The 121,573-nt window shown below is 39.2% G+C and overlaps 1 protein-coding gene across 1 annotated transcript; it reads right to left on the reverse strand.

Moving 5' to 3' along the window:
- Positions 1-34,133: 34,133 nt before the first annotated feature.
- LOC121369055 lies at positions 34,134-91,260 on the reverse strand. Its single transcript, XM_041493880.1, has 3 exons — positions 90,639-91,260; positions 37,597-37,770; positions 34,134-36,946 (listed from the first exon to the last, which is right to left on the reverse strand). Exons 1-3 carry the CDS (start codon positions 90,970-90,972, stop codon positions 36,660-36,662), a joined length of 795 nt encoding a protein of 264 aa, XP_041349814.1. The 5' UTR covers positions 90,973-91,260; the 3' UTR covers positions 34,134-36,659.
- Positions 91,261-121,573: the final 30,313 nt, after the last annotated feature.

Consider the following 121,573-nt stretch of genomic DNA (forward strand, 5'->3'; position numbering starts at 1 on the left):
CATACATAGAGACAGACAGACATACAAACATACATACATAGAGACATATGGTTGAGTTAAAGAAACTTCCTTTTTATGGAAGCTTCGATAGCTCAGAGCGTATCGTGGTTAGTCTTGCAATTTGCGGGCGAATCGGTGCCACAGGTTCGAGTCCCAGCAACGGCATGGGACAATTTTTGAGGCCAGAAAGGATTTAATTATCCCCTGCGCCAGTGCGTTAATCTCTATGTATGTAATAGTCAACCTCGACATACATACAATATATAGATATTCATACATCAATACATAGAGACAGACATACATACATAGAGACAGACAGACAGACAGACATAGAGACAGACAGACAGACATACATACATACATAGAGACAGACAGACCTAGAGACAGACAGACAGACATACAAACATGCATGCATACATACATACATACATAGAGACAGACATACATACATACATACATAGAGACAGACAGACAGACATACATACATAGAGACAGACAGACAGACATAGAGACATACATAGAGACAGACATACATACAAACATGCATGCATACATACATACATAGAGACAGACAGACAGACATACATACATACATAGAGACAGACAGACATACATACATAGAGAAAGACAGACAGACATACATACATAGAGACAGACAGACATACAAACATGCATGCATACACACACACCACACACACACACACAACACACACCACATACATACACATACACCTCTCTCTCTCTCTCTCTCTCTCTCTCTCTCTCTCTCTCTCTCTCTCTCCCTCTCTCTCTCTCTCTCTGTCCTCTCTCTTTCCCTCTCTGCCCCCTCCGCTCCCTGTCTCTTCCTCTATTCCTCTATCCCCTCGCGCTCTCTGTTCTCTTTCTCTATCCTCTCTCTCTCTCTCTCTCTCTCTCTCTCTCTCTCTCTCTCTCTCTCTCTCTCTCTCTCTCTCTCTCTCTCTCTCTCTCTCTCTCTCTCTCTCTCTCTCTCGCATGTGCTGATGAACAAAAGAGTAATTTTATTGCGTTGCAATTTAATATTTCCTTTTCACAAAACAACCCATTTGCGTATAAGTTTATAATTGCAAACCGGCCTCGGTGGTTAAGCCATCGGACTACAGGCTGGTAGGTACTGGGTTCGGATCCCAGTCGAGGCATGGGATTTTTAATCCAGAAAGAAAGAAATGTTTTATTTAACGACGCACTCAACACATTTTATTTACGGTTATATGGCGTCAGACATATGGTTAAGGACCACACAGATTTTGAGAGGAAACCCGCTGTCGCCACTACATGGGCTACTCTTTCCGATTAGCAGCAAGGGATCTTTTATTTGCGCTTCCCACAGGCAGGATAACACAAACCATGGCCTTTGTTGAACCAGTTATGGATCACTGGTTGGTGCAAGTGGTTTACACCTACCCAGTGAGCCTTGCGGAGCACTCACTCGGGGTTTGGAGTCGGTATCTGGCTTAAAAATCCCATGCCTCGACTGGGATCCGAACCCAGTACCTACCAGCCTGTAGACCGATGGCCTAACCACGACGCCGGTTTTTTTAATCCAGATACCGACTCCAAACCCTGAGTGAGTGCTCCGCAAGGTTCAAACTGGTTCAACAAAGGCTATGGTTTGTGCTGTCCTGCCTGTGGGAAGCGCAAATAAAAGATCCCTTGCTACCTATCGTAAAAGAGTAGCCTATGTGGCGACAGCGGGTTTCCTCTAAAAACAAAACAGTGTCAGAATGACCATATGTTTGACGTCCAATAACTGATGATGAGATAAAAAAAAATCAATGTGCTCTAGTGGCGTCGTTAAATAAAACTTTTTTTCTAATTGCAACTCACAATTAGTGATCTAAAGAAGACCTCGTACTTTAGTTGCTTCGTTTTCCACAACAGTGACGTGTAGTCAGGTGACGGGGTGTACAGGATGTACAGCAGTACGATGACAACAAGTACAAATGTATTCGCCATACCCACATAGTAAGACGTGTCTACAAATAGAGTGGGGAGCAAAACTTTGAAGACGGCCATTTTAAATGGTAAACAATAAGCATTGTTCTTTTAGTTATGCACGCGTCCAGTCTATATTACCTTCAGTGTCGGGTAAGTACTAGTAATTTCATTAGTGGTCTATAACGACTAAAGGCTCATAGACATTGCAGAAGCGGATCGGGGTGAGGGGGGGCTAAATTTTGCGATAGTTATAATAGTTGTATATATATTGTATATATTATTTTTTTATTACGTTGGCGAATTCGAGGAACAAATGTTCTTGCTAAATGAAGGGGTGGGCGAGGAGATCCCCTCCAAACTTCCCCCAAAGGTCGTCCCCCCCCCCCCCCCCCCCCCCCCCCCACCCGCAATGGATTTTCTGGATCTGCCAATGGACTTGATGCGGCGCGTGTTTGCGGTCCGGATATAAAATTAATATCAATGAGAACGTCTAGACTGTATGCGTGCGATGCGTGTGTTTTCAAAACGCGTGCGACCAGCTGTGATGAAATACTCCTATGTTGTGTATATTAGGTCAGGAGCATTAGCATTTAATCTCGAAAAAATTAGTACAAAGCTGAATTTTTCAGTACAGTTCCAGAAAGTCATACCTGTAACAACATCACAAAGTTCTGCAAATTCTACCCTGTGGCATTTATTAAAATTCAAGATGGCCTCCATTACCATCAGTGATAAATGGGAAAACTCCATAAGCATCATAACTGCTTAACCACAGGCTGGAGTGTGCTGAATCCAATGGGTGCAAATATGTTTCAATTCCATCTGAAATAATCCAAGATGGTTACCAACAAAGCTAATAATCGGCTCAAAAACCAGGCATTGCTTTACTTTAGAGCTATAATAATACATGATTCACTATACATTAAATTGAAGAGGGATTTTACAAACAATAATTTACCCTTTTAGCATTGTAGGAGTACCTTCTGGTGGATTGGCTAGTATTTTTCGATTTGATTTTCAATTAACAAAATGGCCGCCAACCCATATAATGACAAATATTGAAATATGCATAGCATTAGCTAAATGGCATTTACACGTTGTTTCCTAATACTATAAATGAAGAAGATTAGACCCCAGCTTTCTTATTCTTATATTTATATATCATTTTATTAGGTACTTTTGATTTGTTGGTTTGTAGAAATAAAAATAACACCACATAAATCAAAATAAATATAATTTATTTAATATACTAAGATTAATGTTTTAATAAAATATTCATATTATAGTGAATATGAAGATAGATTGTTATGTATTTTCTAGTTAAGGTATTTCTTTATTTTGTGAGACTAGTTGTCTCAATCTGAAACTATCTATTCAGGTTTGTGTTTTGCACAAGTTGTCCGAAAACACCTCGTGTTTGTCCTGTCACATTTGACCAACCACTGTACATCAAGGCAATTGAAATTGTGATATCATCTTTCCCAGAGCTCAATAAGATTGTTGTTAGACTTGAGGAATTTCACTTACTCATGTCGTATATGGTGCCAATTGGATATGTAATGGGTGGTAGTGGTTAAGAAGGTCTGTGGGCAACTGTTTATGCTCTAAATACTGTCATCCATATGATGACAGGCCATGCGTATGCCCGTGCACTCCGCGCTCATCTTTTGTCATCAATAGCCATTGTGTCCAAATTACTACAGACACCTGGATGTATCAGTAGCATAAATCTCACTCGTCTCCAGGCTATACATAAATATCTGTTGGATGGTCAATGTCCCACTGACTTTGTGGACAATGATGAACATGTCCAAAAGCTCACACATATTATGGATAGCCTGATGGAAGATGCCGCCACTCAAAGTAGAACCAATAAACTTTGGGCTGAATATTTGAAACAAGTGTTCCTCATTAGGCGTTTCATCCAAGCAGAGTGCACTGTAGTCAGTGAAATGAACCCCTTGTTCCATGCTGCTGGTCACATCGCTTATGCAATATCTGCCCGTCTACTGAGCAATATTATGCCTTCACCAAGAGAGGTTATTTTACCATTCGAAGAACAGATAAATTCTGGAGTGGAAACGTCAGTGACCCAACAATAGAACAAGATGTGATGCGATTGCTGAAAACCTTTAGAGGTATGGCACATGGTCGAGGAATTACAAACAGCACACTGCGCAAATGGGTGCATGCTATGACCCGCTGTATCCCGATCTGTGATGCCTTGGAAACGTTTACGGGTGTGCATAGTAACACCTCTGACCAGCATGTGGACCTTCATGCCAGTAGCACAGCCCGAGATAGAAAAAACTATGAAACCTTCCTCCCCTGGCTGGAGTTGCATTCACCATTCTACTACGGAGACTACAATAACTCGCCGATCTGTGTAGCAAATGGTGTTATTGTTGCGAAGTGTGTCAGTGCTGATCAAGCTGTTGCTCTTGGCCTAAAAGCAGCTTCGGCTGTTACTGGGCAAATGTATGCCAACATGAAGGTGGACAGAGAGACCAGCATCAGAGGTAAAACAAAAAATTAAAAAAAACGCATCACTATCCGTGGTGTTGAGTTGGAAGTGAATAGCACATTGTTATTCATGAGGGTCGCATGTGTCAAGGATAGTTCTGAAATGGTAGCTTATCTCCTTCATGAATTTGCCAAACAGCCACCCTCCTTATTTGATAAAGGGATTATGAGAAAAAAAACACGAAGAGTGTTCTTGGTAACATCCTAAAGTCGAAAGTAAGTATCCACCTTCAACTTCTTGAAGACGCACGCTTCATCCTTGATGGAGGTCACCTCCCCCAAAGCTTGCCTTGGCCTACTGATGCCGCCGCATATGACCACGTCTGTGACCACTATGTATCATATATGCTTGAACACTGTGTGCCAGACTCTGTCTTAGTGTTTGATGAATCTGGTAGTGCAACCTCAACAAAATCTGCTGATCAACAGCGACGAGCACAGCAGAACACATCAGTTGATATAGTTTTTGATTTGGAAATGAAAACCACAACATTTAGGGGGAAATGGCAAAAATAAAGATCACTTAATTAATCGTCATGGATGCTGCCCAAACACAAAATCCACCTATTGTTGTGGTGACTGACACCGATTTACTGGTGATGATGGTTGCACAAACCACATAAAACATGGATCTCTATATGCTTTCTGGGCACAACCCATTACAGGTATACTGTATAGGTGAAATTCAAGCAGCTTTTAGCAATGTCAAACAACACCTATGTCGACGTTTGATACAGTGTCTGCCCTCTACAATCAAGGGAAGAAGAAGACTCTTGCACAGGTTGATGATGGTGACAACTGGGACTGTTTGGGTGTCTTTTCTCAGTCTAACAGCATTCACAAGTATAGAGCAAGTGTTGGAGAGTTATTTCTGCTAAAGCTACATGGAGCAGTTAGATCGAACTCACTGGACAAACATCGTTATGTCAAGTATTTTCAATCTGTTCATAAAGCATCTTTATCTTCATCTGGTTTTAAGTTGGAATCACTCTCACCAGCTTCAAACTAGCATAGCTTTAGAGCATACCATACTGTCCAGCAATGGCAGGGGAAAGAAATGTCACCAACTGAATGGGGATGACAGTACAGGGAGGGACTGCTTGTTCCAGTCGAAACTGAAAGGCCTGATGCTCCAGAGAAAGTGCTGAAAATGATATCCTGTACCTGCAAGGGTGGGTGTGGAAAACAGTGGGGTGTTACAAGGCAGGGGTGAAGTGCACCGTCTGTGGCGGACACAACTGTACAAATTATCATGCTATTGATGCAAAAACTGACGTTATTTAGACTTCCCAGACTCAAGCTAATGTAAGCTAATTATGAGTAGTCAAAAGTTGGTTTTAATTGCTTATTGTAATCTCTTTTATAGTATATGGATGCAAATATAATCTTTCTGTAGTATATAGCTATAACGTTATGCAAATATTTCGATTTCAAAGCCAAATATTGATCTCGTTGTCGGCCATTTTGGATTTATGCTAATTAACTTAGTTCCAAGACAAATGTATATAGCTTCATTGGATTTATTGCATGACAAATATGAATTTATATATGAAAATAATTTTTCTAAGGCTGGTGGTTGAGCAGTTATGATGTTTTTTAAGTTTTCCCATTTTTCTCTGATGTGACGGCGGCCATCTTGAATTTTAACAATGCCACAGGGTAGAATTTGCAGAACTTTGTGATGTTGGCCTAAGTATGGTTTTCTGGAGCTCTCCTGAAAAATTCAGCTTTCTACTATTTTATTCCGGGTACTTATTATATTTTGGCTAATGCTCCTGGCCTATATGCCCTAAACGAAAGGCTTGTTTCTTTGTTTGACAACACCATTAGAGCTTCATTGATTAATTAATCATCGGCTATTGGGTGTAAAGCATTTGGTAATTTAGGCATATATTTTTAGAGATGAAACCCGCTACATTTTCAAACCATAACAAAGAAAAATAAGTTTGCTTAATCTATAAACCTAAAAAAATATAGACCAGAGCTCGTCTCCATAATCTTTATTTCTTAGAGACACGTGCGTTTTTTGAGATATTATAAAAATGCACTGCATTTTCAAAAAACGCTCTAATAATGAAATATACACAATAGGGTTTTAAAACCTATAGTCTGCCACGCTGCCTCGGCTGTATGGAAAATGTGAGGGAAGCATTTAGGGTTCCAAAGCCAACGAGGGGTACCATGGTCAACTGTGTAGTGAGACCTATGCAGAGTCTCGAAGAAACAAATAATGATATTATTAAAATGACGTCAGAGGTATTCTTACGTCATAATGATGTACATCCTACTGCAATAAATAATACCATGGATATGAAAGTGTGAAATAAGAATTCAGTACTTGTGTACTTGTGTCTTTGTTTTCTGTTTAGAGGGTGGCACGTAGCCCAGTGACAGAATCGTCCGCCTAATGCGAGGTCGGGCTAGGATAGATCTCCGTCGGTGGGCCCATTGGGCTATTTCTTGTTTTATCCAGTGCATCACAACTGGTATATCAAAGGCCGTAGTGCGTGCTATCCTGTCTGTGAGATGGTGGCTATAAAAGATCCCTTGCTACTAATGGAAAATGTAGTAGGTTTTCTCTCTAACACTAATTACCTAAGCAAGCGAAAAGTCGTCAACACACAGGTGTATGTTGAGGTAAATCTTGGGTTATATTATAAGCTAGTATTGTGACGACCGAGCGTCTGAATGGTTTGTGAATGGCTGGTAATAAACTTCCAAATAACTATAGAAGGCAAAGATGACACAACAAGTTTGTAAAGTTCAACAATTGATTTTGTAACAACAAGGGTAAATAGTTTTCCAACAGTCTCAATAAATTGCTTCTTGCACTTTACTGCCTTATTTGCTATCAACAAGCATTTTCAGGTCATACACATTGACCACATTAAATGTTACTAAAAACTAACACTGTCTCAGCTATATGTATTCATTGAGGTAAGTAATATTCAGGTTACCTAGTTTATCATTAAACTACATTATGCAACTACAAAACTATTTCCATTATCACTACATTTCTATTTACTTATTGCTATCTCTAATACTATTTCCTACTACTTCAATACTATATTTCTCTACTCACAGTGGCGCTACATCACCCCGTCACTTCAATACAATAATAACTATACATCACCCTCAACTACCACTTAAACACTATAAACTACACAGGGTGGCACTACATCACCCTCAACTACCACTTAAACACTGTAAACTACACAGGGTGGCACTACATCACTCTCAACTACTACTTTAAACACTGTAAACTACACAGGGTGGCACTACATCACTCTCAACTGCTACTTTAAACACTATAAATGTTACTTCCCCCGAACTGACTCGGTGAAGATGGTTATATATATAGGGTTCTTTATTCCGGAGAATATGGATATTAGTCGTAACAAACACTATAAACAAAAATAGCATTATTAAAATACAATCACAACTATACATAAACACCATATAAAAACACATTAAAATATACATAAATACACTCTGCAGTCTAGTTATTATCTACAGATCATAGCAAATCGCTTAAACAAAAGAAAGAACCATACACAGAGCAATATTTAACATCGTTACAGTAAACATCAGATATAGGCATACTACACAGTACAGAATTACCGAACATTAAACAACTGAACATTAATCAATCGCTGGTAATCTTAAATCATTATTTACAGCCAACAACAAGTACACATATCAGTCTAGAGAGTTATGTTCATTGTTTGAAGGTTGCATTTTTGTTTGCTCAAGTTAATAAAATTTTGGTCATATGTTCCCATGACCTACCTGAACTAGAAATCCATTGGTAGCATTTTTTCTGACAATATCATGTCAGCCATCTTGAAATTCAAAATGGCCGTCATTTTCATATAATTTCTTTATATATCTCCACTCCCATTTAACATAGAAACATATTTTTGGGGTCTATTTAAACATATTGTGTTAGTGAATTAAAATGTTTTTTATTATTCATCTCACATGGCAACCATCTTGAAATTCAAAATGGACGTCATTCCATTATATTTTTTTCTCTATCTTTATTCCCATTAAACACAGAAAAATAATGTTGGTGTCAATTTACATCTATGAGCTCAGATGATTATTTTGTAAAAAGGAAAATTGTTGTCTGGTCTTGGCAGCCATCTTGAAATTCAGAATGGCTACCAATATCTCAACTCCCGGTTAACGTGGAAGCATAATGTTTTGTCCATGTACATTTCTGTATTCCATGCATTGGATGGTTTCATTTTTATACATGTAGTCACTGAATCATGAAAACAATCTTGACATTCAATATGGCCGCTATTTTAATACATTTGTCTTATATATCTCAACTCGTGGTTAATGGAGAAGCACAATTTTGTTGTCTAGATGTATATTTCAGTGGTCAATGAATCTAATTCTTTAGATTTATAGTCATCCAATTATGGCAAACATCTTAAACTTCAAAATTGCAGTCATATGGAAATTCAAAAGGCCACCAAGGTAATCATTTGGCAAATACGTTTTCTCCTAGTCTACATACAAATGCAACTTTTGTCTTCATTAGTACATTTTTAGGTCAGATAATTATAATATTGCAATACCAATGACAAACTAATGAAATAAAGGAGTATACCAACTGTAAATTGTAATTCATAATGACATATTAGGCATCTACTTCATCTGTAATAGTATGCACATTGCAGCAGTCCTCATCAGTTTCACGTTTGCAATGTTCTGTACATTGAAGGTTGTGTCGCTTACACTAAATTACAGTACATCTATCTGAACACTTACTGACACCACAATTGCATCCGATCAGTTCTACCACACATTCTGGTGTAGCTTGCACCTCCAACAGCAGTCACATATATATCAACCCCCTTGACCCAACCAAGTTTGCACGGATCAAGAATGTCCAGATGTAGCATCATATCTTGAGCTCAGAAATGTGCTTGGAGATGTGCTCTTTGGGTATGCTGTTTTCATACCCCAGAGGTAGGTGGCAGTGTTTCCACACTTTGGTTTGGTGATGGTTTCTTTTCATCTTAGAGTAGCTGCATCAGTTGTAGAAATGACCCTTGTGCTTGGTTCCATGCATTAAAATCTTTACCTTTTTCACTGACGACTGTGTATGGTTCATCACCGATTTCAGCCTGGTGTTACTTATATATGGAGCTTTCGTGAATACATTGAATTCTCTTTATTGATGTTCACCATCACCAATTGTCCTGTTGTGTCATATTCATTTACAGCATGAACATCTGGTAATCCGAGTCCATTTCTGGATACAGTTCATTATACAATATTTGCAGGTTGATCTGGTTGTGATTTAGATATAATTATTTGTGTATCCTAATGGTGATAAAACCCAACAGTCTGTGTCTTTGATGTAGAAATCCACCTCATTGCCTGGCCCGATTACTTCAGAAATCATGTGTCATTGTCACATCATGACCTGCAATAGTTTCCGATATCGTAGCACTCAGATAGCTTCGAAACTCTGTAGCCTAGTTAGTGGAAATATCTGATGTCATATTTCATAAATATTATTGTGTTAAAAAATAAATCTTACACCCATGTAACCATCTAGTAGTGAATCAAAGCATGCAGGAAATACTTCTGTTCACTGACAACATATATGGCAGATTAGAAGTGAATTTCTGCACCAGACACAGACTTAGTTTTTATCCTGAGAAGATCACACACACTGATCCCACTAATTATCGGTACAGACGTAAGTCGCAACCAGATCAACATGCAACTAATTAACGATGAACTGGGTTCAGAAAGAAAATCAACATTACCAGAGTTGCATGTAGTAACTGGATGTGACACAAGAGGACACATTTATGGTATATGCAAACAAATGTTACGGAATGTAGTCGGGGAAAGCTCCACTGGCTATATTTGAAGCTCTTAGCCAGCTTGGAATTACTGATGAATCATACAAAGAGATCAGTACTCCATGGTACTAAGCTCAAGGGTCATTTGATGCAGCTATTCTCAGAGGGTAGAAGTTTAAGACACCATTACCAAACCAAAGTGTGGAAACACTACCAAATATATGATAACAGCTTACCCAAAGAGCATATCTCCAAGCAAATATCCTAGCTTAGGATTCCATGCTACATCCAGTGATCTAGACCCATGGCTGGATCAAGGAGGATATATTTGTAAATGTGATTAAAGATGCAAGCTGCACCAGAGGCTGTGATAGAACTGAACAGATGCAACTGTGGTATCAGTACGTGTTCAGGTAGATGAACCTGTAAGGAATACAACCTGCAATGTACAGAACTCTACAAGTGGTGATGGTTGCTGCAATACACATGCCATTACAGACGAAGTAGATGCCTAATTCAGGGGACACAATGGAAAATAATTAATTTTAGTAAATTTTCAGATACATGTATGTAGGATATTTCTTTAGAAATTATTAAAAAGTGGGTAATTTAAACAACATTCAATTAGCCAGATACTAAATGGGCGAGCCCTGCTAATGTGTCACTGTGAATTACAGTTTACAATTGGTCTGTTCCTCTATTTCATTACTTTAAAATCTAGAACATGAAAGTAATGCAATATCTTAATTATTTCACATAAAATGTATGTGGACTAGAAGGAAAAGTATTTGCCAAATGATAAAATTGGTTGCCATTTTTAAATCTCCGTATGGCTGCCATTTTGAATTTTAACGTGGTTCCATGACTGGAGGATGATTATAAAAATGTCACCCTTTAATTCATTGATCCTAAAAATGTACAAACAAAAATGATTGTGCTTCTGTCTTAACCGGAAGTTACGATATAAGAAAAATACATTAAAATGGTGGCCATTTTGAATTTCAAGATGGCTGCCATGATTGGATGACTATAAAAATGTAATCAATAAATTCATGGCTACATAAATATACATATCGACAAAAAATATTGTGTTTCTATGTTATACCGAGAGTTGAGATATATGGAAAAATATATTAAAATGGTGGCCATTTTGAATTTCAAGATGAATGCTTAGGGCAGACAACAATTTTTGTTTTCACAACTTCATTCACTGAGCTCATAAATGTAAACAGATATCTAGATTGTTGTTGTGGGTCAACTGTGAGTAAATATATATATATATATATATATATATATATATATATATATATAAGAATATTTAATTGGCGGCCATTTTGAATTTCAAGATGGCTGTCATGCCCAAATGACTAAATAAAATGTTATTAGCGAGTTCATTGCCCTCAAAAATATAAATAGACACAAGAATTGTGTTTCTATGTTAACTGGGAGTCAAAATATATGTAAAGTATCCCAAAATTATGGCCATTTTGAAGTTCAAGATGGCCACCATGATCAAATGACTTTAAAAAAATGCTACCAATGGATTTCTAATTCTGGATAGTCTTAAGAATAAAAAGAAACACATTTTACTGACGAGCAAAAAAAATGCAAATTTACATAACTGTCTGGACTATATGGCGATATATAGTATCATAAAATAAAATTAAGGTACACAAAACATTATCCTCATAGGTGATACGGTTTACCTAGACACTGAAATACCATTACCTTTAGCTGTGGGCTTTAGGGCAGTAACATCAAAATCGTCAAAACGTCTACAAGAAACAAGTAAAATAAAACTAATACTATTCTAATTTAATATACACACATACACACTATTCACATACATTTCTAAAACAATAATAATGACTTATTTAAGTATGGCTTGGCTATAGGAATATTAACTATCGTTAGAGCGTAAGTGCCACGCCCAAAATCTAATATGGGTACTTTCTTTATTAAAGTAAATGTTAACTGAAGTAGTTATTTATTTAAACCTTATTTGTAATTTATAAACTGTACTTTATGTATGTTAGTAAAATAGTAAAGTGAATTAGAAAAGTAGAAATATAAGTCACCAATTATCCCAGTGTACGTTTAAAGCAGATCAAGAGTGCGTGGCCTGTGCAGTTCGTGACAGGTAAAGGAATGTCAGGTGAGTCACTGTCCCTGGTCAGAGGTCAGATGTAAAGACAGGTAAATGCATGTCCCTACAGTTCCTAGCCAGAGGTTTAGGTGCATGTGCGTTGTGCATAATAAAATCATTAAAACAATAAAACCCACATGGGTACATAAACTACACAGGGTGGCACTACATCACCCTCAACTACCACTTAAACACTATAAACTAAACAGGGTGGCACTACATCACCCTCAACTACTTCAACTATATTTCACTTCTCACTCTTCACTACTTCTACACTATCTACTCTTATACACAGAGAGAATTACCTCACGTTTCACTACTTCAGCAATATATTAAACTACACTTAAACTAGTTTAACACTGCTAACTCTTCACTACTTCTATTCCATCTTCTACACAGATCTATCTCTATGCGGAACTATATTAACGTGCCCATATCCAATAAAGGTTCAGGCACGCCCACTCCGGACTTAGCCTCTGACTTCGCCAGTGACCAATTCCGGGACAGGAGGGGGAGGGTAAATTTGAGGTGGGCGGAATTTGGAATAAAAATTAGTAAGTTCAAGAAATACCATGTCTGGTAAAATTGAGGCCAAACAGAAAATTAGACTGCTCATCCAAAGTTGAAAGTGATTGGAGCAATTTAGACGGACTGCCAAAAATAAAGGGTTTCATACTATTTACAAAAAAATAAAGAAAGTTTTTTGAGATGGCGGCCAAAAGGTTTAAAGTCTGAGTAAGTCCTTACTCACGGAGGCAAGGGTGTTGGTAAGGAGGTTGACGTCTAGGGGGTCCCAATGTAGTTCGTCGTGTCAAGCTGCGGGAGGAACGGCCGGTACAGGTCGGACGCTAGCAGACTGGTGAGAGGACGGTAATCCTTCCCCGTGGCTGTCTTCATGATGCGATGTAAGGTCGGGTTGTCCATCTCCTTCAGTAGCAGTCCTTGGTGGTATCGTCCCGCACGGCGAACGGTGATGGCAATCGCGTCCTGTCCCTCACGCAGCTTGACCTTTTGAAAGGCGAACTGCCCCTCAGCACGGCTCGTTGGAAGCTGCTGGTAGGCCTCGTGCTTTGGTGCGCTGATAAGTCGCCGGACGTCCTCTACGTTGGACTTCACAAGCGCTGGTGACTGCGGTGCTTGTTGTATGTCCGTTGGTAGTTCATGTTGATTGTCTGTCGTCGTTGGCGGAAGATCCTGTGTTGTGTCGATCTGAGGTTGGGTGTCTGATGCCTATTGCTGTGGTGCCTGTTGTTTTACTGTTGCCGTTAGCGTCGGCGTTGTCATCAGGTCGCCAATGTCTAGGAAGTCAAAGTCTGTAAATGTAGGGTGTGTCACTGTTGGTTGTATCTGAGTCATTGTTGGTGTTTATATCGGTGTGTTTATCTGTGGTGCTGCTTGTGCTTTGTCTGTTAGCTTCGTTCTCTTCGTCCAGACTCTGTTGGATTCTTCTGCAGTTAGTTTTACCACGTCAACAGTCCGAACTGCATACCCTGTACAATATTCCTTTAAATATGTTGTGACGTCAACCTCTTCCCCCGTTTCTTCCATACGTCGGACTCCGACCAGGTGGTCGGCGTATACCCAAACGTGCGTCTCCAGTTCTCTCTTGGTTGCACACCTAAAATTGCACAGCGTGCAATAGAACATGGCCTGGTCAAAAGGGACATGTTTTTTTTCAAAAAGTGGGCCACAACCCTCCTTTTCTCCCCGACGTAGGTGGGACATTTCCCGTAACGGTATGCATATCCAGAGATGAGATGGAACTGAAAATTTAAAATTGATAACTTAAATAGATGTACAGTTCTCATCTCATTATGCCTGTTTTATATTTTACTTATTTTCTTACTCATAAATATGTTTAAATCTTCCTCTTCTTACTTCACTACCTCTTAATGATTGTATTATAACTATTATTATTATTATTATTATTATTATTATTATTTCTTTACTTTAGGACGTGATAATTCATTTAGACGTTTTAACTTGGGGGGTTTTCTGTTTTCTCAATGTTTAATTTTTCGAAGCAACTTGTTAATCCATTTTGGTTTAGATAAACTAGAGTATGGTTTCAGTTTATTATGATATACTATCTTTTATTTCCACATGTCATCTAGTTGAATCAAATAATCAAGGACATTAATTTTCTTCATAACAACTTTTGGCCCATCATATGGTATTTGTTGTTTAGGGCATATTGATACTTTCTTTGTTTGATGATAGTACCACACAGGGCCGCCTGCTTTATATGTGTTTTTATTTAACATCATAACATTCTTTTTGTCTTCTAGCCGCAGATTTTAAATGTTGTCTTGCCAAATCATGTGCCAGTTGCATTTTTAATTTAAGGTGATCTACGTATTGACCGTATGGTGATACTTCTTCATTGATGACTGTTGTTTTGCTTCCAAACACGAGTTCAGTAGGAAATCGGACTTCTTTTCCGAGCACGAGTTCAGTAGGAAATCGAACTTCTCTTCCGAGCAGGAGTTCAGTAGGAAATCGGACTTCTCTTCCGAGCATGAGTTCAGTAGGAAATCGAACTTCTCTTCCGAGCATGAGTTCAGTAGGAAATCGGACTTCTCTTCCGAGCATGAGTTCAGTAGGAAATCGGACTTCTCTTCCGAGCATGAGTTCAGTAGGAAATCGGACTTCTCTTCCGAGCATGAGTTCAGTAGGAAATCGGACTTCTCTTCCGACCACGAGTTCAGTAGGAAATCGGATTTCTCTTCCGACCACGAGTTCAGTAGGAAATCGGATTTCTCTTCCGAGCATGAGTTCAGTAGGAAATCGGATTTCTCTTCCGACCACGAGTTCAGTAGGAAATCGGATTTCTCTTCCGAGCATGAGTTCAGTAGGAAATCGGACTTCTCTTCCGACCACGAGTTCAGTAGGAAATCGGATTTCTCTTCCGACCACGAGTTCAGTAGGAAATCGGATTTCTCTTCCGAGCACGAGTTCAGTAGGAAATCGGATTTCTCTTCCGACCACGAGTTCAGTAGGAAATCGGATTTCTCTTCCGAGCACGAGTTCAGTAGGAAATCGGATTTCTCTTCCGAGCATGAGTTTAGTAGGAAATCGGACTTCTCTTCCGACCACGAGTTCAGTAGGAAATCGGATTTCTCTTCCGAGCATGAGTTCAGTAGGAAATCGGATTTCTCTTCCGACCACGAGTTCAGTAGGAAATCGGATTTCTCTTCCGAGCATGAGTTCAGTAGGAAATTGGACTTCTCTTCCGACCACGAGTTCAGTAGGAAATCGGATTTCTCTTCCGACCACGAGTTCAGTAGGAAATCGGATTTCTCTTCCGAGCACGAGTTCAGTAGGAAATCGGACTTCTCTTCCGAGCATGAGTTCAGTAGGAAATCGGACTTCTCTTCCGACCACGAGTTCAGTAGGAAATCGGACTTCTCTTCCGACCACGAGTTCAGTAGGAAATCGGACTTCTCTTCCGACCATGAGTTCAGTAGGAAATCGGACTTCTCTTCCGAGCACGAGTTCAGTAGGAAATCGGACTTCTCTTCCGAGCACGAGTTCAGTAGGAAATCGGATTTCTCTTCCGAGCACGAGTTCAGTAGGAAATCGGATTTCTCTTCCGAGCATGAGTTCAGTAGGAAATCGGATTTCTCTTCCGAGCATGAGTTCAGTAGGAAATCGGATTTCTCTTCCGAGCATGAGTTCAGTAGGAAATCGGATTTCTCTTCCGAGCATGAGTTCAGTAGGAAATCGAACTTCTCTTCCGAGCATGAGTTCAGTAGGAAATCGAACTTCTCTTCCGACCACGAGTTCAGTAGGAAATCGAACTTCTCTTCCGACCACGAGTTCAGTAGGAAATCGGACTTCTCTTCCGAGCATGAGTTCAGTAGGAAATCGGATTTCTCTTCCGAGCATGAGTTCAGTAGGAAATCGAACTTCTCTTCCGAGCATGAGTTCAGTAGGAAATCGAACTTCTCTTCCGAGCATGAGTTCAGTAGGAAATCGGACTTCTCTTCCGACCATGAGTTCAGTAGGAAATCGAACTTCTCTTCCGAGCACGAGTAAATATGACATCTATTTATCGATATCTTCTCTAGCCTTAAACCAATAATATGTTGAGAATAGTTTCCCAATTGTTTTCTTCCGCCCGAGATGTCCAGCTAGAATGCTGGTATGCATCTGGTACAAAATGTTTTTTCTCCTTTCTCGAGGAACGATGAATGGCAGTGACTCTGTTCCATCCTTAAAGATTGTATTTCTAAACATTACTCCTTGCCTAAGTTCTAAATTACTCTAGTGTACATAATAAGTAATGTCTTGTGGCGGGACTAGTTGTACAAGACTCATGCTTATCAGGTGATCTGCCTTGTGTAAACCACTCGAACAGTGGTTTCAAGTCTGGATCTTTCTCTTGCTTCTTTTTCATATCCCTTGAATTGTTTCATCTCTTATGGAAACTTCTCTGATATATCTTCCTTCTTCTGGCATGATGCATTCTCTTACGCTGGCAAGCCAGTAGACCATACAAAGTAGTTATCGGTACCCTCTGCTTAGGGTGACGCTCCTCTCCTTAGGTTTTTGATTACATTAGGCTTGTAGGTTGTTTTTAGTCTTTCACCTAAAACTCTGTACCATTATTTCAGCTTCTGCTTTATCCTCTTTATTTCTTTACTTGAACGTATTTCTGTATTTAAATTCAGCTCTTCACTCCTGTTAGTTGTCTGAAACAAATATACTCCACAGACACAGTATGATTACTATAAATAGTGCAATTATCTCATTACACTTCACTGCAAATACCGTAACACTACACCCTTGACTACGTAAACAACTCCTCCGAGTCTGTACCTCTTCATTGCTGTATACACCCTGCATTTCTGTGGCTCTTTTCTGACATTTCTTGCAAGGACCACACTTCAAATTCTGCATAGAATCTGTAGACAATCACAGTCCTCTGGATTTGGATATCTCGACATGCTGTCTGCGTTTCCATTTTTCACACCTTGTCTAAATTCTATTTCAAAATCGTATTCGGACAATATCTCAATCAATCTAGCCACTCTCCCCTTTGGGTTTCTAAAGTTCATTAGCCATTTTAGTGCATTGTGATCTGTTCTGATTTTTAAATTCCTTCCCAACAAATAATGTTTAAAATACTCGACAAAGTATCGGACAGCTAATAACTCTTTATCAGTTACACAGTAATTTCTCTCTGCTTTATTAAGTGATCGACTAGCATAACTAATAACTCTTTCTTATCCATTTTGGATTTGGGAAAGGACTGCTCCTATTCCGAAATCGGAATCGTTTGTGTCTAGAATATAAGTACCATCATTCGTGGGTCTAGCCATTACTTCAGCACTTGTTAAAGCTATTTTCAGTTGATTAAATGCTTTCTGGCAGCTATATGTCCATAACAATTCACTTTCATCTTTCGTGAGGTTATTTAAAGGTTTTATAAAACGCCTGTAATATGAACATATTCCTAGGAACTGCTTTACTTCTTGAACGTCCTTTGGCTCTCTCCACTGTACAATGTTTGCCACTTTATTTGGGTCTGGTTGTATGCCTTCTGACGTCCCATGAACACAATTTTCTTTTTCATCAGTTCATACTTGTCTGGGCGTAACTTCATATTTGCTTCTTTACGTCGCTGAAAAATCAACCTCAGTCACAGAGTTTCACACGACGCAGAAATCCTGCGTATTTGACGCAACATTTACCTGAAATACTCCTAAATAAAATCTGTGTGCGTCATGGTTGACGCAAAATATTTCCGATGTCAATCGATTTTTTTTAATACATAAAAACCTGACGACTAATTCAATTCAATTTCAATTCAATTTCTTGCACAATACCAAACAAACTGGTGTCAGCAAACATACAGAAAAAAAAAAAAAGCATACATCAGCGAAGTTCAGTACGAAAATAGCCGATCAGTTTAACTGGTTCCCAACCTTATCAATACGTTTAACGTAAGTTAAGTGTTAAAACCAGTGTGGCCCATGTAGTACGCCAGTCCGTTTGTCTAAATTTAGAACATCGCGACAATGTCGAATACGTGGTTTTTATACGAATATCAGTCGCGAGTCGTTTGTTTTATTTTTATTATTTTTTCTTTATTGTTTTTAATACATGCAGATTGTTGAGCAAATCTTATAATAGTAGTCATAATTATTGCGCAGATACAGCTATGTTACAAAGTAGGTTAGCATGCAGCATTGGGTGACTAAAAGCCAAAGGGTGCATAAAAATATAGTGCAGGGTGCACAGTAAGTCGGTACTTTCATTAATGTGCAGGGCGAGTTATTTTCCTTTATTTAGCAAATTTAAAATGGCGGGCAAATGTTTCATGTTGATGTTGGAAGATTTATTTTGTTAATAATGACGTATACCATCGACGTCCCAAACTGCGTTCACCAAACAACAAAAACTCGAATACGATATTTACGGAAATACTTTTCTACATTTTTCAGCTACGATACGTGAAACAAAATAGATTGCAATCAATTAACGTAAAAAAAAATCTACAGTGTGGATGTAAAACAAATCCATTTTAGTAAACAAAAGTCAAACACCCTCCGGTAAACAGGAAAGAGTGCGACGTTTCTAACTGCGTTCAGGCGCATGCGTTTGCAAAAAGTATCGTAACGGGCATGTGTGGTTCGTCATTTTCTACTTTTAACGCCACAATATGAAGAAAAAAATATATGTTTCTTAACTATGCTCAGTTGACGAACACTTAGTTTAATATTTTATTAAAAGGAAACATTGAATTTGTCAAGAGTTCTGGTCCGGTCCGCGTTTTATCAACACACATCGCTAACATTTGATGTCAATACTGATACGCATTACGTTTATACCAGTGAATAGTTTGTAAAATATAATTTTTTAAAGGAATTGATTCATAATTAACACAATTTATACAATTGATATAAATGGATTATGAATACTATTCACTACAATAGAGGCACAAAAATGTAGCATACATTGTGCAGATCGAATATAATAATTGAAAACAAATTCTAACAACAGGGGTCTTAAAAATCATAAAAATTAAATGCTTTGGCCTTGTTAATCTGGCACGTGAAAGGTCATGTGATACGCACTGAAAGTTAATTCATCTTTCTCCATTTTAAGTCAATTTCTATGAGTCATGTGGACCTGATATCGGTAATTTTAAGGAATAAACAAACCGACTTAGTAAAATTAATGGTTTTTGTAGTTTGTAAAGTTTTGTATTTAGATACTTACTTTTCTGAACTTACTTTTCTGAACTTTATTGTTAATGAAAATGTTCATGAACTGTGAAGATAAAACTCACAAATGAACAACATGCCGATGACAACAAATCGGATGTTGATTGCGCGAACCGTGCACGAGAAAACAAAGTGAACGCAGTTAGGGACGTTGACGATAATAATGAAGTACTTCAGTCGGGATTTAGTGAGTACGGTAGGTTATACATATTTGGTTTTTATGTCCATTTGTTACACTATTTCGGTTGAGCAACGATTGAAACAGGGTGCCACAATATTTGAATACCAGCTATATAGATGATATGCCACAAGATTTGAATACCAGCTATATAGATGATATGCCACAAGATTTGAATACCAGCTATATAGATGATGTGTAACAAGATCCGGATGTAGAAAGAACCACACTTTCTACGTCCCTTCGGACTACATAAAAAGACAGAAAAAAGCACTAAATTATTTACAAGAAGAAAAACAATGGATATACATGTGTATATATTATACAGATAGAATAGTGGATATAATATATGCATGTAATATAAATGAGGCAGTTATTCAGTTAATTATGTGATTTAAGAAATGTATATCATAGATGACTCCCATATTTGAATGCATGACTCCCAAAATAAAACCCTGTGAGTCAAGATTACTCCCATTTTCCAGATGTTAGGTGGAAACCTGAGTCATTCAAGCTGTTGTTTCTCATCAGTTGATGGGACCACGCAGTCATCTACATAATATTATGAGACACAACAAGTCCACTTAATCCTTTAAGCGCCAATTCAAACACCCGTTGAAAGGTTGCACCTGCTGCTTTCAATCCTATTGCCATAGTTGTAAATTCAAACAAACCTTGTTTTGAAACGAAAGCTGTTTTAGGAATATCTTCCTCTCGCAGTGGAATTTGATAGTAACTTGAAGTCATATCAAGTGTGCTGAAAACTAAATAATAATAATAATAACAGAAATGTACTGTCAGTCAGAAAGACGGATCGCCCGTCGGACTGACAGTTGCATTTTTCAACACGTCTGTCAGAATTTTTACTCGCATTTGTCGAGAGGTCGAGTACTTTCTGCACCCCTGTAATGCCAGTCGCCTTACCCTGTTTGTATTGTTTATTTCGACCTTATTTTCACAGTTAGTTGCACTACATCACTCCCTGTCACTATACCGTAATAACTACACATCACCCTCAACTACTACGTAAACACTATAAACTACACAGGGTGGCACTGCATCACCCACAACTACCACTTAAATACTATAAACTACACAGGGTGGCACTGCATCACCCTCATCTACGTCAACTATATTTCACTTCTTACTCTTCACTACTTCTACGCTATATATCTTCTGGTTTACAATTATGAAAAAAAAAACCTAACTCACAACAGTATTACTTATAAATATACTGGGTTCTCACAGTATCACCTAACCTAGGCACGAGAAATTGACCCATTTGATGTATACATAACAGAAAACAAGTTTGTTAGTTTTGTTTAACAACACCGCTAGAGCACATTGATTTATTAATCATCGGCTATTGGGTGTCAAACATTCGATAATTTTGACATATAGTTTTAGAGAGGAAACCCGCTATATTTTTCCATTAGTAGCAAGGGATCTTTTATATCAACCATCCCATAGACAGGATAGCACATACCACGGCCTCTGAATTATCAGTCGTGGTGCATTGGCGGGGACAAAAAATAGCTCAATGTCCCCACTGACGGGTATCGACCCCAAACCGACCGCGCATCAAGAGAGCGCTTTATCACTGGACTACACATCCCGCTATCTGGGAAAAGTGAAAAAGAGAGGGAAGGGATGTCACACATTACGATGTATATCACAACCAGTTAGTGTACGTGTACGTGTACGTGTTGCTATACCTGCAGTACACGTACAAGTTGAAAATAGCGATCTCCCTAATTTTTAGCAGACTGGGTTAACCATTTGGCACATCGGTAAACCTGGCGACTGGGACAAAAATCCCCCCTCCCTACTCCTCCCACCACACCTCTGTATGGTTCGCGATAGAGACTCCATCTCTATTAATTCGTATCTCCACTCAGGGCGTAGGGAGGTTAGTAAGGTGCCAAAAAGTGGGGGGACGCATGGCACACATTTATATATAAATACATGTATAAATATATAAAAACCATCGCTGCTGCTACAAAGTGAAGGGTTACATGCCCGCCTTGCCTCCCCCCCCCCCCTCCCCTCCGCTTCCTACACCAGTGTCTCTACTACTGTATTTTTATATACCCCGATCGTTCGATTTGTGTTTTTTGCTGAGTCAAGGTTAAACAAAGAAGAAGAAAGACATGTTTTATTTAACGACGCACTCAACACATTTTATTTACGGTTATATGGCGTCAGACATATGGTTAAGAGCCACACAGATGAGGTCAAGGTTCAAAGTACATCTTGTATGGGCTTTGCTCATAACAATAATTGTTGTAGCGTCTCCCTACCCGGCGTTCTACTGACCGAGTTATCTGACGTGTGTGTGTGCGTGCGTGTGCGTGTGTGTGTGTGTTGGTGGGGTGGGGAGCTAGCACATTTGTAAACCTATATAAATGTAGCAGAATTAAATTTTAAAAAGTACGAACCTCACGTATTGCAGGTGGGTAATCCAGCTCAAGCAAGGTTGTTTTGGGGGCTGTCACGTGATCGGCAGGGGCTTCCTCGTTCCCTATTCAATATCGAATATCGAAAGTCTGTTTCACATTCGCTTTTCCGCGTACTACATGCTTAACTTTATCGACTGGTAACATCTGTCTCAGGGCTTGCGATACTGTCTGAACAAGTGAAAATTCAGTATTATCGCAATATAGCGCATGTACCATGAAAACGCATTTTTCACTTCCAATAAGACACTCTAAAACGATGACAAAATGTAGCGAAAACGCAATTTTCACATTAATCTCAATTAAAGATATATTATCACACCCTCACCTCAGTTATATTCGTGCTTATATCTAATCTAAGGTTCAAGAACGCTCTCCGTGGGACTCAAGCCAGCTGCTTAGTTTGGTGATAACATTATTGTTTGTAGGTTAGAGGAAACCCGCTATCGCCACATATGTTACTCCTTTTTTTTTCTTCTTTTTTTTAATAGGGCGGGACGTAACCCATTGGCAAAGCGCTCGATTTGGGATCGATCCCCGTCGGTGAGCTCATTGCGTTATTTGTCGTTCCGGCTAGTGCACGACGACTGGTATATCAAAGGCCGTGGTATGGGCATTCTCAATTAAAATATTTTATCAGACCTTATCACCAAGAAGGAAACTTTAAAAATTAAGCAGTTTCACAGCAGGTTAATGAAATTTGGTTTGTTTATGTAGAGCACATTGATTAATTAATCATCGTCTATTGGATGTCAAACATTTGGTAATTCTGACTCATCAGAGGAAACCAGCTACATGTTTCCTAATGCAGTAAAGGATCTTTTATATGCACTTTCCCACAGACAGAAAAACACATAGCACGGCCTTTGATATACCAGTCGGTGTGCATTGGCTGGAACGAGAGATAGCCAAATGGGACTCACCGACGGGGATCGATCCCAGACCGACCGCGCATCAAGCTAGAGCTTTACCACTGGGCTACGTCCCGCCCCCAATAGGTTAACGAATGAAATCGCTGTTGTTTGATTCCTTATTTTGAATTTGTTCTTCTGAGAAGACGGGGCTTCTTTGGTCGGTGTTTCAAAGATTTTTTTTTTTGGGGGGGGGGGGGGGGATTTTTTATTTTTAATTACTCGATGACAAAGTACTAAATGTTTCAAAGCAAAAGCGCTTCACAGATGACGGAACCAATATTCGGCACCTCTTTTTATCAGTGACCGTTTGTCGGCGTATCAAAGAGTTGTCCCTTATGTGAGCTGAAACAGGATAAATATTACTATGTTAAAATAACAGAAGTTTGTCTCTGTTTTGTTTAACGACACCACTAGAGCACACTGATTTGTTAATCATCGGCTATTGAATGTAAAAAATTGGGTAATTTTGACATAGTCTTAGAGAGGAAACCCGCTACATTTTTCCATTAGTAGTATCACAGTGGAACATTTACAACTATATTCAAATGAAAATTATATATAGTTAGCTATGTATATACGATTCAGTTAATTGTTATTGTGCCACCTGCATTTACGCCATAACTTAGGCATTAGTTAATTAGGGGATAGTAATCAGTCCAATTAGTGTGCAACTACATTACAGCAATTAAGAACACTATTGCTTTTAATTGTCGCCACCAGCTTATCAGCTCAGGACTAAAACCCATGGCAATTACGAGTCAACAAACATATCTATCTTCTAAATATTCGTTTTTCCATACATGAACAGATATATAGATACCCAGAGATAGAGACCGGGATGGTGCGACCTAGGGGGAGACCACTGGGGTCACAGTGTCAACTCTATCGTTCATCTAAGAGCTTAGACAATATCTATTTTATCTGTATCACCATGTTGGTCATTTATTAATCATGTTTCCTGTTTGGAAAGTAAAATACAAGAACCTGCATCACCAGCTTGAGATTTCTGTTAATTTATTCAAATTCATTAACATTCATAAAAAAAAAAATTACACTGTGTTGGTTGCAAGAGATCTTTTATATGCATCATCCTACAACCCAATGGACTCAACGACGGGAATCGATCCCAATCCAACCGCGCATCAAGCGAGCACCTTACCATTGGGCTACGTCCGCACCCCCCCCCCCCCCCCACACTTCCCCCCGAATTACAGTGCATACCATAGGCGTAGGAAGAACAGGGGAGGGGACACGGAGGAGATCTCTTTTCGCCCATCCACCCAGTCTAAAAGGTTAAAATCATGTTAACATTTATAATAATAATAATAATCATAATCATAATCAAAATAATAATCATAAGCATAATCATAATCATAAGAATAATCATAATAATCATATTTATAACACCTAATAGAATAGGATTTCAGTGTAGTCTCGTATATGGAAACTGATATTTTCACTGCATCAAAGAATATCAGGGAAGCTGAAGTTGGTTCGATATTCAACGTTCAACATTCAATAGTCAATATTCAATATTGCTGTGACAGAACAATATTTAACATTCAGTTCTTTTTTTTTTTTTAATTATGCAACATTCTTTAAAATCTACGATACAAATTTAAGTGTGTCTCCTATGATAACACGATGAATCAAGGGTGGCTTAGGGATATAAGATAGTGTATGGTGTGGTTCGGAAATAAAGCACAGAGCTATCCTCGCCGAAATCCACAAACCTCAATGATTACATAGCAAAATAATCAACATACACACATATGTGAAACTAAACATAGAATGATTATGATATAAGTAGGTGTTCACTAGTGCACATTCCAGCGATATATAACAAATACAGAGTGGCTCATGGGAAACTTTCACATTAACGCCTCGTCAAAATATATGGTACACCGTGTAACTACACCACACTGAAACAAGTATAGAAAGTTTATGAAATTTAAAGGATCCATTCTCTAGTGCAACTTCTATGGAAATGTGAAGAGTCTAGGGTGGTTCCGGTCTCTACCTGAACGTGACTCCCCGTTAAAACTCGTTTATATTCAGATTAGACCCACAATTCTGAAACTAAACATAGAATGTTTATCATATGATAAAAAGGTGCTCAACAGTGCACGTTTAACTCATATAATATAATAAACACGTGGTGGCTCTGAGGCAATTTTCAAGGTAACGCCCCATCCATATCATTCCAGTTAGAAACGGGACGTGTTATCGTGCGCTCTCAAATTGCCCCCACCCCCACCCCCACCCCCACCTGGGGAGACTTATGGCAAGTTTTGGAATGCTGTTGGAGTTCCGCGTTGCGTACACCGGCCAGATGGATGCCACTACGAGCTCCACACACTCAGGGTGCAGGAAAACAAGACGGAATTCATCGTGACCCACCGGCGCCATTAGACGTACCGCTAAGCAATTCCATTGGTAGATATGGATAGCCACACCATCAATAGGATTGTCAAGACGACCTACGGCACCGGCTATGAAGTCGTCATCAAGGACTTGGTCACGAGGAAGCACCTTGTCCCGTCCCTGAGTGTGACACCGCTCCTCAGCTCGCCGTAGGCGCAACCCTACCTAGGACAGTTAACCTCCTTTCTGGGTTCGTTGGACTTTAAAAAACGTTGGACCGTCATTCAAAATGTTATGTTTATTTTTTTTTGTAAACGGTCCAACACACTTTGATAGCTCGTCAACATTGTGGTATTTTAGCGGAAATCTTCGACTACCGTTTGGTGGGCAGAGATTGCAAAACACTTACATAGCTTTGTCTCTGACTGTAACGAGAGCGTTATAATCGTCCAAATGTCCGTCTAGCTCTCTTACAGTCAGAGTACTCGGGCTAGCGCAAAGCCAATGTGAAACGGAATTTCCAGTTACTTATTCGATATTAAATAAGGAACGAGGAATAAATAACCAACTTCACAGAGGTATCGGCAAGTGTTTTTTTTTTCTTCATACGCATACAGGTTCTATTGAACCAAATCGATTCCCATTGCCGATAATGTAAACATTAAGAATTTAACTGATCATATTAGCATTAACGCGCCCAGGCACCACACATTTAATCTAGTTGCAAGGAAATGGAGGTGTGAGGGGTGTCATATAAAATGTATGCGATTTAAATGATAATTTGATCAGCAAACCATGTTTGTTGTTGCTCTGGGCGGGACGTAGCGGTAGCCAAATGCGCGGTCGATTTAGGATCGATTCCCGTCGGTGAAGTCCATTGAGCTTGTGACGGAACATGCTCTTAATTTTGTTTTCGCCTGTGGCGATATTAATTGTTTTAGAGGGCCGTGTGCAGTTCCAATATGCACTTAGCACAGGTGGACACTTTGTTACGTAATACCTCTGCGCGACGGTCGTCGAGCCCTCTCTAATACACACCCAGTCCAGGTGTGGAGGCCATGTGGCCAGTTACGTAATACCTCCGCTAGTTCGGTACGATCGGCGTCAGCGAGTCTGGCGATCTAAGAAAAATATGCCGGCGTGGTCGCCGTGGAAATATCGCTTGATAGGGGGAGGACCGCGTTGTACCCCCAGGCAATATTCGTTTTATGATAAATAGCTAGGGTTTTAGAGATATCGGGGAGAAACATAGGAAGGCTGCAGGGGAAACGGTCGTCGTCCACTGAACGAAATATATCAGTTCAGGCCGGACGTGGTAATTATATATTATTTCTGCTCTGTTGTATAACCTTGATGTGATTGATGTGACTTTAAATATTTTAATACTGTATTATACCAATATTATATAGACGGTGCTGCCGGTCATCTGACGCAGTAATCTGTAGGCTCACTGTCTAAATAATTATTAAAAATTAGCCAGTCATCCTAGAGGACCTAGGTAAACTGTAGGTTATTGTCTTTATTGTGATAGGTACCAGTATTAATTCTGTGTTACAAGGTTACTGAACGAGTAGTAGGGTTAATTAAAAATTAACCAGTTAGGAATAGAGTTGTAATTTCTTTATTAATTAAGTTCCCCTGGCAGCGTTTCTCAATTATCACACGTTACTGAACGAGTAGTTAAGGGTTAATTAAAAATTAACCAGTTAGGAATAGAGTTGTAATTCCTTTATTAATTAAGTTCCCCTGGCAGCGTTTCTCAATTATCACACGTTACTGAACGAGTAGTTAAGGGTTAATTAAAAATTAACCAGTTAGGAATAGAGTTGTAATTCCTTTATTAACTAAGTTCTCCTGGCAGCGTTTCTCAATTATCACACGTGTGTGTGTTGTGTCACGGTGAAGTGATTAGCATATTGTGTAAACTAGACACCTAGAGATTAACTAATTAAATGATCAGTTCTGGGTTGTTATTATTTGTTGTTGTTAATTAACTACTGCGGCAGTACATTTGTCAGCGTAGTATTACTACAGATTCCAAAGTGTATTGTGTTTTGTTGTGTTTTCTAGTGAACTAAACGTGCTATAATAATATATACTTTATATAAGATCTTATCTCTGAACATACTTAGACGAGCCACGCGGGTTTTTGATCTGCCTGTTACAGAGAGATATACTAGATATACAGTTAGGAGAGATATTTGGATAATCGTGTTTCATTCAGTTACGGGTATTATAGGATCCCCGCGACAGAGCTATTTCTCGTTCCAGATATTTCTCGTTCCGTCTAGTTCTCGTTCCAGCTATTTCTAGTTCCAGTTATTTTTAGTTCCAGTTATTTTTAGGTCTAGCTATTTCTCATTCCAGTTATGTCTAGTCCCAGCTATTTCTCATTCCAGCTATGTCTAGTTCCAGCTATTTTTAGTTCCAGCTATTTCTAGTTCCAGTTATTTCTAGTTTCAGCTATTTCTCGTTCCAGCTATTTCTCGTTCCAAATTATTTCTCGTTCTAGCTATTTCTAGTTCCAGCTATTTCTAGTTCCAGCTATTTATCGTTTCAGCTATTTCTAGTTCCAGCTATTTCTCGTTCCAGCTATTTCTAGTTCCAGCTATTTTTCTTCCCAGCTATTTATTTTTATTTTCTTTCTTTTCTGTGTTACAGGAGATAGCGCAGGGGGCAATCTAGCGGCAGCAGTAACCATTCACCTCAGGGATCAAAAATCAATAACACCGCCCAAGGCGCAGGTACTTATATACGGTGCCTTCCAGTTTTGTACCCAGTCTTTACCAATGGCAACACTGAGAAATGAGCTCGAAACTTTGCCAAAGAGAGACATGCATTTATCGTGGGAACGTGGTGGAATTTGAACAAAGAAGAAAGAGAGCTACTAAAAACCGGATAATTCACGACGCTACAACTGGCATCAAAATATAGCCTATAACATTTTTATTAATAATATCAGCAGGCCCGTGGATTTTTGTATGTACCTTTGCCTGCCTGGGGGACACATACCCTGAAAAGGACCCCTGTTGTCCAGCTCTTTCTCCCAGCATATTGGTTTAAACAAACACACCCTCTAAACCTGGCCGGAGTACACCCATTTTACACAAAAAGCACTACTTTTGCATGGGCCGGAATTACCACAAACAAGTCTTCAATGTCAACAAGTTACACGTTTACAAACTACATGCTCTCCCATGTCACTTCAGTTAAATAGTTGCCATTTCAAAGCTGTCTGCCATGAAATAATCACAGTCAAACAGCAAACTACTTGCGCGGACAAATTTCCAAATAGGAAGATGCAGAAATGCTGCCAACCAGTGCTCCACGACTTGTATGTTCAAAGGCCGTGGTATGTGCGGTCCTATCTATGGGAATGTGCATATAAAAAAATATAAGTTAAGCCAAAAATAAAAAGTAGCGGGTTTCCTCTTAGACTATATGTCAGAATTATCAAAGGTTTGGCATCCAATAGCCGATGATTCAAATAAATTAAGGCAGATATAAAATTAACTTGTAGAATACAGGAAATTCCATTTCAGGATATCTAGTTTTCTAAAGTTTTCGTGGGAGTATATCCCCGAACCCCCTATAAACTTTGCTTTACACCCTTCTTCTGAGTCAGCCCCTCCCCCTCAATGTCTACTTTGCTTCCGCCGTGCCTGACATGTTCCACCCACCAAGGTTTCTATGACACTGGGTTGGTAGTCTATTCTGACATTTTAAAAGGGGAACAACATGCAGGCTTTTCTTACTATAATATAAAACAAAACAATTACAATTTTCAAAGTATTTTATCAATATAATCAATGAATTTTGCGTATGTATACACAGAATTTTTTTACTGAATTCTTATTTCACTCTTTCACATCTGACAATTCATATATAACGTTGACATTTTCATGTAAACAAAATGATGAACCACATAGGGACACATCCATGCATGCAATATGTTGTTGTACAATGTACAGCACTATGACGTAATAATACCTCTGACGTCAGTGTATTGATTTAAATATTTGTTCGACACTGCAGTCTAATCAGCAGCTATTTCGTGCGAGACGAGTAATCGTGATTTATTTCCAAGAATGTGAGGAGAAACCTGCCTTATTATCGCTAGTAGAAAGAAATACTTAATATCCACTTTTCTGCATGCATGACAGCACATGTATGTGCACATGTATGTGCTGTCCTGTTTAAATGCATATAAAGATCCCTTGCTGCTAATGAAACAAAGTTGCGAGTTTCCTCTGAAGACTACGTGTCAGATTTATTAAATGTTTAGCATATAATAGCCGATGATTTATAATCACAGTGCTCTAGTGGTGTCGTTAAGCAAAATAGCTTTCTTTTGCGTATATAATAAGGAGCTGAGAGCACGTTGGCCACGTCGTGTTTATAACCCGAATACGGTGTTATACGTCTAGTCAGTGGTAAGTAATGCTATGCTCAGACTATCAAAAGTCAACACGAAGTTGGCCAACTCAATCTTTGCTGTGTAATTTCCCCAACTCTTGACCTACGATGGGAGCACTCAGATTAACAGGTAATCGGCCGTAGGAGTTGTATACGACGAGAATCAAGTTTTAAGAGTCTTTCGACTAGCAACTTAACAGTTGTAGAATTGAGATCGGTGAGTTGGCCAACTCCGTCTGACAGTTGGTAGGCTGAGCCTGGTATAAGCACATGCACCAGTAATTCCGTTAGTAATCAATAACGAATGTGTTTTCGTCTTCGTTTAAAAGTTTTTTGAACGCGAATTACTTTTTATTTAGACAGTTAAATATAACTTTTCGAATTTCAGATAGCAGTCTTTAAGAAAAAGAACCAATTCCTTGTAAATAAAGTGAAACATTTATGCTTTAACCTAAGTGAAAAAGAACGTTTCTTCACTTATACTATCATTAAAAAATACCACGATTTTTTGTTTAACGACACCTCGGCCCATTGTGTACTGACATAATGACAAATACATAACAGAAGCCACTGATTTAGCACCTACACACCCCATTCTCATTATTTGATTGTCTTGTTCATTATACATGGTAAGGGCTATTCCAGGTAGAATAGCGATGATGTGAGACTTGGTGGGGACAGCATTGCCTCCAATCCTATGAATGTATTTCTAAAGCATAGCTAAAAGAATAATTCTTATTAATGGTAATTCAAAACACGTGGTCGGAGTTCTGCAACAAAAACCATATCACTTATAAACTTACAAATGCTACCAGTAGTCTGTAGCCCACTGCTTATTCAAATATATCATGTAAACATACATTTTGTTTTGTAAAAAATAAGTTAATAAAACCAGTAAATTATGGAAACCCACACGTAAATAAAATAATAACTAGTTTATTGATCTTAATTAATTTTTCTCTGCCAACTTGACGAAAACATTTAATTTATTAATTTAATAAAATTCAAATAAAGACGCAAAATTGGCATAATAAAACTATTGTTTAAGTTTTTGCCCCTTACGAAAGACCGGTAACAGAAACAGACATAAACTTGTACAGATGAGAAATCAAACACTTTAATATTCATACATGCCGCGTATATAGGTTTTGCAAAACAAATATATAAATTGTATTATAGGAAAAAATGTTGGTCCCTAATTGCTAGGAATATCTGGCATATAACATTCAATATACTCTAAATACAGTATATACATTCACATAAAAAATAATATACATGTCTTAGCATTTTATGTATATACATGTGTGTGTGTGTGTGTGTGTGTGTGTGTGTGTGTGTGTGTATCTATATATACTGGTTCAAAACATCAATTCGGTCCCAAGGTAACGACCCATAATGCAACGCAAACATTTCTATCGAAGACGGCTAGATCTACACTAGCGAGTTTTCAAGATCTCAAAAATGTTATTTCTGTTGGGGGTTTTTTTTAAAGCAAATTATAGAAAAACATACATGTATTATTTTCCCTACCATGCACTATAAAGTGATCAGTTATATTCAACATCAGTCTCATTTCGTAAATGCTAATATTCTCTAACCGACCTATTTGATAAAATTAGTAAATTATTTTCATTTTTTTAATATTTTCTCATCCGTCTTAATATTTTATAAATGTCAAAAATTATTTACGAGGAAATTGGTTTTTGGATACATTTTATTTGTAATAACGTACAAAGTAGGGCGGGAATGTGTCAATACATAAAACAAAATAAAACTAATATACAAAACGTGGCCCTAATGTTCCACCGTATAATTCGACAATTAAAAACAATAATATACAGATGTCGATATCGTTACGTGCTACCATATTGCGTCATAACAATGTGCAAAATATGGCTAGATTCCGTCACCATACTGGACAAACGCACACCAAAAAAAATCGCGTAAATTTACAAAATGTATATGGCGTCACTATATTGGACGCTAAAAGTGATAGCGAAAATGTACAAATTATGGCCAGAATACGTCGCCATGTTTGGAGCTGAAGCGAATAATGTACAAAATGTGGCACAACTGAAACGCCGTACACATCAACAACAGTACACGTGATATGACTAGAGTAATTTGACTGTTATTAGGGGCGGATCCATAATACCGTGAGGTGGGGGAACAGAACATATGCCAGCCGAAGCATGGTACTAAACATAAACCAGGGATAATCGTAATAGGGGGTGTAGTTCGCTGTCAAGTGAGGGGCGGGTGGGGGCCAACCAATTCATTCAACTTATTTTCGTACTTATATCCAATTAAGGTTCAAGCACGCTATTCTGGGCACACCTCAGCTGTCTGTCCAGGACAGTGGGTTAGTTGTTAGTGGTTAGTGAGAGAGAAGAGGGTGTATATTCTTAAACCTACCCACCGAGTCGTTAAAACTCGCTATGGGCGGGAGCCGGTACCAGGTTGCGAAACCAGTACTTACCAGCCTTATGTCCGATGGGTTAACCACGACACCACCGAGGCTAGTTGGCCAACCCAAATCCGCCCCTGGTAAATAATACGAAAAACGTGACTAGCTGTAAGAATGTGTTCATGATTTCCAAAATGTGCATCACTTTCAGGAAATAAAATATACCACTAGGGCAGAGATATTTAAACAGAATCTGAACAGGGAAGTCGAAGGTCTTTTCCAGGATGGCGGAAAAGTAATTTGACAAAAAAAAGAAAACAGTATGTACAAAAGGAATTGGAAAACGTGAAAAGGACGGAGAGACGGACGGACGAGAATAATACATCCACCCTACACCATCTCTTTTTTTTAAATGGCAAAAACAACTAATGTCTTCTTCACTTTTTTTTACTTTCTTTAATTTTAAATTTAATTTTATTTTAAAAAATCTAAATATTTGCGTGTGTATCATAATAGTATGTATATTTACTCATTCTTTGCTGCTATAAGTAGCTCCATAATAGGGTATATATATACAATTTACAAATTCATTTGTAAATAAAAAGCAATAATGGAAGAAAATAAAAAAAGTAGCATTCATACAGATAACATTATCTACAGAACTAGCTCTGCTGTATCAAAAGATAATTTTAAAAATACCCCTAACCCCCAAACTATAACCATAACAATAACAGTCATACGAGATAACACAGTATGACTCCCAACACGTGTATTAGGGTTCCCTTACGTCGGTGGAAGACGAATGGATGTTGCACACAAAAAGTAAACTTGCAACAAACAAATATCATTTATGTGCTATGAGGTTAGCTTAAGCGATAGTTCAGGCTTCTGAAAATAGCGAGAGCGATAGTTCCGTTCGCGCGTCACTTTGTAAGTATAGTTTGCGTAACCCATTTCTCGTTCGCGTATTGAATTGATAACATCATTTACATGTTTATCATGGGTTATCACGGGTTATCTAAAAACGAAATGGGTTACCTGGATTTGTTTTTGTGTAACCTATAAATGGTTTACCCAATTTTTTAATTCACAGCCGCCTGTAATTGATGAATGTTTTCATAAATCTCGTTAAATCCCAAACTAGAGATAACCATATAAACTGCTTGTTTAATATAGTGTACAAGGTTATCCCAAAATGGGTTAAGTCTTAGTGTATGGGTCATATCTTGATGGTTCACTTTTGCATTCGTGTCACATGTTCTGTTCTTTTCGTTTTTTCGTTTTTGTTCTGTTCTGTTCTTTTGTGTTCCGGTAGATGCATAAAGTTATAATTGTTTCAAACATGAAACATCTTTTTTTTTCTCTCTCTCGTGGACAGGTTTTATAAAAACACTAAATTTCTAAGCCCGCACTTGCCACATACACGACGAACCTTTAACTTAAAAACAATAATACTCATTTTATTATATACTCAAAATGAGACAAAAAAGCTAATATTTTAGTAATTTGTTTCGTGATACAATTAAGTAAATAGACCATCAAAGTGGGTCTAATTGTTCGCCATACGTTGACAATACACACAAAACTAGAATGAGATTCAAAACGAATAAGGTTAAATAAAATAAAGAACAGTAAAGTAATACTCGCGTTTTATTTGTCGTTCAGTATATATTTAAAGGTACGAAGTCTCGTAAAACATGCCGGGCTACATTTTGCACAAACTTGGTATCTTGTTTAGAATAAAAAATATTTATACATATCAAATATTTGTAAACTATATCTTGATATTAGTCCAGGTACTTAAGTAAATTTGCTTCTTCTTTCTTTCATGGTTTTTTTTTTTTTTCTGGGTTTTTTTTTTTTTTTTTTTTTTGGGGGGGGGGGTGTTCATGTCCGAAAAAATATATTTCTTTATTTTTTCAAGATTATCCAGAATAATACACTGGTATAATTGTTTTCAGTCATTTGATCATGGCAGCCATCTTAAAATTCAAAATGGCCGTCGTTTTGGTTTTTCTATATCTTTACACCTAGTTACCACAGAATAAAAATTATGACAACTTGGTGCACGCCAGACTGTTGATTATACTAGTAGGTTTTTGAAAGCATCTTTTAGAAATAAATCCTGTTAAACCATCAGATTAAAGCATAACTTTTTACTCATCTCCAATAATACCGGTATTTTATTAAAATGAGTTTGTGAAAAGTCAAATTTCTTTGTAGGTGATTATACACACAGAAATAAGGTAGATATCAAACAAATTACTATTTCAAACAAAAAACCAAGTTTTAAACAGAAATACCATACATTGTTGTAAGAAGATTTTGTATATTTCTGCACATCTTTGTCCAAAAAAAACCTGTTAACCTAGTTCTATTCCTGTGCTTATAAATCCTTTACAGTCTGGACTCAAGGCTCTGATAATGTCTTGAGATTTAACGTCATGGTAATCCTACAAATTGCATGCTTGTGACGTCATTGAAGACTGGAGACTATAAGCACAGTCTAACTAATTCCAGATACATTGGAATTTAGATTATCTATAACATAATAATTCTATTTTGTTCACCGTTTTCAATACTAAAGACCATTACGGTTAAACTATTGATTGGCGGCTGTTTTTGAAAAACAAAAAGTATCAAAAGCTTTGATTCAAGAGCCGAACAGAGCTAACTGTTTGAGCGGGTCTTTATTTGCGGAACACAAGATCATGTAATGATGTCACAGTTGTGATGACGTCACGATCACGAAGGCACGTGGTGTTGAGCCAGGTGATATTTCAGTTTGACTAAATGCATGCACCATTCTGTTGAGATTGTCATTTCAAGCACTTGGTGTGGACATTGTTGTTCCGTAACTCGTTTATAGTTTGCGTAGTTGAAGACTTAACAGATGAAAATAAGCATCATGACGTTACATTTCGATTATATCGTCACATCTGAATTTGTTACCGTAGCACCAAGATTATAACCTGACTTTCCTATTATGACGTCAAATCTGGATTGTGACGTAGATTCAGTATTGTGACTTCATAAGTCTAAGCCGAATACCAACAGCACACATATTTGCTTCATTTATTCCTGGTGATATAACCCCAGTGTATCACTGTGGATAGTTTGCACAATGAAGGACATTTATTATTTTGTCCACAGTCCCTCTTTAATACAATTCCATCTTCAAACGGTAAACAAAACATAACCGTCTTAGTGGCGGGTCAATACCTCTCACAAAATAGGTAACAAACTCCACATAACGGAGGTTGAAACCGATAATATATACACCATTGTATAAATTCAAGCTGTATTGTATTGGTCTAACAAATCAAATGTCTTCCTTTGTGGTGGTCTTGGAGAGTCCTGCGGTCTCAAAAATGGCATATTGGGCCCAGCCGACACACACACCCCTTTCCGAACCCATCACTGGATTCGAATAAGCATATCATATACCGTTCAGAAGAATCAAGCAAACACAATCTTCATTGCATAAATTATTGGCACAAATCTGAATTATAATATATACTTCCAGAGTCCAGTGTGGAAATCTGAATAAGTTTCTTTTGATCAATACGTCTTGATGCATCTGCTTGTATTGCCCATTTAACATGGCAAAACCCTTTAATGTACCAGAAGCAACTGTCTAAAACTGCATGCATGTCTTCCATTGCATACTTCCAGGCGGTCCTCAAACAGAACATTCAGGTGGATGCTGCTTTGTAAGGTAGATTCTATTGGTAGAAATCCTCGTTATTCTAAGCACACTTGGCCGATCCCTAGTGCCTCCTGCCAAATAACAACATGTCTTTCAGCATGTCTGATGAGACGGAATGACCCTTTTTGATTTATATCAATTTTAAAATGAACACTTCATTCCAAGTCAAACAAGGAATCATTTATTTGTTTAGGACAAATGGTAATGAATGATCCTTATATCTTCATGACAAACGAAAATGAATACTTCTTCCAGACTCCAAACAACTATTACTGAATTCTCTTCCTTTTTTCTTAATAACTTGCAATGAAATAAGAAATTGCTCAAGACAGATAGGTTATTAGACACGGATTCTTTTTCACTGAACAATTCTCTTTCTCGTCAAATGTTCATTCATAATTCTCCTTATTGATACCAACTGGGAAAACATTGATATCCTTGTCATACATAAGTCTCTGAAAGAATTTGATCCAACGGCTATAAATATATACTCTTTGCCAGTCACCATGTTGTTTGTTCATCGCCCATCAGACCTTCGTAGAAGTGGCATTGCAAGAGCTGTTGGAATTGGCCGAAACGCTCCTTGTCCAAGGCACAAAATGTTTTCTCTCCCGTTCCAGGTCCATCTTCTCGGACACGCTCAGATCGTCGATATCATCATCGCCCACGTTCCGCCAGCCCAGGTAGCCACCGAACGCTATGCAGAGCTGTAGAAACCCACCAACTCCTGGAAGCGCGGGTCCCCAGCCCAGTTTGTAGACGTCCTTGTTAAGCATGGCACAGAAAATAATGACACCAACTTCTACTGCAGCACCTGATAATAAACAACAGAATGCAGTTAGTTTCACATATGACATAAACATTATGACATTACATTCTGTTGCAGAACCTGGTATTTAAATTAAAACACACGCACACACACACGCACACACACACATGAAGCATAGCAAGGCACAGATACTAAGGGTGCTGGAGTCTGTTCCAGAACCTGGTAATTAAAATAAAAGAGACGCTCATTCAAGGTAATATATGAAACATGGTGCAAAAAATTATAATGCTAATTTCTACTGCAGCACCTGATAATTAAAATAACAGAAAACACACAGTTACAGTTAGTATATGCATCTCTCTCTCTCTCTGTCTCTGTCTCTCTCTGTCTCTCTCTCTCTCTCTCTCTCTCTCTCTCTCTCTCTCTCTCTCTCTCTCTCTCTCTCTCTCTCTCTCTCTCTCTCTCTCTCTCTCTCTCTCTCTCTCTCTCTCTCTCTCTCTCTCTCTCTCTCTCTCTCTGTGTTTTACTTTTCTCTCTCCACGTCCCACACAAAGTTGACGGGATAATATCGATGGTAATATCGACAACAAAAACCTACACCGACTGAGTCGCAGTTACGAAAATTACCTACACTGACCGAGCGACCTCTATGAACAAAACCTACACTGCCTGAATGACTAGAAAACCATTCGTACCTGCCACTGCGGCGAACGTGAGGTAGGCTGCCTTGAGATGTAGCCGCTTGATGGGACTGCGTAGTTGCAGCACGATCTTCACGACGTACAGGATGATGGTGATGACGCCGGATACGATCCCCGGCGTTATGAAAGACTTGCTCACCAGCAGTAGTGAGGGAACCTTGTCGTATTCTGAAAAATAACCCAACACATGAAGTTAAACAATTTGCGGTCCAATACTGTATCAAAATATCAGAGGTGTAGAATGGTCTGGGCATGGGGCGAGTTCCAACATTAACCTAGCGAAACCTTTTCTCTAGTTTGACTACTGTGACGGAAAGAGACATAGACGGACATTTGGACAGTTATCAGCACTCTCCTACTCTCTATAAGAGAGTTGATAACTGTCCAAATGTCCGTCTTGCTCTCTTATTGTCAGGAAGGAAATGTTTTATTTAACGACGTACTCAACACATTTTATTTACGGGTATATGGCGTCAGACATATGGTTAAAGATCACACAGATATTGAGAGAGGAAACCCGCTGGGCATGGGCTACTCTTTTCGATTAGCAGCAAAGTATCTTTTATATGCACCATCCCACAGACAGGATAGTACATACCCGGCCTTTGTTACACCAGTTGTGGAGCACTGGCTGGAACGAGAAATAACCCAATGGGTCCACCGACGGGGATCGATCCTAGACCGACCGCGCATCAAGCGAACGCTTTACCGCTGGGCTACGTCTCGCTCTCCTCTCGTATTGTCAGAGTACTCGTATCGGGCTACTTTTTGTCTAGCACCCACACCTATATGAAAAGCATTATATTATATTACTGCACTGTAAAAAATGGTTTGCGTCAATTGGCGGGTAGAGGGCGGGGGTGTTAGTGGTAAGGGATGGTAGGCTACATAAAGTAATTACATGATCACTGGCGGATATCATACGGATTCCATGACCCCGCCCGTTTGAAGTGCCCTTTTTAATAAAAAAAAATTTTTTAATTCAACAACAACAAAACACAACATTAAATTGTACTGAAAACCCGCCTTTGAGCATCTTTATTGCAAAATGTTCCGGAAAGCATGCCCCTGAACTCTTTTTAGAATTTTGATAACCCCACCCCCTTCACAAAATTCTGGATCCGCCCCTGACGATTGGGTGGTGTCTTAGGGCTAATTGCTGAACCACCGAGGTCACTAAAGTTTGTTTTGTTTAACGACACCACTAGAGCACATTGATTAATTAATCATGGGCTATTGGATGTCAAACATTTGGTAATGTTGATGTATAGTTTTGAAGAGGAAACTCGCTACATTTTTCCATTAGTAGCAAGGGATCTTTTATATGCATCATCCCACAGACAGGTTAGCACATAACACGGTCTTTGATATATCAGTGGTGGTGCACTGGTTGGAATGACAAATAGCCCAATGGGCCCACGGACGAGGCTCGATCCCAAACCGACCGCGCATCAAGCAAGCGCTTTATCACCAAAGGCGTACGGGCTCCCTTTTTTCGTATTGGAGCCGGCTGTTTTTTTGCCCGAATTAAACAAAAATGGCCGAATCTGGATAACAACATTTATTCATCTTAGTATTACTACCAAACAGCTTGATATGGTTGCAAACGAATCACTACACATTTTTACACTAATTTTGAGGGTATAATGGTGGAAATACTTGGTAAAAAGATCTCAGGTTAGCACATTTTACCTGAATATCTCTATAATTTTTGTCCGAATTTGAGGTTTTGCTCCAGCACTAGGGAGGCAATTGCCGCCCACGCCTCCGTCTCGTAAGCTTATGTTTACCAGAGGCGGATCTAGGGCCCCCCTCAATTTTGCTACAGTTATAATTTTATTATATATTAATTTTCTCTTTTTTACGATCCCCTCTAAACCTCCCCCAAAGTTCCCTTGGCATTCCGCCTCATGTCAATGGGCACACACACACACACACACACACACACACACACACACACACACACACAATGGATTTTCTGGATCCGCCATTGTGCTACGTCCCGTCCCCGAGGTCACTAGGACACGTCTAGTGGTGCACTTGTTAAAACCGTTTTACACCATTTGCCTGACGCTGTTGTAAAAACAACGCCGTGCAGTGAAACTTCACGTTATGTGTCGCGCAGTATAAACACGTCATCACCACATTTACAATACACTTTGTGATAAAACGAAATCACACCAACATGCCGCGGAGTGGCTATTAAACCCTCTTCAGACCATTTACGGTAATTAGATAAAACACATAGCTCAACACCTCGTCATAAGCTAATGTAACACAGGACACCGTGGTTACAAGCAGTTTACTGTTAGACTTATAACAGGATAGGGGGGTAAATAGTGAGTGAGTAAGTGAAAGAAAGAAATGCTTTATTTAACGACGCACTCAACACATTTTATTTACGGTTATATGGCGTCAGACATATGGTTAAGGACCACACAGATTTTGAGAGAAAACCCGCTATCGCTACTACATGGGCTACTCTTTCCGATTAGCAGCAAGGGATCTTTTATTTGCGCTTCCCACAGGCAGAATAGAACAAACCATGGCCTTTGTTGAACCAGTTATGGATCACTGGTCGGTGCAAGTGGTTTACACCTACCCATTGAGCCTTGCGGAGCACTCACTCGGGGTTTGGAGTCGGTATCTGGATTAAAAATCCCATGCCTTGACTGGGATCCGAACCCAGTACCTACCAGCCACGAAGCCACCGAGGCCGGTGTGAGTGAGTGAGTGAGTGAATACTAAATGAATGATTCAATCAATCAATCAATAACAATCAAACACTCTCCCTCCATCTGCACATCCCCCCCCCTCTCTCTCTCTCTCTCTCTCTCTCTCTCTCTCTCTCTCACTCTCTCTCTCTCTCTCTCTCTCTCTCTCTCTCTCTCTCTCTCTCTCTCTCTCTCTCTCTCTCTCTCTCTCTCTCTATCTCTATGTCTCTCTCATTTTAAAAAAAAATGGCCACAGAATATGAAACATTACATAGTATAGTTAATACATATTGACATAAAGAAAGCAAAAGAAACAAACAAACAAACAAACAAAACAAACAAACAAAATAGAACGCAAAGAAATATTTCTTTAACGACCTCGGCATATTTTTAATCGTATGTGTCTGCGTGTCTGTATGTCTGCGTGTCTGTATGACTATGCGTCCATACATTTACTTGTCTCACGTAATATCAATGTTTCGCTCAAACGTAAATTCATTTAATCAGGAGAACTTTATTGCCCAACAGCTGTTAACGCTCAAAACATATTAACACATCTACATCAATGGCTCTTTCCCGGATCAATGGGTTCGGGTCATTATGGATGCAATAATAATAAAACGATCCATTTTCCCTCTTTGTTGGGGAGTACCCTTTGAAGAGGTTTATCATAGGGACGTACATTTCCACCTATCGATTGCACGTCACGCGTTTTCGCGTCAATGATGGTTGATCAGCGGGCCCCGGATAGGGGCGGAAATGTTCATTAATAAACACTGTGCAATACGTCACAGCTCATAAAGACGAAGATGATGAATTCTTATGCACTGGGTCAGACGAACATGTGCAGAAGGAGCATTTTGAGAAGTCCCGTAGGGACGATATCTCAAGTGGGCGGAGGGAGGTGGTGGGCGCACAAGCCGTTTTATACATTATATACATGTATATACATTAGTAGCAAGGGATCTTTTATATACATCATCCCAGACACGATAACACATACCACGGTCTTTGATATATCAGTCGTGGTGCACTGGCTGGAACGAAAAATAGCCCAATGGGCAAATCAGGTTACGTGCAGTCCCTGAGAGAGAGAGAGAGAGAGAGAGAGAGAGAGAGAGAGAGAGAGAGAGAGAGAGAGAGAGAGAGAGAGAGACAGACAGACAGACAGACAGACAGACATAGACAGAGCGATAGAAAGACAGAGACGGAGAGACATACGAGAGAGACACAGAGTTAAAGAGAAAGAGAGACAGAGACACAGAGTTAAAGTTTATTTTGTTTAACGACACCACTGGAGCACATTGATTAATTAATCATCGGCTATTGGATGTCAGATATTTGATAATTCTGACTCGTAGTCATCAGAGGGATCTTTTATATGCACTTTCCCACAGACAAGAAAGCACATACCACGGCCTTTGTCCAGTTGTGGAGATGGACACGCACACACACACACACACACACACACACACACACACACAGAGAGAGCATCTATAACTTGGAGATTGCGAGACAAGGGAGGACATGGCACCTGGGACACACAACCCCCACCCCCTTTTATCCGCCACTGCATAACAGGACACAAGCGGCATATGAATATGGCTACAAACACCATACACGTCCGCAATCAGGGTTCGACTGCGGTGGTTTGTCCAGCGGGGCGTGTAACCGTGTTTTGCAAATCAATTCGCCATTCGATACGCCTGGCGCTCAGTTGACGCGAAAGCGTTCGGAAACGTCGCTCACATAAAGTCTGACGAACCGATATTATATTATAAATAACACCCATGTACACAAGCGATTTACGGCTTCCGATCAAGTGCAATGAATTTCACTTTCAGCTGTTACACGAAATTAACGGCAACGCGAAATAAACGTGCGATAAACTCGGAATAGACGTGCAACGGTTGGCTTGTTGATGTACAAATTTAATATATACAACGATACAAGTATGCCATCTACTCGTGAACAACAAGCAACAGCTTGTGTCAACTGCTATTGTTACATCAAACAAATGCGAGATTGCGCTTACACACACACATACACACACACACACACACACATATGGTGTTTGTAGCAACAAATATTCTTATCTCCTAAGTCCAAAGGTGATAACTCTGTGAAAAAGTGGTACATTGCCATGAAAGTCAAACTTGATCTGTCTCATTACATGGGCGTACATAGGGGGGTTCGATGGGTTCGACCGAACCCCCCCCCTGAAATCGCTTTTTTATAATTTAATATATCTGACATTGATATCTGACATTATTATATTTACTCAACATAGAAATATATGTCCAATAACTCTGCAATCTATTTTGGAACCCCCCTTTTCAAAACTCAACATAGAAATATATGCCCAATATCTCTGCAATCTATTTTGGAAACCCCCCTTTTCAAAATCCTATGTACGCCCATGCAGTATATGATAAAGTTATACACAAAACTCCACCTCCATGTCTTCAGGCATTGCAAAACAGATGGCTGGAAATCAAACTGTCATATCTCCTAAGTTCAAAGGCCACACCTCTGTAAAACAAGAGTACACCGCCATCCCAAGTTGTTCCTACATGTGAGGTTTGATGGTCCTGTATGCATCTGTATATAAGATGTGGTCCGGACAAGAAACGTTAACGTCCGTACGGACGTACGGACGGAACGACGTACGGAAGAACGGGCGGACGGACAGCGCCATACCATAATACAATCCATCATAGACGGGCATATAAAAATGAAAGTTAAAATTTGCTCTGTAATAGTACATGATAAAGCAATACACAAAATGTCAGCTCAATATATCAAGGCACTGTGTGGTGGTTAAGCTATCGGACAGGCAGGTAGGTTCTGTGTTCGCAGCCTGGTACCGGCTGCCACCCAAAGCGAACTTAGTGGGTAGGGGTAAGGCCCCTACACCTACTGGACTCACTAACCACTGTCCCGAATAGATAGTCAAGATATGTATGAACAGGACAGCGTGCTTTAACCTTAAGTAGATAAAAGTAGAGTGAGTTTACCGGCCTCGGTGGTGTCGTGGTTAAGCCATCGGTTATAAGGCTGGTAGGTACAAGGTTCGCAGCCCGGTACCGGCTCCCACCTAGAGGAGTTTAACGATTAAATGGGTAGGCGTAAGACCACTACACCAAATTCTCTCTCACTAACCACTAACATAAGGCTGGTAGGTACAAGGTTCGCAGCCCGGTACCGGCTCCCACCTAGAGCGAGTTTAACGATTAAATGGGCAGGTGTAAGACCACTACACCAAATTCTCTCTCACTAACCACTAACATAAGGCTGGTAGGTACAAGGTTCGCAGCCCGGTACCGGCTCCCACCTAGAGCGAGTTTAACGATTAAATGGGCAGGTGTAAGACCACTACACCAAATTCTCTCTCACTAACCACTAGCCCACTGTCCTGTGCAGACAGCCTAGACAGCTGACTAGGACAGCGTGCTTGAACCTTAATTGGATTATAAGCACGAAAGTAAGTATAAACGAAATGATCTGATCTATGTCGGTCATGTTTAAACGACCAAGTCACCAAAAGGCCATCAAAGGCGGACGCGTTTCAATATCGGACACAAAAAAAGCTATTTTCTCTGGAGTTTGTGTAGCGGCAAATGGTCAATATTGGAGGTCAACGCCTTGCACCTCTGGTGTCCTGCTGTGGTCATTTGGCAGTCGAGTCCATGCTTGACCACAGTTAAGTGGGCCCTTTTGATGCAATTAGCAAGTTAACAGTGCTTGTAGGTAAATAGTATTTCCGGACAATTCAATAAGTACTGTTATCAAACCACCGCGTTCCACCGGTAGAGCGCTCGCTGGGGGTGCTTGTAACGTGGGAGCCATTCTCTGATTGGGGCTTTGCTGTCCCAACCAGTGCCCCAACAAAGACCGTGGTATTTGCTGCCCTGCCAAGGGTAAAGTGCATATAAAAGATCCCTTGCTGCTAATGGGAAAATGTAGCGGGTTTCCTCTAAGACTACATATATGTTTGACATCCAATAACCGACAACTGATAAATCAATGCTCCCCATTCTCGCTCCCCACCCCCTCTCTCTCTCTCTCTCTCTCTCTCTCTCTCTCTCTCTCTCTCTCTCTCTCTCTCTCTCTCTCTCTCTCTCTCTCTCTCTCTCTCTCTCTCTCTCTCTCCCTCCCTCCAAAAATTCGGGCTGGACGTAGCCCAGTGGTACAGCGCTCGCTCGATGCGCGGTCGATGTGGGATCGATCCCCTTCGGTGAGGCCATTGGGCCATTTCTCGTTCCAGCCAGTGCACCACGACTGGTATATCAAAGGCCGTGGTATGTACTACGCTGTCTATGGGATGGTGCATATAAAAGATCCCTTGCTGCTAATAGAAAAGAGTAGCCCATTAAGTGGCGAAAGTGGGTTTCCTCTCTCTATATCTGTGTGGTCCTTAGCCATATGTCTAACACCATATAACCGTAAATAAAATGTGTTGAGTGCGTCGTTAAATAAAACATTTCCTTCCTTCCTTCCTTCCTTCCCTCATAAAATTCCTTTCCTAAAGTTTTCTTTCAAACTGTTAACGGTGTACTTTTCGTTTCCAAGAGACAAGACCGTAGACCGTACCTTTTAGAGCAAATATAACTAAGCATGTGCTATGTTTTTATCTGGTCGTTGAGACCTTTGTGTGTTTAGACGTGTTACTTGCATGGAGTTGAGCTGCTATGCTAACACAGACGAAACTATCGGGACCAGTTGTGTCTCCACGATCAGGAACAGTTGTGTTTGTTTTGGCAGTGAATGGATTCCGTCCAGTTAAAGCGGCAATATTGGAATTATTTTTAAGGAAAGGGAAAAAAAACGTTTGTTTAACGACATTCCAGCACAATTTACACTTGAGAGAAAAATCTTAATGCCGCCACATAAGATACTCTTCATCGATAGCAGCAAGTTTTTTCTTTTGGTTTGTTTTGTTTTGTTTTGTTTTTTATATGTATATGGATTTCCACTTATATACTTCTAAATACGATGGCCTTTGGTCTACAGGAGTTGGGGGAAAGAATCTTCTTCAGCCTAGAGGTTAGCCCGATGGTAGCCCGACTGGGTCATATGTAAATGACGTAAATAATTACTAGCAGCGACTGCCACTTTCCATGGTGATACGTCTTCGCCTGTGTGAGGACTGCCACTTTCCATGGCGATACATCTGTCTGTGTGAGGACTGCCACTTTCCACGGCGATACATCTCCGCCTGTGTGAGGACTGCCACTTCCCATGGCGATACATCTCCACCTGTAGGACTGCCACTTTCCATGGCGATACATCTCCGCCTGTAGGAGGACTGCCACTCCTGAGAAACCCTAGACCCCTCTAATACGATGAGTACGTCAACTGGGCTGCAGGCGGCATCGGGATACGAATTCGATATCCACAGGTCTTAAACTTTGAACATAAGATGCAAATCGTTACAACAAATTGCCCCGTGCTAACGTACCTATATGTTTCCTAAAGACGCGGCCCATACGGCGATACTGATTGTTGACACAGGACATACCTACGCCGTAAAAACACACAGGTGTATTTTCTTTGTCAAGTTTCATTTCTGACGAGCTTCTTGGAAATACCGAGGTTTATTTTCATAGCTCTGCGGTTAGAACGCTTAGGATGGTGCAGTGGGCAATGGCTGTACAACTGATTTGTATACTAGTACTTGCAGTGGATTGAGGAGATTACAGCTATCCCAAGACCTTGTCGATGGGGCCTTTGGGCTACACGACTGGTATATCAAAGGCCGTGGTATGTGTTGTCCTGTTTGTGGGATGGTGCATATGAAAGATCCCTAGCCAGAGTAAGCTGACCGTAAGAGAATATGACGGACACGTGGACAGTTATGACGCTCTTATTAAGGCCAGAGACAACTATATATTAAAACTTCGCAACATGTGCCTACCACACGGTAGTCAAAGATTCCCGCTCTAATACAACAACAATCCTGTGTTTGACGTTAAATACTTTACATTGATCATTTTCGAGTTCGATGATAACAAATATTTTACATAGTAATCAATAATAGACACACTTCAGGAAGAAACCCGACAGCACCCATTTTCAATAATGTTCTATTAAATATGTTTCAATGAAACCGCCATAAACTGTTAAATGTCCTTCTTGCTCTCTTACAGTCAGAATACTCGGGCTAAAACGACCCCTTGCTACTAAGAGACTATATGTCAAAATTACCAATTGTTTGACATCTAATAGTCGATGATTAAAAAAAAATCAATGTGCTCTAGTGGCGTCGTTAAACAAAACAAACATCTTCCTTTCTAAAAATATATGTAAAAATTACCACTTGTTTGAATACCAATAGCCGATTATTAATAAATGAATGTGCTCTGGTGGTGTCGTTAAACATAACGAACTTTAACTAAACAAAACAGAATGTAGTAAAGTTTGACGCAACTGTCTACCAACACTGTATAGCTTGTGTAGCTTGTCTGTCATTTCAGACAAATGTAATTATCCAATCAGGATCGGCCGAGAGTCGAGCACGCCAGATTAAAATGGCGGTCCGTCCTTGACTGTCTTCATTTCCGGAATCGATAGTAACGTCCGCCGGCATTTCGTCGGAGCGCACGCGACCCATTGTAACGCAATCAGTCTGGTACCTATTCGCGGAACCGCGTTACATACGATTCATTGTAACAATTTGAACTTCATTGGCACTGAGTTGGGGGAGCGAGTGTCGTGTGGGGGATCGTTTTCATCGTGTGGTAGACAGATTTAAAGTTAAAGTTTGTCTTGTTTAACGACGCAACTAGAGCACATTCATTCATTTATTTATCATCGGTTATTGGATGTCAAACATAAGGTAATATTGACATATTATAGTCTTGGAAAGGAAACCCGCTACATGTTTTCATTAGTAGCAAGGGATCTTTTATATCCACCATCCCATAGGCAGCATAGTGCATACCACGATGTTTGATATGCCAGTCGTGGTGCACTGGCTGGAACGAGAAATAGACTACTGGGCGCACTTGCGGGGATCGATCCCTAACCCGACAGCACACCAGGCGAGCGTTTTACTACTGGGATAGGTTCCGCCTTGTGGTATACAAACAGAATGTGTATCTCTTTCAAAAAGTTAAACATTTCTTTTGTTTAACGACACCACTAGAACACACTGATTATCTCTTTCACAGGTAGTTAACAGTCTACTATGGATTAAGACTTCATCCTCGAGTATATTATTAATATTTAAACATTTAAAAAAGATCATCAACAGTGGTTGTCTTCTCGCACTGCGTCAGTCACTCGATTTCCTTTCCTGTAATTCTAGGTCACATTCGAATGCAGTTCCAGTACAATTGATATCTATAAGCGCCCAGTATCCAATCACGGAACCATAATACGTATGATTTATTGTGACACTGGAAGTTCTTTGGCGTAAAAAGTATTTTTCACCATGCGATATACAATCAAAACCCGTATCTCTATTATATGCATTTAATTACATGGGCTAATTTAAGACTATATCGATATATCATATGACAGCACATACCACGGACATTGATATACAGTCGACAAGCATTAATTAGAATGTCTTATTTTCTCTTTCCTCCCTCTCTCTCTCTCTCTCTCTCTCTCTCTCTCTCTCTCTCTCTCTCTCTCTCTCTCTCTCTCTCTCTCTCTCTCTCTCTCTCTCTCTCTCTCTCTCTCTCTCTCTCTCTCTCTCTCTCTCTCTCTCTCTCTCTCTCTCTCTCTCTCTCTCTCTCTCTCTCTCTCTCTCTCTCTCTCTCTCAAACCCATATAGTATATATTAAATTGCCATAGTCTAAAATGTGCTTACAGTTCATAACAAGCATATGTCGCTAAATCAGTTGTCTCAACTATGTTCCAGCGATGGCCTTTCTGTACAGAATTCTCACATTTCACATTTGTTCTCTCTGCATGACCTACACGGTTCCCTTCTCATTAGCAGAGCATCCTGAACTTTGACAAATGCTAATAAAAATGTAATATTATAAAAATCAGTTCATGGTTTATCACTATATATTCAGTTATTTTATACCAATTCATGTCCATATCAATGTTTATGATCCTCGTAATTTTGTCAGTACTGTGTAAAACGGGTCTTTTTCGATTTAAAGGGCTGTAAATTCGTTATTGTGCCGTCGTTGCCTAGCAACACGGAATTACATCCATGTAATGATGACTTATTGTTATGGTTGAAAATTAACTAGAACGTGGATGGTATTTTTAAAGTTGTTTTCAAAAACTCGTGTATCATAATCCGGCAGTTTCATCAATATCAGTTCTATCTTTTGATCACTGAAATAGCGATCAGGGACCTCAATGTGTCTGTTGGTAAACGAGTAAGCTAGACGAATTTTATGGCTTCTGGGGCAGATCTGAAAGGGGCATCAACTGATTCATGACTGCTATCCCATATCTGTCTATCTATATGCCTTTGTTTCACCGACTGTCTGCTTCTCTCTCTCTCTCTCTCTCTCTCTCTCTCTCTCTCTCTCTCTCTCTCTCTCTCTCTCTCTCTCTCTCTCTCTCTCTCTCTCTCTCCATCTCTATCAATCTGTTTTGTCTGGCTGTATCTGTTTGTCTGGCTCTATCTTTATCTCTCTATATCTCTCACTCTCCCCCACCTCCCACACCCCCCCCCCCCACCCCTTTCTCTATTTATTCAACGTATCTACTTCATTCTGTTAAAGCAATACCGAGATGCCTTAGGCACCCAATCGAAACTAATTCCACCGATCCTAAACTTGGCTAACGTGATTATTGTCTCAATAAAAAACGCAATAAATTCACCATAAGCTTAAAACGTGATTTTCGCCTGCCTGCAACACTTGGGGGTTTACAAAACAGCTCTCCAAGTCTCGTTTTAAAACGAGATATCTCTGGTCACGTGACGCGCGATGGAAACCAATCGTCTATAAACAATTGGACGTCTTGCAATTTATTTTCAGCGACAGGACGATCCGAAATGCAACGGTGAACTCGGATTAAATGGCGAAACTTGCTCATGTACAAAATTAAAGCAACTCTGTCGTTAACATCGAGTAAGGTCTATTAAAACTAGCTGAATGGCCGCCATGCTCGAGGACAGAATCTCAAGTGCACTCGAATGCCAACCGAACGCTTCCAAACACGTTCAGGAGAGTTCTCGACCAAATGAATTGAACAAGCGTGATCGAACCTATAAAAGAGTTCAACAAAGGGGGGCTATCGATTGAGTTTAATTCAGAAACTGGGTGATGGGTGACTAGTTTTCGGTTTAGATGGTGTCTCTCGGTTTTAACAGTGTATTTCGGACTCTTTGTCGCCTTAGTAGACGCAAGTAGCGACAGTCTGGAAATTATATTAAACAGGAATTTCTATAAATAAAGAAATCGAAATCATGTTATCAAGAAATCAGAAATACTATTTTTTTATAGATTTAAAAAACATTTTAATGTTTTATATCAAACATTTATTTTTCAAAGCAAAACCTGATTTCTTCATAATTTATTAAGAATTAAATTTTGTGATATTCATAATTTATTTCTTGATATTTCAAAACAGATTTCCTGATATCAAGAAATCATATCAATTATTGATATTTAAATTAGAATTATTCACATCACGAAAACAAAATCTCTTCATCTCTTATACGAAAATGCTAATTAAAGAATTTGTTTTTAACACCAAAGAAATGCCTATTCACCTACATGTTGGCCCCTCCCCCATTGAGCCGGTAAAACTTGCTCTACGTGGAAGCCAGTACCAGGATATGAACCCACTATCCATCAGGTTTGGAGCCGATGGCTTAAACACAGCATAGTCGAGAACAGACATTGTCGCTTTAACGAGACGGTATAATATACCGATATCAGTTCTATCGTGCGACATTCATAACAGAAAAAAACATTCCTTTACATGCGAGATATTAGTGGTGTTGTGACGACTCTATATCGGTGTTTACGACATTAAAGATCGTCGCCAAACACTTCATTATATACCTATATACCTATGTTAGCCGGGGGATCGCTATAAACTTCGCACAAAAACTTCTATCTCAATAAGCGACCGGGCTCATGTCACGCATCAAAACACCCTTTGTACTCCGACAATAGCTAACGGTTTGAGTGGCCCCAGGGTCACCGCTGTAAGCACGTATAGATAATGTTCTTGTTACCGTTACAAAGAGGCCCGACCATTCGATACTTCGATATCAAATATGTTTCTCGGCGTCGACTGGTCACCTGGTGCGGGTAATTAAAACAGTGACAAGTAAAGCGTTGCGGTCGTTACAGTAACGCCCATGCCGTATTAAATATCAGTTAAAAGGCCCCCACGCTGGCGGCTGCAATTATGTTGGAGGTGGGGGGGGGGGGGGGGGGGGGGGGTTACAAGGAACAGATGTCTGAAGTAACGCAGTGTTGTGTTTAACACTATACATGAGTGTATTGATCGCTTTTGATCTATGTTCAGTTATTGATGTTAAATGACAATATTTTGACAGAATATATATATAGTCAGACAGACACAGACACAGACACAGATGCATAGATATGTGGATTGATAGATAGATCTATAGATAGACAGGCAGACAGATAATTCCAGGACACGGCTCTTACCCACTGAGCTACGGACTATATATCCTACTATAAAGACCTCACACCCCTCCCCCTCACCAAACAATATATTTATTTCTTTATATATATATATATATATATATATATATATATATATATATATATATATATATATATATATATATATATATAAATCAGAAACAAAACCCAACACGGACAGGAATGGTACTTTAAACACCCACCCACCCAAAGGAGAAAACAATTTGAAAAATTAAAAAGAACCACAAACACACACGTCCGCAACCCCAATGGAATGTTTGTTCAATATTTTAGCAGCCATTAACCGTCAAACAGAAAGCCACTACTCCGCAGGATATATAATATATTTTTTGTTCTAATTATTATGACTAAAACATGAAAGCATAAATATATGTTGGCCTACTATAAGAAATGTGAAAAACAGTTTGCCTTGTTTATCGACACCATTAAAGGTCATTTATTACGGAAAATAGTACATTAATAAAAGATCCCTTTTTGCTAATTTGAAAAAGTAGCGTGAGCTATTTCAACTTTAATATCAAATAGCGTGTCACAAATAGCGTATCACAAATAACGTGTCACAGATAGCGTGTCCCAGATAACATGTCACAAATAGCGTGTCACAAATTGCATGATACAAATAGCATGTCACAAATAGCGTGCCACAAAATAACGTGTCACAAATAGCGTGCCATAAAACAGAGGGACAGCTGTTCGCCTAGGGTATTAAAGCGACAGACCCCAGTTTTTAAACACTACGGCGTATTTTTCACTATTAGAGCCATGTTCATAATTGAAATCAGATATTACTTACGATTTTATTGTTTAGTTTATCTATTTCCGTACATCCGAAGTGTTTCTGGTCAACCTGGTGTTTCTAATACCACAAAGTGCTCTCTCTCTCTTTTTCTCTCTCTTTTTAGACCAGTTTTAGTTTAGTTTTCAGGGAGTGTTCCCTTTTCAATGTTACAGAACCTTATTTTGTTTCGCTCTGTGGTAACTTTATCCAAACGTGTTGCATGTTTGTAGATCAACTAAACTCAGTGTCTATTTCCACGGATTGAAATTGGGTCTGCTACTTTAAATTCGAAAAAACTTCATTTCGGTTTGACGTACATTAACGAGTATGGCGAAAAGATATCGAACAATGGCGTACTAACTAAATGTGTTCCGTAACGTTATGTTAGGTGCATGGTGCTGTCTTTGTGCGATTCAGTCTGGGATCGATTCCCGTCGGTGGGACCACTGGGCTATTTCTTGTTCCAGCCAGCGCACCATGACTGGTATATCAAAGGTCGTGGTATGTGATATCCTGTCTGTGGTGAATATAACAGATCCCTTGCTACTAATATACAAATGTAGCGGGTTTCCTCTCTAGGACCAAATGTCAAAATGACTAAATGTTTGACATTCAGTAGCCGATGATTAATAAATCAATGTGCTCTAGTGGTGTCGTTATACAAAAGAAACTTTAAATTTAAGGTCCTAGGTATCGGGTTTGCCTACAGTCAACTTGCCAGATTTTGTAAGTTCGCCTATTTCATAAGATTTCTTATGACGTGTTAACACAGGAATATAGTCGTCCTGTGATATTCCTAAGGTATTTACCGGCCTCGGTGGCGTCGTGGTTAGGCCATCGGTCTACAGGCTGGTAGGTACTGGGTTCGGATCCCAGTCCAGGCATGGAATTTTTAATCCAGATACCGACTCCAAACCCTGAGTGAGTGCTCCGCAAGGCTCAATGGGTAGGTGTAAACCACTTGCACCGACCAGTGATCCATAACTGGTTCAACAAAGGCCATGGTTTGTGCTATCCTACCTGTGGGAAGCGCAAATAAAAGATCCCTTGCTGCTAATCGGAAGGAGTAGCCCATGTAGTGGCGACAGCGGGTTTCCTCTCAAAATCTGTGTGGTCCTTAACCATATGTCTGACGCCATATAACCGTAAATAAAATGTGTTGAGTGCGTCGTTAAATAAAACATTTCTTTCTTTCTTTCCTAAGTTATTTATACAAAGATTATGTGCGAGGTCGATTCCTGTCGTGGACGGAGGAGCCGGCTGAGTCCGACACCTGTGCCCAGGACAGGCGTGCGCTACAACAGCTTGTTCTGGATGTGCACGTTAAACACTCTGACCTGACCTGACCGTGAGGTCGATTAAGTTGTGATTATTAATTACAAATAAATGTAAAAATAGAAAAATATGACATTTGCAACAATGATACTGCCCCTAAAAATGATTAAAATATATCCGAGTTAGCGGCTTTACAATGCCTATAATATGATATTCTAATGATATCATTATCTCATTACGACGTCCTAGCTCAGGTGTTCTTACAGGAATTCTTAATTACAAATCCCCTGCTCCTTAGGAAATCCTCTTACCTCCGTAAAGGAATTAAAAATACACAATCATGTCGTTATGTGGGAGACTCGACTGTCGTCATGGAAACGGGTGTCTCTCTCGTAAGTAATACTACCTTACTTTACCTCGTTATCGACTTTGAAATCGACGCTTCGTGGGGTTAATTAACAACACCTTGATACATCACCTGAACTAATGACTCGTTTCAATTTCTCCATCAATAGCATTAGTCCTGAAATCCATCACCTTGTACATTTCATTTTGCCCGACTCGTCTGTTTCACAAAGGAATCTATGTTTAAACAACACCTCGACACGATAGTTTATTCCATTTTAACTTATTTTCGTGCCTATATCCAGTTAAGGTTCAAGCACGCTGTCCTGGCCATACACCCTCAGCTATATGGGCTCTGTTCGGACAGTGGGTTAGTTGTTAACTGTTAGTGGTGAGAGAGAGAGAGAGAGAGAGAGAGAGAGAGAGAGAGAGAGAGAGAGAGAGAGAGAGAGAGAGAGAGAGAGAGAGAGAGAGAGGGAGGAGAGAAAGGGGGTGTAGTGGTCTTACACCTACCCACGGAGTCGTTAAAACTCGCTCGGGCTGCGAACCCTGTACCTACCAGCCCTAACAATATTTCAAGAAAAAAAATGAATGTTTGTTTAACGATACCTTAGTACATTGTTTTAATCACAGTTAAAGCGACAGATCCTAGTTTGTTTAACATTACCGTGTATATTTCACCATTAGAGCCGTTATTGACAACTGAAATCAGACATTATTTATAGTTTATTTATTTGTTTAGATTATTCATTTCTGTACATATGAGTGGTTCTGGTCATGGTGGAGTTTATAATACCGCCAAATCTATTTTTCATATTTTTAAAAACGCATGTATCTTCGAGATGTAACGAGCTCTAGTGTATTTTCAATGTAACAGACTCTGCATACAATTTATTTGTAGATTAACCAAAATTAGTGTCCATTTCTATGGGTTGAAACTAGGCTATGTGACTTTAAACATTGTCCGTCTAGCTCTTTTTACCGTCAGAGTACTCGGGCTAACGGTAAGAGAGCGCTGATAACTGTCCAAATATCCGTCTAGCTCTATTTACCGTCAGAGTACTCGGGCTAACGGTAAGAGAGCGCTGATAACTGTCCAAATATCCGTCTAGCTCTATTTACCGTCAGCTACACCTGAACTTCTGGTATCCGCTATTGAAATATACTCTTATCAAAACCGACCATGCACAAAAATCAGATCTACCAGGCATAAAACTAAAACCAAGTAAACTCCGCCTGGTCGTGTGTGTAACACTGCTAAATAGAAATTCCACCAAGCCTATTGTCCGTGTAAACATGCCAATACTGGTGGCTAAATTACACTTGTAGCACGTCGTCATTCGAGCAACGCATGCATGCTCTTCCAAATGTCAGTGGTTTTAGGAATGTATATTGTAATGACTGCATTAATATCGCTTATTAAGAGACTGTAAAAATTAAAAATTAAAAACCCTGAAAAAAATCCAAAAAAAAGAATGAAAGAAAGAAAGAAAGAAAAGAAAAGAGAAAAGAAAGGAAAGGACCCCCCCCCCCCCCCCCCCCCCCCCCCCCCCCCCCCCCCCAGCTATTCTAATCAATGAAATCGGTGGCCTTTTGCGAACGCTCGCGTTAAACATTTGACTAGTTTTCATCGTATCCTACTCAACCACATACAGACAGATGAAATTCTTGATCAATTTACGTCCCAACTTCTGTACAAATAAGACAAAATACAACAATGAAAATAATGTTCCAACGCACATGTATTAAAACACACAAGCCATGACGACGCATGACGACACATTTTATTTATGGTTATATTGCGTCAGACATATGGTTAAGGACCACACAGATTTTGAGAGGAAACCCGCTGTCGCTATTACATGGGCTACTCTTTCCGATTAGCAGCAAGGGATCTTTTATTTGCGCTTCCCACAGGCAGGATAGCACAAACCATGGCCTTTGTTGAACCAGTTATGGATCACTGGTCGGTGCAAGTGGTTTACACCTACCCATTGAGCCTTGCGGAGTACTCACTCAGGGTTTGGAGTCGGTATCTAGATTAAAAAATCCCATGCCTCGACTGGGATCCGAACCCAGTACCTATCAGCCTGTATACCGATGGCCTAACCACGACGCCACCGAGGCCGGTACAAAGATACGATTTTGAAAGCGCTAATGGTTTATAGTTTATCCATAGATATAATAAAAGCTGATGATATCGCATGCTTGTGCCTGTGTGCCTGTGTGCTGTGTGTTGTGTGTGTGTGTGTGTGTGTGTGTGCCCGCGCGTGCGTACGTGCGTGCGTGCGTGCGTACGAGCGTGTGGGTGTGATTATGTATTTATGTACGTATATATTTAACTATGCTTACGCGTGTGCCAGGTTTAAAATCACCGAAGTTCTGGACATAACAGGCAACATAATTGTCACGTGTAGCTCGACAGTGACATTTCGCTTGAGTGGTCAAACCGCCATGACATTTTGATCAATATCCCAAACACACGTGCAATTACAACAATAGTATCACAGTAACATCTGTCTCACCGACATTTCCCGATTGTGTGGCCTAGACAGGCGGGCTTGAACCTACAGTGGACGTAAACACGTGTCAGATGGTTAATTGATTAAATAGTTATAACGGGGAAGTAAAGAGGCGAGAGACCTTTTCCCGCCCTTCAATAAAACAATGAAAATGTATTTTTGTAGTTCAAAATTGCCATTGTTTGTTTAGCTGAAGAAAACTTAATAAGTAGCGGGCGGGTGCAGGGTTCTTCAAGGAGGGGGTGCAACGTTTAAAAAGAACACCTCCAATATTCAGGGATGGGATTCGACGTTTAGAAAAAGGACATTTGCAATAGTTAAAATTACAGTAACATGTATTTGGGGCATTTCGAATTACTGAGAGGGTGCGCACCCCAGCACCCTCCCCTTGGAACCGCACCTGCTTTGCACTGATACATTTTTACTTTCCTTTCTCTTACTTAGTTCTGTACAGCTACGAGCAAGACGATTGCGATCCAAAACGTTTCGCTTCTTAATTAACCAGCCACAGAACAATCAAATGAATGTTTAAACAGGACAAGATAGAAATCAGACATTTTCACTTAATTTAACTTTATTTATTTATAGTCTCCGCGGGGCGACCTGGGGCTTGTTCGATCGACCAGTCGGAGTGGACAGAATGCTGTTCCAATCAATCTCTCTCACCCCTGCCTACCACACAGGTTACTCCTTACAAACCAGCAGCAATAGCACACCAATGGATATATGTTTTAAGTATTTTCTCCGACACAGGAAAGGCACATACCATGACTGTTAATGTACATCTACCAGTCGTGGAGCACCCGTTGTATGGAAAAATACATTAATGTGTCCACCGAGGCTCGAACGTACGACTCATGGCACCTCAACTTAACATACAAACCAATGAGCTATGTTGCAGAGTTTACGATTTCTCTACACAAAACGTCCGTGAAACGTGTAAGAAGCAAAACCAAATAAGTGGCATCATACATACAGACTTACAGAGATACATACATAGTGTGGGTTGGACAGCTGTTAATACTCTCTTAACGTGGCCCGTGTATACAAATTTTCTGACTTATTTATTTCCTACTAGAATATATCAAATTACACATTTTCTCATTTCATGTAGTGGTCTTTAATAAAAAAATTAAAAAATTAAAAAAAAAAAAGTTAAATTATGAAAAGATAATTCACAAAATAATAGATTTCGTGACACTCGCTTTCACGTCTGAACATTAAAAAAACAAACCGCGCATCTGTTGACAGGTGGAAGTGTTCAATATCTACTTTGTGATCTACGCGAACAACAGCTGTTATCACACAATATGGTGACGAACTGCGCGTTGACACGTGCACTGTACACTAGTAACGTGTGCGTTGACACGTGTACTGGACAATAATAACGCGTGCGTTGACGAGACTGACGGGCGATGTGACAATATTACAGCCAGTTACAGACGCGTGTGCAGCAAATTCTACGAGAGCGGAATTTAGCTCAGTCGGTTGAGTGCTCGCTTGAGGTGCATGCATCGCAGGATCGAAACACCTCGCTGGATCCATTCATCTGATTGAGGATTTTTCTCGTTCCAACCAGTGCACCACAACTGGTCAAAGGCCGCGGTATGTGCTTTCCTGTGGGGAAAATACATATAAAAGATCCCTTGCTACTAATGTGGAAATGTAGCGGGTTTCCCCTCTGAGACTATAAGTCAAATTTAGAAACAATCATTAAAGTTAAAATGTATTTAGTTAACGACACCACTATAACACATTGATTATTAATCATCGGCTACTGAATGTCAAACATTTGGAAATCCCTACATGTTTCCATCAACAGAAAGGGATCCTGTATGTGCACTTTCCCCACAGACAGAACAGCACATACCACGGCCATTTATATGCTAGTGATTGGACACGGATTGGAACGGGGTGAAACAACAATAAGAAAATGGTTACACTACCCCCTCCTCTCCCCCTCTCCTTAACATGATCAAATACACGGCCCAAACTGTTCACCTCTCAATCTGTGTTGGTTATTGTGGGCTGCGCGGTTCTGGAGAGAGAAAGAAAATCATTGCCGAATGTGAGAAAGTGTATCATTAGCCGCATGCACGTTTTCACTGGTGTCGTGGAGTTCACGGTGTTCTTAAACGCTTCGATCTCCGCGTCTCACAGCTGCTGACAGGTAGATCGAAGGGTTTGGAAATACTGTGTCATTTCACAGCCAGTTTTCTGCCACGCATACAATTATATTGGCGCACCAACGATTTGTGCTTTTCTTGGAAGAAAAAGCATAGAGATGCCTGTTTAGTTAAAGCGACTGATCCTAGTTTTTAAACGCTACGGTGTTATTACAGCCGGGGATGATGCATATAAAAGACCCCTTGCTACTAATGGAAACATGTAGCGAGTTTCCTCTCTAAGACTCTATATGCCATAATTAGCAAATGTTTGACATCAAATAGCCGATGATTAATAAATCAATGTGCTCTATAGGTGTCGTTAAACAAAACAAACTTTAATTATTAAAGCCAGTTTTGGGTTCTTTTGTTTTTTAATAATTGAAATCAGCCACCACTCGGATTTGATTGTTTAGGTTATTCATTTCCGAACATCCAAACTGTTTATATGATGTTTCCAAAACCACACAGTGCATTCTTCATATTTTGAAACGTACCTCTGAGAAGTAACAGTTAAGGAGACGAGCTCCAGTCTATTGTTGTAGGTATTTCCGCGTTTTATTTCAACGTCACAGACTCTTGTTTCACTCTATTGTAACTTTAGCTAAATATGTTACAGCTTTGCATATTAACCCAACTTAGTGTCCATTACCGGCCTCGGTGATGTCGTGGTTAAGCCATCGGACATAAGGCTGGTAGGTACAAGGTTCGCAGCCCGGTACCGGCTCCCACCCAAAATGAGTTTGAGCGACTCAGTGGGTAGTTGTAACACCACTACACCCTCTTCCTTCTTTCACTAACCACTTACCCACTGCCCTGGACAGACAGCCCAGATAGCTGAAATGTGTGCCCGGGACAGCGTGCTTGAACCTTAATTGGATATAAGCACGAAAATAAGTTAAAGAAGAAGGAAGGAGGGAAATGTTTTATTTAACGACGCACTCAACACATTTTATTTACGGTTAAATGGCGTCAGATATATGGTTAAGGACAACACAGATATTGAGAGAAAAAACTCGCTGTCGCTACTTCATGGGCTACTCTTTTCGATTAGTAGCAAGGGATCTTTTGTATAAACCATCCCACAAACAGGATAGTACTTACCATGGTCTTTGTTGAACCAGTTATGGCTCACTGGTCGGTGCAAGTGGTTTACATCTACCCATTGAGCCTTGCGGAGCACTCACTCAGGAATGAGAAATAGCCCAATGGGCCCACCGACGGGAATCGATCCTAGATCGATCGCGCATCAGACCAGCGCTGTACCACTGAGCTACGTTCCGCCCCCCCCTCCCCCCAAGTTAAAGAAGAAGAAGTGTCTATTTTCTCGCGTTGAAACTAGGGTCTGCGATTGTTAAATATTTAATCTTTGATTTGGCATTAAACTCGGAAGAGTTCCTTTAACTGAATATAGCCAAGAAGACAAAGTACAATAAGTATTTTAGCGCCACCAAACAACCGGTTATCGGAGACGAGAAAGAACCAGTCATCAGCGCCGTGACGTGAGTGGGAGTGTTGTCCTATCAACAGAGGCACAATCATTATTGATATTATTTGAGCAGCCGAGAATGTTAAGTGGAAAATTAAAGGCGGACTCAGTATTAAACTTTCACAACACGAGTCTAATGAACTATACACAGAATGTTTACGGGTTTTGATTATGATCGTAAAAACATGTTGTTTTGGGGGTAAAAACATGAAAAACAAGATTGATTTGTTTTAAAGTTTGCCCCATTTTATGAAAATAGCCCATGTGTTATTGTTGTGTTGTTTTCATTCGTGTCGTTTTGTCTTTTCTTAGTTGTTTTGGGTTTTTTACTTACATACATGTATCTTATCGAATCGTGCAGGGATCAAATTTTATATTGGGTGGGTGTGGAGTTGGGGGTGGGGGTGGAGTTCGGGGTGGGTGTGGAGTTGGGGGTGGGTTGGGGGTACATCAAGTGTTGTGTTCGGTTTAGTGACAGAAATTAGGGTACTAAAAACCAAACACAAACATGCCCTCAAGTTTCGTCAAACAAACAAACGTTCAAAAACGTCAAAAGCGGGGTAACAGGGGAAGGGGGGAGCACTATGACTCATAGCTGTTTGATTAAACAATGTGTTGGGGTTCCATTAAACATTCCTTTCATTTCTCAAGGAACCAACACTGTGTCGCCAATCATTCCTTTCTTTCTTTCTTTTTATTTATTTCTTGTTTGGAGAGGGGGGGGGGGGGCCGGTACGTAGCTCAGTGGTAAAGCGTTCGCTTGATGCGCGGTCGCTCTAAGATCGATTCCCGTCGGTGGGTCTATTGGGCTATTTCTCGTTCCAGCTAGTGCACCGCGACTGGTATATCAAAAACCGTGGCATGTTCTATCCTATCTGTGGGATGGTGCACATAAAAAATCCCTTGCTTCTAATGAAAAAATGGTGCGGGTTTTCTCTCTAGGACTATATGTTGTTGAACAAAACAAACTTTTTTCCTGGGGTTTTTCTTGCTAATTCGATATAAAAATTCAACATTAAAAAATCAACACTCTGCCTCCAATACAAGCACGTGTATACCGACGCGACGGGTTATTTGCGAATGGGCGGTATGTTTGGCGAAAATTAGTCCATTATTGAAGCCAATGTCAACAACGCCATCTTCACGTGAATAGTGTATGTGTATCTTAACGCGTCTTCCTGCGAGCAGTGCGACAAAAAGAGTATCGGATGTAGATGGCGCTCACCACTTCCCCGATTGATTCACAGATCAACACCATAGGTGTTCGATCAACTTATACTCGCTGCCAACAGAAATGCAACAAATTCAGTATTGAAATGTAAAGCAAAAAGTTAAAGTTTGTTTTGTTTAACGACACCACAGGAGCACATTGGTAATTTTGACATATAGTCTTAGAGAGGAAACCCGTTAAATGTTCCCATCATTAGCAAGGAGATCTCTTATATGCACCAAAACCACAGACAGGATATACCAGTCGTGGTGCACTGGCTGTAACGAGAAATAGCCCAATGGGCCCACCGATGGGAATCGATCCCAGACCAACGACACATCAGGCGAGACATAAATAATAAAGAAATAAAATAATAAATTTAGTCCTTTAAAAGGTAGGATTTTTATTATATGTATGCGCTACAATAGAAAATAAATCTTCCTGGTACGTTGTGGGAAATATACTGAACAAAATTAATTAAAGGCCACTCGACTTGGTCACTCTTTGCTAGTGTCTTAGTATTTTACTTTGTTTTCAACACAGTTGATTTCGACACATTGTTTTAATAAAGTTTGACTCGTGATAAATGCAAAAATCGTGCACACGTGAAGGCTTCTTTTTTCTCTTTTTTTCGGGTGGTGGTGGGTGGGGGGCATTTATGATAAATACTGAAATGCATTTTCCGCTATAGTTCGATTACCCGTTGGTTTGGAACGATACTTGGGTTTTGTTGTTGTTGTTGTTGTTGTTGTTGTGGTGGTGGTGGTGGTGGTTTTTGTTGGGTATTGTTGTTGTTGTTGTTTTGGGGGTGTTGGGGGTTGTTATTTATGGGGTTGTTGGGTTGTTTTGGTGTGGGGTTTTTCATCCTAAATTGTTGTTTAAATAATTACGTTTAAGAACACTATATTCTGTTTTATCTTTTCTTTTCTTTTCTTTTTAAATGACAAAAATGCCGACTAGTCCTTAATTAATTTGGATCAGTATATATTTTTGGAGGGATGGGTCGGTGGTTTTATTTATCAATATGTCTGCATGTCTGTCTGTACGTACGTACAGACGTCTGGCTATCACTATAATATATTCCACTCAGTCGGCGCTCTGACGGAGACAGCCGATCAATACCGATCTCGAGATAATGCCTCACACCTGTGTAACGAAGCCAATGCGCGCAAAGTGCCTCAAAAATCAACATTCCTGTCCTCCATTGGGTGTTGCTATTTTCGTGGACGCTGAATTGGTCATTAGGCGCACAGATCTATGAAAGAGTTCCGTCCAATGTCGGTTACCAATTAATGGCTATTATAACGACAGGTGGTCTGTTTTCGGGCGGATTACTTTGTCGAACGCTGGCGTTAATACGTTCCCGCTGATCGCCGTGTTGGTGCGGTTGTGAAAATATGTTTCAATTAATCAATTTACAAAATGTCAGTTTAGTAAAAGTACATCAGAGAGAGAGAGAAACAGAGAGTTTGTGACGAAAGGGAAAGTGCTGGTTGTTTGACAACAAGCCAACACGCTGTTTATTCAAAGCTGCGTTCAGTTTTGTTGTCGCGAGTGCTGTCTAATGACTGGGGGCGGGGCGTAGCCCAGTGGTAAAGCAATTGGTAGATGCGCGGTTAGTTTGGGATCAATCCCCGTCGATGGACCCATTTGGGCTATGTCTTGTTCCAGCCAGTGCACCACAACTCGCATATTAGCCGATGATTAATAAATCAATGTGCTCTAGTGATTTTGTTAAACAAAACAAACTTTAACTCTAATGACTAGACTGATTCTTGCTATATCAAATGCATTTATACTTAATTAAGCTAGAGAGCGATTCTTAACGCCGGGAAGCGCTCACATCAACTAAACGCAAATCAGCAGCTATTGTTTCCCAAATATATTGTACTTAGTTTAAACACTATTTATCGTACCTAACGCATTACGATGAGATTGATCAACAGACATAGCCTATGCGAAAACCTCTCCATATATTTTACAAACGGATTGAAGAAACGTTTGTTTTGTTTAATGAAAGTAAGTTAGAGCACATTGATTAATTAATCATCGGCTATTGGATGTCAGCTAGTTCGTAATTCTGACACCTGCTACAGTTTTCCATTTGTAGCAAGGGATCTTTAAATGTACCTTCCCACAGACAGGATAGCACATGCCACGGCCTATGATATCAGGCTTGGATAAATCCCCTACCAGGACGCCCTGGGCTACCGGGTCCCGATTTAATAACTGGGCAACCATTATCGCTGATGCCATAAGCCCGATGGGCTACCAAATATTTAACTTTTGAAATTAATTAAATAAACAAAATAATTATATATAAGTAACTAAATTAAAAACTTCTGTCAAAATCATTGAGATACCAGTCGTAGTGCACTGGCTGGGACAAGAAATAGCCTAATGGGATGCTTTACGAGTCTAGACCCCTTTACCTTTCAACCACCTCTCCAATCATTCTAAACATGTTAGATTAAAATATTACTCTTAAGCGTACGAGGCAGAGGTCAAAAGCTCAAATCCGGGCAAAAATTATAGAGATATTCATGCAAAATGTGTTAACATGAGACCTTTTCACCATGTATTCTCATCATTCTACCCTCAAAATTAGTTGTATTACATGTAAAATTGCGTAGTGATTCGTTTGCAACCCCATATAGTTGTTTGGTAGTAATACTACTAAAACATTTTTTTTTTATTTACAGTTATATTGCGTCCTACATATGGTTAAGGACCACACAGATATTGAGAGAGGAAACCCACTGTCACCACTTCATGTGCTACTGTAATACTAATATGAATAAATGTCGTTATCCAGATTCGGGCATTTTTGTTTAATTCGGGCAAAGGTCAGCCTGTCCCGTTACAAAAAAGGGTGCCCGTACGCCTATGAAATGACTAATTTAACGTTAAACAGTGTTCTGTCTCTTCTTTCTCCCCTTTCTTTTTATAGCAGTGCAATGAGCCATACTGCCAGTATTAGAACTATTTTAATATTTACGGAACACAAAAGTGAAAAAGTCGGTCGATTAACACAAAACAATATATTGTTAACACTAGCCTTATTGACGAGTTTGATACATTTCCCAATAACCCCGTATCATACCTCGAGTTCCAATATGTTGTGGTATCTACTATATTTACACAATCATCCTGTCAGGTCATGGCAATCTATTATGACATACGTACAACGGTATATGTCAACTGGACTCCCATATGTGACACTTTGTTGTAATAATTGCTCAAATATTTAGTAGCTGACGCCAACCCCCGTGGGAGAAATAGTTTTCATAGTTTTATCGAAATGTCGACAGGTCAGGGCGTGCTTTGTTCAGTTATAGACATGTTTGCAATTATTAACTAGAGTTAGTAACTTGTATAAGTATCTATTTTTAGAAAACATTAACTACATTTAGAAAACCACATATTATAGTAAGCAGCTACATTTGGTATATATAAATACATTTAGCAAACGCAGGTGTTTAAATATAGTGAATGTGTCTTTTTGTTTGTTTAACGACACCACTAGAGAATAATGATTTATGAATCATCGGCTATTGTATGCCAAACATTTGGTAATTTTTACATACATTCTTAGAGAGGAAACCCGCTACATTGTTTCCATTAGTAGCAAGGGATCTTTTATATGCACCATCCCACAGACAGGATAGTACATACCACGGTCTTTGATATACCAGTCGTGGTGCACTGTTGGAACGAGAAATAGTCTAGTACTCGTTGCCGAGAAACTTATCGAACTTGCTTTCACTTGTTTTCGAAACAACTCGTAAGATAAATGTAGTATCTACAGATTCTCGTGTAGTATTCTCTATATACTACAAGTAAAACGATGGCCCTCAATGTTTATAAATAAACCATTCATCTGAATTGGTCCACTATTAATACTTTAAAAAAAAAAAACATCCGCAGGGTAAAGTTCTATAAGTATGTACTTATTAAAAACAAATATCCGCAGGGTAAAGTTCTATAAGTATGTACTTATTAAAAACAAACATCCGCAGGGTAAAGTTCTATAAGTATGTACTTATTCAAATAAATCATACTGTCACATATCAAAGCACCGTTTAAACTTGTCGGAGGTCAAACTGAGGTCAACGTAAACTGTTATTCCGCAGGCTATTTAATCCTAAATTAGGCTTAGGCTAGCGAAACTCATTCCATGTATTGACACTCCACAACATTAAATAAAGGAAGAAGAAGGAAATGTTTTATTTAACGACGCACTCAACACCTTTTATTTACGGTTATATGGCGTTAGACATATGGTTAAGGACCACACAGATACTGAGAAAGGAAATCCGCTGTCGCCACTTCATAGGTTACTCTTTTCGATTAGCAGCAAGTGATATTTTATATGCACCATCCCACACACAGGATAGAACATACCACGGCCTTTGTTACACCACTTGTGGAGCACTGGCTGGAACGAGAAATAGCCCAATGGGTCCACCGATGGGGATCGATCCTAGACCGACCACGCATCAAGCGAGCGCTTTACCACTGGGATACGTCCCGCCCACAACATTAAATAAATGCGACGCCACATATGAGTGCCACATACGAGTGCCTCATACGAGAGTTAATGTTAAAGTTTATTTAGTTTAACGACACCACTAGAGCACACTGGTCTATTGGGTGTCAAATATTTGGTAATTGTTTGTTTACACATGGTGCTTTCGTTTATAAGTGTTTGCTTTTTAAAATTTTCCGTATATAGCTAATTTAAATATATATATTTTTTATCTCACCTTGGACAGAGATTGTGGCGCATTTATCATCGTCCCGACAAATGTTCCGATTTTTTAACCTGTACTCCGTTTTGTCCGTACACGTAAGTGAACCGTCCGCGTTTTGGGTACACCGTCTTGAAATGAATTTAACTCTCTTCTGGCCGACAACGCATACGACGCCGTACACACAACCCTTCGCGGTCCACAGTCCTATCCCGACGTCAACTACGGCGTCGGCGTCGACGTCTAACGTCGTTTTGTTGCCGGAAACCTTCGCGAAAGCCCACGACGTCAGAAAAGAGCCAACAGTTTCCAGAACGAGTGACGTCATCAGCACGATAATCGTGAACAGTAGCTTCTTGTTTACCATCTGCAACGGAGACAGCAGTAGCATCAACAGCAACGTTTTTGGAATGTTATACAAGTTCAGCTGTTGTGGACGTTGTAGCTGAATACAATGACCTTTAATGCTAGACAAGTTCTGCCGTTCAGATCTCAGAATATTAAGTGTGATGACATACTACTCCGTGGACGTCAGCAAACCTGGTTCAACGACAGTCACGTCCTACGGGTGTGCATGGTGCAGCTGACTGGTATATCAAAGGCTATGGTACGTGCTGTCCTGTATGTGAGAACGGATATATAAAATGTCCCTTGCTGCTTGTAAAAATGTAGCGGTATTCCTCTGAAGAATGTGTCAGAATGGAGATTGCATATCCATCGGTGTTATTAAACTAACTGTAACGTTGATGCAGTTGGAAGTGATGGCGGCGTCAAACAAAGTTTGTTCCAAGTCAGCAGTGTTCTGCTGCTGTACACGATGTAGTTGAAACGTTACGACGACGTCAGCAACTGTAAGACGTCTTCAGAGGTAATTACAGTCTGTCCTGCTCGGTCTTTGAACGTCAGATGCAACGGCACGGGTTTTTTTCTTCTGTTTTTTGGGAGTTAGTTAAAGTTATGAATGCGTTCGCAAACACGTTCGATTGTTAGCCAAAGTCGACCGAGTGCTGATGTTGACGTCGTTGCAGGAGACCCCGTATTTAATGTTAGTCGTGTTATTCTGCTGCTGACGGTGCGGGTGATTGTTGGTGATATGAACTTAAAAACTCTTACAATAACCAGAATGATTGACCCACCTACTTCTTGAAAAGGGGACGTGACGTATTTCCGGTCATGAGTTGAATTGGCTCTTCATCTTCACTACTGGATGTACTTATATAGCGCTGTTCCGCGTCTTGCTCGTGTCGTCGTTAAGCCGTCAGACGTAAGGCTGGTAGGTACAGGGTTCGCAGACCGGTATCGGCTTCCACCCAGAGCGAGTTTTAATGACTACTACACCCTCTTCTCTCTCACTAACCATTAACAACTAAACCACTGTCCTGGAGTGACAGCCCAGATAGCTGAGATGTGTGCCCAGGACAGCAAGTTTGAACCTTAATTGGAAATAAGCACGAAAATAAATTGAATGAATGAATCTCTCGAGAAAACATCACACGGATATGCGTTTTCGCAATCAACGGAAAGAGTTATGATTTTGTCATAAATATTTGTTTGCGAAATGTTTGGTTTTCACATATCTCTCACTGCAACTTTCGTAGTCAATGAACTGTTAAGCCAAATTGAGTTGGTTGAAATCTCTCGCTTTCTCCCTCTCGATGTCATCTCTCTCTCTCTCTCTCTCTCTCTCTCTCTCTCTCTCTCTCTCTCTCTCTCTCTCTCTCTCTCTCTCTCTCTCTCACTCACTCACTCTCTCACTCTCATAAAAGTGACCCGAGCAAGTCTAACTTTTTATCAACGAAAAAACCATCAGAAGCTACGCGAAAGGGTAAAGTTGAAACCAAGTGACGACAAGTGTTGTTTAGAGTAGCGACCTACAAGAGCATCACCACTGAATGTCAACACGGCGTCGTGGCAGTCGACGTCTTCAATCACCGCGTCAAGACTTTGCTACCAAGTCAAATGCATCACCTCAGACCAGTGCCATCAGTCTTGGTGGAAACCTTTTAAGGTATTAAAAATAGATGTGTTTTTCGTCGCACAATACCTATTTTACAATGTTACGTGTGTTTACGACTTTGAAATCCATTAAAGATCTGCACGCTCCATTCTGATTGACAGTGCCGGTTATGTTTCCATTGTATTCTTATTTCACTACCGTTATTATTATTTTACCATTCATTTATTGATAAACACCGCATAATGCTGATGCATTAAGGTTTATACTTCACCAACATCTACTATTATAGTATTTTTGCTTGGCGATTCTTAGGAAGCAGGCTACTTTACGCAAATTAGGACATACGAAGATGGCCATCATACTTTATCTTTTAGAGGCACTGATTTAAAAGAAAATAATATGTTAAAAAAAACACTCGTAATTTTTTGTAAACGTCCGTCGTTATTTGGTATCCCAGATCTCTTGGCTTCAACTGGTTTTCCTAACTGTGCTCATTGTATCCTATTGTATAATCAAAGTGTGTATCATTGTAACATATTGTATAATCAAAGTTTATATCATTGTATCATATTGTATAATCAAAATTTGTATCATTGTATCCTATTGTCTAATCAAAGTGTATATCATTGTAACCTATTGGATAATCAAAGTGGGTATCATTGTAACTTAGTTAAAATATAACATAAATTGCAAAAAAGTTTTTTTTTGTTTTTTTTAAAAAGCTTAAGAACACAGTATCATGAAATAGATAAATTTAACAAAGTACCCAAATTGCAAAATTACTAATATGGTGTGTGTGTTGGGTGTGTGTGTGTGTTGGAGGTGTGTATGTGTGTGTGTGTGTGTTGGAGGGGAGGGGGGTGGCTTAAACTGCAATACATGTACACTTTATGCTAATAAAGGTTCTTAATTGTTTCTTTTCTCTTTTTGTTTTTTGAGGGGGTGGGTAAGTTCCCATTCATAAGTAAAGGAATAATGCTGTTAATTGTTGTAATATCTCGGTAAAATTGATTATTTTTTATAACTTAGTTTTAGTGGAAACAATTATTTTAAAATTTTAATAGGTACGGTAACTTTATTCTAAACTGATGAAAAGGATTTGCATATTTTTCTAAACAAACCATAAAGCATACCCAATGAGCCTATCTGTTGTGTAAATTGACAAATTGATTAAACATGATCTCAGTATGAAAAATGGACATTAAAAAGTTAATTATTTTAATTTACTGGGTTTTTTGTTTTATAATTTTTTATTAAAATTGGGCAAGTGAATTTTTCACCATGGCCAGTGAATTTTCAAATCCACTGGCCCTATGGCAAGTGAATTTTCAAAATATTCTAGAACCCCTGAACTATTGTATAATCAAGATGTGTATCATTGTAACTATTGTATAATCAGTGTTTATCATTGTAACATTTTGTATAATCAAAATTTATATCAACGAAACCTATTGTATAATCAACGTGTGTATCATTATAACTTATTGTATAATGAGTATCATTGTAACCTATTGTATAATTGAAGTATATCATTATCACCTATTGTATAATCAAAGTATCATTATAACATATTGCATAATCAGTGTGTATAATTGTAACCTATTGTATAATCAAAGTTTGTATCATTGTAACCTATTGTATAATGAGTGTGTATCATTGTAACCTATTGTATAATTATAGTATATCATTGTCACCTATTGTATAATCAAAGTATCATTATAACCTATTGCATAATCAGTGTGTATAATTGTAACCTTTTGTATAATCAAAGTTTGTATTATTGTAACCAATTGTAAAATTAAAGTGTATCATTGTGACGTATTGTATAATCAAAGTATCATTATAACCTATTGTATAATGAGTGTATCACTGTAACATATTGTATAATGAGTGTGTATCATTGTAACCTATTGTATAATTAGTTTGATGGGTTGTCGTAAACAGATTATAACGGTTAAACCGATCACCGATTAACTGATTCGAAACACTGAAAATCTGTATTGTAGCCATATCGCGATATACGACGATATAAACATTGAAAATCTGTATATTGTAGCCGTATCGCGATATACGACAATATCAAACATTCACACACTGCCCATCCCTGGAGGCGAGACGTGTATAAAATCACTGCAGTGCATGCATCTACACCATTAATTTTAGTATTATTATTCAGCAAAATAACGCACACACGTTCAGACCGAAGTACAAATAATTACAAAGCGATTATGGAAATCTGCTGAACAATTATCGTTTCAGAATTGTGTACCTTATTATATATGAATGCCGCCGGGAGCAATTTGTGCCACACAACAATTGAACAGAAACGCATGGCCGCTCGTTGCAGAGGCTTGGTACCGTACTTTTTAAAAATGGCAATGAATTTAACAGATAAAACAAAATAATAGTGTAATAATAATAAAATAATGATCGATGTGAAATGAACCGACGAACAAATGAATACAAAAGAAATATAATAAAGTAACTGCCTATCTATGCTTTGTGATAAAGAAACGAAGAAAAAATAGAAGACAATTTGGAAGTAGTTAAATACGTATTAACAATGGATGACGTGTTCGCGTGCCCCTGGAACATAAACCGACTGGCATCCCGGTGGTATTTAATAATTTACGCAACAGTTATCAGGGTTATGTACATAATGACCTCAGCGTAGTCGGGTTTGGAATCAGTTAACTTTAGGGACTGGAGATTGAAATTAAAGTTAGTTTTGTTTAATGACACCACTATAGCATATTTATCTATTAATAATCGGCTATTGCATATATATAGTCAAACCTGTCCTAGCGGCCACCTGTATTCAATGGTCACCTGCCTTAAGCGGCCATTTTTTCCCCTCCCAAACGATTTATAACGTAAATGCACCTGTGTAACGCGGCCAGCGGCCATCCAAATCGGATCCCAAATCGCTAAAATACCTGTAATAAACGGCCACAGTAAATGTTTACTATTATATAAAAGGGATATTTAACAACAGCGATAAGATGCCGCGGTGGCGTAGTGGTTAAGCCATCGGACTACAGGCTGGTAGGTACAGGTTCGCAGCCCGGTACCGGCTCCAACCCAGAGCGAGTTCTTAAGGGCTCAATGGGTAGGTGTAAGGCCACTACACCCTCTTCTCTCTCACTAACTACTAACCAACTAACAATTAACCTACTGTCCTGGACAGACAGCCCAGATAGCTGAGGTGTGTGCCCAGGACAGCGTGCTTGAACCTTAATTGGATATAAGCACGAAAATAAGTTGAAATGAAAATGAAATGAAGATGCCGCAAATAACAGATCTTCACACCTTCAGGAATAGTAGTACCCATTCAGTCCCGACATCTCGACTGTGTATCAGTTAAGAAAGTATGACACTGGAATGTATCTAATTGCCTCTGGGCAGGCTACGCTTAACATTTGTAGATTTACTTACTATGACAATACACCGCATGAAGTAGGAATTAAATAATTAAATGGAAAGAGAAAACAAACTTTTTGAAAACGGTTAATTTAATACATTCCAGTTGCAGTTTTTCCCGAAGGAGGCGACATGTTAAAAGTTAATTTATGGTAAACTGTGAAGCACACATCCATTAATTAACAGTAAAGACGCTAAAACAAGAAACACCAACATATGTTTTAAAGACTATATGTCGCAATCTGTAATCAGCGGCCACCTATTTTAACCGGCCACTTTTATCTACTCCCTTGTGTGACCGCTTAAGACAGGTTTGACTGTGTGTGTGTGTGTGTGTGTGTGTGTGTGTGTGTGTGTGTGTGTGTGTGTGTGTGTGTGTATATATATATATAGTAGTCGTTTTCAACTCTCTCACGAAACAAGCCTGTCATGTAGAGATAAACATACACTTTTAACGATATATATATATATATATATATATTAAAGAGGAAACCCAATACATCCCACAGACAGGATAACACTCTCCAAAATGTCACAGCAGGTCACGGCCACGTGTTCCTTCCTAGAAGGCATATTATCATGGATAGTCATAAAGCTTTATTTTAACATCAGGGGGCTATTTAAGAAGAAATCACTATATAATTTAATTATTTTTACGATGTAGTCGATATTACGTCGCTATCGATATCACATAACATGAGCATAGAAATTTCTTTGTCTCAGAATCTGAAGATTAAAACCATCTGGTGGCCTCTAAGAAAATGGCTTTTTCACAACACCCCCAGCACATTTAAACTAAGCCTCTTAGCAAAAGTAAGAAATGAAATATGTAAGAACACACCTGTGTCATCACTGACATGACAGTGATTCATGGGAGCATGTCATCACAGTTGTATATTCAGCTCTGTCGTGTGCGAGTTTTGATTCGTTAAAACAGACTGGGAGTGGCAGTCCTCTTAAAGGCAATGCAAGACGGGAATAAGTTAAAATGTGTTATGTTTAACGACACTAGTAGAGCTCACTGATTCACTAATCATCGGCTAATGGATGTCGAACATTTGGTAATTCTAACATAATAAAAAAAATGAATGAATGAATGAATGTGTAACGACACCCCAGCACAAAAAATACATCGGTCATTGGGGGGGTGTCAAACTATGGTAAATGCAACAATAATGTCATGAGAAACATCAATATAAACATTCAAAAGTTAAATAAACACACAGTGTAAAGAACTGTGCGAAAATTACAAATATCACAGACAGGTAATATTAAAATTTAGAATTCAAGTCAGTATCACGTAAATATTGTAATACAAGTCAGTATCTCGTAAATATTGTAATACAAGTCAGTATCTCGTAAATATTGTAATACAAGTCAGTATCACGTAAATATTGTAATACAAGTTCTGGATGGAATCGAAAGGATCCCATCACAGTTCGTTGTCTAAATATATCTTTTCGAGTTTCTTTGAGATGCTTACTAATATAATAAAGTCTGAGAGGAAATACGCTGCATTTAAAATTAGTAGAAAGGAATCTTTTAGCTATACACTTCCCCACAGGAAACGTAGCACATTCCACGGCCTTTGATATACCAGTCGTGGGGCACTGGTTGGGATGGGGGAAAACTAATCAGAGACTGGGTCAAGTGAGGTGCATCTTTCCAAGCCACGGCACCATTCCGTATAACTTCTGTATTAGTGATACAGAATGGTACCGTGGCTTTCGAACATCACTGGGGTGGTACGATCGCTATGAATAAAATCACATCAGGCGAGCGCTCTGCCGACTGAGCCAGTTCCTGCTCCCGTCTCATCCAAGTTTTCTACCGCTGAGCTAGCCTAACATCTCGCTCTCAGATTTCGTCCAAATTTTCCATCGGCGGGACGGGAATCGGCGCTGTAATCAAAGACGACCCGGGTCGACATAACGTCACAAAACGTCACATAACGTCTTGTGGTAAAAGTGGCCAAGACGAAGCTGGCTTCGAGGATCCGTGTGGCCTGACAAAAACCAATCTTGCGTGTTTACACGGCGACCCCAGAACGTGTTCCGCCTCCACCAAGTGCAGATATTGGCCATGATAGGAAAATGATCGAGGGACCCGGGCAGCGGTCGTTTGTAAACACTGCACACTGGTCCGGAAACACGAGAAAGATGTTTTTCTCACGGCTTTCGTTTCAACGGTTCTGTGTTTCTTTGAGAGGCTATCAAGTTACTGGGGTTTGAGGAAAGCAGCTTTTGGTTTTGCGCAGGTTCGTGCTATAGGGTTGCATGGCTGCTAAGAGGGCTGATTGAGAAATGGTCACATCCCGTACAGGGTGGATGCAGGGGGGGGGGGGGGGAGAGGATAGGTACGGAAGTATCTACCATGGACATTGTGTGGGCATATAACCCCAAAGTGTTTTTTTGTTGTTGTTTTGTTTTTGTTGGGGGTTTTGGAAGAGGGGTTTTTTTGGGGTTGTTGGGGTTTTTTTTTTTTTTTTTTGGGGGGGGGGGTCTTTATTAGAACTGTTGACAGCAAACAGTATGGTATATCAAAGACTGGTATATCAAATGTCGTGGCATGTGCTGTTTTGTCTGGTAAACTGAATCCAAAACAATATGTTTACAGGGCTCTACATTAACTGTCACCATCCACTTGTTCTGTAGCACAGGTGGCCCCCAACTACAGTATAAGCAGGGCGCCGGGTGTAGCTCAGTCATAGAGAGGACCATAGGTCGCTTGGGGAGCCATAGGTCGTACGATCAATCGCCGTAAGTGCATCCTTTTTTTTTTTTCTTTTTTTCTTTTTTTGTGACCGGTGTGTGACTTGGGGAGTTGGGGCTGTTTTGTTTGGGGTTTTTTTTCGGGGGGAGGGGGGGGGGGGGGGGGTTATGGTTTTTGGATTTGTTGTGATTTTTTTTTAGCTAGTGGGCTTTTTCAGATGTTTCTCCCATAAACTGCATTAAAATTATGACCTGCGTAAAATAATGTTCAAGTGTTGATGTTACGTGCACAAGGTAATTAATCAGTGTGTCCTCTAGCCCTACCCTGTTGTTACGTGTGAGGATGGGACTAGAGACATTCTTAGTTTTAAACTCGGTCGCTTTCCGACGTCCAAACAGTCACCAAGTACAGCGTCTATAATGACATTATTATTTCTAATATGACATTACGGAACTGTAGTTTGGCCATTTCCTAGTTTACTCATAAAGTCCGTCCCATCCTACTACATTTTTTTTTATTATTATTTATTTGTAAATAATTTCAGATTGTTTTGACGTAAGAAGAAAAATAAAAGTGTTTTGGAAATAAAAATAAAACAATATTTGCAATTTAGAAAACAATCGGCTCAGAAATAAATAACTGAACTTATAAATTCCACAGTATTGAAAAAGACGTTCCCTTGTGAACAGAGACGGGGAAAGCCGATACATTTTTCCATTAGTAGCAAGGGATCTTTTATATGCACTATCCCACATACAGGATAGCACATACCACGGCCTTTGATATACCAGTCGTGGTGCACTGGTTGGGACAAGAAATAGCCCAATGGGTCTACCGACGGGGATCGATCTCATATCGACCGCGCATTAGGCGAGCGTTTTACAACTGGGCTACGTACGCTCCGTAGTAGAAAACTCGAGTGTGTGTTACTGTTTTCTTCGTTATGGCTGTCATATACATTAAACGTTCCACATGGACACAGAGTGCACAAAATAACATCAACGATAGACCGTGCAACGACAGACCTGTATATATACTGAGCTTCCAGTGTGTTACTATTTTCTCCGTTATGGCTGTCATATACATTAAACGTTCCACATGGACACAGAGTGCACAAAATAACATCAACGATAGACCGTGTGTTGAGGCCCATTTTGTAATAAACGACCCATTTTGTAATATGTACCCATTTTGTAATAAAAGACGACCCATTTTGTAATAAGTACCCATTTTGTAATAAAAAACGACCCATTCTGTAATAAACGTAGGTACCCATTTTGTAATAAAATCGGACCCATTTTGTAATAAAAAATAGGTACCCATTTTGTAATAAAAAAAATGCCCATTCTGTGATAAAGGCTTAAAACGTCAGAATACGACATAGATGTTAAATATATACAAATTGAAATAATTTTAAACTTTGTGTTTAGATTTTTTTCTCAGTGGTTGGGAGTTCGTCAGGGGTACGAATATGTCTTAAGGTTGATTCTGTAAGTGAACCTATTAAGTTTTTCCGTTCATCCATTACTCCAGACCGCTCGCTTGAGGTGCTTGTGTCGCAGGTTCGAACTTCTGTGGACACACAAATTGGGATTTTTCTCTGTTCCAACCAGTACCCTAAAACTGGTATACTAAAAGCCCTGGTATGTACTATCCTGACTATGGAAAAGTGCATATAAAATATCCTTGCTGTTTTTCGTAACCCATCGTGTGGTATTAATTATCTATCATGATCGGGGCGGGATCGGTTGAACGTTCGCCTGGGGGACTCGGGTAAGAGGATAGAACCTCCTCGGTGAACACATCAATTGGGTTTTTTGCCGTTCCAACCAGTTCCTTCTTCCCCCCCCCCCCCCCCCCCCATTACGCCACGACTGTTACGTTATAATCTAAGTGTAGATATGTGTAAGAGAAAGTAACCTACATGAATGTGTTGTAAAAGCCGTAGCAGCTGATTAAAAACAGTGGGTTTAATTGACAACTACTTAAGCTGAAATACACTTAAACTAGTATCCGTCAAAAGTGATTTCCCACTGACACTCCCTCCCCACACACCCCAGCCGCCCTACCCATTCCCACCCACCACGAGAAAGTGAACAATACACATAAAACACATGTGATCATTCAGCCGATGGTTGTGGAAGTTAATTCTACAATTAGTGTGTACAGGTACTGTCCATTAACCGATTTACCGCTTACACTGTACTTTAGTTTGCCGCCTGACTATGTGCTCATATGCGGTCTTGAATGCATATATATATATATATATATATATATATATATATATATATATATATATATATAACTACCCACACTTGCCTTTCTTATTCTTATTCTTCTTTTGTTATGGTTACCGGCAATATTAGGTATATATATATATTTCTTTCTAAACTTCTATGTACATTTGCTAATAATCCCATAAATATCAACATTTTAAATATATACAGTGTAATAATATTACAGAATTTTGAATAAGATTTGATGTATTTGAATAAATTGCTGCACAACTAATTGAACGATCCCATAGATTAAACATATACTATGTCAGGAAATGTTAAATCGTAGTAACTGAACATGAACTATCCCTTATGCATGACAATAGGAACTATTTAAGTTAATTCATAAATGTGCTAATAATATTTCGATAAGGAACATTGTGTATCAAAACCGGTTTATTTTTTACATAAATTATAAGCATGTACAGGTACTTCCTCCTGAAGTCAACACAAAATATTATTATAAATGTATGAATTCACTGAAAAATAAACGTATGTTTTGAAAAGAACTGAAAGTCTCCTTGAATAATGAACCTTTTCAAGGAAAAAAAACCTTGTTTTCAAAACTATATATTCACAAAGACACACACAGATAAATACAAAGATGGACACACAGACACAGAGAGAGAGAGAGAGAGAGAGAGAGAGAGAGAGAGAGAGAGAGAGAGAGAGAGAGAGAGAGAGAGAGAGACAGACAGACAGACAGACAGACAGACAGACAGACAGACAAGCAGAGAGAAAAACAGACAGATAAGCAGAGAAAAACAGAGACAGAGATACAGATATAATGAGACATACAGAGAAACAGTGAGGGAGAGAGAGAAACAGACAGACAGACCTGTATTGCAAAAATAACTGAAAGTTGTTAGCCAAACTGTCATCGTTTCTAACAAAGGAAAGTTCTCTTTGAATAATGAAACTTTTCATGAAAAAAACCCGTTATCAAAACTATATATTCACAGAGACACACACAGATAAATACAAAGATGGACACACAGACACACACACACACACACACACACACACAGAGAGAGAGAGAGAGAGAGAGAGAGAGAGAGAGAGAGAGAGAGAGAGAGAGAGAGAGAGAGAGAGAGAGAGAGAGAGAGAGAGAGAGAGAGAGAGAGACTGACTGACAGACAGAAAGACAGAGACAGCGAGAGACAGAGACAGAAACAGAGACAGAGAGAGCGTCCATTTGGTTGCGTAACATTTATAATTTTCTTTTCCCAATACAACTTATTTTAACATTATTATTATGCAGAAGCAGGATGTGAAGGATCTGAAAAAAGAAAATTGATGTGTAATCTATAATATGAATAAACAACATTTAGTTAAAAGTAAACTGATGCAAATTAAGGAGAATTCAAGGGCTGGGGTAGAAAAATGTGCAGCTTACATATGCATTCATTGGATTGTGTATATGTATTCATTCACCTTTGTATTATTTTAGCTAGGATCCAAATTTTCATCCATACGGAGAGTATAATCAATGCACGACAAAATAATCATCTCCTGTTTTAAATGTACAGTAGTATCTCATTGGCTCGAACGCCCAAAGGTCGAACCTACCGGTATTCTCGAACCAAAAACAAAGTCCCGATTTTTCTCTCTATTAAACCCCTTTATTTTGGTGCTGATTGGTCGAATACCCCTAGGGTCGAACAGAAGCTTTCTCTCGAACCAGTTTATTGGTCCGAACTGTAAAATTAAACATATTTAGCTCGAACGGCTACGTCTATCCGAAGAAATATAAAAAATAATTTACGTATAATTTTTTCGTCAACCCTTTCACGCTTATCGTGTTGTTTATTTAGCACCTGTCGATAATTATCTTTCAGGTACAGACAATTGTAATGCGATAATCGTTAGATGAATAACCTTGAAAGTAAAATCCAATCAACTCATGAGTCAATCGGACCATCTCGCCCAGCCAGTTTTAGGGAAACATGCGAGGTTGTCCGAATGATTTTTGTGTTACAGAAGCACCCGACAACGGCCGAATGCATGGTTCGAACTACCCGATTGGTCGAACAGACTTTGATGCACCGACAGTGTTCGAGCCAATGAGATTCTACTGTGTATGTGTTTCAATTCAATTATTTTATTGCTTTAAGCTGTAAGCTTATCAGCACAGCATATATACACAGTATGTATAAACGCACAAGATAATTCAATTATTATATTCATCAATTACACGCTTTTGGTTTTCATGTTAGGTAATAATACAATGAAATATATAAACTAAATGTTACCTACATGCATAAAAGTATTACATTCACAAACAGTATAAAAGAAAAGTGACAACTAGTATGCTTTTAGACAAGAGAGTGCCTTAACTTATAATTTTTGTGCCAAACTAATATACTTATCAATATTAATTAAATCTTTAATGTATGCTTCTTTAACATCACAAAGTATTTTAATCAGCTGTTGCTGTTCCGATAATTATGATACAGACTACCCACACAAGCTACTATTTTGATACACAGCTGTAGAACATACTGGTTCTTCATACCCCAACCGAATAGCACTGGTTGGAACAAGAAAACAATGTATATTTAGGGGGTTAGCGTTAGAAATTTCGTATCCCAGGCGAACCATCGACCATCGAAATAAATCTAAACACAAAGTTTAATATTATTTCACTTTCTATATATTAAACAAAGGCCTATACCTATGTTGTAATCTGACGTTTTAAGCCTTTATTACAGAATGGGCATTTTTTTTATTACAAAATGGGCACCTATTTATTATTACAAAATGGGTCCGATTTTATTACAAAATGGGTACCTACGTTTATTACAGAATGGGTCGTTTTTTATTACAAAATGGGTACATATTACAAAATGGGTCGTTTTTTATTACAAAATGGGTACATATTACAAAATGGGTCGTTTATTACAAAATGGGCCTCAACAACCGTGCAACGACAGACCTGTATATATACTGAGCTTCCAGTGTGTCACTGTTTTCTACGTTATGGCTGTCATATACATTAAACGTTCCACATGGACACAGAGTGCACAAAATAACATCAACGATAGACCGTGCAACGACAGACCTGTATATATACTGAGCTTCCAGTGTGTCACTGTTTTCTCCGTTATGGCTGGCATATACATTAAATGTTCCACATGGACACAGAGTGCACAAAATAACATCAACGATAGACCGTGCAACGACAGACCTGTATATATACTGAGCTTCCAGTGTGTTACCATTTTCTCCGTTATGGCTGGCATATACATTAAATGTTCCACATGGACACAGAGTGCACAAAATAACATCAACGATAGACCGTGCAACGACAGACCTGTATATATACTGAGCTTCCAGTGTGTTACTATTTTCTCCGTTATGGCTGTCATATACATTAAAAGTTCCACATGGACACAGAGTGCACAAAATAACATCAACGATAGACCGTGTAACGACAGACCTGTATATATACTGAGCTTCCAGTGTGTCACTGTTTTCTCCGTTATGGCTGTCATATACATTAAACGTTCCACATGGACACAGAGTGCACGATAGACCGTGCAACGACAGACCTGTATATATACTGAGCTTCCAATGTGTTACTGTTTTCTCCGTTATGGCTGTCATATACATTAAACGTTCCACATGGACACAGAGTGCACAAAATAACATCAACGATAGACCGTGCAACGACAGACCTGTATATATACTGAGAGGCATAAATAACGCAATGGGTATTTCGCTATTTTCTTATAGAAATATTATGTCATCAGTATTAGGCATGCAGACAAATGGCATACTGGTAACAACTGTAACTGAAAGAAGATATTGTTCAAATCTTGATTGAGTTTTTTTAAATAAAATGTGGTTTTAAACAAAAAACACAACTGGGTTTGTTGGGGTTGTGTGGGGTTTTTTTTTTTTTTTGGGGGGGGGGGGGGGTTGACAATAAAACAGCAATTTTTTTACATTACTTACCATAGCATATTTAAAAAAAAGATAGAAAACACAAAAATATGGTTGCTTTTATAGGGAGACGAGATCAGGCAATGCATATGCAAAACGATTTTTATATGCAATGCTGTATTGTTATAATAAACACACCAGTTATGCTTTTTGCTGAAAACTCATTTTATTAAAAAAAATTCTGATTTGAACTAAATCCTCTTTCACGTACAATTATTACCAATATATCATTTGTCCGCATACTTAATATATGTGATTTGACATTTCTATAAGAGATTATTCAGTGAAATACACATTGCGTTATTTATGCCACTCAGTATATATACAAAATCGAAGGATCGTTATTTATATTTATATAGAGTACACATGAACGGCTTGCATACACTAGCGAATACCCGCCGACGATTTTAATATTCAGTAACTTAATATGCGAGGATATACTAACAAACAACACATCCTGAGCAACCGGGCGTAAACTAAGAGACGAGTTGCTACTTTACTGGTTTGGTTTTAAAACAAAACAAATGTGTTTGTTAAACGATTGTCTGATATAATATACATGTACATGCACCTGTCGTCAAATAGAATTGTTCACCGACAGTGTCGTGTTAGCGATAGCACACGAGTTTATTAAAACTGTAGTTTGTGTTTGTATTAGTAAATTATGTTATACTATACTGAAGCGATATTGTACACAGATGCGGATCTAGGGAGGGGCACAGGTGCCCACCCACCCCCTACATTTTGCGATAGTTATAATTTTATTATATATTAATTTTCTTTTCTTTTTTTACGATCCCCATCCATAACTCCTCCAAAGTTCCCTTGTCATTCCAGCTCATGTCACTGCCTACCCCCCCCCCCCCCCCCCAATGGATTTTCTGGTACATTACATTTTACCGCTATTTCACATCCACAGCTTGCTGAAAACGGAGACCAACACAAAAATAGCCACCGTTTATAATCTACGTATCAACTGTTTTAACACGGTAACTACTGAATTGCTGGCCTTCCCACATTCTCTGGAATTAAGTTAGTTTCATGTTACACGATTCTGGAGAGTCTTGCAACAGAAAATAAATACATGTTGCAATAATTTACCAGTCGACGAAATCGCGTTGAAGGTCAAAGTTCGCCAATTAAGACAATGGCAAGTACGACCCGCTCTCTGTAGAACGATACCGAGGGTTTACAATTTCCTGATTGACGGTTTCAAAGGTCGAAACGTGTACAAGTCGTGTCATGCGTTTATTAACACGCCCATGAAAAACTGAAATTTGTTGGAGATCTTCTGCAAAGTCTTGACAATGTGGGGCGGGACGTAGTCCAGTGGTAAAGCGTTCGCTTGATGCGCGGTCGGTCTGGGATCGATCCCCGTCGGTGGGCCCATTGGTGTATTTTTCCGTTCCAGCTAGTGCACCACGACTGGTATAACAAAGGCCGTGGTATGTGTTATCCTGTCTGCATGATGGTGCATATAAAAGATCCCTTGCTGCTAATCGAAAAGAGTAGCACATGAAGTGGCGACAGCGGGTTTCCTCTCTCAATATCTGTGTGGTTCTTAACCACATGTCCGACGCCATATAACCGTAAATAAAATGTGTTGAGTGCGTCGTTAAATAAAATAGTTCCTTCCTTGACAGTGTATCCGCGAGCTACTCTTGTGCTCAAACTGTCCAACATTCAAACATTTTGGATTCAAGCTCTGCTTACTGAATTTTGACAATACGCCCTTGCGACTCTGACTTTTGCAGAGATATGGTTTTGTCGTCCATATTTATTGAGACTGACCCTATATGTATTTAGGTTGCAGTGTAAAATTACGTCGACTATTGAAAATTTGTTTTAAATCATTAAATTACAAAAGTAATAAATATAACTTCTTCCTTAAATTATATTATCAGTGTTGGCATCATTCACAGTGTTTCTCGACGTCAGGTGTCAATACATTTTATTGGAAACAGAAAAGTGTACTTCGTAATTCCCTAATCAATAGGCATGTTTAATATAACATATTATGACCCATCCGTCTCCACACACACACACACACACACACACACACCCGAAATTGCTGTCAGTTACGGGCGAGACATAGCTCGGTAAGTGGACATGCTCAGACAGGATTTAAGTCATTATAACTCATTATGTCCCATCCGTCGCCGCTGCCCTCCCTCGCCGCCTCTGGTGTGATGACTGAAACCGCTACTCGTCTTCCTTGAATACATAGGAAAAATTTGGTTGTGGGCTGAATATTTTCAGGGTTTTGTTGTCGTTGATGTTTAATGTTAATGATTTGTGTGTGCGCTGGGGCAGAATAAGACATGCAAAAAAACAGAGAGAGAGAGAGAGAGAGAGAGAGAGAGAGAGAGAGAGAGAGAGAGAGAGAGAGAGAGAGAGAGAGAGAGAGAGAGAGAGACTCAGAGAGACAGAGACAGAGAGAGAGAGTAGAAAACTAATATATGCTGAATTTGTCAGAGCACAATTTTAATTACGAACAGGTCTTCTTTTTCCGTCGGTTCAAATGTGTATTAAAACGACAATAAATTAAACATTATCTGGATTGAGATCGAGTCACTACACGTAATATATCTGCCCCCCCCCCCCCCCCTCCTCCTCCCCGCCAACAATCTCTACAACCCGTATGTAAAAAGTTGCTTGAATAACCCTATTTAAAATCATTGATTTTGTCCTTCAAAATTCTGTTAAATAAAATTTCTCATTTCGTAACATCACACACCTGTCGTACTATTACTAAGATAATGGTTTTGATTTTACGTCTAAATATCGGATCTTGCATACGACTCAATATTCATAATCTTACAAACATAACTGCCAACATCCTTACATTATTTCGTAAATTCGTTTCTCCTCCTTTTTATTGACTAAATCGATATTTCACGTATGACTAACCAGGAATTCTTTGTCTCCAAACACCGAATCCACCCATTACCATCTGACGTTGAGTTAGGGCACCAGGAACAAAGAGACACGAGCCCCTCCCCCATGTACGCCCTGGAAGACACGTGTGTGTCGGGCCATAATCGATATCCAAAAATCCTTGGTGTCGCTCAAAGATTGCCCATATCCCGTGATGACGTCGCACACTTGACAACGGACGAGGCAGTGTCAAATTCCACAAAGAACAAAGACTAGAGATATAATTTGAAATACAATCGACAACCATTTCCACGCATCAGTGAACATCGGCTCTGATTTTCTCGAAACGACAGCATCTGCTTATTAAAACCATACAATCATATTCGTAATTATCTTTTTTCCAATATTGACCAACTGCGGTACCATGTGTTTAACTGTTACGTATTTTCTTAGAAGTTATTTCATCTTCAGAGCTATGCCACATTTATGTTAAAATCAAAGTGTTACGGGTTATAGAATTTTAAAAAATATAAAAATCTGCTCATATTAACCGGTCGTAATTATAGTTGTAAAACAAAGGATATGCTGCTCGGTGGCCATCCGTCAATTCACCGTCAATTAGACGATATCACCTCTCGAAGAAACAAAATGGAAACAGGTGATCTCCTAAATATATTTAACTGATTTTGTAATTAATCAATGTGCTCCAGTCTTGTAGTGTTGTTAAATAAAACAAACAAACGTTCAGTATAACTGAATGTATTCTGGTAAGCAATAAATAAGCCAAATCTTGTACACAAAAGTTAGTCATTTCATTGTGTGTTTTACAGCAACCTCGCACATTCGATAGCAATTACGGAAAATTAGGTAGTAGGTAGGTAACTAGTTCAACATGTTCGTATACCACTAGGGTTTCGAACACGCCCATCCAGAGTCCGACCTCCGATAAGATCGGTCGCCTGAATTGGAACAGGAATTAATTAGGTAGTGCGTTTTCATTGCAGTTTAGACTTTTTCCGATACACAGTATTTCTAACTATTAAAAGTACGATAAATATATTGAGAGAAAGAAATAACGGCACACTTGGTACTGCACACCAAGTTTCAGTCACTTACAGTATTCGTAATGTCTGTATAAAGTATAAAGCATGACGTATAAAGCATGACGTATAAAGTTGTAATGTAAGAATGAACGTCAGTAACACCGGTAACTTTCTCACACTATGGATGAGAGGGGTGGGACGTAACCCAGTGGTAAAGTGCTTGCTTGAAGCGCGGTCGGGTTGGGATCGATCCCCTTCGGTGGCCCCCATTGGGCTATTTCTCGCTCCAGCCAGTGCACCACGACTGGTACATCGTGGTATGTGCTATCCTGTCTATGGGATGGTGCATATGACAGATCTCTTGCTGCTAATCGAAAAGAGTAGCCCATGAAATGGCGACAGCGGGTTTCCTCTCTCAATATCTGTATGGTCCTTAATCATATATCCGACGCCATACAACCGTAAATAAAATGTGTTAAGTGTGTCGTTAAATAAAACATTTTTTCTTTCTTTCTATGGATGAGAGTTTTGTATGCAGTTGTTATTTTGTTGGTGTGGTCCCTTATTTGTTTCAATCAGTATATTTCCTTGTTGAAAATATCTACGAATATTGTCCAGGCATATGCAATGTGACTCAGATTGTCCTTGTTGAGCTCAATTTCAAACTTCTTTGTTCTATTAAATATTTATATCAGTGACCTTTTATGTGCACAATAACCTAACGGATAATAAATAAAAGTGACCTACATAGAAATAAAATATTCTTTACTCTGTAGCCTAGCCTGCCATTGAAGGAGTCATGTTTTATTGTTCATATACACGCCAACATTGGGCGTGGTCAGTACTGGTTGTGGCTTTTGTCTCGGCTGTTTCCGTCATTTCTATTCGGGAATCATCGGCGTACACGTTTCCATTTGGGGGAGACGGGAAGGGGAGAGGAGAGGAGATTTTTGTTCAACTTAAACCAAATTACGCGAATCTGGATAACATTTTGTAGGCTATTCATATTTTCATTACTGGCAAACTGCTATATATTCATATATATATATACATATATATATATACAGTTACAACGGAATAATTATACATTTCTACATGGATCACAAGTAAATAAATTGGGAGGGTGGAGGTGGGAGGGTGGAGGTGGGGGGGGGGGGCTATTAGCCGGATGTCTTTAGAAGTTAGACTCGAGCCTGGTGACGTGTCCAACTATATCGTCAAGTGTCACACCCATTGCACAACGTGACAAAATGATTCTCCAGATTATATCAAACTGTCGACAACAACTTTAAACTTTCAACATCCGTGTGTTTCAGTGCAGTGATTTCCCAATACAGGATCCGAGATAAAGAATTGTTCACAAAGAATTCCGTGAAACTCGTGATTCATTCACCAATACGTCTTACGTCCGGGACTAGACTTTGTCATGGAGGGTGTTACAGAGCTAGGGGTTGTTCAAGTGTTAATCACAGGGGAGAGGGGGGAGATACTTTAATCATACCAAAGTCTGTAGTATGTGTGAACGTGCACATAATTATACATATATATATAACAGATCTACAAATGGACAAATGTAGTGGGTTTCCTCTCTAAGACTACGAAAAATAATTTACCAAATGTCTGCCATCCAATCTAGCTGATGATTAATAAATCAATGACCGTGATGTCGTAAAACAAACTGTTAACGTTTTGGTCTGTTAATGTCGGAATATGAAAGTTGAAGTCTGGGGGTTTAACGACACCACTGGAGCACATTGATTTATTAATCATCGGCTGTTGGATGTCAAGCACTTCATTTTGGTAATTTTGACATTCTAGCATAGTCTTAGAGAAAAAACTCGTTACATTTTGTTTTTACCTCCCGCTCTATCGGAATATAGCTTTTGTTTTGTTTACCCACACCTCTAGAGCACATTGGTGTATTAATCATCGGCTATTGGATGTCAAACATTTTGTAATTCTCACATATAGTCTTAGAGAGGAAACCCGCTAAATTTTTCCATTCGTAGCAAGGGATTTGTTATATGCACCATCCCACAGACATGATAGCACATACCACGTCCTTTGACTGGAACAAGAAATAGCCAATGGGCCCATCGACGAGAATCAATCCCAGACCGACACCGCATCAAGCGAACGCTTTACTACTGGGCTACGTCCCACCCCTGTTGGAATATAACCCACACCTACAAGTGGTATACAAGTGTATCGCCTGCCCACGTGGTGGTGTTCGGGGCGAGACAGAACAACAAGCATCTGTCTATCGTCTCATGATAATCGGAGCTTGCCGTCTGTGGTGCTCGCTCGTACAGGACGTGACCTTGGTCAGCACATGTGTCCAAGACGGACCACGTGACCGGAGGTCAAGGTAAAGTTTTAAGTTAGGGCCTTCGGTCAGCGCTTTCTGTCAAAGATGGGGGACATGCATGCAGTAATTTCAATTTGTTTTCGTGTTTGTTGTTAGTTGTTAGTGATTAGTGGTTAGTGAGAGAAGCCGGTTTAGTGATCGTACGCCTACCCATTGAGTCGTTAAAAACTCGCTCTGGGTGGGAGCCGGTTCCGGGTTGCGAACCCTGTACCACGACCCCACCGATCCCGGTTGCATGCATTAATTTCAATTTGGAGCGAGACATAACGGCTAGTCCAGTTGTAAAGCGCTCGCCTGATGCGAGATAGGTCTAGGATCGATCCCCGTCGGTGGGCCCGTTGGGCTATTTCTCATTCCAGCCAGACTGGTATATCAAAGGACGAAGTGGTATGTGATATCCTGTTTGTGGGATGGCGCATATAAAAGATCCCTTGCTACTAATCAAAAAAAATATAGCGGGTTTCCTCTCTAAGATTATATGTCAGAATTACCAAATGTTTGACATCCAACAACCGATGCTTAATCAATCAATATTCTCTAGTGATGTAGTTAAACAACACAACTTTAACTTTCGTTCAGCATTTTGTGTCCCAGATGTCCAACATGTATTTCATTTCAATTCATTTTGGAGCAGTATATAAATCCAACTGCGGGTCATGAACGGAGGAGCCGGCCAAGGCCAGCTCTTGTGCCCACGACAGGCGCGCGCTACAACAGCTTGTTCTGAATGTGCACGTAAAACCCTATGACCTGACCTGACCATGAACGCTGCTCTGAGTACAGAGTTCCAAAGCCAATACCATCACATGTCCTGTTGACCTCTCATTCGACCAATCAAAATGCCGCTGTCATAAAACTGACAGCGCAAAACACGCCATGACTGTTGCGACAAAAATTCACTAAAATAGGAAATGGCGCAGGTTATATTTTTCAAAACAAAAAATTACATCAACATCGCCAAATACTGAAATAGATTCCTTGTCCCTTCCTCTGCAGTGGCGGATCCAGAAAATCCATTTGGGGGGGGGGGGGCAGTGACATGAGGTGGAATGACAAGGGAACTTTGGGGGAGGTTTGGAGGGGATCGTATAAAAAAGAAAAATAATATATAATAAAATTATAACTATCGCAAAATTTAGATCCGTCTCTGCCCTACCACATTAGGCAACTATTCCTGGCGACACACCTGTAGTCGGCAAAACTAGACAATTTAAATGAGTGAACAACGAACATTTTAACGACACCTTGACACGAACTAAACGGTGACTTTTCAGCGTCAAAGAAAGGTACCTGAATAATTAACGTATATCAATGAGACACTGACACGAGAAGGAAAATCAATTATAAAATCAATCATATTTAGTCCACACAAAATACGGTTATCTAAATTGTCGTGTACATATATATATATGACTCTCCTAAATATGTTACACGAGAGAGAGAGAGAGAGAGAGAGAGAGAGAGAGAGAGAGAGAGAGAGAGAGAGAGAGAGAGAGAGAGAGAGAGAGAGAGAGAGAGAGAGAGAGAGAGAGAGAGAGAGATATTATTTAGTAATATTATAGTATACATTGACTAGGATTGTCGTGTTGTCATATACTGCTATCATAATCTTGTTTTGAAATATATAACAACCAGCTTGTAAAAACAAGCAACAAATCTTTGTAACAGTTTATCTTACTATCTCTTCCGTTTGTTCGCGTAACTATACTACGATTATCAAGCATGTGTGCACAAGTCTGAAACAAAGAGACCGATCCGAAACAGATTGGTGACACGTTGTTTACGCTAGGTGACCCAGCCTACCAAAATGAGTGACAGGCAATGGATGTGTTTTGCAATATATCTCACTCCTTGCATACTTGTACATTTCCTAGGGCTGGGAAGTCTTCTTTTTTCTTCTTTTTTTTTCTTTTCTTTTTTGCGTGTGGAAATTGAATCGACGTCGAAACGATTATGGAAATGGTTACTTTGACAAACTGAATCAAAAGCCGAGCCTGAACGCGTGTCGATTTCAGCTACCTGCTTCATAATATGCTTGTATCTTATCAGTCAAACGTGTATACAACCACATACAAGTGTATACTTGTGATATGATATCTCCGTGTCCAAAAATAACCACCTCGTCGTGTAGTTTGTTTCAAAAGATAGAAGTTCTATTTCGCCATCTACAATACATGTTAATTTACGCGCCTATAAACGCAGTTTATTGTTACTGCTTTTGATATGTTTTAAAATGTTTAAGTTGTGCCCGTAAATTACAGGATTGACGTTTTTAATAGATACTTTGAAATAAGATACTACATAAAGTGTTGCATTCTGAATCCATTACATGGTGTAAGATTTAAAGAACGATTACTCAGCAACAACTCTTAACCACACAATAGGAGCCTAGTATAATGATATAACATTCCATTTCATTTTCGTTTACATGTACATTGTATTTTAAAACTTTAAATAATGCCTTAAAGGGACATACTCTAGTTTTTAAACACTAAGGCATATTTTTTTACTATTAGAGCCGCTTTTGATAACTGAATTCATACTTTACTTAAAGTTTATTGTTTAAATTATCCATTTCCGTACATTCGAAGTGTTTTTGGTCATCCTGGTGTTTTTAATATTACAAACTGCATTTCTCATATTTTTAAAAAGGCACATGCGTCTGAGAAGTAACAGTTATGGAGTCGAGTTTTAGTCTAAAAAAAATTTAAGGGTATTTCACCATTTCAAAGTCACAGACTCGTGTTTCACTCAATTGTAACTTTATCCAAATGTGTTACAGGTTTGTAGATTAACTAAACTTAGTGTCAATTTTCAATGGTTGAAACTAGGGTATGTCCATTTAAAGCAGGGCTTCTAGCATGTTTACAAAATCCACCAGCCATTGGATCAGTGGTTTTAAAACATTTACTAGCCATGATTAAACATTCACTAATACTTAATACAATTTTACTAATAGTAACAATTGGATATGTTACCCAAAGAGATTATAAACATCATTATTGGGGGAGGAGGTGAGGGCAGCATATTCATATTTACAAAATTGACTTAAATGCAGCATTTGACAACTTCTTTTTTCCACTAGCCATCGGGCATGGCGATAGTAGTTATTTACCAGCCCAACACTGAATATCACTAGCCAAGAGAGTGGGGCTACCATAATCTAGAAGCCCTGATTGAAGCCTATATGGGCAGTTACAGGAGAGATAGAAGTGTGTGGGGGGGGGGGGGGGGGCAGAAAAACAGTCATGGGGGTGGCGGGTGAAGAGGGAGTTAGACAGATATAGACAGCATACCGACTGAAAAACGAGAGATAGAAAGATAGAGAGAAAAAGGCGAAGAGAGAAAATAAGTGGCAAACACAAAGAGTGAGAGACAAAAGACGGAGAACGAGTTATACAAAGTTACAGCTGGGTTGTATTGGATTATAGATACATGTTGCATGTATAAAATGGGGTCAAAACTCCGTGAAGATACCTTATCGTTGACTCTTTGTTTTGTTGACAATTTACAAACGGTGATACAATTACCAAACAAGGGTCACCTGATCGCAGTGTGGTATACAGGGTGTCGAAGTACATAACGTCTATTCTTGGAGTGAATACTCTATCTGTGTGACATAATAGAAATTAGCTACTTCTCCCTCCCCCCCCCCCCCCCCTCTCTCTCTCCCTCCCCCCCCCCTCTCTCTCTCTCTCTCTCTCTCTCTCTCTCTCTCTCTCTCTCTCTCTCTCTCTCTCTCTCTCTCTCTCTCTCTCTCCTATTTATTTAGTAACGTGGCTTGCATTTCATTAATACTCATTGTAAAACTGTTAATTAGTGTATATGTAGTAACGCCTCTAGCTCTACAACTCTAGACCACGTTTCTGGATACATGATAGTGTTTAATATTAAATATTACTTGCTTCTCCTTCAACTTGGGTGTTATAAACTTCCTATCTATTACACTGAACTAACTAATAAAGTTAATACAGACTACTGTTACTAGAAACGCCTTAAACATTATCTCTTCTCTCCTGTAGCTCGAGTCACCTCCAGCCCTCTCCTTATTGATACAATTCTTCTCCCCTACATATCAATATCAATAACGGGGGAGGGCTGGAGGTCACTCGAGCTACCCCTCCTGACTCAGGATGAGGCTCAATATACACAAATATCAAATATTATCTACTAGAAAATAACTGGTGGTAGAGCCTAAAAATAAATTCTGGGAACGTGTTGAAAAAACAATACGTTGGGTAGGGTTTTTGTTGGGATTTTTTGTTATTAATTACTCTTTTCGTCTACACATTTTTTTTTAAATAAACAAATTCTAGAGGGGGCAGTAGGTGGCAACTCACCCAGGTTATTTTCAGCCCTGAAAAATTTACATCGCTTCTCCTCCCTACCCCTACCAACTACAAATATTATAATCATAATCATAATCATAATCAATAATTAATTAATTAATTTAATAAAAAAAAAAAAAAAAAAAAAAAAAAAAAAAATTAGAATAAAATAAATAAAATTTAACTTAATTAAAAAAAAAAAAAAATTAAATTTAAATGTTAAAGCCTACAACCCTTACCTTCATTGTGGTTCCACGTGGTGTTACAGTAATCCGCCACAAAGCACTTGGTGTCGGGTTTGAGTTTGTATCCCGTCGTCGTGGTACACGTCTCGTCCCCGTTCGCCTCCTCCACACACTCGTGGGTCGTCCACTTCACCCTCAGGTACGTAGTCCTACACACGACGTCCCAGCACTCTTGTCGCGTCCACAGACTGAAAGTTATATTCCCATCCGTACCATTTATCGGTGCCGTCCACACGGGCACAAAAGACCCCGCTATCTCCAACCCGACGGCGATGGTCAAAATAACAGCTGTTATAATTGACAAAACTAACTTTTCCGTTCTCCCCATTTGTGAAATCAACAACACACTGATCGGTCGCTTTTATGATGAAATGAACATCCCCATTTTAGTCATCAATTTCGGTAATCCAATCACTTGTTTTTTCTCTTTCGTTTACAACTCTCGCGCATTATGGGTGTGGGAAGTTCATCAAACGACGTCCCACTCACGTAATAACTAATGCCAATGTTTTCTAAACTAACTTACTTGAAATTTGACCTAGTTGAAAACTCCCAAGCAGGTTGCAATCTACATCTAGCCTGGCTAATTTCGCGTTTGTTTCAACGACAGCCCATGTCAATTGCAGTGGTGATAACATATTTGCCCTGCCAGGCTAGGCTATGCCAAGATGTGACATTTCTCTCTTTACTCCGCGGTCCTAGCCCGTGATTGAGTACAGCCAATGTACACACATGTGACGTAGCCACTAGCAGTGAAAAGCCCCGTATTCGAAATAGCCCCCAAGCACCACGCGATAGGAGGAGAGTGGCTGCACGGTCGCTGTGTACCTAACGCAGCGACCAATACGCGACCAGTCTGTTTCGAAAAGCGCCGATGATGGTTCGTTAGCGAGTGGCAGCGCGACGTGTGCTCTTCGGATATAGTGTGTTATATCAGGAACGATTTAATGACCAGTAATTATGCAGCCATTCACAAAAGAACTTTATCGGCAATGGACGGACGCGGCTTAAAACCATCGAGTTCGTGTCGAAGGGTCGGGTTTCTTCTCCGTTGTTTGTTTCACAGAGAAGCTGAAAACAAACAAAACAAAGGCTTTTATTCTTAACATTCTCAGTATTTTCCTTCTCCATTTTTTCTCTTTTCTTTCCTGTTTTTTCTTCTTCCTTTTTCTTAAGCATTGAAAACTACAGCGACAGGAAACTGATGGCATTGTCGGATATGTTGAACACAATGCAATGCTTTCTAAAACTCAAAATTTATCGAATTTTTTTTTAGACGGTGCTACAAAAGAGCTGAAAATATGCCATTGAAACACGAGTTTTCGCGCAAATAATAATATTGACCGCGCGCTCCTAACAGAATGGGATAATTGATTTTGGCTGGGTGTTGTTGGTGAGAAATGAAAAACTTGCGAGAGCGACGGCTAAAAGCGTATTTGATTGAGGCGAAAAAACAAGAGGACGAGGAAAAAAAGGTGCAAAGAGATTGATACAGCTAAACGCTTATCATCATTAAATGTATATATCCAACAATCGTCATTTACACCACGTGAAAAAAAAAAAAAAAAAAAAAAAAATGTTCGTAAAACGAAATCTAATAGAAATATCCAGCGGGTATATTACCACAGGGAGTATAACGGTTCCCGTCACGCGCCATTAAGCCCAGTCATTCCTGATACATCGTCGAATCGCATAATGGGGCGCTTTTACGGCGACTTGTTTCCCGTATAAATGTCAGTATCTTCGCGTTATTAAAACAAAGTACAGAGATACACGGTTCACGGTTCAATGAGCAGACCACGCCAGGCGAGAAATCACCGTCTAGCTGTTACAGTGGAGGAATTCCTATAGGAATGTACATGCAAATGACATTGTTTAATCAATGCACGTTGAAATCTAGATCGTCAGTTTAGTTGTGGCGGTTCTTGATCTACGAAATGTGGAGTGGAACCCAAATAGTCGCGTGTGCAGAGGGCGGGTGGGGGGGGGGGGGGTGTAGGGGTCCAAACACACACACACACACACATACACACATTCCGTTCAAAGAAAATGTTTCCAGTACAGCGTGACCCGACCCCCTCCCCCACCTAAAATCTTCGCTCGCTATGAATACGAATATGTTTATTTTGGATTGCCGATCATTTCACAGCGTGTTCCACACATAAATACAGTACAATGCATATACAGAAATACACATCTTATTAATTAACATTGACGTTAAAAGTGAATACAAAATTGAAATGACAAATGTACTATTTTGTTTGACTATTTCAGTACAAACATATTTGATTTAGACGCTACAGTCTACACCCCACCTACACGATTTCCTACTCACGCGCCTGATAGGCAATGGCAAATGTCAGCAACTGGCGTGGAGGGAGGGGTATGTTAATTCGCCTTTCAACCGTAGTATTGCATAATCTCCAGTTAGTGCCTCCTGCCCATACCATCCACATAAAACCCCCACCTCACCTAACCCCCAAACCCCGCTCCCCCCCCCCCCCCCCACCCCCCACCCACACCACCACACACAACATCTGACGCCCATTAAATTGGAGTATACAGGTCGGAACGGGAAATATGACTAATTGCATCTGAGCTATTAGCCCGAGTCCTCTGACGGTAAGAGCGCTAAACGGACATTTGGACAGTTATAATGAGCGTTATAACTGTCCAAATGTCCGTAATTAGCTTTATAACTGTCCAAATGTCCGTAATGAGAGCGTTATAACTGTCCGAATGTCCGTAATGAGCGTTATAACTGTCCAAATGTCCGTAATGAGCGTTATAACTGTCCAAATGTCCGTAATGAGCTTTATAACTGTCCAAATGTCCGTAATGAGCTTCATAACTGTCCGAATGTCCGTAATGAGCGTCATAACTGTCCAAATTTCAGTAATCAGCGTTATAACTGTGCAAATGTCCGTAATCAGCTTTATAACTGTCGCTTTACAAACGAGGTGCACCCAGTTATAGTTTAGGTAACCGGCCTCGGCGGTGTCGTGGTTACGCCATCGGACATCAGGCTGGTAGGTACTGGGTTCGCAGCCCGGTACCGGCTTCCACCCGGAGCGAATTTTAAGGACTCAGTGGATAGGGTTAAGACCACTACACCTTCTTGTCTCACACTAACAACTAACCCACAGCGTGCTTGAACTTTGGATATAAACACGAAATAAGCTGAAACGAAAATGAAAGGTTAGGTCGTGTTAAACAGGTTGTACTCAGTTTGCTGTCACTGTAATATCATTCCTACTAATCGAGCCCTTTTAACAATTAAAATTACGCATTAATATATTTTCGTGTTACGAATTTCACGGTCTGTATGTCCAATTTGTATCTGGTTCTCTGTGTGTTTAAAAGAGCCCGAAATTAACTTCACCTTCCTGGACGTAGGGGCTGACCGAGGCCGGCACATGCGCCCAGGACAGGCGTGCGCTACAACAGCTTGTTCTGAATGTGCACGTAAAACCTTATGACATGACATGACTTAAAATAGTTTGGTATGTAAGAAAAAATAACAACAACAACAACAAAAAACACTTATATTAAGAAATTCTTTTTAAAAATAGTTTTCAAGAGCTGTTGGAAATATTAAGACGACTGGCAACATGCGGACTTTACTGACATTGATGTTCTAAACAGGAAATGTATTTAGTTGTTAAAGAGGTTCAACTAGTCGGAAACATCTTAACAACAGAAGCAAACTCGTCACATATTCTTTAATACACATATATATACGTCACATATTATATATATTTAATACACATATAAACACATATATATACACATGTATATACATATATATATATATATATATATATATATATATATATATATATATATATATATATATATATATATAAGGTATATGACATATACATGTATTTATAAAGTATGTGACATATTTCTGACACATTGCGGCGGATTTGTGCATTAGAACGAGACAAGACATGATATGCTATGCATGATATATACACCACATGTATCTGACAGGGTCGATATTGCATATTGTGTATACAGTTACAGCAACTTGTTGTACAGTGCAGTAATAGCAGTACAAATATTTGCGAACTCGATTTCTATAATATTTGGAATTGTAATTTAACAAGAAACATTAATAGTTTTGGTTATGATGTAACTTTGAGACATCCCTTTTTTATCCAGTGACTTAACCATTGCATTTTGTCCCGGTTAAAAGCTACAGTTAAAAGTAGTTTGTTTTGTTTAACCACATCACTAGAGCAGATTGTATAAGACTGTGTCAAAATTAACAATCTGCTCTAGTGATGTGGTTAAACAAAACAAACTATTTTTAACTGTAGCTTTAGGCTCAGACTACCAACTGCCAGCACAAAGTTGGCTAACTTTCTGTTGTCACGACTTCTATGACTGTCCAGTTGCTAGTCTGAGCGCTCTTACAACTCGATTCTCGTCGTATAACCCATTGTTTTTCCGCCTAACTCGGGAGTTGGGAAAATAACAAAGCCACCGTCGAGTTGGACAACTTTCTGTTGATTGTTGACAGTCTGAGCCTAGTATTAGAGGAAACCTGCTACATTTTTTTCTCCATTGGCAGCAAGGGATCTTTATATGCGCTTTCCCCACAGACATGACAGCACATACTAAGGCCTTTGTTAATCCAAGGGCGGGACGTAGCCCAGTGGTAAAGTGCTTGCTTGATGCGCGGTCGGTTTAGAATCGATCCCCGTCGGTGACCCCATTGGGCTATTTCTCGTTCCAGCCAGTGCTCCACAACTGGTGTAACTAAAAATCAGTGGTATGTACTATCCTGTCTGTGAGATGGTGCATATAAAAGATCCCTTGCTGCTAATCAAAAAGAATAGCCCATGAAGTGGAGACAGCGGGTTTCCTCTCTATATATCTGTGTGGTCCTGAACAATATATCTGACGACATATAACCGTAAATAAAATGTGTTGAGTGCGTTGTTAAATAAAACATTTCCTTCCTTCCTTGATATACCAGCCATGTAGTCCCGGTTAGTTATTTCCCGTTCCAGTCAGTACACCACAATTGGTATATCAAAGGCGGTGGCATGTGTCTTGTGGGATGATCCATATAAAAGATCTCTTGCTACTAATGACCAAATGTAGCGGGTTTCCTCTTTAAGACTATGTCAAAATTACCAAATGTTTGACATCCAATAGCCGATGATTAATAAATCAGTGTGCTCTAGTGGTGTCGTTAAACAAAACAAACGTTTAACATTTCATAGCCAATTATGAATAAATTGATATGCCCTAGTAGCGTCGTTAAACAAAATAAATTTGAACTTGTAACTTGCATTGTCCTCGATATATATAAGAACATTAAATATGACTACGCTGCGCTATAATGTCTTGAATGAACGTCAGCGCTATTTAGAAATCTTATCCACGGAACGTTTAACCCTTTAGCTGTTTACTTTCTGGATTTAAAAGATATTTGTGTAGCCATCATGTTGTTTGTTCTGTGTGTCATTTTGTCCGGTTGAAGTTACGTCAGACTAGAAAAAAACACAATAACTCTGAAACGAGTAAAATCGTTGGCGAATGTCAGCGATTCTTGCTGTCGCTAAACGCAGCCCATTTATACTGACCTCCATTGAAAACGCATCACCCAATTTTCAGTTGTTACTGTTATCGCGGGGCGTGATTTAGCTCAGTCGGTTGAGTGCTCGCCTGAGGTGCTTGCGTCTCAGGATCGAACCACTTCGGTGGATCCATTCAACTGATCGTTTTTATCCCGTTCCAATCAGTGCACCACAACCGGTCAAAGGCCGTGGTATGTGCTTTCCTGTCTGTGGGAAACAACATATAAAAGATCCCTTGCTGTTAATGGAAAAAAGTAGCGGGATTCCTCTGATGACTACGTGTCATAATTACTGAATGTTTGATATCCAATAGACGATGATTAATTAATCAATGTGCTCTAGTGGTGTCGTGGTGTCGTGTGGTTGTTGCATGTGTGAGGTTGCTATAAAGACAACGACCCTAACCCTTGTATACAATTTGTGGATTATTCACTGCCTACCAGATTACATCCAGTTATATAGTTAATCAGTTATGACTTCTTCTCATATCATTTCTTACAAATACAATCTCACTGGTGTGTTTTCAATGGAAGTCAGCATAAATGGGCTGCGTGTAGCAACAGCAAGAACTGCTGACATTCGCCGACGATTTCACTCGTTCCAGAGTTATGGTGACGCCAGACAATACAAGTGCGTTGAACGAAAATAACCGATTGTAGAGCAACCGATGAAATTGTAATGTTCGTCTTGTTACTCGGCTATTATCGTATAAGACACTCGTATTGTGTGGCTCCGCCTTTAGGGTTAGCCAGTCATTTGTCGCCAACGCTTGTTAGACTGGTTTTAACGCCACACATTAAACCGAATGACCATTTCGGGAACCAGCGAAAATAGTTCGCAGACGTTTAGCGAAAACCGGTAACGAAAAAAAACCTAGTTTAAGGATACCCCCACCACTAACGAATCCGTGTAATTTAATACAATTTCTAGCTCAGAATCTATTCTGTGAAACATATACTACACAATATCGAAATGGCCACATGACTGTTAGTTTTACGAAATACTCTCGATTCACAACTACCTTGTAAATTGGTTGGTCACACACGTGCTTGAACCTTAATTGGATATAGGCACGTTAATATACTCTTCAAAAAAAGAAACGCAAAAGGGTACAAATGGGTTATAACTCCGATTTTATGTTTCCTACCGGTTCATGCTTTGTGAATATAAGGTCACTGCATGTCCCAAACACATTCCCACGGTTACATTCGATAAAACGCAGCTACTGTACAATAAAGTTCCAAAATGTGAATATTCGCAAAAACGCAGCCACGTGCAAACCATGTCACCACTGCACGTGCGTTGTCTGCACGTGCAACATGAACACCGACAGTATAAAAGTGCAGGGTGTTCGCTTGCCTGGCCTCTGTATCTGGCCGACAGTTGACAATCCAGGACATGCCACGTCTCAATGAACCGCAGAGAAAAAACAATGCCATCGGCCGACTAGACGCAGGCGAATCCAGAACGGCCGTTGCCAGGGCATTCCATGTGTCCCCAAGCACCATCTCCAGACTGTGGGACCGTTACCAGCAACATGGATCAACACGTGACCTCCCTAGATCCGGTCGATCACGGGTCACTACCCCCGGGCAGGACCGCTACATCCGGGTACGCCACCTTCGGGAACGATTGACTACTGCCACCTCCACAGCCGCAGCAATACCAGGTTTGCGCAGGATATCCGACCAGACCGTACGGAACCGCCTACGTGAGGTAGGAATTCGTGCCAGACGTCCAGTTCGAGGTGTCATCTTAACACCACAACACCGTCGACTCCGACTGCAGTGGTGCCAGATTCATCGACAATGGCCTCAACTACGATGGAGACAGGTGTGGTTCAGTGACGAGTCCCGATTTCTGCTCCGACGTCATGATGGAAGATGTCGCATGTATAGGCGTCGTGGTGAACGTTATGCGGCAAACTGCGTGCAGGAAGTGGACAGATTCGGCGGGGGTAGTGTCATGGTGTGGGCAGCCATCTCACACACTGGCAGAACTGACCTGGTCCACGTGCAGGGCAACCTGAATGCACAGGGCTACATTGACCAGATCCTCCGGCCACACATCGTTCCAGTTATGGCCAACGCCAACGCAGTGTTCTAACATGACAACGCCAGGCCTCACACAGCACGTCTCACAACGGCTTTCCTACAGAACAACAACATTAATGTCCTTCCTTGGCCATCGATATCACCGGATTTGAACCCAATTGAGCATCTATGGGACGAGTTGGACCGACGCCTCCGACAGCGACAACCACAGCCCCAGACCCTGCCCGAGCTGGCAGCAGCCTTGCAGGCCGAGTGGGCCACCATCTCCCGGGACGTCATCCGTACTCTGGTTGCTTCAATGGGCAGGCGGTGCCAGGCAGTTGTCAACACACGCGGAGGCCACACCCGGTATTGACTCCAGATGACCTTGACCTTGGTGGTGTGTTCCATCACTTACTCACAATGGACTAGAGTGAATTGTGAACAATCCTGCAACATTTGGTAATTATCGGACTCACCATTCAATAATTAAATCAATTCTCCAAATGTTACGACAATGTGGTTTTGCGTTTCTTCTTTTGAAGAGTATATATTGTTATCCAGGTTGTTCACCAAATTGTTTAGTTAGACACCCTTATGCCAGATTCTGTGAAAATAACAATATCAAAATGGCTACTTGACTGCTAGTTATGGGACATACCCTCCCTTGATAATTTCTTTGCAAAAGAAAAAGTTTTCGTTAGCCACCTTATGCCAGAGTACCGCCTCGTTTGGTGTTATACGAGATAAACCTACTTGTAATTATTTAAGAAATCTTTCAAAACGCATTTCAGAATGTTTTATTTATTTTTTAAATGAGGAACTATTTCCTAAACCGGACGAATGGAGGATTTGGTGTCTGGTTGTTACACTGCTGTAATTAGAATGTTCTGTTTTATTAAGTTATGTAGCGCCACAAGAATCTTAAAGTGATCGTCTGCATCAAGAGGACGGGGCGTCGCCCAGTGGTAAGGCGCTCACCTTATGCGCAATCGGTCTAGAATCGATCCCCGTCGGTGGGCCCATTCGGCTATTTCTCATTCCAGCCAGTGTACCCACACTGGTATATCAAAGGCCTTGGTATGTGCCATCCTGTCTGTGTGATGGTGCATATAAAAGATCCCTTGCTACTAATTAAAACATGTAGCGAGTTTCTTCTCTAAATCTATATGTCAGAATTACCAAATAGTTGACATCCAATAGCCGACTATTAATAAATCAATATGCTCTAGTGGTGTTGTTAAAAATAACAAACTTTTTTACTTTCTTCTTCTGCATCAAAGATCAGGCCCGTGTTTAGTAACAGCGAGCGACGCTAACGTTCGCGAACTATTTGACTGGTCATCGATGTGGTCATTTGGTGTAACGTGAAGAGCAACAGACAAAACAAATCAGGCTAGCGAACATTTTTGTGTTCTGTCATACTGAACTCAGTCCAGGTATTTTTCGGTTTTATAAACCCCCATCGATAATGTTTTTTCCCGTGAACTTATAATGAAAACAAGGCATTCGGTAAAACTGTTTACCGGAATTTCTGTAAGCTGGTTTTTGAGCGAGTAAACAAACAAACAAACACACAACACGAAATGGCGAGTTCCCGTGATGCGCAAACACTGCAAGTGACATCTGATGTTCTTTGATAGCTGGCATGCAAAATATTATTACAAGTTCTCAAGCAGAGAATTTTTGTATTTTTTTTAGCATCCGATCAAACAATAGCAGATATTAACGTATTATGTTCACGTTTCCGTAGCTATAAATGCTTCGATAACATTGAAGGGCTATATATAGTAAGCTTTCAGTTAAACCGGAGAGAATCCAATGGGATGATGTGGGGGTGGGAGACGCACCTGATATTTTGTTGTTGTTGTTGTTGTTGTTGGGGGGATGTTTGTTTATTTATTTGTTGATTTTGTTGTTTTGTTGTTGTTGTTTTGGGTTTTGTTTTTGTTTAGCAGAGCTAGTGCAAAATTAAATTTATTTATTTTATTTTATTTAATTTATTAATTTATTAATTTAATTTAATTTAATTTATTAATTTAATTTAATTTATTAATTTAATTTAATTTAATTTAATTTAATTTAATTTAATAATTTAATTTAATTTAATTGTTTTCCTTTAGTTTTGTTATGTGTAAAATATCTTCATAGTCACCCCACTATAAATACTTAGTTGGTATTTTTCTTGTTCTGTTATTCTCCCCCCCCCCCACACACACACACACGCACCCCACCCCACCCCACCCTAACATATTTTTTTAATTTGACCACGTATTATATTGAAAACCAAAGGAGAAATTACTTTTTAAAATGTTTTTGATTTGTTTAAAAACATCACTAGAGCGCATTGTGTAATTAATCATCTGCTATTGGATGTAAAACATCATGTAAATTCTGATACGTAATCTTCACAGAAAACCCTCTACATCTTTCTGCATCGGTAGCAAGAGACATTTTACATGCTATTCCCACGTACAGGACAGCGAATATTATGGCTTTTGATATACAGCCGTGGGGCATTGGTTGGAACGGGAGAGATTCAATGGATCCACCGAAGTGGCTTCGATCCTATGACGCAAGCACCTTATATGAGCACTCTACCTACTGAGCCAAATGTGTGAGAACCTATGGGCCGAACTTACAAACAGTTATAGTTAAAGTGTGTTTTGTTTAACGACACCACTAGAGCACGTTGATTATTAATCATAGGCTATTGGATGTCTGACTGAATTCGACATTAGAGAGGAAACCCGCTACATGTTTCTGTTAGTAGGTAGGGATGTTTTATATGTGCCATCCCACAGACAGGATAGCACATACGACGGCCTTTGATATACCAGTCGTGGTGCACTGGCTGGAACGAGAAATAGCCCAATGGGCCCACCGACGGTGATCGAATTTACAAAGCTTGTTTATGTTTTACACGCGTGTAACTACATACATTTACTATGCTTAAACACCTGTTATGTTTTACACGCGTGTAACTACATACATTTACTATGCTTAAACACCTGTTTATGTTTTACACGCATGTAACTACATACATTTACAATGCTTAAACACCTGTTATGTTTTACACGCGTGTAACTACATACATTTACTATGCTTAAACACCTGTTTATGTTTTACACGCGTGTAACTACATACATTTACTATGCTTAAACACTTGTTTATGTTTTACACGCGTGTAACTACATACATTTACAATGCTTAAACACCTGTTTATGTTTTACACGCGTGTAACTACATACATTTACAATGCTTAAACACCTGTTTATGTTTTACACGCGTGTAACGACATACATTTACAATGCTTAAACATCTGTTTATGTTTTACACGCGTGTAACTACATACATTTACAATGCTTAAACACCTGCGTTTAAAAAAACGACTGGTATATCACTGGACGTGGTATTTGCTATCCTGTCTGTGGGATGGTGTATATAAAAAAATCCCTTACTACTAATAAACAAAATGTGACGCGTTTTCTCTCTAAGACTTTATGTCAGAATTAGCAAATGTTTGACATAGCCAATAATTAATAAATCAATGTGCTCTAGTGGTGTCGTTAAACAGAACAAACTTAACTTTACACCTGTGTAACTACATACATTTCAACAGGTTAAACACACCTGCGTTTAAACAACAACATAGGCTTCGTAAATTCGACCCAATTTATTTTATAGGTTGGCCTAACTACGAAGTGAAGAAACAAAATTGGGTTAACTTTTAAAAACACTCGACGCGATTTAACAGTGCTTTGAACACGTAACTCGCTGTTCTTTTGTTCCCACGAGAGTGCAACAGAGAAAGATTAGAGAAATGGTTTTTAAAAATCATTACATTATTTATGGTTATGGCTAAACGGCATGAAATCGTCCAATTTTTCATAGCGAAATATTCCGACGTTAAGTTCAATCATGTAATCAATTCCATTACCTTCTTTTTTTTTCTTCTTCTTTTTTTCCCCTGTTTTTTTTTTTTTTTTTTTTTTGACGTAACTAACGTTAATAAACCTAAAATACATATTTTAAATATTTTCGCTTTTGTGCGTTTAGCAACACATCATCCGCTCTTTTTTCCTTTGAAACGTTATTATCAAATTTATAATCGCTAAACCGAATAACACGCTAAGCGTTGCTAATATCATAATGGACTTTTTTTTTCCTGCAAGTTTTCCCAACCTATACGTTAATTGCGCCGTTTAGTTTTACATAGTTGATTAAAAATATCGATCGCAGTGTTCCTGTATTCATTTTCCTATTATCTAGATGTCACAGAAATTTATTGCGATCGCTCTCGACAGGTAAATCTCTGTAATTCCATTTATCTCCGCCGTGCATTAGCATTTAATAAATGACATACCCGCTATAAACGCCGCTTGCTGTGTGTCACGTCTAAATCTAAAGCCCAGCCTTCCATTGAATGCCGCATTTAATCAGTCGTTTAATCGGTTCAAGGGAAAAGGTTAATATCTTGTGTATGTGATGTTCATTGCTGTTTATGAAATGAACATTTGTAATTAATTGCTAGTTGTCATAGTTCATGCACATAATATTGTAAATGTTGTACATTACAGAGGCGTGTTCAGGAGCTCATGCGCTTGCGAACAGTTTGACTGGCACCACCGTCTTCTATCATTTATTACACAACCGTTGGTGAGAGTATTCGTCATTTTATGATATCACACACCAATAACACACATATGTGTCATGTCGATTTAAAGACATGCGATTGACTGTTCCTAGGCGATGACTTGGTCGCTACATCCATACCATCCAATGGATTATCGTTAAAGTTTGTTTTACACAAAGACGGATCCTCACATTGTTGTTTGTTGGGGGTGGGTTGTATTTTTGTATTCTTTGTTTGGGTTTTGGGGGGATTTTAGGTACGAATTTCACGAGGACGATCATGACGACAATGACGACGACGATGATGATGATGATGATTATGATGTGTGACGATGATGATGATTACAACGATGATGATGACGATGGTAATGATAAGATGATGATGTTCATGATGATGATGTTGATTATGATGATGTTCATGATTATGACGATGATAATGATGAGATGATGATGTTCATAATGACGACGACGACGATGATGATGATGATGTGTGACGATGATGATGATTACAACGATGATGATGACGATGGTAAGGATGAGATGATGATGTTCATGATGCCGATGACGAAGACGATGATGATGATAATGTGTGACGATGATGATGATTACAACGATGGTAATGATGAGATGCTGATGTTCATGACGATGATGATGATGACGACGATGATGATGATGATAATGTTCATGATGATGATGACGATGATGATAATAATGTTCATGATGATGATGACGATGATGATTATGAAGATGTTCATGATGACGATGACGACGACGATGATAATAATGATGATGGTGATTATGATGATGATGGTGGTGGTGATGATGATGATGATTATGATGATGATGACGGTGATGATGATGATGATGATGATGATGGTGGTGATGTTGATGATGATAGCGATTTTTATTTCCTTTTTATTCACTTTTTGTGGTGGACAGGGGGAGAGACTTTGAAGAGAATTTAGCAAGAATATATTAGGCAGCTTACAAAGTCGCATCTCTCTTTTGTACGACTTTTGGGGTACTGATTTGATTTTTTCAAAATCATTACTATTACCTTCTATTTTTTTTTTTTTTTTTTTTTTTTTTTTTTAATCTTTCGAAAGAGAATGTGTTAGCCAGAATAGTTTTAGGATTACAGCCACACCTCTTTGTGTACGACTTCTTCGTCTTTGACATCTTTTGTAACGAAGGAAAACTGCAACTCAAGACGGAAGTTACACATTATAATGTAAATTCTTTTATTCATTTCTACCTTCTCAGTGAAGAATTCTTTTCACCCCGAAATTAGAGGCGCGCCTTTCTTGTTTCTGTAACCATGGAAACGTTAGTGAGCGAGAAGAGCGCCAGCTGGTGGCGGGTTTCAGATCTGTTTTTCTTCAAAGAATCTCGGTCTTAAAGCTCTGAATTTATTTGCATAAGGTAACGTGATTGTCAACCATTGTGGCGTGTTCTGCATACATGAATAAATAATTAGTTTTATTCAATTTTTGAACTTAAGGTGGAAGTGTTTCCTGTGTGTACAGATCACATTACAATCGGGATGGGCGCCTGGAAGCATTGGGATGTTATAGTGAACAGTACGTGTAAAATGTTGTTTGGTTGTTTGTTTGTTTTTGTTTGGGGGTGGGGGTGTTTTTGTTTTGTTTAAGGACACCACTAGAGCACATTGATTTATTAATCATCGGCTACTGAATATCAAACACTTGGTAATTCTGACATTTTTAGAGAGGAAACCTGCTATATTCTTCCATTAGTAGCAAGGGATCTTTTGTTTGCACCATCCAACAGACAGGATAGCACATACCATGGCATTTGATATTCCAGTCGTGGTGCACTGGCTGGAACGAGAAATAACCCAATGGGCCCACCGATGGGGATCGATCCTATACAGACCGCGCATCAGCCGAGCGCTTTAAATTGTTCATTCCGTCCTGCTTTGAATATTAACTTTATGTTTCATCATAATATCAGGACTATTTACGGACAATCTAACGTAATAACAACAAAATCTGCTTTAAAGATTGGCATTTTATTTTGAAATTTTTCAAAAGTATATTTCATGTGACACACTTCGTTACGTTCATATTTCCCTTTAATGTGCGTAATTGATTTTTAAGTACACGTTTCTTTTTTTGTCACACCGACAACGATGTGATATGGCTCAAATTTCTGTCTGACAACAAACCAAAATCAATGACATTATTGTGCGCGACGAAGAGAAATCGCGGCTGGTTCCGGTGTCTATTGTTTGTCACTAGTCCGTGTTTACTTTCTGCGTGTCGGTTTCAGTAATCACAAATGTGATTGCTATCTCACATAAACAAAACACATTAAGTATCAAGGGTTGTTCCACAAATTATTACATAGTGAGAAAGGGGGGAGGGGGAGGGGACGGGATGTTATGTAATTTTATTTCTAAGCCTGATGAAATAGAACAATAGGAAACATTGGTCTCAATGGTACTGTAATGTACTTACGCTACGCTGTTACACCGACGTTACGTTACAGTGCCAAACGTTATGCTATCACAACTGACGTTACGTTATAATATACTGATGTTACGTTGTCATATACTGATGTTACGTTGTCATGCACTAATCTTACGTCGTCATCTACTGACGTTGAAATGCCACGTACTGACGTTAAAGAGTGACGTACGGACGTTACGTTGTCACATATGTACGTTGCGCTGACATTTGCTGACGTTACGCTGGTCTGCACTGACGACATATTTATTGTGTGCTGACGTTACGTTGTCAAATACTAGCATTGCGTTTTCATGTATGAACGCTACATTGTCATGTAATGATCTTATGATGTCATGTACGGATATTACATAACATGATGTCCGTACATGACAATATACTGTCCGTCTTTATATTATTGTAACTAATGATGCGCTTACAACAGGAGATTACCGCGGGTTTTTTCCGCCATGGGGAAAAAAACCCTAGACATATCATACATTTACAAGATCCATCAATCTCTTAAGGCGTTACATTATTCTCTCTCTCTCTCTCTCTCTCTCTCTCTCTCTCTCTCTCTCTCTCTCTCTCTCTCTCTCTCTCTCTCTCTCTCTCTCTCTCTCTCTCTCTCTGTAATACATACATGGCTATAGACCAGTGTATGGGTGTTTTATTATTAAATGGGAATTCGTCTAAAGAGATTACGGCCGAAATCACGCGAGACTGATAGAGTTCACGACATTTGACAAGCGTGTACAATTGGTTATTCATAAATTCTTCAATTTAATTGGCTGGACAAATGTATTGATCTACAAATGGATCCTACAGCAAATTACAGTCACGTGACGAGCAAGCACGCAACAATTAACTGTGGAATGATCTAAGGACACGGCCGGTCAGTCGTTACATTTATTTTTAATTAGCATCGTGTGTAACCGGCCTTAGTGGTGTAGCGGTTGAGACATAGGTCCTTTAAGGCTGGTAGGTACCCAGTTAGAATTCACAGTTAAAGTTTGTTTTATTTGTAATTAGCATCGTGTGTAACCGGCCTTAGTGGTGTAGCGGTTGAGACATAGGTCCTTTAAGGCTGGTAGGTACCCAGTTAGAATTCAAAGTTAAACTTTGGTTTATTTGTAATTAGCATCGTGTGTTGAGGCCCATTTTGTAATAAACGACCAATTTTGTAATATGTACCCATTTTGTAATAAAAAACGACCCATTTTGTAATAAGTACCCATTTTGTAATAAAAAACGACCCATTCTGTAATAAACGTAGGTACCCATTTTGTAATAAAATCGGACCCATTTTGTAATAAAAATAGGTACCCATTTTGTAATTTAAAAAATGCCCATTCTGTAATAAAGGCTTAAAACGTCAGAATACGACATAGATGTTAAATATATACAAATTGAAATAATTTTAAACTTTGTGTTTAGATTTTATTTAGTGGTTGGGAGTTCGTCAGGGGTACGAATATGTCTTAAGGTTGATTCTGTAACTGAACCTATTCAGTTTTTCCGTTCATCCATTACTCCAGACCGCTCGCTTGAGGTGCTTGTGTCGCAGGATCGAACTTCTGTGGACACACAAATTGGGGTTTTTGTCTGTTCCAACCAGTACCCTAAAACTGGTATACTAAAAGCCCTGGTATGTACTATCCTGACTATGGAAAAGTGCATATAAAATATCCTTGCTGTTTTTCGTAACCCATCGTGTGGTATTATCTATCATGATCGGGGCGGGATCTAGCTTAATTGGTTGAACGTTCGCCTGGGGGACTTGTGTAACAGGATAGAACCTCCTCGGTGAACACATCAATTGGGCTTTTTGCCGTTTCAACCAGTTCCTTCTCCCCCCCCCCCCCCCCCCCCCCCCCCCCCCCCCCCCCCCCCCCACCCCCCCCCCCCCCCATTACGCCACGACTGTTACATTATAATCTAAGTGTAGATATGTGTAAGAAAAAGTAACCTAAAAACTGGGTTTAATCAACAACTACTTAAGCTGAAATACACTCAAACTAGTATCCGTCAAAAGTGATTTCCCACTGACACTCCCTCCGCACACCCCCCAGCCGCCCTACCCCATCCCCCACGAGAAAGTGAACAATACACATAAAACACTTGTGATCATTCAGCCGATGGTTGTGGAAGTTAATTCTACAATTATTGTGTACAGGTACTGTCCATTAACCGATTTACCGCTTACGCTGTACTTCAGTTTGCCTCCTGACTATGTGCTCATATGCGGTCTTGAATGCATATATATATATATATATATATATATATATAACTACCCACACTTGCCTTTCTTATTCTTATTCTTCTTTTGTTATGGTTACCGGCAATATTAGGTATATATATATATATTTCTTTCTAAACTTCTATATACATTTGCTAATAATCCCATAAATATGAACATTTTAAATATATACACTGTAATAATATTACAGAATTAGATTTGATGTATTTGAATAAATTGCTGCACAACTAATTGAACGATCCCATAGATTAAAAATATACCACGTGAGACACTAGAAGTGTCAGGAAATGTTAAATCGTAGTAACTGAACATGAACTATCCCTTATGCATGACAATAGGAACTATTTAAGTTAATTCATAAATGTGCTAATAATATTTCGATAAGGAACATTGTGTATCAAAACCGGTTTATTTTTTACATAAATTATAAGCATGTACAGGTACTTCCTCCTGAAGTCAATACAAAATATTCATTATAAATGTATGAATTCACTGAAAAATAAACGTATGTTTGAAAGGAACTGGGAAAAAAACCCTTGTTTTCAAAAAACTATATATTCACAGAGACACACACAGATAATACAAAGATGGACACACAGACACAGAGAGAGAGAGAGAGGACGAGAGATGGAGAGAGAGAGAGAGAGAGAGAGAGGAGACGAGAGAGAGAGAGAGAGAGAGAGAGAGGAGAGAGAGACAGACAGACAGACAGACAGACAGACAGACTGACAGACAGACAGACAAGCAGAGGAGAAAAAAAAGACAGATAAGCAGAGAGAAACAGAGACAGAGATACAGATATAATGAGACAATACAGAGAAACAGTGAGGGAGAGAGAGAAAAACAGACAGACAGACCTGTATTGCAAAAAGAACTGAAAGTTGTTGGCCAAACTGTCATCGTTTCTAACCAAAGGAAAGTTTCTCCTTGAATAATGAAAATTTTCATGAAAAAAAAACCCGTTATCAAAAACTATATATTCACAGAGACACACACAGATAAATACAAAGATGGACACACAGACACACACACACAGAGAGAGACACAGACAGAGAGAGAGAGAGAGAGAGAGAGAGAGAGAGAGAGAGAGAGAGAGAGAGAGAGAGAGAGAGAGAGAGAGAGAGAGAGAGAGAGAGAGACTGACTGACTGACTGACTGACTGACTGACAGACAGACAGACTAAGGCAGGCAGGCAGGCAGACATATGCAGAGAAAGCAATATAGACAGAGATACATAAAGAATGAGACATACAGAGAACCAGTGAGGGAGAGAGAGAAACAGACAGACCTGTGTTGCGAAAAGAAAACCAAACTGTCATCGTTTCTAACAAAGAAAAGTTCTCCTTGAATAATGAAACGTTTCATGGGAAAAAAGACAGACAGACAGACAGACAGACAGACAGAGACAGAGGCAGAGAGAGAGAGCGTCCGTTTGGTTGCGTAACATTTATAATTTTCTTTTCCCAATACAACTTATTCTAACATTATTACTATGCAGAAGCAGGATGTCGTTAGAGGACTGCCGAAATAGAATAATGATTAGTGATCGTAACCACCATATGATGAATAATATGAATTTAAAAATGTAAGAAATTCGATCATTTCCAAAATATATCGTTTATGATAAATTTCCCAAAATATAACGCGGAAACAACCAACCAGGCACTGTACCATCTGCGGTTTTGTGAGAATAACTGTCGTATTCTCAGGCCAAGCCCACTGTTTTTACCCGCAATTCTAATTAATTTCTGAACACTTATAACTTGTTCAAGTGCGCCACATAAACGCAGTCGTTCAGCTAAGAAATCGTCAATATGTATTTCTGGTAAGAAAGATTTTGTCAGTTTTCTAAGTCCTGTGGATACCCTATTAAACGTTCCGAGCATGTGACAGTTATCATACATACACCATCTAATGATTTCCTTAACAAACACCGATCATGTTGAACAGGTTAATATTACCCAAATGATAGATGAATTTGACGATACCTCAGTTAATACCCATAATGAAAGTGTTTTTGAAGAATTGGATAAAATAATAACACCTGCTGAGATTGAACATGTTATTTCAAATCTTAAACGAGACAAAACCCCTGGCCATGATCTTCTGTTAACTGAATATTTCATAGAATTTAAAGACATTTTATTACCCGTTTTAAGCAAGCTATTCAATAGCATTATTGATTGTGGTTATTTCCCCAATTCTTGGTCAAACGGGATCATCCTACCCTTATACAAAAAGAACGACCCTAACGATGTAGGTAACTATAGAGGTATAACTTTATTAAGTGTTATATCCAAAAGATATTTACTTCTCTTATTAACAATAGACGTCTACAATGGAGCAGTAATCACAATATTATATCTGATGCCCAGTTCGGATTTAAGCCTGGCTATGGAACTTGTGATGCAATTTTTTTTCATACATAGTCTGCTATCATCCACTTTAGCGCATAAAAAAACGTTTATATTGTTGTTCAATGATTACAAAAAGGCTTTGATAGTATTAATAGAAATAGTCTTTGGTATAAACTAATCGGATACGGTGTCACAGGAAAACTATTAACTATAATTAGATCAATGTATAATGATGTGATTAAATCATGTGTTAAACACCACGGGCCTTCTCTTGATTCTTTTTCAACTAGTGTGGGTTTAATGCAGGGAGACGCACTATCGCCTATGCTCTTTTCTCTTTTTGTCAACGATATTGAACTTGACCTGTTTAAAACCACGCAATAAATCTCTACGAATTGAAATATTTGAACTTATTATTGGGGTGCTAATGTCATGCTGATGACACCAGTTATTTTTTCAGAAAGTATAGAGGCTTGCAAGAAATGTTAAATTGTCTAAATATATATTGTTATAAGTGGAATTATGTATTAAATACCGATAAGACCAAGGTTCTTATATTTCGTAACGGAGGGTATTATACGAGATAATGAAAAAGATGGTATCCTAGGGGATAACGAATTGGAAATAGTAAATGAATTCAATTATCTGGGATTGGTATTAAAAATTCAATGGAAAGTTTGTTGAGACACAAAAATGCATTGCTAATCAAGGGCGCAAAGCTTTATTGGTTTGCTGAGAAAATTAATGATTGTAACCTTAATGTAGAAACTAAGTTATATTTGTTTTGATACTTATGTTAGCAGCATATTAAGCTATTGCTGCGAGAATTGGGGATACCATAGCGCTACAGATATTGAAAAGGTACACATCGATTTCTGCAAAAGAATACTTGGTGTAAGTAAAAAATGTACTAATATGATGGTATTCGCAGAACTTGGTCGCTTTCCTTAACCACTTCTCGAAAAATTCAGAATTATTAAATATTGGCTGAACAATATTAAATACTAACAACTGTATTTTAAAGAGCTGCTACGAATTATTATTAGATGATATCAATCTCCCTAGATTTAATTGGGCAAATTCTGTGAAAAATTATTCTACTAGAAGTAGGCCTTCCTCACATATGGGATAGCCAACAGGTCGAAAAATAAAACTTCTTTCTTATTCACAGTTAAACAACGTTTAGAGGATCACTTCATCCAGGATTGTAACAGAATAATTGATTCGTCATCTAAAGGATTCTTATATCAACATCTAAATCCTACTCATAATGTCAAAAACTATCTAAAAAAACGCCTTGAATTGTATACAGCAAACTGATTACCAAAATACGATTATCTGACCATTGCCTTTTGTATTGAAGTCGGGAGACGCCAAAATACCCCAAGAGAAAACAGATTATGTACACTATGTGATAATGAAACAAATCGAAGACGAATTCCATTTTATTCTGAGTTGCCCTTTACCATGATCTAAGAATAAATTACAATAAAGAAATACTTCTACGTCAGACCTTCCGTGTTTAAGTTAATCAAAAACTATGAACTCGGAAAATATAAAAACTTTAAACAATCTTGGAAAATATTTATACAAGGCTTTTTCTAAGAAGGGAAATGTTCATTAAAAATTAATATATTATGTTTACCCTCCTATTGACATTTTATATACTCTATTCATGTAATTTTGATTGTTAAATATCACACTATGTATATATGCACAACTGTTACTATGATAATAATATTGATGTTTATGTCGCGCCTATAGCCAGGATGGCTTTGGATAATAAAGAAATAAAGATTTATCCTTAAAAATCTCGCTTGGTAAAGCCTGTCCGTCACCGCACTCCCCTTTGTTAGATGCATTAATTATACCGGTGTTGCTAATTAGACATTCCGTATCACCGTCAGTTACTGGTGTGGAATGTGTTACAAGAGAAGGATACTCGTGATCATCATCTAATATAGAATCATCGTCAGACTGTAAACGATGCATAGTGTCATGAACTATTTCGGCTGAATTACTTAAACTGACGTAATGTTCCCCGTGACCTTCAGCAATATGACCAAGAACGAGTGTTGGCAATGCTGGATTAAAATGAGTTGAGGGAGATAGTAAGGTTGTTGCATGAGGTCCGAGACTAGAAAATATTAAAATGTTCACAAAGAACAATTGCGCAGCTCGCTGCAGGGTGATATGATCACCGAAAGTACCACTATTCTCCATATTAGTAAGCTTATCAGCACAGCATATATATACACAGTATGTATAAACGCACAAGAGAATTCAATTATTATATTCATCAAATTACACGCTTTTGGTTTTCATGTTAGGTAATAATACAATGAAAATATATAAAATAAAAATTACCTACATGTATAAAAGTATTACATTCACAAACAGTATAAAAGAAAAGTGACAACTAGTATGCTTTTAGACAAGAGAGTGCCTTAACTTATAATTTTTATGCCAAACTAATACACTTATCAATATTAATTAAATCTTTAATGTATGCTTCTTTAACATCACAAAGTATTTTAATCAGCTGTTGCTGTTCCGATAATTATGATACAGACTACCCACACAAGCTACTATTTTTGATACACAGCTGTAGAACATACTTGGTTCTTCATACCCCAACCGAATAGCACTGGTTGGAACAAGAAACAATGTATATTTAGGGGGTTAGCGTTAGAAATTTCGTATCCCAGGCGAACCATCGACCATCGAAATAAATCTAAACACAAAGTTTAATATTATTTCACTTTGTATATATTAAACAAAGGCCTACACCTATGTTGTAATCTGACGTTTTAAGCCTTTATTACAGAATGGGCCTTTTTTTTATTACAAAATGGGCACCTATTTATTATTACAAAATGGGTCCGATTTTATTACAAAATGGGTACCTACGTTTATTACAGAATGGGTCGTTTTTTATTACAAAATGGGTACATATTACAAAATGGGTCGTTTATTACAAAATGGGCCTCAACAATCGTGTCTAACCGGCCTTAGTGGTGTAGCGGTTGAGACATAGGTCCTTTAAGGCTGGTAGGTACCCAGTTAGAATTCACAGTTAAAGTTTGTTTTATTTTTAATTAGCATCGTGTGTAACCGGCCTTAGTGGTGTAGCGGTTGAGACATAGGTCCTTTAAGGCTGGTAGGTACCCAGTTAGAATTCAAAGTTAAACTTTGGTTTATTTAATAACAACACCACTAGACCACATTGATTTGTTCATCGTCGGTTATTGGATGTCAAACATTGGCTAATTTTGACTTATAGTCTTAGAGAAGAAACCCGCTACATTTGTTTCCCATTAGTAGCAAGGGATCTTTTATATGCATCATCACACAGACAGGATAGCACACACCACGACCTTTGATATGCCAGTCGTGGAGCACTACCAGGCTATTTCATACAACGGTCTTCTTTTTGTGCCACCAGAAGCCTCTGTTTATTGCAAATACTTTAAAAGGTGAAGATTGTAGAGACTAAAATCTCTCTCTCTCTGTCTGTGTGTGTGTGTGTGTGTGTGTGTGTGTGTGTGTGTGTGTGTGTGGCACTGGACCTAGGTGCGTATGCATGGGTGGGGGTCCGGAGGTCGCCCTCCCCCCCCCTCCCCGCTTCAGCGAATTTTCTTCTCTTAATGTATTTTTAGAAACCGTATAACTCGACCCTCCCCCTAGAATCTTTGTTCTCCTGGAATCCTGGAATAAGGACTAAATGACACGTTTGAATTACTGTTTTAGTTTCTAAACTGACTTCCAAGAAACAAGAGACCTTTATACATAATGTCCCTACATCGACTTTCTCCAACACCTAGCCATTATGGTAAGGCGATATTGTAACTTCAAACCAAATGTAGACTATTTGTCATCATCCAGTTCGCCATTGTAATGATCGGATTTCGGATATAGACGCGGACCCAGAAATTCCTATTACATTAATAGGCTCTTTGCGATGTGACAAAAGTGAAAGCTCGACAAGTTCGGGTTTCATTTCACAATGTATTATCGCTGACAGGATCGCCGGTAATTAAATTTTGTCAACTCGTTGCAGCGCCGGCCCCGATACGACTGGGATAGAGGGCGCCACAAACGCAATTCGACCAATGGCGTGTATTTCTGGCTGTCCCATTTCAATAGACTTGCCAGGATTGTTTTGTTGCGATGACGTTTCACGTGATTAACTGAGATATTGAATTCATCGAAGAATTGTATATGAATGTTTTTGCTTATCCGTTTTATAAAAAGAAAACACCAACAAACTACATCATCCATGTTTGTAATGTCCAAAAAAAAAATGTCTTTGTGGCGTTTAATATATATATATATATATATATATATATATATATATAATATATATATATATATATATATATACAACTATGCACTTTAACTAAACAGTGCAGAGTTTGAAAAGAAATATATTAAACTGTTTAATGCTAACCGAACCTGTGTTCTTCCTATCAGGCGAATTTTATCTGCTTCCGATATTAATATTCAACACACTATGAAAATATTTTGTTCTCCCTACTTTCATGGATTAAGCCAGCAAAGTGTTTTTTGATGTTATCGTTCTGATGAAAGATTGCACAGATACTGTTAGATACCAAACAGCAGTTCTTGCAGATGGAATATGATGTGATGGAAATTATATGTCGTTCGTAACAACCTTTCATTGTGAAGCAATTTCCATGCGATTCACTGTCGACATTTGGGCAGTTGGTTATGCTCCAGATAGAAATAAAATATCAAATATATCTAAGTTCATTTTTGTTTTCACGCCCACACTCATGTCTTCAGGAATGACATATTATGAAGTGTGAATATCCTTTCAGTGGTGGGGTTGGACGAGTTGACATGTCAGTTTGGTAATTTAGACATATTATGAAGTGTGAATATCCTTTCAGTGGTGGGGTTGGACGAGTTGACATGTCAGTTTGGTAATTTAGACATATTATGAAGTGTGAATATCCTTTCGGTGGTGGGGTTGGACGAGTTGACATGTCAGTTTGGTAATTTAGACATATTATGAAGTGTGAATATCCTTTCAGTGGTGGGGTTGGACGAGTTGACATGTCAGTTTGGTAATTTAGACATATTATGAAGTGTGAATATCCTTTCGGTGGTGGGGTTGGACGAGTTGACATGTCAGTTTGGTAATTTAGACATATTATGAAGTGTGAATATCCTTTCGGTGGTGGGGTTGGACGAGTTGACATGTCAGTTTGGTAATTTAGACATATTATGAAGTGTGAATATCCTTTCGGTGGTGGGGTTGGACGAGTTGACATGTCAGTTTGGTAATTTAGACATATTATGCAGTGTGAATATCCTTTCGGTGGTGGGGTTGGACGAGTTGACATGTCAGTTTGGTCATTTAGACATATTATGAAGTGTGAATATCCTTTCAGTGGTGGGGTTGGACGAGTTGACATGTCAGTTTGGTCATTTAGACATATTATGAAGTGTGAATATCCTTTCAGTGGTGGGGTTGGACGAGTTGACATGTCAGTTTGGTCATTTAGACATATTATGAAGTGTGAATATCCTTTCAGTGGTGGGGTTGGACGAGTTGACATGTCAGTTTGGTCATTTAGACATATTATGAAGTGTGAATATCCTTTCAGTGGTGGGGTTGGACGAGTTGACATGTCAGTTTGGTCATTTAGACATATTATGAAGTGTGAATATCCTTTCAGTGGTGGGGTTGGACGAGTTGACATGTCAGTTTGGTCATTTAGACATATTATGAAGTGTGAATATCCTTTCAGTGGTGGGGTTGGACGAGTTGACATGTCAGTTTGGTAATTTAGACATATTATGAAGTGTGAATATCCTTTCAGTGGTGGGGTTGGACGAGTTGACATGTCAGTTTGGTCATTTAGACATATTATGAAGTGTGAATATCCTTTCAGTGGTGGGGTTGGACGAGTTGACATGTCAGTTTGGTCATTTAGACATATTATGAAGTGTGAATATCCTTTCAGTGGTGGGGTTGGACGAGTTGACATGTCAGTTTGGTCATTTAGACATATTACTTAGAGAGGAAACCCGCTACATTTTGCTAGTAGTAGCAAGGGATCTTTTATATGTACCATCCCGCAGACAGGATAGTACATACCATGGCCTTTGATATACGAGTCGTGGTGCATTAGCTGAAACGAGAAATACCTCAAAGAGGCAACCGACAAGGATTGGTCCTAGACCGACCACGCATCAGGCGAGAGCTCTACCACTGGGCTACGTCCCGTCATCTTCAAAACAATACGATTTGGGGGGTTTCTTTATATAGGATGAGATGAATGGTGAAGCCGCTGTATTTCCATTTCGGTATGGGACTACTTGACAGGTCCGTGCTCCACGTTTGCTGTCAGTTGAGCTATCTCGGTATCACCCGAGCCCGGGTAAATGGAACTTGCAGTGTATGCTGGGTAATCATCCTCCATGTCGGATCATACACTCGGAAAGAAAGAAAGAAATGTTTTATTTAAAGACACACTCAACACATTTTATTTACGGTTATATGGCGTCAGACATATGGTTACGGACCACACAGAGTTTGAGAGGAAACCCGCTGTCGCCACTACATGGGCTACTCTTTCCGATTAGCAGTAAGGGATCTTTTATTTGCGCTTCCCACAGGCAGGATAGCACAAACCATGGCCTTTGTTGAACCAGTTATGGATCACTGGTCGGTGCAAGTGGTTTACACCTACCCATTGAGTCTTGCGGAGCACTCACTCAGGGTTTGGAGTCGGTATCTGGATTAAAAATCCCATGCCTCAACTTGGATCCGAACCCAGTACCTACCAGCCTGTAGACCGATGGCCTACCACGACGCCACCGAGGCCGGTAATACACTCGGAAGACAGACCCATAGTCGCACCCGTGAAGTGGTTGAAACTCGGTGTATGTGGCCTTACACCTACATATTGAGCCTAGCGGTGCACTCACTCTGGGTTGGAGCAAGTACTGGCATGAAAAATCCCCCATTGCCTCAGGTGGGATACGAACCCAGTACCTAACAGCCTCATGACATAACCACTACACCACCCATGTCTTTTGAGCTACTACAAACAGTAGGGTGATCAGAAACCCGTTCACGCCAATGGCAGTGCTGAATGAGTGAAAGACCGAAATATGCTGCTTCTTCTTCCATTATATACTCTTTAAAAAAAAAGGTAGGGGAACGTGAAATATTAATGTTAATATCAGCTATTAGACCGAACATACGTTTTGACCACAGACATCCTAGTAAATAACGTTCAGGTCTGTTTATCAACATCACGCAGTTACCCCATACACGTGCGTGGGGTGTCATTCTCGATTTTGACCATTTCTAGGAAGGTCCATTAATCACTGTGGAACATTATTTCTGTCAATCTTTTTCATTCTGTTGATCATACAGTTGTTTTTAGTCATGTTTATTGTTTGAAATTGTGATTTACTGATAAAAAAAAACGTTAACTTTCAAAGTTCACTTCTGACTCCAATCGTCCTACTGTAACTACCGGTTGTAATGTTTGCCCAATTAATTCACTATTATCATATAACCATTCCCCACAGCTAATATACCTTACAATTTTGGCAATTGTAAATTCTTATTAGAGTTCCCCTAGGTTTTTTTGAAGAGTATATATTTACATGCATGTTTTTTGTTCAGAATGAAAGAAACTGTTACTTAAAATTTGTCTGCCAGTCTAAACCAAATATATAGAGAATATTTCATGTTTCTTGTCAAATATGATTTATATCTCATCGAGTGGAGTTTGCAATCATATCTCCCATGTGTGATATGATTGCAAACTTCACGAGATGAGATATAAATCATATTTGATAAAAAAAAACATGAAATTTTCTATTTATTATATAACTTTTGGCAATTTACCTTTATTTTTAAAATGCCAGCAGCAAAATAGTTCCGGCTTTCTTGCAATGAAGATAACACTTTCTACAGTGACGATAACACATTTTGGAGTGAAACAGTGAAATTTTCACTCTAAAATGTGTTATCGTCACTGAGTGACTGATAACACTTTTATTTCACTGGTATTTTAAGATATTTCACTAAATGTTATATAATAAATATGAATATTTTCAAATCCTCTGGCTGAGTTTCTGTGTATTTTTGTACTTTTGTACCATCTTGTTATAATAATTATATTGATTGCTGTATGTAAATATCATTATTATGCTCTAAAATATATAGGTGTACTTTCAGACAGTGAATTTCGTACCTCCCCACCCCTTCTTTAATAACTCTGACATATAGTCTTAATGGAAAACTGTTACATTTTTCCATTAGTAGCATCTTTTATGTGCATTTTCTTACAGACAGGACCTCACATACCACGGCATTTGATATACTTGTGGTGACGTCATTGCCCTACTACAAACACCAGGACGCCAATAAACACTTTTGTTGGTAATTTAAGTAAGGGCCTACGTTTACGTAGGTAATAGTCGAAACTATTTAAACTGCCTAGTAACTGGTATCCGTGACTTTAAACGTATTTTCTTTAATTTCCTCTCACTAAGACATCCCAAGCAAGTCTATGTCGGTCAATTCAGCTCATCAAGTTCAATTGTTACGAGCAGACGACAAGTATTGGACAAACTCAATCACGTTCGGGTGATTTCGTCACGTGCGGCATTGCCATTGGCTGTCCGTTCGGGTTTCTCCGTAAAGCACTTGACGTCGATAAGTGACAATCAGTAAAACAATTATATTTAATGTCATAGCGGTGAAACCGGCTAGAGATCTGTCACGCAGTCCGATACACCAAGTGTTGTGATAATTTGTAGTCCTTCAGAGCTACTGTTTTATCAAGTTGAAGCTCCGATCCTCGCGTTATTACCGTTTAAAGCTGAACTATCGTCTACTAGAGAACTTTTCAAACTGGAGGGGGGAGTGAGGGACAGATAGATAAATATACACAGAGACAGAGCGTGAGACAGAGAGAAACACAGAAACACAGAGAGAGAGAGAGAGAGAGAGAGAGAGAGAGAGAGAGAGAGAGAGAGAGAGAGAGAGAGAGAGAGAGAGAGAGAGAGAGAGAGATAGAGAGAGAGAGACAGAGACAGAGACAGAGACAGAGACAGAGTTTTAACAAACTGGTGTATTCTCGCCATTAATGATTGACATAGAAGGTATCTCACCACTATTATTTTTACATAGCCGAGTATACAAACATTAACCCGTATAGTAATTAACCTGGAGACACAATGTTTACCTCTTTGCCTGAGCAGAAGAGAATAGCCCATTTGACGTCATTATTCTATATTTTAAACAAATCGCTACCTGGAGTTTGAAATATTACCCCTCTTTACTTCGAGTGGTCAGACAAGGGAAGCAACTCTCGTTAAACTTCAGTAGACGGACAACAGACCACAGGATATGGCCATCGGTGGCCCATTGGTTTATTTCTTCTTCTATCCAGTGGACAACGGCTGGTATATCAAAGGCCGTGGTGTGTGCTATCCTATCTGTGGGATGATGCATATAAAAGATCCCTTGCTGCTAATGGAAAACATATAGCGGGTTTCCTCTCTAAGACTATATGTCAATTTACCAAATGTTTGACATCCAATAACCGATGATTAATTGATCAATGTGGTCTAGTGGTGACTTTAAACAAAATATAACAAACACGTTTCAGTGTAGCTATATTCTTTAGCTGAAATGGTTGTATAATTTCAACATAACGATTCCCGCCGCTATTTTTAAAGTCAATTGATCAGCTAAACATGACGTAATGCGACCCGCTTCTGGTGCTCTCATAATGGCTACCAGTGCATTATTTTATGACCTAAGCTGGAGATAACACGGCACATAAATCGAAGAATGGTGAGGTGCAGCATGGAAATTAAACTACGAGGTTTAGCCGCAGTCTAATCATGTCCCACATAAAAAAAAAACCACCCAAGATCCACTGATATTACTATTATTCAATTCAGATTTGACAAGATCACACGCTGTAATGCATTGCGCTTCGATCATTTTAAAATAACGCAGCACCTTATCATTAGTTTTGAATTATGGACGTTATTGAGTTGAGAGCGGCGATCAAACGTCTTCGTCTGAAAGATAAGACTCCAAAGTAAATCCATGAAGATACGGTCAATACATATGGAGAAATTGCATGTTTTTAGTTTTCTGCATAATTGTTTTTTTTACTAACAGAGCCTTTGTAACAACTAAAATTGCGTTAAACATGCTTGTAGTTTTAGGCCACCCGCGTTTCTATATTCAGGGCTGGACGTAGTCCAGTGGTAAAGTTCTCGCCTGTTGCGCAGTCATTCTAGGATCGATCCCCGTCGGTGGACCGTCGGTTGTGCTTGAGGCAATATGAAACATTGCTGTAACATACTATACTGCAGCTCGAGTTTTCTATATCTGCGTGTTTTTTCTCTTTAAGTCTGCAGCTAAATGTTTGACATCTAGTTGCCGATGATTAATAATCAATGTGCTCTAATGGTGACGTTAAACAAAACTAACTTTAATTTTAAAAGTGTATCTGCGTGTTTGTCTGCAGCTACATGTAGACCCAACCTATGTGTGTATCTGCGTGTTTGTCTGCAGCTACATGTAGACCCAACCTATGTGTGTATCTGCGTGTTTGTCTGCAGCTACATGTAGACCCAACCTATGTGTGTATCTGCGTGTTTGTCTGCAGCTACATGTAGACCCTACCTATGTGTGTATCTGCGTGTTTGTCTGCAGCTACATGTAGACCCTACCTATGTGTGTATCTGCGTGTTTGTCTGCAGCTACATGTAGACCCAACCTATGTGTGTATCTGCGTGTTTGTCTGCAGCTACATGTAGACCTATGTGTGTATCTGCGTGTTTGTCTGCAGCTACATGTAGACTATGTGTTTGTCTGCAACATATGTGTGTATCTGCGTGTTTGTCTGCAGCTACATGTAGACCCAACCTATGTGTGTATCTGCGTGTTTGTCTGCAGCTACATGTAGACCCAACCTATGTGTGTATCTGCGTGTTTGTCTGCAGCTACATGTAGACCCAACCTATGTGTGTATCTGCGTGTTTGTCTGCAGCTACATGTAGACCCAACCTATGTGTGTATCTGCGTGTTTGTCTGCAGCTACATGTAGACCCAACCTATGTGTGTATCTGCGTGTTTGTCTGCAGCTACATGTAGACCCAACCTATGTGTGTATCTGCGTGTTTGTCTGCAGCTACATGTAGACCCAACCTATGTGTGTATCTGCGTGTTTGTCTGCAGCTACATGTAGACCCAACCTATGTGTGTATCTGCGTGTTTGTCTGCAGCTACATGTAGACCTATGTGTGTATGCTAAGCATACGAGTATAACAATGTTGATTTGAAAAAGGACAATTATTATTATTATTATTATAACCAAAAAACGTACTTGTTTAATGCATTTTTAAGCGTAGATATATTTCGTTTATTAGTCTCGTTTAATACTAATTGTTGATTAACTTATTCAACAGATTATAATGAATTTAGAAGAAATTGCATTTGCTGCCCATGTAAATTACATTTAGTCCTAAACAAATAATGGCACGGACCTTCATAGCAGTCGCAAGAT

The sequence above is a fragment of the Gigantopelta aegis genome, chromosome 1 (assembly GCF_016097555.1).
Source record: "Gigantopelta aegis isolate Gae_Host chromosome 1, Gae_host_genome, whole genome shotgun sequence".
In the NCBI taxonomy this organism is placed as follows: Eukaryota; Metazoa; Mollusca; class Gastropoda; order Neomphalida; family Peltospiridae; genus Gigantopelta; species Gigantopelta aegis.

Excerpts from the sequence above, each read along its gene's own strand:
- LOC121369055 (XM_041493880.1), bottom strand. The coding sequence starts at position 90,972 with ATGGGGAGAACGGAAAAGTTAGTTTTGTCAATTATAACAGCTGTTATT. Across the intron at positions 37,771-90,638 it reads CACGTGGAACCACAATGAAG|AATACGACAAGGTTCCCTCA; the intron begins GTAAGGGTTGTA and ends GTTATTTTTCAG. Across the intron at positions 36,947-37,596 it reads CACGTTCGCCGCAGTGGCAG|GTGCTGCAGTAGAAGTTGGT; the intron begins GTACGAATGGTT and ends GTTTATTATCAG.